At 33.9% G+C, this 144,179-nt stretch overlaps 3 protein-coding genes across 7 annotated transcripts; 1 reads left to right on the forward strand and 2 right to left on the reverse strand.

Annotated features, from left to right (window-relative positions):
* The first annotated feature begins 63,006 nt into the window (after nucleotides 1–63,006).
* On the forward strand, nucleotides 63,007–94,275 carry LOC104898949 (hypothetical protein). Of its 3 annotated transcripts, none has more exons than XM_019250830.3 (6): nucleotides 63,007–63,175; nucleotides 63,324–63,384; nucleotides 65,851–66,518; nucleotides 71,467–71,614; nucleotides 76,979–77,055; nucleotides 79,695–79,964. In XM_019250830.3, exons 1-5 carry the CDS (start codon nucleotides 63,170–63,172, stop codon nucleotides 77,017–77,019), a joined length of 924 nt encoding a protein of 307 aa, XP_019106375.1. In that variant the 5' UTR covers nucleotides 63,007–63,169; the 3' UTR covers nucleotides 77,020–77,055; nucleotides 79,695–79,964. The 3 variants fall into 3 exon arrangements, 2 of the variants coding, with proteins under 2 accessions (XP_019106375.1, XP_010684394.1); XR_008970227.1 differs by lacking the exon at nucleotides 76,979–77,055 and adding an exon at nucleotides 94,266–94,275 and having other exon boundaries at nucleotides 63,009–63,175; nucleotides 79,695–79,810; XM_010686092.4 differs by lacking the exon at nucleotides 76,979–77,055 and having other exon boundaries at nucleotides 63,009–63,175.
* On the reverse strand, nucleotides 93,767–103,355 carry LOC104898948 (beta-glucosidase 11). Of its 3 annotated transcripts, none has more exons than XM_019250829.2 (13): nucleotides 103,104–103,355; nucleotides 102,857–102,920; nucleotides 101,595–101,650; nucleotides 101,407–101,482; nucleotides 101,241–101,309; nucleotides 101,048–101,135; nucleotides 100,494–100,752; nucleotides 100,209–100,324; nucleotides 99,868–100,082; nucleotides 99,669–99,703; nucleotides 99,479–99,572; nucleotides 99,284–99,374; nucleotides 93,767–94,355 (listed from the first exon to the last, which is right to left on the reverse strand). In XM_019250829.2, exons 1-13 carry the CDS (start codon nucleotides 103,260–103,262, stop codon nucleotides 94,088–94,090), a joined length of 1,590 nt encoding a protein of 529 aa, XP_019106374.1. In that variant the 5' UTR covers nucleotides 103,263–103,355; the 3' UTR covers nucleotides 93,767–94,087. The 3 variants fall into 3 exon arrangements, with proteins under 3 accessions (XP_019106374.1, XP_048504472.1, XP_010684393.1); XM_048648515.2 differs by having other exon boundaries at nucleotides 93,767–94,352; nucleotides 101,241–101,312; XM_010686091.3 differs by having other exon boundaries at nucleotides 101,241–101,312; nucleotides 103,104–103,354.
* Nucleotides 103,356–110,187: 6,832 nt separating this feature from the next.
* On the reverse strand, nucleotides 110,188–111,369 carry LOC130589518 (uncharacterized). The gene has a single exon (XM_057390788.1). It carries the CDS (start codon nucleotides 111,367–111,369, stop codon nucleotides 110,188–110,190), a length of 1,182 nt encoding a protein of 393 aa, XP_057246771.1.
* Between the last annotated feature and the right edge of the window lie 32,810 nt (nucleotides 111,370–144,179).

Here is a 144,179-nt window from a genome sequence, read left to right on the forward strand (position 1 = left end):
GTTATTGCATTTTGTGTAGAGATGCAAATAGAAACATATCCTATTCTTTGATTTAATGTTGTTGTCGGTAGAACAAAAGGTAACATTTCCTCTTTCTTTTATTTCTTGGTGTTGGATGTAGAATGAAAGGAGAAGACGACTTTCTATTTTCTTTTTATTGCTAATCGTGAGTCACGTATGAGTGTTATGTGGGCTGTACTATCTTCTTCTTTTCTTTTTTAAGCTTATGTTTTGCTTATTTAGCGAGCTGAATACCTATCATAATATAAAAGGCTATTTAAGCTCAATAGGTGATAAAAATAATAGCTAAAAGGAGTATGTATGCAATAATAAAAGTCATACTAAAAACCTATACATAAATATAAAATATATACAAATAACTAAAATATAAGTGTAAAACTATGCAATAAAATGAGCTAATCAAACTCCTCCATACTTAGTCTTTGGTTGACCTCGAGTAAAATAACTTTATTAACCAGATGTAATACATAAAGCAAGACAATAGTTAACCACCCAACCTCAAATGAAACTAAACTAATAAGCATGATAATAGACTAACTAAAACATTTTTATTTGAGAAATTATAAGTTAGTCATGAAAACGATTTCGTTAAGTTAGCAAGATATGAACATAATAGAGCTATTACACTCAGGCAACCTTTTATAATTTGTTTAATCTCACATGTTATCTAGGTGTTCAAGTGCAAGTGTATTGACATTCGAATACGAGGTACTTTAGTCGGACTTGATTATTATTCCAGTTGATTCTCCCTTAATTAACTTCCTGTACATTAGCACTTAGTACCCGTACAAGGATCATTCTATTTCATAGTACATTACACTTGCCACTTATTGGTCTCAAAGGAGTACTCGATACTTTTCTTTTTGCTTTGCTTTTTAGGCTTTTTAATATGGTCTTCCATGTTCTTTTATTTCAAGAACTGATTAATATCACCCTGTTTTTACAATGATTTAACATCTCATCTTTAGGGATTACTAATCCAATTTTGATTTTTTTTCAGCACATTGTTCTCTCGTTTCTTTATCAAAGTCATGTAAGTCTCCGGTAACCAAGAACAGTGAAAAAGTCACCAAAGACAATAAGAGGTACTAGTTAAGTAGATTAAATTACAAAAGTCTTTCTTCCATACCTCGAATCTAAGCCAATAAAGATAATGTGTTAAATTACGTATAAGCATAACATTATGAAGTATATTTAGGAGTTGCTAGAGATAAAGTCTTGAGGTTCATAAATTCAAAAGATTTTTTCTGAAAACAAAGTTAGATTAGAGTCTATGGCATACTTTCTTATTAGTTAGTCTTTTAAAGAGGTGGAGAGGTGGTAACTATGTTTATCTTTGAAAACTGAAGTTTCTCCTGCACACAAGGTAATCTAAAACTGCAAGACAAGTAATAATCACAGCAGCCACCAATCATAAATGCAGGTTATAATATGCTTGAGCCAACTCAATGCATGACTATTTTGGAGAAATTTTGACATCATCTCCCGTAAAAGTGACTAATCCAAATTTCTTAAAAACCTGTAACTTATGTATATAATTTCCAACTAACGTATCCATTATAATCCAAGATAATCCCAGCTAATATTTGCCCAAACAGAGCAAAGATTTCTATCTTCCAGCATACCTAGTCATGAGAACCAAAAAAATTAGCAAGTGATAGCCACTCCCCCACACTTGGTTCTTACACCGGCCTCAATGTAAACCTTAATGTAGAGAGAAAAACAGAAAACAGAAACACAGAGAATAATCATAGACTTTATTCCTGATAATTCGATCTAAAATAAACTAAAGAAACATAAAACAAAGAACGAATTTACCCAGGGTGGATGATGTTATACATCCAAGCATCACATGTAGAACCAGTTATAGTATTCAGCTTCGTTGAGCAGCAAACACTCCACATTTTCAAAATTAGTATGATACAAACTTTAAATTGTGATCCTGTACATGTAACTGAATAATTATATCCTTGCTAGTTGATTGTGATCTCAGCTTCAAAGTAGTATGTCTAATCAGCTCGAAGAAGCTTATCAAAAGCATGTGCACAAGACTTAGAGAATTGGAGCGAAGCACATGAGAAAATATACTTTAAAGTAGCAATTAACGTTATGCACAACTTGTCAAAAGCTTTCGAATAATCATAATGGTGGCCATACAGATGTGTGCTCCTAATGATCATAAGCTAACCATACGGGTGAATAATGTTCTGGACAATAGGATGATAATTAAGCGTAGAACATATAAAGTCACTTAGAACACATATATAATCCTTCTTGTCATTATTCAGTCTTTGTCGTAATCTACTCTCAAGTTCTTGCTTTGAACTCAATTTATGTTGCAGGAGTTCAAGAACATCAAGTGTCACGATACAATACTTAAGGGGTTTAAGGGAACATTGAGAGTGTCTAAAATTAGATAGAGGAGTTATTACAGTCCAAGGAGCAGGAACTAACTCAGTATTCAGAGCTGAAATTAGGTTTATGTGCTCCAAATTACAGCCACTAGCCTCCAGGTTTGTCTTAAAAGTGAGAGGTTCATCAGGTTCACCCGAATCGCCATCATTCCTACCATTTAATGTAGGAACAAATACTGCTAACACATGAATAAAACTTATCTGATAACCGTGGCGTGAAGAAATCACTGTCCTAAAGTTGAATTTACCCCGCAACAACACACGGACTCATAGCAATCAACCTCCAGGGATACACGATTTCTGCGTTTCGAGTGTGAATGGAAAAACAGATTGAGAACGATCTTGAATATTGCCCATAATTTTAGAAGAGAAAGAAAGCAGAGAAGAGAATGAAAGTTTCTGATTTTTTCTGTGTCCTTAATCAAACAATAACCTCGGTATTTATAGAAGAATAAAAGCCAAAAGCCCAAAGCCCAAAGCCCAAAGCCCAAGGCCATGGCCCGGTCCAGGCGGGCGCGCGTGTGGTAACCACACATCACCACAAGCCCACTAAAATCCTCATTGCTACTCAACTCAAAGAGTAGTGGAAGTGGAAAGGTTATAAACCTGTCCTCTCTCTATTATATTTTCAATGTGGGACAAGGGACTTCAAGAGACTCACATTGACTCTTTACTTATTTTGAAGCAAAAACATTATAAACTCCAACAGTCCCCCACATGATTCAAAAGAAGAAAACAGGAAAAAAAACAGGGCTCAAAACAGATAATCTGGGCAATAGATAATGAGTTTTGAAGTATCAATGTCTTATGGACTTGAATTGACACTCAGTGCATACAAATATGTCTTGCTGTCGTAAGAGGTAAATTTCTCTTTGAACCTTTCACAAAGATAGCAAAGCATACTTGCGCACTCAACCTTTTTCAAATCAAGAAACGTTCTCGCAAATATAATATAGGTGCCCCACAATTTACCTGGATTCTCATGAATGCTTTAGAGAGCCTAAACCTTGGACTCTCATAGGGGATTGGGCGTAACCCCCACATTCACGTAGGTAAGTTCATCAAGTTTGTACTGTCACAAACCACCTCAAACAAGGCTATGAACTTATTAAGAGCTCTATGCTCAACCTTGCACATAGTACAGTAGATTGAAAACTAAATACTACATCACTTTTTTTAATAGGAATGGTAGTAGTACACAATAACTTGAGTTCTTTTGTGATTTCGTTTGACCCTTTGAACTTAGGAATTCCTAAGAAGGGTATCCATCACAATTCACTCCACAACAGGCTTTAAACCCATTCCTTGTGCTGACTCCAGCACCATTTTTCTACAAAGGCCTTTGGTGAGAGGATCAGCAATATTCCTCTCTGATTTTACATACTCGAGTGACAACAAAATTATTTCTAATTAGATTTCTAACTATGGCATGCCTTAAGCGAATATGCCTTCTATTTCCATTATAGGCTTGATTATTCGCTACCCCAATTGCTGCTTGCGAGTCACATCACATAGAAACTGATGGAGCTGGCTTCCCCCACAATGGAATATCAGCAAGCAAACTCCTTATCCATTCAACTTCTTGACTTGCCAATTCTAAAGCAATAAACTCAGATTCCATTGTAGATTTGGCAATACATGTTTGTTTTGATGATTTCCATGATATAGCTCCTCCAACAAGAGTGAAAACATAACCGCTAGTAGATTGAATCTCATCATTATCCGACACCCAATTAGCATAACAAAATCCTTCTAGAACACAAGGTGTCCTTTGATAATGTAGACCCCAATTGGTAGTGCCTTTTAGATACTTCAACAATCTAATCAAGGCAGCCTAGTGCTCCCGATTAGGATTGTGAGTATACCTGCTCAATCTACTAACAACATAAGCTACGTCAGGTCTAATATAATTCATCAAGAACATTACACTTCCAATTATTTTTGCATATTGTTCTTGTGATATACTATTACCTTTATTCTTTTTCAAATGAATACTAGAATCATATGGGGTTTTCACAGGAACACAATCATATTGATCTAACTTCTTTAATATTTTCTCAATATAATGAGATTGATTTGAAGATATACCATATGAAGTTCTAGTAATATTTATTCCAAGAATAACATCGGCCTCTCCTAAATCCTTCATCTCAAAGCAGAAATTTAGGAAACTCTTAGTTGCATTTACTACGTCTATATTGGTTCCAAAGATCAACATATCATCCACATATAGACATATGAAAACACAACCAAGTTCATCAAATTTGGAATAAACACAAGCATCAGAATCATTGACCAAAAAACCATTTGAAGTAATAGTTGGATGAAATTTATCATACCATTGTTTTGGTGCTTGTTTTAAACCATACAAAGATCTAATAAGTTTGCATACCTTGTCTTCTGGACCAGGAATCTCACATCCTTCAGGTTGCTTCATATAGATCTCCTCATTTAACTCACCATTCAAAAATGCTGTTTTCACATCCATTTGATGCACAATTAAATCTCTAATGGTGGCTACCATGGTCACAGGAGAATAAGTATCAAAGAAGTCTAACCCTTGTTTTTGGCGATGCCCACTAGTAGAAAAAGGACGATTTGCGTCCCCTCAATTGCGTCGCACAGAAACGGAAACGACGCACAGTTGGGATTTGCGTCGCATGTGGGGAGGACTGCGACGCACAACATGGGTACGTAAGCACCAGATATGTCCCATTTGCGTCGTGCATGCTTTACATGCGTTGCAAAAACCAAATGTGCGTCGGATGTCCTGACTCATGCGACGCAAATTGTCTCTACATTAAAAAAAAATTCAAACTATCTGCGTCACACGTCTTTTAGGTTCGTTGCAAAATACCCAATTTGCAACGCACCTATTCAATGTGCGACGCATATTAAGGCCACTCCCATTTTATTTCACGAGGCCCACTACTTCAGAAACCCTAGCCTCACACGCCTCTCCCTCCCTCTCAATTCTCAGCGCCTCTCTCTCTCTCTCTCTCTCTCTCTCTCTCTCTCTCTCTCTCTCTCTCTCTCTCTCTCTCTCTCTCTCTCTCTCTCTCTCTTCAAACACCAACTATGGCGTAGTAGCAGTAGCAGCTCAAGACCAACGTTTTTATTTATGCTATTCGTTGTTTTCTGAGGAATCTCAGTCGAACACCGCCGCTTCAAACACCAACAACGACATCACATTCGTTATTTTTTAAACTCTGCCGCTTCAATTACCAACAACGACATCACATTCGAAGTAAGCAACAATGAAAATTGAAAAAACACCAACCCTTTCTCAGATCTAACGTTCGAAGAAGAGCAGCGAATTTCGTTCGTTCCGTTTCGCGATTCTCAGGTATTTTTAGTTCAAATTTTATTCTGAATTTCTTTGTTTTGCCATATTTATGTTTATTTTTTAAATTTGAAGAACGAGATTTGAAGAACGAGATTTGATAAGAACGAGATTTCTTTCTGTTAGATCTGGTTTTTAGCGATTTGAAGAAAGAGATTTGAAGAAAGAGATTGAAGAACAAGATTTGAGAAGAACGAGATCTGGTTTTTGGCGAATTTGTTCGTTCCATTTCCCGATTTGTATTTTTTTTTAAAATATATTTAGTGAAATTTCTGTTTGTTAGATCTGGTTTATTTATGTTTAGTTTTTTAATTTCGTTTTTTGCTGTATGTTAGATCTGAATTTTTTATTTTTGATATTTGTTAGAATTTTTTTTTCGTTTCTTAATCAACGCAAGAAAATTTGTATGTTATCTCGTTTAATTTAGTTTCTGTTACATCTCATTTTTTGTTATTGCGTTTAATTTCTGATTTCGTTTCTATTGCGTTTTTTGTTCTAATTTCGTTTGATTTTTGTCTCGTATTTTTTCCTCAAATGCAGTACCAAAGCATTCATACTTTGGTACTGCGTTTTTTTTATTTTTTACATGAGGTCATTTGCGTCGCACATGGCACAAGGTGCGACGCAGATGACTGATTTGCGTCATACCCCTTGCTATGTGCGACGCAAATTTCACTTGTATCCCTTTATAACCCGCCTGTAGTTTGTATGGGCTGGAATGACCAATTTGCGTTGCATCGTACACAACGTGCGACGCAAATAGCTACTCAACTCAAAGAGTAGTGGAAGTGCAAAGGTTATAAACCTTTCCTCTCTCTATTATATTTCCAATGTGGGACAAGGGACTTCAAGAGACTCACATTAACTCTTTACTTCTTTTGAAGCCAAAATATTATAAACTCCAACACTTATAAACTCATGACCATAAAGGACATTCTGCTCAACATGAATCTCTTATAAAGTATCACTAATGTTACCCTCATTATCCTTAAGACTAATGTCTGAAGTATAGATGCCCTACATGAATCTCTTATAAAGTATCACTAATGTTACCCTCATTATCCTTAAGACTAATGTCTGAAGTATAGATGCCCTCAATATAGTTGTCATCAGTTTGTTTAATCATAATAGGAAAACTATTCTGAACATCAACACTAATATTTATCGTTAATGTTTCATTCACTATAGAATCCTCATCTATATATATATATATATATATATATATATATATATATATATATATATATTATATATATATATATATATATATATATATATATATATATATATATAAAACAAGGTTCATTCTTGCCACATGGCAGTTAATTAACCAATAAATTTTGCCACGTATCATGATTCTTGCTGCTATATGCCACGTGTCTTGCGATAAGGAGTGCAAGTGAGCATCATCCTTCTTTAATAATGTCAATTATTACAGGTTTCCATATACGATTAGTGTAACTGATTGACAATCATAATCAATCAATGCACCAATTGCCTGTTCTTTTATGGGAGGGTTTTTTTTATATGGAATTTATTATAAAGCCCTTCATTTAGCTCTATAAATATACATGAAATGATATTCAGTCTACAAAAATCAGTAAAGGAAAAAATAAAATTAAAGTCCCCAATTTTTCAACCATCCTGCTTTCACCATATCATTGCTTGATGCTTATACCTTTCTTTCTTAAATTATTTTGTATAGCAGTAATTATGTGATCATATATAAATGTTTACATATATTGCTTTCACCAATTCATTGCTTACATACACTTTTCTTCTATAAACGCAAATGGCTGAAAATGATTATGCACCTTTTTGTGTGGTTATATCCATATTGCCACAATTGGAAAGAAAGAGCTAGGTTATTGAGGTTATCTTATGAAACTTACATGGAATAATTCAATATGCAAAATAGTTGATTTTTAAATGAACTATACTAATTTAAGTTAAGTTGTACTTTTCTGTACAAATCTAAATATCATAAACTCATATTAGATATGAATTTATGTGCGAATTAAGATGTCATTGAGGTTACAATTCGTCAACATATAACTTAATATGTCATTGAGGTTATAATTAGTCGATAAATGTATTATGGGTTTCTTTTACCTGTGGAATTAGATATCAATTTGTTTTTTCTTTGCTTAACAAAATTGATATATATATATATATATATATATTAATAAGTTGTATTTTACCCAGACTTTTAACCTTATTTAATGATAGACAAACAAGGCTTTTACATAGAGTTTTATTCAGTGGGATGATGGAATACATTTAGCCTTGAGATAATTGTTTAATTTTCATCAAACTTTATACATAAGATTATATGTTTACCCTATCAATAATGTGATAGAAGTAATATTTTATATTATTTTAGTCATTTAAGTTGGGTGAATTTTTTAAGGCATAATATAATTAAATTTATTGTCTATTTTGATTATTGTCATGAGTGTAGTATAAAACTGAAGGATCATTACAAGTTCATTAAAGTTAATAAACATGAAAAGTTAAAACGTAACTGATGTTATCATAATCCATAATTAAATTTCAAACTAAAAGAAAAGGAGCTTATTAGATTAATGTTAATAGATTAAAAGGATTTTTACATTCCTTTAATTAAATGAACAAAAATTGATATTTCAACGTGGATAATGTAAAATTTTGATTTTGTGAAGTACTTTTAGTCGAACTTATAGATAGTTAACATTTTGGATTTATTTTTCTAAACTAATATGAATTTATTTATCAATTTTTAACTTCTAAATCATCACTTCTGATATGCAGAACCATGTGTGTGGTTTCTGACATTACTGGGACCGATCGTAATGCGTGGGTGCAACCATAAATATTCAATCAATTTTTCTCTAGGCTAATACACTTGCTAACGAGATAACATATATATATATACATGAGTTATATTATCACACCATACACATTTGGCATAATATCCATAGACTTTCCACATCGAGGTCCAATTTTAATTAATAGTTTAATACTAACTTAATAATCAAAATCGAACATAGGTATTACAACTTAGAAAATTCATGATAACAAGTTCATTGGAACATAATAATAAAAACCTATAACTTCTACTTTACTCATGTTGCTCTATTCATTTATTTAATATAAATTATAAAGTTTTTGTTTCTTTAAGCAAGCTACCTGTTTTATAATTATGAAATTCACTGAGTTGGTACTCGAAATCTTGATCTAAATTTTGTAAGGAGCAGTCGATGTGAGATATAAATAATGAAATATATTGTTTATACATGTGATAAGTCAAAGTTATTTTTTAAATAAATTGAATTGGAAAATGTCTTTATACTTTATTTTTTGTTAATTTATATTTAGTATATAGGATAAATTACAATGTCAAGACTTTTAAGTCATCAATATCTTACTAAATATTTAATTATTTACACAAGATTTTAAGGAACATATTTTAAAATATTTTAAAACTAAAATTTGAGGTGAAATATTAATCAACTTTTCGATCTGAGTGAACACAAGTAACAATCACAACATATACGTAAATGATATAGATAATATCGAATCTCAAATATCAAACAAACTAAAAATAGAATTGATAAAAATTAAGTATTTTTTTAGGTGCAAAAAATCGAAATATCATTTGTTATAAAATAGATCAATAAGTTTAAGGTTGTAATTTTTGGCAATTTCGGTATGATAAAAATTGAGTGTTGGCAATTTTGAAGGAAAAGATAGAGAATGAGGGAAGAGGAATGAGGAACGAGAGTGTATAACACAGTGGTGGATGATTAGAGTGTTAGGGTTAGTAGGTTTTATATTCAATTACTATTATGTGTACTGGGAGTACAATAAGTTTATGTCAGAGTATTTCACTTTGGGTCAAAACAAGTCACTTTCACGTCAAAATGGGTTACTGTATTTTTAATTCAGAATGGGTCACTTTTAGTGTTAAACAAGTTAGCTTTGTATAAGTAAATTGACGCATTTAGGGAATAAAGTTACCCATTTTTTTCAGCTGGGTTATGTATTCAACCACGGACAATTATATGTTACTATTTCAGTTCCAAGCAAAAAGGGTATGAAAATCTTAATATGTGATAAAGATTGTGGCAACTCATCTGTTTCAACCAATGTGGTTTATAAGGAAGTTTCTCAAAATGTTTAAATCGTGTATTGAGTTGTAATTGACCCAATTATATATATATCAATTTAGATAGTGAATTGTTTGTTTGTTTATCATAATGTGTTGTCAATTCAATTTGATTTCAATCAATCTCATTAAACAAAAATGTTGCTGACATTAATAACATTTGTCTTTTTGTCTAATAAATAATTTATAATATCTCATATAAATATGACCTCCCGTGTAGTTTTGCACGGGTTAAAAGCTAGTATATATAAAACTAGAAAAATCATCCTAGGTGTCATTGATCTAGCTAAAGTGCCACATGTCATTAGTTTGTTAGTTGTGCCACGTGTCAGATGCTAAGAACAATAAATGGAAGCATTGCTTTGTGAAAAATCTTGCCAAATTTGTGCTTCCTTTTTATTTATTTTTTGACGAGAAAATTTGTGTTTCCTTTGATTAATCAAACAGCGAAATTTTAGGGAATCATATCAATTCCATATAAAAATTCCTATAAGTAGAAGATTCTTCCCGTATATTTTGGCTATCAAATATTGCTTCATTAAGGAAATAGTAGGATTTTCATACCATTTGTTTCCTTTAAACTCTTCCCAATTCTACTACCACTACTACTCTCTAACATACGATTTTAGAGGAGCGAGAAGGGAACAAGGGTAGCCTATTAGTTTGAAATAATACGTGGCCCTCCATTTTTATTAGTTTAAAATGCCTTGAATTAACAAAGTAGCAAAATAGATTCTTCAAGTAAACTCCTTCCATTCGTATAACAACAAATTGCAAAGGAGAAGAAAATCATAAGTAGAAGATTCCACCTTTGGTGGTTTTCTCTGTTCGATATAATAGATGAAGAGAAGCGAAAGAACAGAACACCTCGACATGCACAATTTAAGCTTGGCGGAGTGCCTATTACATCAGAGAAACTCAGTTGCAGACATCAAAGAATTTTTTACTTTCTCTGTATGACTTAATATTATTTTGTTATGTAACTATACATCGACATATCAATTGACCCATTTGAAGTGTAATTCTTTGCTAATTTTTTTTTATTCTCATGGGCAAGGGATTAATCAGCTAATCCTTTAAGTCTACATGCTATATATATCATATATGGGGTTGAGAGAGACATCATCTCTCCAAAGTATGTATACACATATTTGCTATTTCCTACATAAACATCTTGAATTGCCTCACACAAAAACCATCCACAACTCAACATTTACAACCCAATTATTAATCTTCATCCAAAATCAGAAGAAACAACAAGAAGAACAATATCCAAAGAAGTAGAATAGGGGTGTATTACCCTTAGGAGGTAATACACCACTGCCGGCGACGGACAGGGGGCAGCTCCAGCGAGCAGAGGTGGCCAAGAAATTGGCAAGGTTTGAGGAATTTGTCTTCCATGGGTTAGCGTTAGCCTGCTGAAGGAGGGTTGTACAGAACCAGGAAAGAGAGGAATTCTATGGATGTTATCACATGTGACTGGTGAGGGAGGACAGAGAATGAAAATAGGGAGTTATGAATTAGTTTGATAATTTATTTCCAACAAAGTAAGTATGTTGTTCTTAATAATTATTTGCAACAAATAGCCAACTTTTGCATTATTTGCAAAAAATAGACAACTTTGCATTATTTGCAACAAATTGCCAACTTTGCATAGTTATTGAAATATTATCAATAATCTTATTTTATAATTTAGTATGTTGATTGTTGTACTATAAATATAAAATAATTTTTAATTTTCTTTTTTTCGATAGTGGGATTAATATATAAAGACTTTTTTTATATGTTTATATAAAGATTTATGAGAGATGTAAAAATACATCATATATATGTACAAATTGTTGTGCTAATCATGTTTTTTTTTGGTGTTTCACATGATTTTTTATTTTTTTTTGCTATTTGTCATAATGTACAAAAGTTAGAGGAGATGATCAATACAAAATGTTGTCAACAATGTCTTATAAGCTATTAGTCATACGATAAAATATTTATAAGAAAAAAAAATTTGGTGCACCTTTTTTTTAGAAAAACTTGAATTGTTTGACATTATATTCAACAATATTACCTCACCTATATACATATCTACGTTTATAATATTGAATCCTTATAATTGACAGCGGCTTTCCAAAATATATTTCTATATAATAATAATAATAAGCAGGATCTTATAGTTTTTTTGTGGTCGGTGTATATCATATATAGATAGATTATTTGATTATAAAATTCATCAGAATAGTTTTTTTAAAAAATTAATCCTGAATTTTAACGTTATAATGTTAGGTTTTGATGATTGCTATTCCTGGATCCACCACTGTTGGTAGGTGATTTAGGTAATTAATCTAAATATTAGACTTGCATTTCTAAAGTTTGTTTAGGAAATATGGAAGGGTCTAAGCTTAGCACTTTTGACAGCTCAAGACACGAATGAGAGTAAGAAAAAACAAATGGCCGAATCTGGTAAACGAAAACAGGGATTGGGTTTGGGCTTTAATGAAGTGATGCAGTTTAACAATATGTTCTTATTAAGCTCAAATACTTTAAAAGTGGATCATTAAAACCCAAAACAATTTTGAGCAAATTTAGAAAACTCATTTCATAGATAATTACGACTATGATTGCAAAACTAATATCTATATTTAACAGATAAAATCCGTATTTGTCATAATATTTGAAAAAGATATATATTATCACATTATTAAGCTAATAAATACAATTAGCCTAAGGGCCTGTTCTCTTCGGCATAAAACAGCTGAACTGAACTGAACTGAATTGAACTAAACTGAACTGAATTGAACTGAACTGAACTGATCTGAACTGAACTAATCTGAACTGAATTGAACTGAACTGAATTGAACTGAACTGAACTGAAATGAATAGTGATATGTGAGAGTAAAAGTATTGTCAAGAGCTGAACTGAACTGAACTGAACTGGTCTGAACTGAACTGAACTGATCTGAACTGAACTGAATTGAACTGAACTGAACTGAATTGAACTGAACTGAACTGAATTGAACTGAATTGAACTGAACTGAACTGAAAATAAGCTGGGGAGAACATGCCCTAAATCAACATTGCTTGAAATTCGGGATATCACATTATATGAGGCATTGATTCAGCTATTACAATTGTATAAATTTCCTTACTATTCGGTGAATTATTCATATTTTGTCGATTCATTATCTTCCTATTCCAGAAATTTATGTATCAGCATTTAATGTTTTGTTGCCTTTTCTCTTTACATCCTCATTAATTATTCCATAAATCAAGTATAAAATTGAAACAGATGAACAACAACCTTTAAAATCTATGGGCCTGTTCACCCTAGCTTATTTTCAGTTCAGTTCAGTTCAGTTCCGCTCAATTCAGTTCAGTTCAGCTCAGTTCAGTTCAGTTCAGCTCAATTCAGTTCAGTTCAGTTCAGCTCCATTCTTTTATAATCATTTTGTTAAATATTATTATTATGTTGGTCTAATTTATTTTACTAATTACTCTTATTATTATTATTATTTATTTTATATCATTATTATTAATTATTATTAACATTATTATTATTGTTATTATTATTTCTATATATTATTTTGTTTATTATAGTTTTATTCGTTATTATTACTATTATTATTAGAAGGAACATGGTTTAGGCCAAAAGCACAAATAAACCCACGTTTTTTAGCCCATAAACCAATCAAATCGCGTCAAAACGGTTTATGATGTAATTTTGCGCGATCCAACCGAATCATTAATTTTATTACTAAATATATTATTATATTATTAATCTAATTATTAAAATAGTAATATTAATTTACTTCTTATATATTATTGTTATTATATAATCATCATCAAGTATTAATATATTAATACAAATAATATAAAATAATAATTATTAATTATCATTAATTATTATTATTATTAATTTATGATTATTAATATTATTTATTCATAACTATCATTTAAAAATATCCAAAATACTATTAATATTCATTATATTACTTATCATTACAATTATTATTCACAAGAACACATGGGTCATGGGTCACAAGAACACAAGAAAAAGCAGTAGGCAGAGAAAATATTTAATCAACTTTTTCTTTTAAAAAAAAAATCATAAATCACATGATCCACTATGACATTAACTACGTCAACCATAGAACACATGGGTCATAAGGCAGTTTAAAAATATTTCCAATACACGGTTATAAAACTTTAAATCACAAACTAATATTCACAAGATAGTTTTAGGAAAAACATTCTAAAATCATAAATTTATAAAACAATTTTTTCTTGCAATTAGCACGGGTCTAAAATTTAAAATATTTATATATATTTTTTGTTTATCCTTACCATCCCATTTAAAGGATTTTAAATTTTGGCATATTAGTTATAATATAGTAGATGTCTTTGAATGATGAATAAAGAGAAGTTTGAAAGAACAAGGACAATACAAAAGGGAACAAATATAAATAATAAGATATCGTACAACTTATAGTTACTTTAACCTTTTGTTAGATGCTTGAGAAAAATCTGTGGCAAATTAAGAGTTACGTAGAAAAACTGTATATAATGTACGATTCTATGTCAATGTAAATTAGTGACCCTAATTTTAGTTAATTTATGTGCAACAAATATTACCAAACTTTTGTGATTAGCTCGATATATCCCTTATTCAAATTTCATAAGCAAAATTTGTCCATGACAACAACTATTTACTTATATAAATCGATCAAACTGAGAACTTGCCACATAAAACCTGTAATTTGTCGGATGCTGAAAGTTAATAATGGGACAAAGAAAACAAATGGAAAGGTATATTGTATACCGGGTCTAGATGCTACAGACCTACTTATAACTTGGTTATGAATAATAATCAACTACTTAATAAATAAAACAATTTTCGTACATTATGCACGGTCAAAATCATATTTACTATAAAACTTCCCGTGCATTTTTGCACGGGTAAAATACTAGTTAACAATTTAATAAACTTGGTCCACCTCAGTATTTTCTACAATTTGTTCCAATAACACAAGTCACGTCAAAATTAGTATACACTTGAAGTTTATTAATTTGTTTAGGTTATACTAATTCAACCAACAAATACGGTGCATGTGAAAAACTAGGCTCATTAGTCACATAATTTTGCTCAACTTCACTCAAGCCTTTCCCTTCATGTTTATAATTTACTCTTTATTACCTCAACCAACTTCTCTATGCCTTTAGTTATGCCATCCATCGTTTGAACAAGAGAATCAAACCTTTCATCCACATTGTTACTTGGAGAAAAATGTTACTCAACAGTGGGAATTGACTCTTCTTGACTGGCCTCATAGCCGAATATATAAGAGGTATTGAAAGGGTCAGCTACAACAGTACTAGTCAATGAGCTCAGACTACTAATTTAAAGGGCGAGAGTGACTGTATTCTCCTTGATTATATATTTATATGTCTAAGTATAATAATATCCTTATATGAATTGGCATAATAGTGAGGACAACTATTGATATTATGAGCAGATGCATGAGAAGATGAGCAAAAAGATAAGAAGTAGCCATAAACTCATTATTCAAAGCATTTTCCTTCTCATAAGTTTCGTGAGCTAATCATTCAAAGAATCCCCATCCTTCCTCTAAGGTTTTTGACAAAAAATTCCCTTCACACATTGATTCTACCGTGGCTCTAGTTTCACCATTTAGGCCCTCATAAATCAGTTCGCATATTTCCCATTTTTCTAATGTATGACCCCCTTGACCAATGAATTTTCTAAGTCTCTTAAAGTGTCTCCAAAACACTTCACCATCATATTGGGGAAAGGAATGTAATACCATTGTGAAGCCCCTTAAAATATATACATGAATATAGAAATAAAACTAGATAAAAATAAAACCCAATCTACTTAAATAAATTAGGATTTTTTAACAAGAATAATACAAACTTTTGACCATTCTCTCGTAGTAAGACAAACTTTTAATATTTTTTTTTAATAATACCAACTTTTGTTCAAAATTCCTCCAGTACGGCAATACCAATTATTAACTTGTTGTAGGAGGTAACAAGTTGATGTGCTTCAGGTGGGTGTGGGGTTTGGGGAGGAGGGAGAAAGAAGAAAGATCATTTTGTAATTTTTTTGGACTTGTTTTACAGGTTACAAGTCAACTTGACTTACTGGAGGAATTTTGATGTAAAGTTTGTATAGTTAAAAAAAATTAAAAATTTGTATTATTGCGAGAGAACGGACAAAAATTTGTATTATTGTAGTTAAAAAATCCAATAAATTACTAAAGAAGGTAAAAATGAAAATATAGTTAACAAACTACTAACGGCACTAACAACTAGACCACATCATGTAATCATTAAATCTAACACTACTGAAACATACTAGCTGCGACTACTACTAATAAAAGCATATTAATGAACATAGAACAATTGAACATGAAAATAAAAGAGCAAATAAAATCAAGTAGAGTAACAAAACTCAATATACAACATCCTCGATAACGGGCCCAAAAACTTGAACGAACAAAAACTAATACTGCAAATGCACGGTGTACGATATAGAACAACTAGCAAATATTGGTCGAACCCACAAAGATGTTGGTGATAAGTTGTATTTCCCGCTCAATTATAATAGCTTTAGATGAAAATGATTACTTGCAAATAAGAACTAACTGTAATAAAATTTCAAGAATCTAAAATATTGTATACTAATATTATAAAGCTACAACTAAGACCACGTAGCTAAGTGGTGAAATCTGAGGAATATTATGACGCAAATCACAGAACAATAACAACAACAGAACCAATAAACAAAGTCAACCTAAGATCAGTAGCAAATCATGAACCCATTAACTTAAACAATGAATTTGATTGGTATGATAAATCAATAAAGTTGGAATTGCATAACATTTATCCTCGCAAATTAGATCCTACACTGAGGTGTAGGATGAGCATCCTACACCTTGCCCACTTGGCTGGCTTTTGGCCAGTATTTTTGAATGTGGGCCAGCTCTTTCTCTCTCATCACTCACTCATTCACTCTCTTTCTCTCTCACTTATTTGCTGAAACAATTTTTTTAATGTACAAATGCATATGGTTTGGTGTACAATAGTAATGACCATCAGTGTACATTGTGAATTATTGAATTTCGGTATGGGACTGTAATTGTACATATTGAATTTCATTAGTAAACAAACATCAACACGCCAGTGTACAAAGATTGGAAATTACTCACTTGACATCAGCTTCAGGAATTGGGTTACTTTCAGCTGGGGGGCTGTCATTGTACATTTTGATTTTGTTAATGAACAACTACAAAGCCGATAATGTACAAGGAGGTTGAGTGTTGAAAAGAGAGAAGTGGTGAACAGTATATGGGGGGAAATGATGGCGGTTGACATCAAATCAGTTATTAAATGGTGAACAGTAACTATCAAATCAATTACGTTTTGAATTTTCGACCTGTACACTGGATGTAAGGGAAATGTACACTGGCTGTCAAATCAATTATTTTTTGCATGTTGAATGATGCGTTTCATTCTTCTTGCCTTGCATTTTGGAGCTGGTGTAGGATGCTCATCCTACACCTCTGTCCAACATCTACTAATTGTGTGTTTTCGGCCATATTTTCTTATTAAGCAAGCTGAATACCTGTTATAAGAAAAAAGACTAATTAAGTTCAATAGTGATAAAAATAATAGCTAAAAGAAATATGTACGCAATAATAAAAGTTATACTAAAAACCTATATATAAATATAAAATATATTCAAATAACTAAAACATAGGTGTACAAGTATGCAATAAAATGAGTTAATCACTATTTCCTACCAAACTAAAATAAAATATTAAAAAAACAACAACAATATAGAAAATAAGCATGATATTTCTCTCAAACTCTTTTCCTTTTCATGGTAGGTTCGTCAAGACCATTTCTTTGACCAATATTATGCAGGAGCCATTAAAGGTAATCATTATCAATTGTCACAAAGGGAGGTTCTCGTAGTGCTGATATAGTTCTAGTCCTTTGGCATATAGTAGGTATTCTCTAAATACAACTTATATCAACCTCATAAGTGGTAGATGTTGGAAGAGTGTGGAGGACAGGAATGTGTTGTTTCCTCCAACCAATTTAAATTAGACACCTCCATGAAAGTTAGAAAATGACTCGGCAAAGCCAGGCTAATTATACACCTCTGCGACCAGAATTGCAATATATAATTGCACCGAGGCCAAGGTGGCTTGCAACCCACTTTATGTCTTGCTGCAAGAAATAATCCACCCACTCACTATTTTTGCTAAGATGATAAAAGAAAGGATGAAAACCTCTTTCTCAGATTTGTTTAGTTTTGCAAGCAAGACTCCCTTGAGGTCTAATAAGAGAAATTTTTTCAAAAATCATAAGTGAAGGGCTAATGGACATGCCTTCATGAAGCTTTGAGGGCTTCTTTTGAGTTCGTCTAAGCCAAGGAAAATTTCTCCTAAAATAAGTGGTCCAAGACCACCCCCACTAACAATTTGAGGAATAAGTGAAATACACCGGATATGGCATGTGTTTTCATACCATTTAGTTAAGATACTTCCCCAAATCATAAGAATGCAAGCATTTCTCTAACAATCATATAGCTGGCGTTATTAGAGAATTGTCAAGTGCCAAATTGAAAGGTCAATAATAAGTTAAGAAGAAGTACCTCACCATACTATAGGTAGTTGCCATGAAGGTTTTCAGGAAGATATAAAATTGTTGATAAATCACCCGAGATTCTTGTAGGAGACCTAAGTGTAATAACTGAACCATTAGATGGTAAGCCTACCGATCCCTCGGCCTCTTCAACAAGAGGCACAATCTCTCAGTCTCCAAAGCGTAAGACATAACTAGTTTCACCCCAAAATTGGGAAGCATCATGAATCATTTCATAAGAGCCTTAGAAAAATTGGAAGAAAAAGAAGATTGTCTTGGTTGCTCCAAATATTTATGACCCTCGAGTGTTATTTTTTTTATTACCAATCCCCATTACATTAGTTTCTCCATAACTATGAGCCAATTTTTTTGTTAAAGAAGAAAAGCTAGAGAAGATGTTAGTGTAATACCCCCAAATTTCTCTCTTTTTGAAGAATATATTTTAATATAAAACACTTGAGAAACTTGAGAGTATTACCGCCACGTGATAACGTTAATGGCTAAAACTACTAACTACTAACTTAACAATGCAGCGGAATTAATAAAAAAAAATTCTCTTTATTGATAAATAAAAATTTATTGTTTCAACTATGACAAAGGGAAATATAAAACATAATGACTACTAAACTAAGCTAGGTAGTACTCCTCACTAGCTCCCCATATGTAATATGCATCAATCAACCTGAAAAATCTGCTCACCAAAAGGATCATCACAGGGACAAAGCCATAAAACAAACAAAACAAAAAGCGTGTCAGTAAAAATACTGAGTACATGTATAAGCGGAAATTTAAATACTTTGCTAAACATTCAAAATACTCATATAAACCTTCCTTGGATACTTTTTTTTTTTTTTATTCATATGAGCCACGAAGGCGGTACAAAGTACAAAGAAGGGGAGGGGGATTCGAACCTGTGACCTATCGTTCACAGCACCTCAATCTTAACCACTAGGCCAAGACATCCTTGGTTATTCCTTGGATACTTGAAATAACTTGTATAATATAAAGTATATAACTTTAATAAAACTCCTTTTCCTTGCCTAGGTACCTTTCCTAAAGTGTGCACACTCCCCAAGTTTAGTATTCCTTACTGAGTCTATTACGAGGGGAACTACCTTGTCCACATGACTTATACAAAAAGTACATGGGTAAATAATATAATAGCTACCGTTCTTGTTAGTAAATAACAAGCCGTGGCCTCTTTATAAATTGTGATCATAAAAGATCATATAACTAGAAAAAAATCTTTCGGAAATAATCCTCCTTTATAAGAATAGTAATTCTTTTATAAAACTTTAGCCATATAAAAGGCATAAAATTAATAACTTGTTCATGAGATAATCTTGAAAGATCTTATTGATCATACATGAAATAATAATTTTCATGATAATACTAATATGAATAGTAATAATAATTACGCTAATATAATTAGGTAGGCATATAACAAGATAGATACTTGAGCTTTGAAAAAACTAATGATACTAACATACTAATGTAAGCTAATACCCATGACAATATTGACAAACAAAATTCAGTAAGACTGCCGCACCAAGTATCTAACAACCATGTATACTGAACATTAGTGATCACCTACTATTAGGCTATTTCGTAATTCCGTTATTAGCGTCAGTAGAGGTGAATACCAAAACATAACTCATACAACAAGACTATCCTTTCCTAATTACTATAATCACATAACACACCTACTGCCTTCTTATCTTTTAGATTGATATAATACCAAAACATATTAGTGTAGATAAAACAACTCTTATTCTTAAACATTAACAACTTGCACGTATTATTCCAAAATTATATCATTCATAGTTAACTCAACTGAAACGTAAAACATGTATTTTAATCCAAATAACCAACTTAGAAACATGATACTACACATGCCAAATATATATTAAGAATCTACATATACACGCACCTTTAAAAAATAACTACTAGGGGAAAATAGAGAAGGTAGGCTAAGAGGGAGAGAGAGTTTAAACTTGAGAAAAGAGATTTATTCCTCAAATTTGGTGTGAAGAATATGGTGGGTGAGACCCCTATTTATACTAGTTGGGTAAATAGATAAGAATAGGAATAGGAACTAAAAGATAGATTTTTGAGAAAGATAATTAATTTTAGCTAGGATAAACTATCTTTTATGATAATATATCTAGAATAGAGGAATATTCCACAAGATAAATAGTCTAGATGCTAATTAACCAAAAGATAAAACAACCAAATAACCAAATTAACCAAAAATAAGCAACCAAACCAAGTTATCACAATACTCAGCTGTGCGTGGTTTGTGATAAGTATTTAAATTTTTTTTTTTTTTTCTTTTATAAACCTTTTGTAAATCTTTTTGAAATTTCTTTTTAAAATATCTTCTAACTACTTGGATTACAAGTTGTAAACTTAGGCCCAGTATATAATTTGGGCTAGAATTTATTTGAAAACCCCATAATTTAATACAAAGGCCTATTTAAAACCTTAATAATTAATAAAAGCCTTTTTAGTATATAAAACCTTTTAAAAAATTATAACTAATAAGTTACTAAAAATACGGAGTATTACAGACTACCCCCTTAAAAGAAGTTTCGTCCTCGAAACTTAAGCAAGCAATGCAAGAGACAAAGCAAGTAAGACACATATACCACCAACTTCCTATAAAAGTAAGTTGATTCACATAATAACTCATAAAATATGCAAACAATAGGTTCTAAGTCAAACGCGCGAAACTCTATCGTATTCTACCCCCTTAAAAGGAGTTACCCCCGTAACTCTACTACTAACCTTCTGCAAACAACTCTGGTATTTCTTTCGCATCTCAGCCTCTGCTTCCCATTTGCTTCTTCAACTTCTGATTAGACCAGAGCACCTTAACAATTTTAACATCTTTGTTCCGGGTACTTCTAACCTTACTGTCTAAAATCTTAATAGGCCTTTCTTCATAGGACAAGTTCTCATCAATTTGAACTGTTTCAGGTTGCAACACATGCGATTTATCTGGGATATACCGTCTCAACTGAGATATATGGAACACATTATGAACAGGCTTAATTCCGTGGGTAGGGCTAGTCTATAGGCCACTTTTCCAACTCTATCCAATATTTCATATGGGCCTATAAACTTAGGGCTGAGCTTCCCTTTCTTTCCAAACCTCATCACACCCTTCATTGGTGATACTTTCAAAAGCACTTTTTCGCCCACTTCATATTCTTCTTCCCTACGCTTCAGATCACGTAAGCTTTTCTGACGATCTTGGGCTGCCTTAATCTTTCCTTGGATCATCTTAACCTGTTGCACGGTCTCTTTGATCAATTCAGGCCCAAGTACAACTGTTTCACTTATATCGTTCCAACATAATGGGCTTTACATTTCCTACCATACAAAGCCTCGAATGGTGCCATGCCTATACTTGAATGATAATTGTTGTAGGAGAACTCTATCAAATCGAGATGATCTTCCCATGAACCCTGATATTCCATGACACAAGCTCTTAACATATCTTCTAAGGTTTGTATGGTCCTTTCAGTCTGACCATCGGTGGCTGGGTGAAAAGCAGTACTCATTAATAGCTTCGAACCAAAGGCTTGTTGTAGCTTCTGCCAGAAGTTAGACAAAAATCTAGAATCTCGATCAGACACAATATCTTTCGGTACTCCATGTATTCTCAATACATGCTTGATGTAGGCCTTAGCTAGTTGGTCCATCGACCATGTTGCCTTCATAGGTATGAACACTGCAGACTTGGTCAACCTATCGACAATTACCCATATCGTATCATTCCCAGATTTACCCTTAGGTAAAGCAACAACGAAATCCATCGAAATGGAATCCCACTTCCATCCTGGCACATCTAAAGGTTGGACTTTTCCTTGGGGTCTTTTATGTTCACTCTTCACCTTTTGACATGTTAAGCATTTGGAAACAAATTCCGCTATGTCCAACTTCATACGAGCCCACCAGAAATTCTTCTTTAAATCCTTATACAACTTATCACCCCCTGGGTGCATCGAATATGGAGAATTATGACCTTCTTCCATGATTTTCAATTTCAAATCTTCACAAGCTTTGGGTATACACCATCTTCCTTCCATTCTTAAACTTCCATCTTCATGAATTTCGAAGTCTCCAACATGACCCCCCTCACCTTTTCTTTTATCTTTTCCATCTTTTCATCTTTTAATTGAGCTTCCCTAATTTGATCAAACATCGAGGGTTGGATGGTCAATGCACTAAACATTTTCTCTACTTCTCCATATTGCATAACTTCAAGATTCATCTTCTGAAAGTCTAAACACAGTTGATCTGCACCACCATAGTGCTTAAGGTATGACTTGTCTTCCTACTCAAGGCATCTGCCACTACATTGGCTTTCCCTTCATGGTATTGGATATCCAAATCGTAGTCTTTTATGAATTCTAACCATCTCCTTTGCCTATATTCAAATCCTTTTGGGTGAAAATGTATTTCAAACTCTTGTGATCTGTGTATATCTTACATGTCACCCCATACAAATAATACGCCAAATCTTTAAAGCAAAGACTATTGCGGCTAACTCTAGTCATGAGTAGGGTAGTTGACTTCATATGGCTTCAGTTGCCTTGATGCATAAGCAATGACTCTTCTATTTTGCATTAAAACACACCCTAGACCATGTTTAGATGCATCACTATATACTTCATAAGTATCACTCCCATCAGGCAAGGATAACACAGGGGCTGTGGTTAGTCTTTCCTTTAGGATGGTGAAGGCTTTCTCACATTCTGGGCTCCAAATAAACTTGGACTCCTTCTTCATAAGGTTGGTCATTGGTCGGGCTATTTTTGAGAAATCCTTAACAAAACGTCTATAATAACCTGCCAGACCTAGAAAACTTCTTATATCAGTCACATTCTTTGGAGTAGGCCACTCACTAACGGCTTCAATCTTTGCTGGATAAACGGCAACACCCTCCTTAGATATGACGTGGCCAGAAATGCCACTTTTTCCAACCAAACTCACACTTCGAAAACTTGCATACAATTGCTTCTGTTGGAGGGTTGACAAAATTATTCGGAGTGTTTCTCATGCTCTTCTTTATTCTTAGAGTAAACCAATATATCATCTATAAATACTACCACAAATTGGTCTAAGATTGTTAAAAATTCTATGCATGAGATCCATAAATACTGCTGGGCGTTAGTCAATCCAAAAGGCATTACTGTAAACTCATAATGGCCATAACTTCCTAAAAGCGGTCTTAGCAATTCCTTATAGCAATTCTTAACTGATGATACCCTGACCTTAAGTCAATCTTAGAGAAAATTCCAGCTCCTTTCAGTTGGTCAAACAAATTATCGATCCTTGGGAGAGGATACTTATTCTTGATGGTCACTTGGTTCAACTCACGGTATCAATGCACAACCTTAGACTACCATCCTTCTTCTTTACAAACAAGACAGGCGCACCCCATGGGGATACACTAGGCCTTACGTAGCCCTTTCCTAATAACTCTTCTAATTGGGTTTTAAGCTCATTCATTTCAGCTGGAGCCATACGATATGGTGCTTTAGATATTGGGCCAGTTCCAGGCATTAGGTCTATGGTGAACTCCACCTCCCTTATTGGAGGCATCCCAGGGATTTCTTCTGGAAAGAAATCCATGAATTCATTAACTACAGGAATATTCTCCATCTTTTCTCCTTCTACTCCCAACTTTTGTATACTACACAAGTACAATGGATACCCCTTTCTTATACACTTCTTGAGTTGCATAGCAGAAATCATTTTGGACGGGCTTCTGACTGATTTTTCTATAGGTTACTTTGACTCCTTTTGGGCCTTTCAAGTCACTTTTGGGCCCTGCAGTCTATTTGGGCTTTGAATTTTCCCAACCAATCCATTCCCATAACAACATCTAGGTCATCTAATTCGAATTCAATTAAGTCTGAAGGAAATTCTACCCCTACAATAGTCACTAAAACATCTCTATATAGCTTAGAAACGTTAATGACATCACCAGAAGGTATGACTATATCCATGCTTATAAGTTCGGGCTTTCCCAACTTAAGTTTCTCCACTAAGATTTTGCAAATAAAAGAGTGAGAAGCTCCTGAATCAAATCAAATCTTTACTGGAATAGAAGAGATGAAGAAAGTACCAGTCACTACGCCTGCAGTCGTTTCAGCCTCACGATTGCTCATGACAAACACTCGACCTTGATTATTTGTCTTAGCCTGATTGTCTCCTCCGTTCCCATTCTTAGAGGAACACGATTATGGGTCACTATTGCTGTTGGATCCTTTGTTCCCATTACCTCCCTGATTCTGGGTCGGCTTAGGATTTGCTGATGTTGAGTCTTTCTGGAAGCACTCATATTCTCTATGGCCTAACTTGCTACAGATCCTACAAGTTACCAGATTTCCTTCACAGTCCCTTCCTGGGTGGTTTCTTGGGCATCTTTTGCAGTAGTAGACTCTCTTGGACTTTCCATTTTCAGATTGACTACGATTGTTGTTATTCCCATTACTTTTATCATCCTTTCCTTGCTTGAATCCCCCATTAGTCTTTTGACGCTTATCTCCACCTTGGAACCCATTACTAGACCCTTCCATTTATCTCCAGGGTTCACTTCCAACTCTCTTCCATTGATCCCGAATAGATGGGCAACTCTCCCATACACTTCCTCAAGGCTATTAAAGTTAGCCCCTCCCAATTTCCCTTGAATGGACAAGGTCAACCCTTGCTCAAATCTTTGAGCCTTCAAAACTTCAGTTGGAACCATTTCAGGTGCAAACCTCATTAACTCTATGAACTTAGAGTAGTGTTCATTGACAGTCATGGTCCCCATCCTCAGGTTGGTAAACTCTAGGCACTTCTTTTTCCTTAAGTGAGGTGGGTAAAACTTGGTTCTCAGGGCTTCCTTAAATTGCTCCCACCCAAAATCCTCTTGAGTCGCTAAAGACTCCTTCCTTTGGGACCACCATAAATCAGCTTCCTCTCTTAGGTAGTATGTAGCATTGTTGATTTTCAACTCATCATCACACCTAACAGCAGTAAACAGTTTATCAAACTCTCTAATCCAGTTCTCAAGACTGGTTGGGTCCTCTTTTACATCATAGACAGGTGGATTCCTAGAGGCTACTTTCTTAAACACCTCGCCAGCTAGGACAGGCTCTTGTTGACGGTTCAGTTGAGAAGTGTAACAGCCCGATTTCCCGAGCTGTTAGGTAAACACACTTAAGATTCACTAATCACAATCAATGCTTAATAAGCCTCGAATTAAACATTTACTCACAACGGAAACATAACCTAGAAAACGATCCTGGACTTGTGGGTTATTGGCCCACAAAACAAAATCCTTTATATAAGACTTCAATTACACCGATATCTCGACTAATATTCCCAAATATTGTATACAACGAAATATATCAGAAATATCTAAAATACAAACTCAATCCATAAGCTACGACGACATCTTTATCTTGCTTCACTTCAGAATCCTGAGCTCACAACACCAAACCTGCAACAATGTTTGACTCTGCCACCCACCAAGTGACAGGCCACAGAAATGACAACACTATCAGCAAAGCTGAGTACACACTGTGTAATAAAAAATACAAGTTTAGGTGTATTTTGAAAACTAACACATAGTTATAATAACAAATAATCACATTCGACTCAGTTATTATAGTTTCACAAAATCAAATCATTTGGCATGAACGCGAGTGGAGAGGGGTACCATGCAGCACCAGCTGTCTCCAAACTATTGAGGGTCGTCACCCAGCCTTTTATCGTTATGCTTGCAAGACTTACCCGGACATGTCCTATAACGCCAGGAGTTCGCCCTCCTGGAAGGCAACAGTTAGGGACTCTACCCGCCCTAACTCGGGGTGCCTATTCATGCCTCACTTTCATATTTATAAAATAAGATATTAATGATTCATACTTGAATCCTCAATACTCATAACATAACACCATATTCGACCTATCTGGTCTTAACTCATATTTGAATCATTTCCTCATTATCATACCAAATCATATTTTGAGAAATATAGTATTTTCGAACGATTTCGATAATTGAACAAATGATACTTTTATAACAATCCAATAGCAATTCATAACTAACTCATAGAGTTGTATTTATAATCATGGCCATTACCACAAACGATATATGATATCCAAAATTCAATATAACGCCCACGGGAGCATTTAAATATATTTTTCTGAACCAAAGGTTACCTCAACTCTATAACAATTATACGAAACCTCCAATCATCATAACTTGATTTCCCATATCATCTTAATTCTATTACGTCTACATAGCCATCTCCAACAACCACTCACGTAACATCAATAATCAATAACCAAACTTAAACTAATTCCCAATTCACAAATTATCAACCTTTAACATTCTAATTTCCTTAATCCTTAATTAATTTTATAACTTCGATGATATTAGCTACATCGACTTGCATCCCAATTCATAATCATAATTCCAAATTATATAACTAAACAAACTAAACATAACTCACAACTGTACCTAAATCAAGCACCTAATTGTGCTACCAACAATTATATTGAGAATATAAAGCTAATCGACTCGTAAATAAACCTCAATAAACTGATTTCTATTTGCACTCAAATCCTTAACCAATATATCAATTCCAACATTATAATCTCCTTCATAATTCCAATGATACTCCATTCCAAAATCATCCTCCAATAATCACCTCAAACAATAACAATAATCAACAACCAATCTTAACTATTCTAATTATCTTCTTCTAACGCAACCATTATGCTAATAAAACTAAATCCCGCAAATAGAAATTAATGAAGTCATTCCCATAACTCATAACTCGACTTCATACATATCAACTCCAACTACAATAATTATAACAGTTTCCCAATTCTAAGATTAGGACTTCCCTCGCATCATCAACAACGACTATCCAATAAGTACGATACAACAACAACAACAACAACAACAACAACAACAATAGGCAACAGCTTCACAGCAACTCCACCACAACCACAATGACAGAACAACAATAACCCAACAACACTACTACAACATATCAACAACAACAACAATAGCAACTCCACAACAACTTCACCACAACCACCACACACTCCACAACAACAATAACATAACAACTCCACCTTAATCATCATAATTACTCCACAAGTCCATGTGTCTAAACACATTCCATTAAGAATCATAATCGTAATGACTTAGTGTATAAGTGTTGTTTAGGTCAAATGAAACATCTCTAATGAACCTTAGCATGTTATACTCATGTAATATACTCAATATACACATAATAAAATAGACATCATAAGTAAATTCATTTCATAGACATGCTTTACACTAGAAAGAAACAATCACCTAACTATAGGTATGGAAATCTCTAGGGTAAAACCAAACTAAGTGTGTACCTTAACTAAGGATGCTTAAAGCCACGAAATTCCTTAATCCACTTGGTTAACTACTCCTACAGCTTCCCCTGAATGTATAAAATGCTAAAGATTAGTTTCAACAAGCTTATAGATATGAAAAACTAAGCTTAAATACAAGAGGTGTAAACTGTTGAACTTACAACAACTTATGTGATCTTTCAGCAAGGTTTTCTATATGAGTTTAAGGTCTAAAGATTGGAACCAAAGCTTGAACTACTTTGTATGGGTGCCTAGAAGAGTTATATGAAAGAAAAATGGGTGTCCAAGAGGAAGAAATAAGAGAAAAGAGACGAAAATCCAGAACAGGCTTTTATAGTCTGTTCTGGCGGTACCCCAGGGGAGGGAAACCTCTTCTGGGCAAGGTCGGTTTCTTGGAGTTTTTGGGTGATTCTTGCTTGAGGTGTTAGCCTAAGGTGTTGGCTTTCATGCATAAAAAGTTCTTTGAGAGATCGACACTTAAGTAGCTGCTAAGCAGCTTTCTTTGAGGATAGGTCTGAGCTGTAATTTCAGCTGGCCAGGTTTTACTATGTAAGCAATTTACCTTATTAAGCCACTAATTCTTGGGCATAAATGACCATTTTAACCTTAAGACATCCCAAAATGTCATATATCAAGTTTGGTTGGGTTCTGAGCTCGGATTCAATCCCAAATGCTCTTTAACTGGAAGTTCATCGCTACCCGATAAAACAATCTCCAAATGATTTTCATAATCTTAATGTTTAAGGCTCTCAAGGACTTTCTCACTTATCTATTGGTTTCCAAAGCCTTATTAGCCAATAAGAATGATGGTTCTTATCCTCTTTGACCTTTCTTAACCATTAAGAATGATATGCTTATCCACAAGCTTTTTAACCATTAAGAATGATGATGCTTATCCACAAGCTTTCTTAACCTTAAGAATGATGATGCTTATCCATAAGCTTTCTTAACCATTAAGAATGATGATGCTTATCCACAAGCTTTCTTAACCATTAAGAATGATGATGCTTATCCACAAGCTTTCTTAACCATTAAGAATGATGATGCTTATCCACAAGCTTTCTTAACCACTAAGAATGATGATGCTTATCCACAAGCTTTCTTAACCATTAAGAATGTTGATGCTTATCCACAAGCTTTCTTAACCACTAAGAATGATGATCTTATCCACTTTTAGCTTTTAAATAAAGGTTCTTAAAAACAGGGCTATTACAAGAAGTCATAGCCTTAGCCAAATTCTTGGTCAGAGAGGTCAACTCCTTAAGAGTTGCTCGAGTTTTGGATCTACTTACGGGTCTACTGGCCATTTCTTCTTGGGTAAGAAACAAACTACTTATTAAGTTATCCTACTAAATTTGTAATTCATACAACAATCATGATTCATAATATGATTGACAAATTGCACATAACCGAAAAAGAACAAACTAGAATTTTATTTATTAATCCTTGAAAAGGAATGCTAAAATTTATAAGGAGTAGTAGTCTAATTACAGAACTAGTAATTATTAAAGCTACTAAAAGAATCTCCATCCTTATGAAAATTAATAATATTTTCATACTTTGCTAGACATAATGTCATACAATTATTCATAAGAACAATAATCTGATTGTAAATAAGGAAACAAAGAAAAAAAATTCAAACTATTTGTATTTTCGAAAAAAATAAGTATATATATATATGTATAATAAGTTTTTATTTCGAATACTAGGTTTTTCGTGTATGGAAAAATTAATCGAGGGAGTTCCCAGGAAAGAGAGGTGCGACACAAGCGGCCAACTTAAGTACCAAGTCTTTCCTTAGCCAGAACTTTCCTTAGAAAAATAAAGCCACACACTTATTCCTTTCTTCAAAATAAATAAATTGGAAAATATTTATATTTGGAAATATAACTTTATTTATGCAAATAAAATGCATATAACTTTATTTATGCAAATAAAATGCAAATAATTTATGCACTAAAATGTGAAACTCTAACTTATATGCCCTTCCTAAATCTACCCAGACTCTCATTAATAAACCTAAAGGCTCTGATACCACTTTGTAACACCCCCAAATTTCTCTCTTTTTGAAGAATATATTTTAATATAAAACACTTGAGAAACTTGAGAGTATTACCACCACGTGATAACCTTAAAGGCTAAAACTACTAACTACTAACTTAACAATGCAACAGAATTAATAAAAAAAACTTCTCTTTATTGATAAATAAAAATTTATTGTTTCAACTATGACAAAGGGAAATATAAAACATATTGTCTACTAAACTAAGCTAGGTAGTACTCCTCACTAGCTCCCCATATGTAGTATGCATCAATCAACCTGAAAAATCTGCTCACCAAAAGGATCATCACAGGGATAAAGCCATAAAACAAACAAACAAAGCGTGTCAGTAAAAATACTGAGTACATGTATAAGCGGAAATTTAAATACTTTTCTAAACATTCAAAATACTCATATAAACCTTCCTTGGATACTTGAAATAACTTGTATAATATTAAGTATATAACTTTAATAGAACTCCTTTTCCTTGCCTAGGTACCTTTCCTAAAGTGTGCACACTCCCCAAGTTTAGTATTCCTTACTGAGTCTATACGAGGGGACCTACCTTGTCCACATGACTTATACAAAAAGTACATGGGTAAATAATATAATAGCTACCGTTCTTGTTAGTAAATAACAAGCCGTGGCCTCTTTATAAATTGTGATCATAAAAGATCATATAACTAAGAAAAAAATCTTTCGAAAATAATCCTCCTTTATAAGAATAGTAATTCTTTTATAAAACTTTAGCCATATAAAAGGCATAAAATTAATAACTTGTTCATGAGATAATCTTGAAAGATCTTATTGATCATACATGAAATAATAATTTTCATGATAATACTAATTGAATAGTAATAATAATTATGCTAATATAATTAGGTAGGCATATAACAAGATAGATACTTGAGCTTTGAAAAATAATGATACTAACATACTAATGTAAGCTAATACCCATGACAATATTGACAAACAAAATTCAGTAAGACTGCCGCACCAAGTATCTAACAACCATGTATACTGAACATTAGTGATCACTCTACTTAGGCTATTTCGTAATTCCGTTATTAGCGTCAGTAGAGGTGAATACCAAAACATAACTCATACAACAAGACTATCCTTTCCTAATTACTATAATCACATAGCACACCTACTGCCTTCTTATCTTTTAGATTGATATAATACCAAAACATATTAGTGTAGATAAAACAACTCTTATTCTTAAACATGAACAACTTGCACATATTATTCCAAAATTATATCATTCATAGTTAACTCAACTGAAACGTAAAACATGTATTTTAATCCAAATAACCAACTTAAAATCATGATACTACACATGCCAAATATATATTAAGAATCTACATATACACGCACCTTTAAAAATACTAACTACTAGGGAGGAAAATAGAGAAGGTAGGCTAAGAGGGAGAGAGAGTTTAAACTTGAGAAAAGAGATTTATTCCTCAAATTTGGTGTGAAGAATATGTTGGGTGGAGACCCCTATTTATACTAGTTGGGTAAATAAGATAAGAATAGGAATAGGAACTAAAAGATAGATTTTTGAGAAAGATAATTAATTTTAGCTAGGATAAACTATCTTTTATGGTAATATATCTAGAATAGAGGAATATTCCACAAGATAAATAGTCTAGATGCTAATTACCCAAAAGATAAAACAACCAAATAACCAAATTAACCAAAAAAAAAGCAACCAAACCAAGTTATCACAATACTCCACGTGCGTGGGTTTGTGATAAGGTGATTTAAAATTTATTTATTTTAATTTTTTTTTCTTTTATAAACCTTTTGTAAATCTTTTGAAATTTCTTTTGAAATATCTTTTAACTACTTGGATTATAAGTTGTAAACTTAGGCACGGTATATAATTTGGGCTAGAGTTTATTTGAAAACCCCATAATTTAATACAAAGGCCTATTTAAAACCTTAATAATTAATAAAAGCCTTTTTAGTATATAAAACCTTTTAAAAATTTATAACTAATAAGTTACTAAAAATACGGAATATTACAGTTAGAGTATTGAAGATGGTGCATTTGGAAATGAAGAACTAAGCCCTTTTATAGATGAAAAAATATTATCAGCCATGATTCTACCATGGATAATAAGTTTGAGTATTTTTCATAGGGTAATGAGGAGCATCCTTAACTATGGCTAATGACCAAGCATTTATGGTATGTCAATTTTTGTTGAAGTTGAACATCGATAAACAGTGTCAACGATGAATCAAGAACATTGATTCAATCCCATTTTCTAGTAATCATCCAAAATAATGACCTTGATCAATCTATTTTATATAGAAATCATCAATTTATGATAAAATCAAATAAGCACTATTCATGAAGAAATTCCTGATTAAAAAAAAAAAATAGTGACAATTGGTCCACCATAGTTTGTCTAGAGGGTAATAACCTTTGGTCAACCCTTTTAGGTGACATGACCTGACAATGCATCACTTTAAGGTAACATGACCTGATAATGCCCTTATTTAAGGTGACATGATAACACATGGATTCATAAAAAGTGAATGATGGTGATTTGATAACTCATTTGTCATCAATACAGTGAAAAATTGTGATAAAAACTGGAGTCAATCTGTTAATTGTCAAAGTCTCTCACGTTAACAAAAGACTAATTCATAAGACGACAATAAAATCACATTTCAAATCTTAGAAAACTAATTGGGATTTTCTAGTTAAGACGACGATAAAGTCGCATTTTTGAATTTTCGAAAATTAATTAGAATTTTCTATTTTAAGACGACAATAAAGTCGCATTTAGAAAATTAATTTGGATTGTCAATCTAAGCGGACGTCAACGTCGCATTTTCAAATTTTGGAAAATTAATTAGGATTTTCTATCTAAGACGACATCAAAGTCGCATTTTCGAATTTTAGATAATTAATTGGGATTTTCTATCTAAGACGACGTCAAAGTCGCATTTTCGAACTTTCGAAAATTAATTGGGATTTTTTTTATCTAAGACAACGTCAAAGTCGCATTTCAAATCATTGAAAGTTAATTAAAATTTTGCAAATCGTGTTTTCAAAACAACACTAGTGATAACTCTTTTCGACTTATAAATTTTCAGTAAAAATTATGTGTCTAACATAGGTCATTATTTCATCCAAAATTCAACCAATGTGGGGCATTCCGTACACACCAAAATTTGAACCCCTATTGTGTATAAAATTTCGTAATAATTTTTTTTGAAAAGAAAAAAAAATAATGTGAATTGTTGTAAATTGTGGAGCGCGCGTCTCGGCAAAGGCACGTTACGTCTCAAAGCGCGAGTTTCATTATGTCGTGTGGTTTTCCATTTTTACGTGTTCGTCACACAATTTCGATTTAGAAATATAATTTTTTTGAAAATCGTAGTTAATGACTACAATCACAAATTTTAATTAAATTGTTTAATTTGTTCAAGAATCATGCTCGTCTTTACTAATCTCAAGAATTTTCGTTAATTGTTTCAAGTTAGTTTTCGAAAAACTGAAAAAACGAGTCGCGATTGGGCAGCGAAATTTTAATCGTCCCTCAAAACTGGCAGGAATCAATTTTCTTGATGGTCAAGTCATTGTTCGTTGGATAAAGAATAATAATATATTCTTTACCTACTAATCACATCCTTTTATCCATTAGTTAAGGAATAAAAATCATGAAAATGAGTGCGAATAAAAATCAAATCCGAAGTGTAAGAGCCAAGAATTCAGATTTTTTTTCGCAAGATTCGAGTTGTGCGCCAAGCACATGATCATGTACCCAGCACACCATGGTTTCCTGTACCAGACGCAGGCCAGTGCAACTACCGCACGGTGGTGTGCTTAGTGCAGACTCCTGCATTTGCCGAAGTGCAACTCTTCTTTCATGTTTTTCGACGCATTTTTACGTTTAGGGATGTGCTGAAATTCGAATTTTGCCTCATGAGTGTAAAGATCAAAATCAAATCTAAAGAGAATAAGAATATTGACATTTCCCAAAAATTTGATGATGTAGGAAGATTTGAGGGGATATAATGATGTCATTAAGGTGATGTCATTAGTGTGATGTAATTATGATAATATGGGGTGTTAAAAATCAGATTTTTAAGTTAAAAATATGATCTCTACCTTCTTTAAACTTTAATTCATCACCCTTTTTCCCTCTAAATACCCTCCTTTTTTTTAATTTTTAAAAAACAATTAAACTTTACAACTTCAATACTGCTCTTTTCTTCTTTACTTCCTTCCTCTAAGAAAAATCTCATTCAAGAAAAAGTAAGTAAAATTTAGGAAAGAAATTAGTAAGAAAGAAGTTCATAAAAGAAAAACAACAAAAAGAGGTTTTAGTTAATAATTAAGTGCATTTGGAAACTCAGGTAGAAACTAAGAAAATCACAAAAAAAAGTAGAAAACTTTGCAGAGTAGTGCATCATTGAGTTAGCAAGGTAAAATTAAGTTCTTGTTATTCTTCTTAACGATTTTTTCACCAACAAATTTAAAAATTCATCATATACCCTCAATGTTTCAGATATTCACCATATATCCTTGAGTTTTCGAAAATATTCACCAGATGCCTTTTTCTAACTTCTGTTAACTCACCGTTAGCGTTATTTACCATTTTGCCTTTATCAACCCTAAATCCTAATTCTAATCTACACCCAACCCTAATCTAACTCTAACCTTAATTATAATCTAACCTTAATCCTAATCTAACCTTAATTTAACCCCTAAATCACTCTCCCCTCCACTCTACCCCACCCAGCCCCCAACCCCTCCCCTGCACCTCATGCATGCGCCCCACCCCTCCCACTCCCCTCCACCGCCGCAGCAGCCCACCCCCTCCCCTCCACTGTCGCAACACCCCTCCCCCTCCCCTCCGTCGCCCATCCACCTTGATTTTGCTGGAAAAATGCAGCCCAAAGAAACCCAAGGCCCCCATTTTCGCATCTCTCTCTCCTCTGTTTTTTCTCAAATCCCGACACAACCCCACCCCCACCCTCTTCCCCGCGATTTCCTCTGCCCGTCGATTCAGACTGAAGAAGATCGAACAACGAAGAAAAGAGGAGAGAGAAAAAGCGCAACCCTCCCCTTTGATTTTTCTCTCTCCTCTTTTTTTCACCGTTCGATCTTCTTCGTCAGTTCCAACCCTTCTTTCTCTATCTTCGCCAATTCCGTCGTCAGTTTTCCAAATTGTTGTCTTCGTCATTGAGAGCTGCGGGGGTTGAGGGAGACCAGAGGCTGCGGTGGAAGGGGAGAAGAGTGGGGGGTAGGGGAATTCGAAGGGGAGGGGGGGTGGTAGGGGAATTCGAAGGGGAGGGTGGGGGAGGGGTTGGCAGGCGAGGGGAGTTAGGTTAGGGTTGTGGCGGTGGAGTGGAGGGGAGGGAGAGGGGGTGGGTGGTGGGTTGGGGTGTAGGGGAGGGATGGGGGCTGGCAGGGGGTTAGGGTTAGGGGTGGGTTTAGGGTTAGGGTTAGGGTTTAGGATTAGGATTAGGATTAGGGTAAGGGTTCGAGTTTAGGTTTAGAATTAGGGTTAGAATTAGAGTTAGATTAGAATTGGAGTTTAGGGTTAATAATGGTAAATAAAGCTAACAGTGAGTTAACGCAAGTTATAAATTGGACATCTGGTGAAATTTTTGGAAACTCAATGGTATATGGTGAATATGTGAAACATTGAGGGTATATGGTGAATTTTTTAATTTGTCGGAGGTATTTGGTGAAAAAAACGTTTTCTTGATTATCTTCTTGATCAGATACTAACTTTCTTTTTCTTTTCTCTTATGATTTTTTAATCTTTGGAGTAATTTGGGTATGTGGAAGTACTAATAGGTTCCCAACCTTAAATCACTCCGCATAGAATAGTCAACTCTAGTAAGGAGACTCTTACAAAATATGTGTTTAGGTGATTTTTTTTTAATCAAGTTGTTATTCATCATCACCAAAAAAACATGTTTTCATTAAGAAAAATCAAGTAGAGTTGTGCATAAACATCTCCATAAAAAGAAAATATGATGTTGTAATTATGATCAGTTTCGATTTCGTACTTCATTTCATTTTTCATTTATATTATGTAAATATTTAATAGATGTAATATTTCCCTATGAACTTCAAGATGTTTCCTGCAACTGAGCTTTGCAATTTCTAAAAGACGAATTTTGTAGAGTTAATTAAAAATCGTACAAAATTGTTGTAAGAAACTAATTTTGTCATGTACCACATAAACTTATTCATTCAATAATCAAATTAAAACTAGACATCATTAGCTTTCCAAAAGCATAAAAATCATTTTCATATGAGTTTTATACAATTTTTTCTCATTTTCACAAAATTACTCATGAAAATCACTAAATTCTAGAAAATAAATAAAAAAAGATCTTTAAAATGTCAAAGTGTATGTTCGTATAATAATTCACTTCAAACTAAGTTCAATAAGTTGGAGTTCAAAGAACAAATTGGATAAAGATTCGGATTTGATTGGTTTTAGTATAAGATTCACCATATTTTGAGTTGTCACTAAAAGCTTGTGAAATTTAAACAGAACATAACACTAGCTGAAAAAAAAAAGCAAGGGTTGCGGTGAGCCCAAAAAACCCAACCCTTCGTATACGAAGGGCTACACTCAATGCAAAAATAGCAGCCCTTTTAGTGAGGGGTTGCGGTTAGCCGAAAACCACAGCTCTTTAAGTAATAAAGGGCTGCGATTTCTTGAAAACTGTCCCTTTGTATATACGAAGGGCTACGGTTTTCTTATAAACCAAAGCCATTTATGTTCCTTTTCTTTTAACATTTTGGGCGCGTAATACACAATGCTTCCCTCCCTCCCTCCCTCCCTCCCTCTAACTCGCACAATTCTCTTCTCTCTCTCAGTTAACGTTCGCCGGAGCTTCACATTTCGCCGCTGCTGCTGTCATTTCCTTTCTTGCAAGTCGGAAGAGAGTCGAAGGTGCTTTTGAGTTTTGACAATCAGACACCACAAACCTTCAACCTCAGCCGAACGAGGAAATTGAACCAATAATAATCTTTCTCTCTCCTCAGGGCTCGGGTTTAGGCTTACTCCTTTACACTTTGTTTAATTTGGTATTTTTTCAATAAAGGAAGGAAAAAGAAAGGAAGAGAAAGGAATAGAAAGGAAAAGAAGAGAAAAGAAGGTAGCCGTAATTTCTAATGTTTGGTATAAGTAGTGGATTTGAAAGGAATCACATGTTTGGTTGTCATTAGTAAAGGAAATGAAAGGAAGGAAATAAAGAAAACATAGGTAAAAGCTTCTTAGCTTTCTTTCCAATCAAATTCCTCTAATTTTGGAAGGAAAGGAAAGCAAGGATTTAAGAGTATTATTTTCCTTCCACTTCCTCTCCCTTCCAATCAAACCCCTCTTATTTTATTTTTACCAAACATGAGAAAGGTTTTTTTTACCTTTCCTTTCTTTTCCATCCAAATCCTTCCTACCAAACAAAGCCTTAAATTTTGCATCTTTTTTCATAAAATTATTCCGATCCTTGTTCATGTATCTATCTATTACTGGTAACTGGGTTTCAAAATATAAACCCTAAACCCATGTATTTTAATTCTTTCATTTTCCTTTTTCTCTAACCCCAATTCATCTCCTCTTCCACGGAGTTTCCTTGTCGCATTCACAGGTAAGCTTTGTCTTCCCTTTCTTTTTTTTTTATCTCTTTATTTATTGTTATTTGTTTAGATTAAGATTATCTATCTATCTTTGTTTGATTATGATTATGATTATGCTTATGGAATTGAAAAATTGAAGGGTTAGGTTCAGGGTTGGAGGATCATCGACAGTACTGGAAGCGCCTTCCGACAGGCAGCATCTAGTCCTTCCCTTCTAGGCTTCAATGGAGTTGTATGATGTAGAATATTATATGTAGAAGACTAAAGAACACGCAGGTATCAGGTGTCATCGGCGATGTTTTGGTAGCCATACCTTCGACGGGTTGTTATCGTTCAACTGAATTAATGAGCACTTTGCACCCTTTTTGAGATCCTAAGTATTCCTTTCTTCCTGCTTCTGCTAACTGTCACAAAGTAAGTTTCTTCCATTATTAAATCACTAAATCTACTGTTATCATATACCATTTTCTTTAACTCATTCTTCTTCTTTTCAATTTCAATGTTATTCTTGCTACTTTACTTATGTTTGGTTTCTCTTTATAAGGTCAATATGAGTTATATTAAACCCAGAGTAAGTTTAGATAAAATTCTGAAATTTTAATTATGTAAAAGAACTTGGGACCGAAGAAAAGCTAGATACCTTTAATGGGTTGTTTTGGATTTTTGTACCTTTTGTTTTTTGCTTTGGGTGAAATTCCACTAGTAGAATAAATGTTATTTGCTGCGGTAATATTGCTGCGGTTTTACCTATACGCAGCAATATAACACGCACAAAGAAAAGAAAAAATAGAAATTGACAATATTGCTGCGGTTCCCGCCCAAAACCGCAGCAATATTGTCTAACAGATATTTTCTAAAATAAAGTGGGGCCTTGAACAACAAATATTGATGCGATTTCCTAGTAGGACCGTAGCAATATATTAAAATAATTTAAAAAATTATTATTTTAATATATTGCTGCGGTTTCCAATGAAAACCGCAGTAATATTGTCATTAGGGTTCAATAAAACTAAGGCGTCGTTTCATTTCTCACCCTCTCCTTCTCCTCGGCCGTTTCATTTCTCACACTCTCCTTCCTCTCACTTCAGATCCCCTCTCACCTTCGTTCCACCTTCGTTCCACCAAAAATAAAAACATCAATTTACTTCCCCACTATTAAAAAATCCATGTGAACTCTCAGTCCACAACCACAAACCTCACCTTCACAAGTTTTAGTTTCCTCGTGCTCTGAAAATTTCCGGCGAGTTTTGTTTTTTCGAAGATCTGAAAATTTCAAACATACCGGCTTTGCTTTTTCGTTTCCTTGTGATCTTCATTTCCTCATAATCTTTTAATTTTTTCAAGTTTTAGTTTCGTGTGATTATGATTTCTTCGTTTGAATTTTTGCATGTGGAATGTGACGGCGGTGGCTGACGGCGGCAGCTGATGGCGGCGGCTGATGGCAGTGGCTAATGGCGGTGGTTAATGGCGTGGTTTATGACGATGGTTGAGAACGATGGTTGATGGTTGATGCCGGTGGTTTTTGGTGCACATCTCTCGCAGCCTGTCACTCTTCGCACGTTCACCGTCGTGGTCCCTCGTCTGTTTGGTCATCTGCTCCGGCGAGATTCATCTGCTCAGGCTGCTCAGCTTCAAATTTTCGTGGCTTGTTTGTTTTATCTCTTTATTTTGCACTGTTATGATTACTTAAATTTTGGAAATGAGCTGCCTACTCGATATTTGGTTTAGTCCATGAATATATATTTCTTGCGACTTGTGACCTCGTTTTTCAGTTGTTGATGAGCTATTGCTTAATGCATATGTGATACATACAGAATTGGGTTTGTGCACTTTCAGAAGGCTTATGTTACCCATGTAGCTTAATAGTGTTGCAAGTTTGGATGAATGAAGTTAGTTGTTTTTTTGTATACTTTTGATTTTTATACTATACCTTACCTATATTGTAATAATATATTTCAATTTGTATTGTTTATATTTTTGAATGTTATATAATAATTTTTTGTCATTAGTTTTAATCAGTAGTGTTCTCTTTCTTTTAGCCTTTTTGTCTTTCAAATTTGATGACAAAATAAAAAAAAAAAAAAAAAAAAAAAAAAAAAAAAAAATTTACCTGTACTACTACATATTGCTGCGGTTTTTCCAAGAAACCGCAGCAATATCCCTTATAAATCTGATTAAAAAAATAATATATTGCTGCGGTTTTACGGGTAAAACCGCAGCAATATGTTCAAATATTGTTGCGGTTTTAAACCGCAGCAATATAATTAATACCTATTGCTGCCCTCTTAATTGCTGCGCGCCCATAACCGCAGCAATAGGGCACTTTTTAACTGCAGCAAATGGCATTTATTCTACTAGTGTTCGTTGAATTTCTTTATTTCTGGTTGCAATTTTGTATTGGGTAAATGAGAGTTTCTCTTTATGGAACAAATTAATGCAATAAGAAGATTCAAATCCTTGATTGATTGGGGTTTTCGCCTTTTCTTATATGTATTGAGGTTTGGAGGTGGGGGGTGGGGAAGGGATGGCATACAAGATGCATTTGCAGCATTAGGCATTTAGGCTTTGTTTGTTGCTGGCTGTTTAGCAGTTAGATATTTGAGTTGAAAGTGTTGAAACAGTTTGGGAAAATTTGGCATGGCAGCTATTGGTACCATAGATGTAAATGATTTTGATAGCATATAAGATTTGAATAGGACAATAGGTGTGTGATTTATCTAACAATGAGAGAGATAAATCTTTGGAGCATTAAACTTTTCCTGTAAGCTTGATTGCGTTAGAGTATGTATTTCCATCCATCGGGGCATTGCCTTCTGTTTGTTTCTCTTCACTATTGTTTTCTTCTTTTTTTTCAAATATTGGTTCTATCATGTATCTACAAATGTTGCGCTACATTCATAGAAGCAAAGGTTATGCATTATGATTATGACACTGGTGAATTGTCTAATTTGCTAAACCCCTACGAACTGTGGTTTGAGGTGAATTGATACATGCTAGTGGTATACCTTTAGTAAATCTTGATAGTGAATCGTGTTTCTGTGTGCATTTTTGTACGGCGAATTAGGTAACTCTGGACCAATCTTATAGAAGTTAGATATCATTTTCGCAAATAAGAGTTTATTATTTAGGTGGACTTCATACTTTGGTATTTCAAGGTTAGTCGGTTCTTAATACCATTGTAAAGGAGATTGATTGAGAGAGAGTTTGAAAGACTTTGATGGTATGGCATCCTTTGAGTAGTTTTGAATTTTATTGGTGGTAATATTATAACTTTGTTGACCGAAGCATATTTCTGACATATAACATGTAATTTTGATGAGAGATGAGTGGAGGGGATTTTAAAATACACTAACATAAGATACCTAAGTACATATCTGAAGAATGTGTTAGTGATTGTTTGTTGTTGACTTGGTCTAACACAATCTAGCTATTTTTATTGGATTGTTTGTGTCGTATGCTGATCGTTAATCTGATATTTTGATTTATGTATCTTTGGAAGGACCCTACATATGAAGCGAAGATGAGAGAATCGTTAAATATTGAATTGTAATGTATGTATGAGAAAAGTTATGTCTTATTCTTACTCTTTTTTTGTTAACTTTTTTTCGAGTTATGCTTTAGAAATTAGAACCCTTTTTCCGAAATTGATTGTTGGAGGGTGAACCTTATTTATCCCCTTTTCCCCTTAGTTGAAGATGTTTGTTCGAGGAATTAGCATGGGCATTGTATCCCCCTTTGGGATCATGGTCCTGGTTTTGTTCAATTATTTTTTGCCGTTATTGCTTGTTTTATAGTAAAAGTTGGTGAATTTAGTTAGTTAATGATTTTTGACAATTTGACGTCGACACTTGAGATCCTTAAACTTTTAAGTTGTTGCATAGTACACTACCTCTTAAAGCAAATCTGGTATTGTTCTCTCTTACAGTGACTTTCGAAGACACTCTAACTTGTAATATTGTAGATGTTGGTAAGATTGGTAAGTCTCTGTCACACTCCATAGATAAGGTGTTTTTGATCGAGGGCTTAAAGTATAGTCTACTCAGCATTTCTCAGTTTTGTGTTAAAGGGAATATTGTGAAGTTTACTAATAAGTCATTTGTTGTTAGCAATAAGAGTACAGGAACCAAGATACTTGAAGGAACAAGGAAAGAAATTACCTACATGGTCGACCTCAACATTGTTCCTAAAAATAATCTCACATGTTTAAGCGTTATTGAAGAAGATCCCCTATTGTGGCACAAGCGTTGCGGTCATGCCAGTCTGTCCCTAATAACAAACTAAATGGGAAAGACTTAGTAGTTGGATTACCAACGATTAAGTTCACGAACCATGGTGTTTGTGATCCATGTGCAAAAGGAAAGCAAGTGAGATCTTCATTCAAAACAAAGAAAATGGTAAGCACACAAAGTCCATTGGAACTCATTCATATAGACTTATGTAGCCCTGTTCGCATTCAAAGGCGATCAGGTAAGAGATATGTATTGGTAATTGTAGATGATTACTCAAGATGAAGCCTTTGACATCATTCGTAGTGATTCACTGTTGAGTTCCCTGTTTTGAGTTTTGAGTGATGACAAACCACATTGAACTATTATATTGCATGCATGTTTCTATTTGCATGTGTAGGTACCAAAGTACAAGTTCAATGGATAGAAAGACGAAGCTTGTGAAGCCAAGTCTTGAAGAATTGCATGAAGACCAAGATCATGTTGTAGCACATTTAGGTCTTAGATGCAATGTAAGTGGTATAAAGGTGTTGATGCACTATAAAGGTTTGAAACTAGAGAGATGAGTTAGTTTTGGATACCAAGAAACCTCGGTTACTTGTCATACACAATTACAAGTAAACTTGGTTGATTGGAACAATCTGGGAATAGATCTGAACCAGTCCTCTAGGGTTTATTTCATGCATTCGTATTTTAGGAAAGTTTTCTTTCCGCGCAAAATTGATTTTCAAAATACACGGATGCATGGTTTGTGTGTGAGAAGATTTCTTAAGTATGGTAAGTGTGTATATGATATTATACTGATTTTATTTGATATCAAATAAAATCGGTGAGTATATTTTCCTTAGAATAATTTCCATACTTCTGAGGAAAATATACTCTCATAATATCATGTAACATTTACTTACCAAAGGCTTATTTAAGGAGTTTTGCTAGCACACAAACGGTAGGGCTTTTGCACGCATATTTTCATATACTCTAAGCAAAAACATTCTCTCTTCAAGCTCTCAAACCTAGCAAAACCCTAATACCACATAGATCTTAAACTACTCTCATTCTAAGCATGCAAGGCTGTTTGTTCTTGAGAGAAAACTTGTTGTAAGTGAGCAAATTGTGAGTTCAGTTTGCTGGGGAAGTTTATCGGGGAACAACTTCATTTGAACCATCATAGTTGGTGGTTGGGTCGAACTTCCATAGGTGGAAGTTGGGGAATCATCTTGTGCATAGGTGCATAAGTGATTGAGTGTAATTCTTTTGTTATTCTGAGTTGATTAATAAAAGAGTGAGTGAGTGGAGGACGTAGACTTATTAGAAGTCGAACCTCGTTAAATCCTTGTGTTGTTTATTCATTGCTTTTATTTCCGCTGCTAGAGAACTGTTCTTTTACTGTTCTTACTATAATCGAAAAATTTACAACATTCGGACAAACACTCAATTCACCCCCCTCTTGAGTGTCACTTGCACTTACAATTGGTATCAGAGCAAAACTTCTTGAAAGGGTAACACCTAGAGAAGGAAGACATAATGAATGCTCAAGAAATGACCAGTGGATCCGGAGGATCAAGGTTGCCAAAATTCAATGGAACCAACTATCCTTGGTGGAAAAATTGCATGAGAAATCTGATCATTGGCACGGACTATGAGTGTTGGATGATCATCAAGAATGGACCAAGGAAGGTGGCTAACAATTCAGATGGAACAGAGAAGAAGGAGATGAGTACATACTACAGATCTGAAGACTCTCGAGAAGAATGCAAAGGCCATGTCACTACTTCAACAAGGTATTGCTGATAATGAGGTAAGCCGTATTTAGCATGCTCTACTGCTAAGGAAATATGGGAAACCTAGAATTAGCCTATGAAGGCACTAGTGAAGTCAGAGATCTAAAGTTGATATGCTATGTCTAAATATGAAACTTTTGATATGAACCGAGATGAAAATATAAGAGATATGTTTACTCGTTTCATACAATTATCAATGAACTTAAATCTCTTGGAAAGAACTTTACTAATGAAGATTTGGTGAGAAAGATCTTGAGAAGTTTGACAGGTAAATGGCTGCCCAAGGTGACTGCTATTAGGAGGCTAAGGATCTAACGACCTTGTCCATAGAACAACTTATTGGGTCATTAATGACTCATGAGATGTTGGTGGATTCAAAGGAGGAAAGCACAACCAAAAGTCGTGGGTTAGCTTTGAAGGGTGAGGAAATGATGAAGATCTCGATGAGATTGGACTCATGGCTAAGAGGTTTGAGAGGAGTCTCAGAACGCAGTTCAAGGGGAAGTCTTGGAAGAACAAGGGCAACTGAAGAAGACCAGTTCCAGCACTGGTTGCTTCAAATGTGGAGAAACTGGACACATGATCAAGGATTGTCCAGCATGGAAGAATGATAAAGGAGGACAGAGAGGAAGAAAATGACTAAGAGGGCTATGCTAGCCGCCTGGGGTGATTCTGATTCAGGTGGTGAAAGCGAGGAAGATGAAGCCCTAATGTGTGTGACTGCACTGATTGGAGACATAGACCAGAAGCAGACCAGTTTAGGAAAGAAAGGTCACATGTGTCCATGGCAGGAAGCAGCTCTTCCGACGAAGAACAGGTAACTATTTCTAATATGCAAGAACAAATGAGATATTGTGATAGAGATGAGTTACTAGGTTTTATTGATTCTGCTATTGAACAAAATGTTAAAGGTAATGCTGCTTATAAAGCTAACAAAAAGAAGTTGAGAGAAGGTAACTCGAAACTTAGACCTAAGTGAAAGCCGTTCTGCTGAACTTGAACTTATTTGTACAGAACTGAAAGAAAAAATTTCAGAGCTTGAAATAAGTTTGGATCAGAAGAATATTGAGCTTGAGATGCTAAGACCTCAATCAGATTTTTCAAAAACTGATTTTTATCAAAATAATGATAGAGGATTTAGTAAACTCAAGGAGGCTGAAGTTGAAGGTATAAATTTCGAGTTACTCAAACAGAAAAGCTTTACTTTAGAACATTCTGATTTAATTTTGGCTCATAATTATCTGATTGATGATGTGGAAGAATTGTTCAATGAGTATGTGGATTTGAAAGCTTCTTTTGCTAGCACAAGTGGTCCTAGTGTTAATGTTGAAGACTTATGTTTGGAATATGAGGGTAAGATCTGTGATCTTCAATCCGAAATATACGAACTAAGAAAAGGCAAGAACATTGCGACCACTTCTGAACCAGATCCAGAACTGGTTTCAAAACTTAAGGATGAGCTTCATAAGGCAAAGTTGGATCTTGCCATTGCTGCAGAATTTAATGAAGCTCAACTTAAACCAAGGAACAGGATCTAAGTTACTGCTTGAGACAGATGAACAGGTTGCTCGATGCTCAGAGTACTTTAAACATTCTGACCTCACAACCTGGTAATCCTCAGAGGTTTGGATTAGGGTATTCTGGAACCAGTTCCCAACAGCCACCAAAGTTGGGAAGAGATGAGACTTGGATTTCTGAATTCAAGAGAGGTAAGTACGTGTTTGCAAAGGACATGCACGTATGTACCTACTGTGGTAAGAATGGTCATGTTATTAATACTTGTTGGACTAAGCAAAAACATGATAAAGAAATCAGTCTCATGTTCACAATGCCATTATCAGAAGGGTCACACACACAATTGGTCTAACAATGGAAAACATGATAAAACAAAGAAGACCAATGTAAAACAAATCTGGGTTAGAAAGGACAGAGTCAAACCAGTTTCCAAGGACAAGGAACCCAAGAAAATCTGGGTTCCTAAAACTAAACCTTGATTTGTTGTGCAGGTTAGAGTGAGAGCAAAACCATACTGGTATTTGGACAGTGGTTGCTCAAGACACATGTCAGGAGATAAAAGTCAATTTCTCTCACTCGTAGCCTATGAAGGAGGAAGTGTCACCTTTGGAGACAATAGCAAAGGTTTGATTAAAGGTATAGGTAAAGTTGGTAAGACACTTTCTCAAGCTATTAATGATGTTTACTTTGTAGAAGGTTTGAAACATAACCTCTTGAGCATTTCTCAACTATGTGACAAAGGAAACCATGTTGAATTTGAAACCAATCTTTGTCATATAGTCAACACTGAAACAAGGGAACTGGTCTGCAAGGGATTTCGACATAACAATGTTTACATAACATTTTTAAGTCAGATTCCAAAGACCAGTGCCACTTGTCTTAGTGTTATAAAGGATGATCATTGGCTGTGGCATAAGAGACTTGGACATGTAAGTTTTTCTTTGCTAATAAACTGAGATCTCAAGACTTGGTGACAGGTTTACCTAACATCAAGTTTGCTGCAGATCATATTTGTCATGAATGTGCTAAATGTAAACATGTCAAGTCCTCTTTTCAGCCAAAGAAGTTTGTAAGCACAACTAGACCTTTCGAACTTGTACACATGGACTTGTGTGGGCCCATGCGTTGCAAAGTCGAAATGGTTATAGTTATGTGTTTGTGTTAGTTGATGATTATTCTCGTTTCACTTGGACAATCTTTTTAAGTTTAAAAATGAAACTTTTGAAGAATTTGAAATTCTGGTAAAACAAGTCCAAAACAAGATTAGTCATCAACTGGTCTCTATCCGGTCTGATCATGGTTCTGAATTTGACAATGTCAGCTTCAACCTACTGTAATGATCATGGTGTATCTCACAATTTTTCAGCTCCTAGAACTCCACAACAAAATGGAGTGGTTGAAAGGAAAAATCGCACTCTAGAAGAAATGGCAAGAACAATGCTTCTAGAGAGTGGTCTTCCTCGAAACTTCTGGGCTGAGGCTGTGAGTACTGCGTGTTATATTTTGAATAGGGTAATGTTGAGACCTTTACTGAAGAAAACACCTTATGAGCTCCTTAGGGAAGAAAACCAAACATTGACATTTACGTTTTTTGGGTGCAAATGTTTTGTACACAACAATGGTAAATCAAGTTTGGACAAGTTTGATCCAGGAGTGATGAGGCTGTTTTCGTTGGATACTCTTCACACAGCAAGGCATACAAAGTTTTCAATAAAAGAACCTTGTGTGTTGAAGAAAGTATCCATGTCTTGTTTGATGAGACTAACATGTTCAGCAAGCATGTGCAGGTTGAAGATGCTGATGAGTTCGAAATTGGTATGCTGAACTTTACAGGAGCTAAGGATGAAGAAGGTGCTGAACCAGGCTCACCACACAACTCTCATAGAGAGGAAGAGTCTGGTCCAGCACAGAATCAGGTAGCTCAAGAGGTAAGGGAAGGAGATAGTGACTCAGATGCTCATCCACATGAAGATGATGCAAATGAGACCACTATGGAAACTGGTTCACCTGCTCAAAACAACAATGAGACAGGGGGAACCAGTACAGGAACAGGTTCAACATTAAGGACACAAATGAAAACTTTGATATGAACAAATCTTTTAAGTACAAGTCCTCTCACCCCACTGATCTAATCATTAGTGACATTAACAAGGGGGTGCAGACAAGGAACTCTACTTTGCAAAACTTTTGTGCATTCTATTCCTTCTTATCAAATGTTGAACCTACTGACTATAAGGTTGCTTTAACGGATCCAGATTGGGTTCTAGCCATGCAAGATGAACTCAATCAGTTTGAGAGAAATCAAGTATGGCATCTTGAACCCAGGACGGAGAACATGTTTGTTATTGGAACTAAATGGGTGTTCAGGAACAAATTGGACGATTCAGGAATTATAGTCAGAAACAAAGCTAGGCTAGTGGTTCAAGGGTTTAATCAACAAGAAGGAATTGATTATGATGAAACCTTTGCTCCAGTAGCCAGGCTTGAAGCTATCAGGATATTAATTGCATTTGCTGCTCAATGAACTTTAAACTCTTTCAAATGGACGTTAAGACACCTTTCTTAATGGTTATTTGAAAGAAGATGTTTATGTAAAGCAACCCCTGGTTTTGAGGATAGTGACTTGCCAAATCATGTTTTTAAACTCGACAAAGCTCTTTATGGTCTCAAACAAGCTCCTAGAGCATGGTATGAGAGACTTTCCAGTTTTCTTTTAGAAAATGGTATAAGAGAGGATCGTTGACAAGACACTATTCTTGAAAGAAAGGGGAACTGATCTGTTAGTGGTCCAAATATATGTTGATGATATTTTGTTGGAGCTACTAACCCTGATTTGTGTAATGAGTTTGCAGATTTGATGAAGAGCGAATTTGAGATGAGTATGATGGGAGAACTTGGATTCTTCCTTGGCTTCAAATCAAGCAAACCAAAGATGGAATCATGATCCATCAACAGAAATACCTCAAGGAGCTGCTGAAGAGGTATGGTCTGCAAGATAGCAAGTCCTATGAAACACCTATTCCAACTTCTACAAAATTGAGCCTTGATGAGAAGGGAAAGGATGTTGAGGGCAAGCTATACAGAGGTATGATTGGCTCATTGCTTTACTTAACAGCCAGTAGGCCAGATATAGTGTTTTCAGTAGGGTTGTGTGCGAGATTTCAAAGCAACCCTAAAGAATCTCACCTAAAGGCTGTTAAAAGGATTCTTAGATATCTCAATGGTACTGATGATATGTGTTTGTGGTATCCAAAGGGAGCAGCATGAGCCTCATTGGATACACAGATGCTGACTTTGCTGGTTTTATTGTGGACAGGAAGAGTACTTCTGGAATGGCCCACTTCTTAGGTTCTTGTCTCATTTCATGGGGATCTAAGAAACAAAATTCTGTAGCCTTATCCACAGCTGAGTCTGAGTACATTGCTTGCTGCTTTGTGCTGTGCTCAACTCTTGTGGATAAAGTCACAACTAAAGGATTTTGGGGTCGTTTCGGAAGTGTTCCTATTTTATGTGATAACACAAGTGCAATCAATATTTCGAAAAATCCTGTCCAGCATTCTAAAACCAAGCATATTGAGATTAGGCATCATTTTAAGGGACAAGTTGAAAAAGGTAATGTTGAGTTGGAGTTTTGCAGGTCAGAAGATCAACTAGCTGACATATTTACAAAACCTTTGAGCAGAGAAGTGTTCATCAAGCTTCGTACCTTGTTGGGTATGATTAAGATTAGACAATGAGCTCTTAGGTCTTGACTTGTCCCTTTGGCTAGTCAAATGATGTCAATTTGTGTATATATTTCTTTCTTCTGTACATTTTTTTCTTTTGCTTTTTAGGGCTCACAAAGTTCTTATGCGATGCTGAACTGATCATCTTAGTACTTGGGTACTTAAGCATAAGTCTTAAAAAGGTAAGTTGGCACAGACCAGTTGCAGACCACTTGGGAACCAGATTCTTGAGGCGGTTATTCTCTGAAATATTTTTCAAATTTCAAATAGGAAAATAAATGAAGTGACGGTTGTAATTAAGGCAACTGCAGTTTGCGAAGAACGGATATATCCGTTGTTATTTTCTTGCCATCTTATTTATATTCTTGCATGTGATCATACTTTCCTTATTTCCTTCTTATTATCTTTGATCACATATTTTCCTGATATTCTTTCTCTTTCTCTGCTTATATTCTCTCGATCCAACCCTAATTCCTTTTTCTACTTCTTTCTTTCTCGAATTCTTGAAACACAAATTGTTCAAGTTTTCTTTTCTTGTTCTTAAGTGCTCAAAACAGAGTGAATTCAGTCTCATCATGTCAAAAAGAAGGAGCACTAGGTTGGTAGAAAAGGAGGTTGAAGAATCTCCCGAAATTGAAACTAAGAAAACAAAGGAAGTGGCTAAACCAGTGGAGAAATTAAAGAAGAAGGAAGGTGCTGATGTTGAGGGGGAAGGTACAAAGAAATAGAGTGTTAAGGTTGTTGCTAGCAAGGGCACAAGGGTAAAGACGGTTGCTATGAAGGGTGCTGAAACTTCCAAAGGCAAGGGGATTGAGCAGGAACCAGAACCAAACCAGTTTCCAGCTGACAAAAAGAAGAAGCTGCCTGCTATTGTTGTTGCAGAGGGTTCTAAACCCAAGAAAAGTAAGTCTATCACTCCAGAGCCTTTGTATGATTTGAGGGATAGGTCTATTCTGGTTGGTTTTCTGTTGCAAGAGTTGGGTTGATCAAAAAGTCTTGCATGAGGTTAAGGAAGCTTTAGCATTTCAGAAATGGTATGTTTTGTTTGCAAAAGAACTTGATGTGTTTATGCCTTTGGTTGAGGAATTTTATGAACAACTGCATACTAAGGACGATGGGTCTTACTTTGCTTTTATTAAGGGCACTCCCATTAATTTAACTGAGATGATTTTGGCTGAAATTCTCAAAGTCCCAAACAAGGGACTTGATGTGTACTCTAGGGAGAATTGACCCACAGTTTCTAGGTCAGAAGGGCATGACATATGCAGGTGGTGTTCTGAAAATGAAGAATGAAGGAAAGGGTGATGCAGCTGGTGCAGGGACCAGTACGGAATCAGTTCAGGCCACTCATGCTTTGGTAAAGCAGTTGAGCGAGCAGAATCAGATGATGCAGAACATGATGACCACTGTTACTGAGTTGTGTTCTGCACTTCAGGAATCCTACAAGAGGGTTGAGGTTCGCCTTGATAGAGCTGGTATTCAGTCAAGAAAGGATTCTGAAGAAACGGAAGAGTCATCCTATGCTGCTGGTGATAAAGATGATGATGAATTGGTTTCCGAGGAAGAGAAAGAAGAAGACGAGGAAGAAGAGAAAGAAGAAGAGGAGGAGGAAGAAAATGAAGAAGATGTTTCAGAGAATCTTGAGGAGGAAGAAGATGATGGGACTGAAAACGACTCTGGAGCTGATTGATTTCTTCTCTTTTCTTCTTATTCTATTTTACTCCTAACACCTCTCTTTTCTTGAACTTTCTATCTGGTTACCCCCCTTCCCAAATTACAAAAACATTTGATCTTATGTAATTTGGTCTACTACTGGTCTGTAATAACTCTTATTTAGGACTCGTAGCTTTTGGTGCTTTGCAGGAACAATGATAGCATCAGCATCGCTAGAATGCTGTTTGAGCTGCCTATTTAGCATGAACTTCATATAATTGGTAGTTTAACTACTGGTTGTGTGTTGTTATTTGTTAATTTGTTTGTTTTCTTGATCTATTTTGATGATGCCAAAAGGGGAAAGCAGGTGTGAAGTTATGTGATCTTTTCCACCTAATCTTATGGGGCAAGCAGGTCTGGTGTTGTTCCAGCAACTAGAGCAAGGCTGAGTGCCCTGTTAGAGGTGATAGACCAGAAGTGGTCTGGAAGTGAGTGTATTCAAAGCACTTTACTTTATTTCACCCTAATGGCTTAGAAATAAGTCTGAACAACTACTGATGTTCTTCTTGCGAATGCATGTTTAAGTCTAAGAGCTATGAGTCTAATTAGTATTTGCCTATGGTACTTAGAAACTCTTTCTTAAACTACTTCAGTTAGTTGTGAACTGGTGTACTTGTAAATGATGCTTAATCTGCAGGAACAGTTAGAGACCAGTGCCTTGAGTTCTCAACTTAAGAATTCAAATTGTTTGAAAAAAGTTTTCAAAACTAATGATATTATTTGCAGGGGGAACTTCAGGGTTTGTCATCATCAAAAAGGGGGAATTTGTTGAGTTCCCTGTTTTGAGTTTTGAGTGATGACAAACCACATTGAACTATTATATTGCATGCATGTTTCTGTTTGCATGTGTAGGTACCAAAGTACAAGTTCAATGGATAGAAAGACGAAGCTTGTGAAGCAAAGTCTTGAAGAATTGCATGAAGACCAAGATCATGTTGTAGCACATTTAGGTCTTAGATGCAATGTAAGTGGTATAAAGGTGTTGATGCACTGTAAAGGTTTGAAACTAGAGAGATGAGTTAGTTGTGGATGACAAAAAACCACGATACTTGTCATACACAACTACAAGTAAACTTGGTTGATTGGAACAGTCTGGGAACAGATCTGAACCAGTCCTCTAGGGTTCATTTCATGCATTCGTATTTTAGGAAAGTTCTCTTTCCGCGCAAAATTGATTTTCAAAATACGCGGATGCATGGTTTGTTGTGCGAGCAAGATTTCTTAAGTATGGTAAGTGTGTTATATGATATTATACTGATTTTATTTGATATCAAATAAAATCAGTGAGTATATTTTCCTTAGAATAATTTCCATACTTTCGAGGAATATATACTCTCATAATATCATGTAACATTTACTTACCAAAGGCTTATTTAAGGAGTTCTGCTAGCACACAAACGGTAGGGCTTTTGCACGCATATTTTCATATACTCTAAGCAAAAGCATTCTCTCTCTCAAGCTCTCAAACCTAGCACAAACCCTAATACCACATAGATCTTAAACTACTCTCATTCTAAGCGTGTAAGGTTGTTTGTTCTTGAGAGAAAACTTGTTGTAAGTGAGCAAATTGTGAGTTCAGTTTGCTGGGGAAGTTGATCGGGGATCAACTTCATTTGAACCATCATAGTTGGTGGTTGGGTCGAACTTCCATAGGTGGAAGTTGGGGAATCATCTTGTGCATAGGTGCATAAGTGATTGAGTGTAATTCTTTTGTTATTCTGAGTTGATTAATAAAAGAGTGAGTGAGTGGAGGACATAGACTTATTAGAAGTCGAACCTCGTTAAATCCTTGTGTTGTTTATTCATCCTTTTATTTCCGCTGCTAGAGAACTGTTCTTTTACTGTTCTTACTATAATCGAAAAATTTACAACATTCGGACAAACACTCAATTCACCCCCCTCTTGAGTGTCACTTGCACTTACATTCCTCGCATTGCTTCAGCTTCAATCCACTTAGTGAAGTAGTCCACAGCTACAATCATGAACTTTTTCTGACCGGTCGCTATGGGAAACGATCCCGGAATGTCCATGCCCCATTTGGCAAAAGGAAGCGGGAATAAGATTGGAGTCAGATAGTTGGACGACTGCTGGTGTAAGTTACCATGCTTCTAACAGCTATCACATTTTTCGGCATAGACAAGGGCGTCCTCCTTTAAGGTGGGCCAGCAATACCCAATCCTCAAAGCTTTTTCCCCCAATGCTCTTCCCCCTATGTGAGAATCACAAGCTCCCTCATGAAGCTCCTTTAACACCTCTAATCCATCTTCTCTAGTAATGCACTTGAGAAGAGGACGGTTGACTGCCTTCTTGTATAGGGTCTCATCCCATAGCTCAAACCACTTATATATGGCCTTAACATACTTAGCCTCTAAGGGACGAAGGGTAGACAACCTGTCTTCTTGAACTATATAATAGGTTCCATCCAGACTTGTTCTTGGCTGAGGAACATGACCTGCTCTTGATCAATGCTTTTCTTTGATTTTACTTCCCAAAATACTGTTCTTGGAGCATCTCCCTCGGCCGAGCTAGCTAACTTTGAGAGCGCATCAGTCTGGTGATTTTCTGATCTCGGCACTTGGTCGAGAACAAATCGTTTCAAGGGTTCGACCTCTTCTTTGATCAAGCGCATATGTTTTCTCATAGATGCCTCTTTACATTCAAAATCCCCATTAACCTAGCTGACGACTAGTAGAGAATCTGACTTAGCCTCAATCTCTGATGCCCCAACCGCCTTGCACATTTTTATGCTAGCTAAAAGTGCTTTATACTCTACTTCATTATTGGATGCTTGAAATTCAAATCTAAGTGCATATTCAAACTTAACTCCTTCTAAACCTGCCCCACATCCATTGACGGTAGAAGAGCCATCTACCATAAGCGTCCAGTGCTTCTTTCCTTCAGCTGGATCTTTAACAGGTTCTATAGCTGGCCGGGGTAAGCTCCATTATGAAATCGGCCAAAGCTTGCCCGTTGATCGCCTTTCTGGGTTCAAAAACGTCAGGTCAAACATGTTCAATTCTACTTCCCATTTGAGCATTCGTCCTGAGGCATCCATCTTTTGCAAAACTTGTTTTAGAGGTTGGTCAGTATAGACTAGTATATTGTGGGCCAAAAAGTACGGCCTCAACTTTATGCTGGCCATAAGGAGTGCCACGCCGAACTTCTCCACCAACAAATATCGGCATTCTACATCCTTGAGCACATGACCCACAAAATAGACGGGAACTTGCACTGATTCTCTTTCGACCAACAGAACAACAGCCACAGCTTGAGGCGAGACGACCAAGTATACAAATATCTTTTTCCCCTCAGCTGGACTGACTAACCGATCTAGTTGACGGAGGTGCTCTTTTACTTGCTGGAGCACTTACTCAGCTTCGTCTGTCCATTCGAACTTTACTTTTTTTTTTCTTATGGTCGAAAATAAATGATGTCATTTATCCCCTTACTTAGGCAAGAATCGTCCTAGGGCTGCTAAGCACCCTGTTAGAAGCTGAACTTCCTTGATCTTGGACGGGAATGTCATGTTTAGAATTGCCTGAATTTTCTCAGGATTGGCCTCTATCCCTCTTTGGTCGACCAAAAACCCCAAGAATTTTCTAGCTACCACTCCGAAGACGCATTCCTGAGGATTCAGCTTCAATTTATATTTTCGAAGAGTCTCAAAAGTCTCTCGGAGGACGGAGATTGCCAATGTGACCTTGTTCTTCCCGACTTTAACAATCATATCATCAATGTAGGCCTCCATATTACGCCCCAGGTGTGGCTGAAAAACAGTGATGATAGCCGTTGGAAGGTAGCTGGTGCATTTTGAAGGCCAAATGACATTCTTAGCTAACCATAAAGCCCTTTTCTGTGACGAATGATGTTTTGTATTGGTCTTCTGGCCACATGGGAAATTGATGGAACCCCGAGTAAGCATCCACAAAAGTCAGCAAGGTGTGGTCGGCCGTGGAATCTACTAACCGATCTATTTTCGGTAAAGGGAAGCTATCCTAAGGACATGCTTTGTTAAGATCGATGTAGTCCACACACATCCTCCATGTGCCATTAGGCTTAGGTACCATGACAACATTTACTATCCAGCTTGGGTAATAAGTCTCTCAAATGAACTTGGACTTCAATAATTTCTTAACTTCTTGGTCGACGGCCTTAATCCTGGCCGGGCGAAGGTGCCTTTTCTTCTGATGAACCGGTTTTTGACTTGGATCTATATTCAGTTTATGAACAGCCACTTCAGGATCAATTCCCGACATTTCTTCAACATTGTATGCAAAAACATCTTCGAATTCCTTCAACAGTCTAACTACCTCGTCCTTTAATCTTAGATCTAGGACAGACACAACCTTGAGCATGCTTTCTAGACGTTTATCATCCAAACAAATTTCCACAGGCACTTCTACAGGCTTTGGACGTTCAAGTACAACGCCTATAATAGCCATCACTTCTTTTAGCAAAGGTGCTTCTTCTTTTTTAGTCATGTATTTCCTTTTCTTACTCGGCAAGAGGCTGAACGGTTTGCTTGCTGGAGAAACCTGCGTCTGAGGTCTTTCAACCACCGACCTCGAAGCGTCCACTTGGCCATTTACAAACTCGGTCACCTTGCCTTCAGCAGTTATCGTTGACTGTTCTGACTTTTCTCCTTTCCATGATGAGGGTCTCAGAGTGGTGAGATAACATTCTCTAGTCGCTTGTTGATCTCCATATAGAGATCCAATTTTCCCCCCATCAAAGTCAAACTTCATCAGCATGAGATGGGTAACAATTACAACTTTGATATGGTTCAATGTTGGTCGTCCTAGAATGACATTGTAGGCAGTCAAGTCTCTGACGACCAAGAATTTAACAAACAATGTTTTAGATGCTTCCTTTTCTCCAACCCAGACTGGCAAGGTCATTGTTCCCACTGGGTGGATGATTCCTCTCTCAAACCCGATTATGGGATAATGAACTGGGACTAATTTGCCTTCATCCAATTTTTAACCTTGACAAACAATTAGCGCTTATGATGTCTGTTGAACTTCTAGTGTCGATCATAATCCTTCTTACTCTCAAATTTGCTATCTTCATCGCTACAACCAAGGAATCATCGTGAGGAGTTCTCAATTTTCCCCGATCCAATTCACTAACGACTACCTTAGGGAATGGATCAGTCTCTGCCTGATTGGTGAGCAGAACATGGTCGAGTTCCTTATGATAGTTTTTTTGTCCCCTATTGGTCGGTCCTCCAACAGCAAATCCTTTTGATATAACACGAACCACATCCTCATCGGTACTTTCACTTTCTTTCTTCCTACTTTGGCGATCATCTTTCCTCTGGAATTTTCTCCCCCCTTGGGGCAAGTGCGAAGTCATCTTTCCTTTTCGAGCTAAATCCTCCAAAGCTCTCTCAATATGTTAACATTCATTCGTTTCATGGCCACAATCCTTGTGAATGTGACAATACTTGCTCTTATACCTATTCCTATAGGGAGTCTTCATCTTGGCCGAAGCCTTCAGTTTATGCTAATCTTTAATCTCCATCATAATGGAGTATTGATCTTTGCTAAACGTTATGGGCTCTATCGAAGTTTCAGACTCTCTTCTTTTTCTTCGTCGAGACGAAGTGGTCGTAGAAGTCATAGCCCAAGTTTTCGCCTTCTTAGGATTGTTTTTCTTCAGCTGAATTCTTTCCTCAACTTTTTTCCTTCTGTTTGTTTTGCTTCCGCACATATGATAAGTGCGTTTCTAACGCACTTTATGACCTATTTTTGGTTTATTTTGGTCCTCCTTATTCTTTTTTCTCCCCTCTTTTCTGCTCATTTTCCTTTCTACTTCCTCACTTGATCATTGATTGATCATAGTGACGTTTTGCTAGATTTTCAATCTATTTTGATCGCATTTCTAGTACATATGCTTTCACCAGGTTTTCTTGTATTTTTATTGCAGGTATGACCCTTCACGGGGTCGAGTATTGCGAGATACGACTTAAGGGGAAGAGCGAGAGACATCGAGGGAGCTTAAGGTGCCCTTGGAGGCCCCCGCACACAATGGTGCGCCCGTACCTTCAGCGGTTTTAGACGCAAATCACAGAACACATCGGTGCGCCCGCATTTGTGTGTGGTTCCCCCGCACCATCTGATGAAACATTCCAGTTTGAGGCAGACGAGTTAGGTGCGCCCGCACCTCTACTTGGTGCACCCGCACCTCTACTTGGTGCGCCCGCACCTCTACTTGGTGCGCCGGCACCCGTCGTTTCCGGAAAAAGAAGCTCGTGGCTTCATTAAACAAAGTTTTTGGTTTTAGGAAAAACTTATGCATTATTCTAGTTTTTAGAGAGTATTATTTTAGGGTTCATACTAGGGAGATAAACACTTGAGTTTAATTGAGATTTGAGATTATTAATCATAGTTGGTGATTATGATAACATTCAAGGTATTTTTCATTCAATTTAATTTGAAGTTTCAATTTTTATTTCATTCTTCTTGTGTTTGGTCTTGTTCTTAGTTATTCTTAGATCTTTATTCTCATAGTCTCATAATTGTGATTTTTATTAGTTTAATTATCTCTTAATTATGTTTAGCCTTAGATTAGTCATAGATTTTATGTTTAATTGCTTAGAATCCATGATTAGTGAGTAGTTTCGTATCTAGGGTTAGCGTGAAAGTGTGAATTAGGGTTTTAAATGTTTTATTGATGTGATTGTGATGTTTTAAAAAAGTTTATGCATTGATCTTGGTGTTTTGAGACCTTATCACATTTATGCTTTGGTATTTTGAATTAAAATGTTGTTAAATCGAATTTTGAACTCTTTTATCATCCCCAAGAATCAACTTAATTTCTAGGCCAAGATATTGGGTAGAAATTAAGGGGATCCTTTATTAGGAGTTTTCCGAATTTATCGAATCTCTTAATCAATTAACTAAAGACCATTCGATAGAGGATTTAGTTGATTGATTAAGTTATTATACATGAGGACCATTCGAGAGAGGACTCGAGTATTTTAGAGAAAGCTAAACCTTACATAATCGTCTCAGTTACTTCAAAATCGCATTAACATTCATTGTCGAATCTTATTCATACTAGTAACCTTAACTCTAGTGTCTTCCTATTTGATATTCAAACTCGTGTTATTTGCTAGTTCTTGTTATTAGCTAGTCATAGTGGTTGCCAAATATTTTCAAACCCCAAATACCCTTCAATTATGTAGTCTAGACCTGATAGACTTTAATTAGTCCATTTTTCCCTGTGGATCGACCCTTGACTTGCTTTTGCTACGTTTTAGTAATTGCTTGTTAGGATTTATAAATATTGTTTGGAAAGTGATTTTTGGTGGCTTAACGACACACTAAAAACCCCTTATCAACATACTTCAGTTGCATGAATGAATGCTTCAGCCTCCCTAAGGGCTCAGCTAGAGCGGTGATCTTCTTCTTTACCAGATCAAACTTAAAACTTCCTGGCCTGAAGCCTCTGATGAAGGCGTCAAAGGCCACCCCAACATTAAGATCTTGAATCTGCAATGCCTCTAAATTGAATCTTTTAACAAAACTTCTGAAAGCTTCCTTTGGACCTTGGATGATCTTACCCAAGTGCATGCTTGTTTTCTGTTCTTGCTGATTTGCTACAAAATGACTAGTGAAAAGATAAATAAGCTCCGTGGAACCGTTCATTGAGTTAGGGGAAGATTGTTGAACCATTTTTGAGCCACACCTTTTGGAGTGGCTAAGAAATTCTTACACCATGTGGCATCATCTACCGCCTGAACATACATTGGATGCTTGTATGCGGACAAGTGATCGTTCGGATCGGTGGTCCCATCAAAGGGTTCTATCGTAGGCCGCTTAACCTTTGGGAAAGGGGGTGCTTCCATAATTCTGGCCGAGAATGGAGTCGGCCAGTTAATCTTGAGAGCCCCCGACAGTCCCTCAATGGGTATGTGCTCCCTGCGATATTCCCTCAGTACTAGGCTAGAGGAGGTGTTTGCGAGGCCTGGTCGCCTATACATCATAGGTTGCTATACAGTCTTCTCCCGTCTTAGCTGAACAGCAAAGGGTCCCAGACTCCTTCCCTCGTCTTGGACAATAGCCTCAACGGAGGATCCCTTAGATAGGGGGTGTATTTGGAGGCTGAACACTGCAATGCTGCAGCCTTCTTTGCTTTCAGATACTCTCGAGCATCTGTTTCTATCCTATGACCACTTTGGATGTTGAATGTTGTCTTGAGTTCGGACCACTAGCTTCTAGTCCATCTTCCTTCGCTGCTCACTAACTTCCGGATACTTTCCTTTGGTGAGCCTCTTAGATAATTCCTGACGAGGAGGCCTACATGATCCTGGACGACCCTCGTGAGAATGTCCCTTTAGAGGATTGACAGCAGGTGGATTCGAATTTACTTGAAATAACAGCATATTACTCTTGATCTGCTCGTGAACAAAAGCAACCATCTTAGTCTGAAAATCATTCAATACGTTTTCCAGATGGACAGATGTCACCGGACGCTCAAGATTCTCCTGAATAACAAGCTCTCGCATTCGTCCAGGAAGATTGACAACAGCCGGAGGCCTATCCCTTCCTCGCGGTGGCCTTTCGTCATCCACCGTATCCTCTACTCGAAGTTCAAAGCTTCTGTTTCTAGCTACATTAGATGAGTGACAATCAGTCATTGCTGCGTCTCCACACAAACGACGCCAAATGTTATGAGTGCTAAAGTTGTAAATATACTGCTATTCCACAACAGGTTCTTCAACTGGAGACTTGTGCAACAATGTCTTGATCAAAAGATCACGAACCTAAGCTCCGTTCCCGAACCTGCAAAAAAGGGACCCACCCTAGAGGTTTGGGTGGTATTTTCCCCTCCGAAGCTTAAGTCATGTATCAGGATTAGTAAGGGAAACTTTAGAGAGAGAGAATGTAGAGAGAGAGAAAGAATTATGATAGAGTAACAGTACAATGCTTTAAAAAACGTATATTTCTCTTGATTTAAAGGACTATTGTTGTACCTTGAGGTACCCTAATTTAAAGGCACCTGATAGGCTAAGCAATGAAAACATGACACGTGGCAGGCAATGATTGGAGGGTATACATCATCCAATCTTATGCAGGTGTCGTTTGGGGCTCTGGGCCTAAGTACAAGCTAGGCCAGAAAGGTGGGATGGTACTTCTCCAAATTGGAATTTGTACTTTAGTAGTCTCCTTTTGGCCTTGTACTTTCAACAGCAAGTACGAGACACGTGGTCGATCCAGATGAATCTACGTGTTCCACTAAGAGCCATTGATCTTTAGGCTACAACACGTATAAATTCAAATGTTCAATTATAAACTCAAATGTTAGATAAAATTGAATGACGAACCAAGGAAGTAAAAATCTAGGCCCTAAGGTCTAAACATGATATCATCATGAGGCTTCCCAACAAATTGCTAAAAAGGTCTTCTAAACTTCTCGAAAATGGGTTCAAATATTTAATTTTTTTACTGACCCTAGAAGTTATTATAAAAATGATCGTTAAGAAAATAAACTGGATATTTAAAAAAGTTGGTTTAACAAGCATCTTCATCATTTCATTCTCATCTTAGAAAAACTCAAAAAAGATGGATTTTGAAGCCTATGAAAATCTAGTAGGTGAATTTGATGATGATTGCTTCAATCATCGTCAGGCCCTTAATAATATAAACGAAGACAAGGAAGCCTTCATATAGACCAAAACAGCACAATGGGAAGGAAGATGGCAAGGATTTTTGGCGCTAAGCCCATAGTGGAGCCAGAAGATTTGGTGCTGGCAAAATCAAGCACCACCAAGGTTGGTGCCAGCATGGATTTACCAACCACCTACATATGGCCAAAATTGGCAGAGAGATCACAAGATCAACTGCTAACGATCTGCAAGAAATGGGGAAAAGAGGTAGCAAATACCTTTAGTTTTCGAAGGCCACGGACTTTGAATTGGGCATACGCAAAATGCCTAATTCTTAATTGTACCCAAACTTCTGTCAAAGTGGTGAGGGTAGAAGAAAGTCAAGACGAAACTGAGGGAATACCGGTACATTTCAAATGTGTATGTCGACTTTGGGAGCCATGGGCCCCAGAGTATTTATTCCCATGGATGTATTTGGCCCTAATCAACTGGGGATATGCATGGGACCACAATTATCATAGGATGATCTTCAAGGTCGGGTTCAATTACTCTCTTGAAGATTGTCACTATTTTGCGGTCATAAGATATGTGGCAGGAGAGAAATAGAAGATGAAGACTATCACGCTATGGTAGGACTTGTATGTAGAGAGCATCTTGAGATGCTATCTATCAATGCATTTAATTAAAAATGTAATTTGTCTACAAATAGATGAATTTTAATTTTAATGTTTATGAAATTGCTTCTAAAAGTAATTTTCTTGAATGTGTTGTTAATTTTTTTATTATTCTTAAATAATTAAATTTTATTTCATCAAAATGAAATAAATTAATACGCGTCTATCAATGCTTATTTTTCTCTATAAATTGTCCCCATAAATAAGCAGTTAAGAAAGTGAGTGGATGGAAAAAACTCAGATCCTAATATATATATATATATATATATATATATATATATAATATATATATTATATATTATATATATAATATATATATATATATATATATTCAATCTCCAAAAGATTTAAGGTTTAATAATGGATTACACTCGCTTATCCATGTTTCGTCAATCTGCTCCAGAATATGCACCATATCCATTAAAGTGCCAAATCATCATAAGGAATTGGATATCATATATGGGAATAAGGATGGATTTATGAAGGAAGAATCCATTAAATGGAATTTTTCTATTAATAAATATTTTGGCAACAATCCTATTACACAACAGAATCCTAAACATATAGAGGAATCTAAAGTCTTCCAAATAGGGTCAAATTTAGATTTAGTGGAAGAGTATATTTCAAAATTTTGACAAAAATGATCAAGTCACTTCCTTATTGGTATGCTGATCATGGGGTAAGACCATAATGGAAGAAATTTGGAAACCTGATATGATTTGCAGATATTTAAAAAGGTTTTTTGTCAAAGGAAATACAAAAAACATAAAAGTATTTAGAATGGTGGATGGATCATCTTTAAGAGATTTGGTACAATACACATGTGTGTGTCAAATATGACATAATGTCGTGACTCATGATGTGGATCCTTATTGGATATTACAAAACTATCCTATAGGATTTCGTCCTAAGAGAACCTTCTTGATGGATTTCACAATGGCTAGAAGAGAAGGTGAAGTAATACAGGAAAGACTGTTCTTCTCAACTAAATTTAGCCATCCTAGAGAAAGATATGTTGACCACCTTAGAACAATGGAAGAAGCCATATTCAGAATATTATTAAATGATATTGGCTATAATCATTAAGCTTTTTGCTAATAATTTGTTGATTTTGAGCACATCTCCTCACAAATCAGGGGGACAATTTGTTACTACCATTTTCAGATGATGGCTAAGCATTTATTATGGTACATTGTATTCCCCAAAGGTTTTCATATTTATGTTAATGTGGAATTCCAATCATATTAGGAGACTCATGAGAGAAAGTCAAAAACCAAAAGCTCATAAAAAAAGTCAACAGAAGTCAAGAACCAAGTGGAATGTTTAGGAGATGGAGGTCAAACAACTACGAAGACAAGGGTAATCAATAATCTGATCATGGGGCAAGCTACGTGGGTATTGAGACGTGGTCATTCCAGTGCCATAAAAGGCAGTTATGATTTGACTCATAGATAATTCAAATCATTTCCTTCCAAAGATGCATGGGAGTTACGCATAATGTTGGAATATAAATACAAGTGAAAGTATCAAGGAAAAGACAACTAACACAACACACAACAACGTGCAATTTACTTCCTTTCTAGTGTAGCCTTAGCCTAGCCTAGCCAACCCCCTTCTGGGGTTATAGTTTAGATCTAGAGCATGTACTAAGTGACAAGTTTGTTCATCTCCATTTTAGCCCGAAATCATGAAGGTAATCATCTTTTTGTTTTCCCTTTAATTGTCCAGCCTGGATTATCCTCATGTGTGTTATTAAAAGCTTTTCTGGAAGTTTGTGATTTCAATGGGAATGTTCAGCTCTAATTTATAGATTAATTATTGCGTCTTTTGTTCTATTAAATATTTCTCGCCTGAATTTATTAGGTGTTGTACTTTAATTAATTAATTAGATTACAACAAAGTATGTTAGCAAGGTCTTATCTAACCCCTAGGGACTAAGACTCCCATGGTGCTCGATATCTAATTATTGGGTGTACATTAACTTGGTTGCAAAGTCAACCAATTGATTTTACACCAACGGCATAAATCATCTAGACATGATTGATTCCATCAAATATCCAACAACACAACCAATTCTTATCCCGCCAAACATACCATGCGCAAATAGGCCCACTTTTCTTTGCCATTGCTTTCTTTTATCTCCTCTCACTTCAAAATACTTTATAGCTCAATTAGTTATTCTTGACTCACTATTTTAGGCAGTCTGCTACGCCTAACTCTGCAACCAACCAAACCGAAAGTAAAAATGAAGGTTAGTTTACTACTCTTTTTTCAATTCTCCATGCAAGTTTCATGAACCAATTTATAAAATTATTCAGTATACTACTACCAATATATGGTTCAGGCATGTTTGCACAACTTTTAGCTTATAAAGGGATTCCTGCTTTTTTTTTTTTTAGGTTTTTAATTGGGTGCATCAACGATTTCTTAATGCTCATTCGTGCACCGGTTTCCTCCAAGGTGATCTACTTTATCTTCTTTCTTTTTCTTCGTTACTATTTTAATACTTGTACATTTGTTGTTAGAATGGGAACTTTGTACACGGAAAGGACCGGAACAAAGTGTATAATACCTCGATTTATTGGTTGCGACATATACTTTTTAAGGGTCAAACTTTATACTTAGTATTTCTTTTATTAATATGATAAAAAGAATAAAATTCTATGAAATCTTACTAAATTATTTGTTGTAGCATATTAACTTGTGTTGCTAAATAAGTGTAACAGTTTAACTTTTACACTTGGCAACATACAACTTTAACCATTAATACTTCTAATAATTTATTTGTAAATATTATAATAAACTGCTATTATGAAAATATTCATTGAAACAAATCTAGCAACATTTTAAATGGTCATTTCTGCTTTTATATATTATTAAGAAAATAAGGTTAAAGTGAAATATGTGAATAGTGCAAAAGTCAAAATGTTGTACTTAAAAAGAAATAAAAAAAGTGTATATCAAGCTTTTATTATGTTTATTACTATATATTTAAAATACTAACACTTAAAACTGAGAATTAGACACCGACACACCGCGAATAAACTAATCTAGCAGCTACTAATTATAAAAACAAGAGGAGGTACTGTGCTGGATATTTTTCACTCAGAAGTTGCAATTATTGCATGGATCATAGAATTTTGATGTAGAATTTAGAATTGTTTTTACTATTGCTGTACGTTTTGAAAGATAATAATGGTTTGCCTTTTTAGGGTGCTTAGCATATATATATAGGTTCTAATGAGAATCCTTTTATGGTGAGAATCGTGAGAACCACTTAAGATGAGCAAAAACTTCCTAAAATGAGCATAAATATAAAATGAGTAGAAAACATTAAGGGGGTGTTTGGTTGGAGGGTTTCCAGAAAGGAAAAGGGAATTGAGTTCCTTGTTTCCTTTTGTGAGTGTTTGGTGAGTGTGTTTTTTCAAACCCTTTACCCCTTTTTCCTATTACGATTACCCTCTTTTCCCTAAGATTGATTCCCCACCACCCCCAAGGTTTGGGATTACCCCATATCCCTCTACCATATTATTATTATTATTATTATATTATTATTATTATTATTATTATTATTATTATTATTATTATTATTATTATTATTATTATTATATTATTATATTATTATATTATTATTATTATTATTATTATTATATTATATTATTATTATTATTATATATTATTATTATTATTATTATTATTATTATTATTATTATTATTATTATTATTATTATTATTATTATTATTATTATTATTATTATTATTATTATTCATTATTATTATTTTTTATTATTATTATCATTACTTAATAATTATTATTATTTATTATTATTATATATTATTATTATTATTATTTATTTTTATTATTATTATTATTTAATAATAATAGTAAGAATAATAACAATTATTATCATTATTATTATTTAATATTATTAATATTACTATGTATTATTTATTATTATTTATTATTATTTATTGTTACTTATTATTATTGTTTATTTTTATTTATTATTATTATTTATTATGTTAATTATTATTATTATTATTATTTTATTATTTTATTTATATATATTTTTATTATTTATTTTTATTTATATTTTTATTATTTATTATTATTATTATTTGTTATTATTATTATTATTAAATAATAATAATAATTTTCTATTTTCTTTGATGTTCCTAACTAAACAACATTTTTAATCAAAGGGAAACCCCTTCCATTCCTCTTGTAACCCTTTCTCATACCCTTTCCCTTTCCTCTCAACGAACCAAACTCCCCCTAAGTTATCAAAAACGTAAAATGAACAAAAATGTAAAAGAAGAAAAACGTAAAATAAGCATAAAAAAGTTCAATGAGAAAAGAAAGTAAAATGAGCAAAAGGTGAAATGAGCATAAAATTGTTAAATGAGCAAATAAACCATAAAATAAGTGCAACAAAAAATGAGCGAAAATATTATGAAATGATCAAAATCTTCGTAAAATGAGGAAAAATGAGTGGTTCTCACCATAAAGGTGGTTCTCATATGAACTTAAACATATATATATATATATTATATATAATATTATATATATATATAATATATATAATATAATATATAATATATATATATATATATATATTTATTATATATATATATAAATTACAGTTACACCTAATATTACATAATACCTTAGTATTCTATTATATTTCCAATTTTTTCTATTTTAATCTGGATGAAGTTCAATTTTTTTTAGGTGAATAAAGTTCTAATTTGTCATGCCATGATGTAAATTGCTTTTCTAATAAAAAAATATATAAAAAGTCTTTTTTTACAGTGAGAAAATTTACATTACCTACAAAAGTTATACTTCACAATGTTGTGTCCTTCCTTAAAAAGGCCATTATTAATTAGCACAAGTGCATGAATGTGTAATTGTGTATGCCACAGAAAACGCAGCCGACAAAAATGGAAGCTTAAAAATAGAAAATGAGAAGCATCTTTTGCTTGAGCACAATGCTCATATGGTAGTGGAAATGCAAATGCTTGACCATTGGAAAGATGGGATCCTCTCCATTGGCACTCTTGCTATTGGTCCTTTAGAAGATAGTACATTTGGTAGCATCGAGGAAGTTGGTGATGGTCATCATCATGACCATGAAATCACTGATGTCCATAATCATGATGTTAATGATGATGATGATCATGAGGGTGATGATGATGATAATGATCATGAAGCAAGTCCTTTGATGGATGTGGAATTTTTTAGCCATGAATTGGAGAAAGTTATTGGTGCCAACCATGAGATCGTAGAAGAAGTTGTTGCTGATAATGTTGTTCACTTGAGAGACAATAATTTTGACGAAGGACAAACTAAGAGGAGAGTGACTCTTGCTGAACTTTTCTTGGAGGAGTATTCTGATTACCACCCTGTGAAAACGCAAAAAGAGTTAGAAGATGGTGATGATGATGATGATGATATCAGGGGTGATTACTACATAATGAAAGAAAAAGGCTTGGAGATGAGCACGAAGCCAACTTTTCTTGCTAAGAATGGCCTTTCTAAGGCCAAAAAGCTTCTTAAAGAGGATTTGCATCCAGTCAAGAAGTTTAACCAGGTAAATGATATTACAGAAATATCCTTGAATTTAGAATCTGAATATGTTAACTTTTTAATGATTCCATATTTTCAATTTAAATACTAATAAAACACTATTATTTGCACTTCAAATCAATATTATGTAGAGTTTGTCTTATAAGATCAGACCGCCTACTTTTAAATTAAAATTAGGCAACGGAAAAACCAATATTAAAAAGTGAATTAGCCCAATAATGACTAAGTTAATTTCTTTCGGTGACTAGTTTAATTCGTTTAGTGACTAGGTCTACTTTTATTTTAAAATTAGACAGTTTTTTTTTAATTTGTGTATTATGTATAATTTTAATAATTCAAATTATTAGTTAATACTTAGCACCAAAATAAAGTTGTTTGTTAATAGTTTTTTTTCAACCTCAATGAAATAGTTAGATGAAAATAATGAAATGGGTTGTTGAAATGGATAGGTTAAGTAAAAGTTAGTTGTCGCGGGCTTCTTCAAGTGTATCAAATTGGTTCATCATCATTTCTTTGTTTTTAAAAGGTTTTAGGTTGGCTTTAACCTAAAATATATGATTGAAGGTTTTTGTTTAGTAGTTGTCCCGTAAAATTCGAATCCGATTTTTCTTGATAATGGAAGATGGCTAATTTGTTCAAATTACTCTGTTACAACTACTATAGCTATCACAAAATGTTATGTTTCATGATTATTTTATAATGGTATAAAATTTAATCTCACATATTAGTAATTAAATAAGATGATTTAAGCCTACGGGACATTGTACAGGTCAACTACTAGTTTTATATATAAAAATCATGTAGAATTTCTCTTATTATATATTTAGGAGGTGATTAAAGTATAAAATCTAATTTAAATCCCAATGTTATAATCATTGGCTTACCCGTTGGAGTTAGCAAAAGTTGATAAATTAGCTCAAATTGAGAATTTTAAAATAGGAAAAAGTTCAAAAGTTATCTAAAATGCCATTTGTTTATTTTTATTTTTTATTTTTTTTGAGGGGAGTTTTACTTACTACTATGGTGATTCCTAACTTAAAATCTAAACTAAAATGGTTTGATTATAAATAAAAGAACGGTAAAGAGTTAACTTTTATCAACAAAAGTCTATTTACTTTTGGTTTGCTAAAGTTTAGGAAAGCACATCAGAAAAAGAACTATATAGACAAGGAGTTTTGGATGCAATGCTGGTACTAGTATTCATAAAAAAACTAAAATAGAAAAATCATATCAAAATATCGAAAAATCGATCTAAATGAGTGGTTATTGTACCGACAAAAAAAGTTTTAACGGTACAGTTACCGAACCAATAAAATTAACGGTTAAATGGTTCAGTTACGGTTATGATTTTTGAGTAAACGGTTAACCGAAATACCGGAATTTCTTTTTTCTCTATCTAATTGTTGTGAAAAATTTTCAAACAATTACATGAATTCAAATATTTGTTGTTAAGTTACAACAATTAGAGGAAGTATGTAATTATTTGGAAACTCTAGTACTAATATAAACACTATAATTGGGAAATGGAGTGAATTCTTAGTATTAGTTATGTTTTACAATGGATTTATTATCCACTTTATAATACATTTTATATTATAGTATATATAATATTAAAATAAATGCATAAAAATTGAAAATATATATGTACATTAAGTAAAACATAATAGCATAATTTAATAACGGTTAGTGATTAACCGAAAAAACGGTTAACTGCTTAGGCGGTGACTGATCTAAACAGTAACGGTTATGGTTCACAAAAAGAGCAAACTGAAACTTCCGGTTACCGAACCAAAATGTTATTTCGGGACGGTTAACCACCTATGAACACCCCTAGTTAGTACCACCCTTAGAGATACAGTTTAAATATAAAGGCATAGATAGGCGACTTTGCGTAATTCCAATTAGGGTGGAAAAAAAACTTAATTCAATCATTTAAAGACATACACAACAACCAACATTTAACTTGTTATGCAATATTTGTAAGTTTTTATATTTTCATTTTTAACAACATTGGTACATTTATACAGCATTTTTCTTTTTTCATACATCATTATTATTTCATTAAGCTATATCATTTTTTTCTCTTATCTTTTTTCATAAAAAACAAACCATATATCTTTTATTTACAGCAACTCCATGGGTTGGACGAAATTTGTTCCAACCAAATTGAAATTAGGAATTTCTCTAAACAAAAGTTGTAACGTGATCTTGGATATAAAAAAAAATCTTATGGTGTTATGGTAGTAAAATTGTAACACCCGATCCATACGTAGTCAAGTCTATTATATTACCAATGCGCATCTAGGGCCAACAATTGTTCTTAATAACCATCGCAAGTTTTTATATTTTCATTTTAACAACATTGGTAAATTCTTATATAACATTTGTCATTATCATACATCATTATTATTCATTAAATCATCATATGTTTTTTTCTCTATACTTTACTCTTAAAAAATAAACCATACATCTTTTATTTACAACAACTACATGGGCTGAACGAAATTTGTTCCAACAAAATTGAAATTAGGAATGTCTCCAAGCAAGGATTTGGATGGAAAAGAAAGGAAAGGAAAGGTAAAAACAAACTTTCTCATGTTTGGTAAAAGAAAATAAGAGGGGTTTGATTGGAAAGGAGAGAAAGTGGAAGGAAAATAATACTCTTCAATCCTTGCTTTCTTTTCCTCCCAAATTCGGAGGAATTTGACTGGAAAGAAAGCTAAGAAGCTTTTACCTATGTTTTTTTATTTCCTTCCTTTCATTTCCTTTACTAATTACAACCAAACATGTGAATTTCTCTCAAATCCACTAATTATACCAAACATTAGAAACTACAACTACCTTTTTTTCTCTTCTTTTCCCTTTCTATTCCTTTCTCTTCCTTTCGTTTTCCTTCCTTTATTAAAAAAATCACCAAACAAAGTGTAAATGAAAGTTGTAATGTATTCTTGGGCAAAAAAAATTCTTATGGTGTTATGGTAGTACAACTGTAACACCCGATCCATACGGAGTTGAGTCTATCATCAGCACGCATCTAGGGCTAACAACTATCCTTAATAATCAACACAATTTCTTCCAGCGCATTTTGACCTCACTCATGCGCACCCCAAGAAAGTTCTGATGAGGTCACCCATCCTTGGACTATTCCCTGCCAAACACGCTTAACAATGGGTAACTAAGGAAATTAGCTCCCTAAAAGAAAGATGCATGTTGTTGGAATGAGTAGCTTGCTAAATTCCTCTAAAGCAATCATAAGAGGTATTACATGCACTCCTACTTGAGGATAGCAACGCCCCCATTGCGCTTGATGATTCTACATATTCGGCCACAACCACCAGTGGGTTGCCTAGCCTGAAAACTAATCACATATTCGACCACAGCCGGTGATATAACCCCAAAATCCTCCCCTATTAGGATGCTAATCTTGGGTTAATTATTCACACGATCAGGACGCAGTTGCAGGATTGCTCTGATACCATTTGTAACACTCGACACATACAGAGTCGTGTCTATTGTCACCAATGTGCATTTAGGGCCCACAACTGTCCTTAATAAACAACACAAGTTATTCCGGCGCATCTTGTCCTTGCTTACATACACCCTGAGAAACTTCCCAAGAGTTCACCCATCCTTGGACTACTCCCATCCAAGCAGGCTTAACTGTGCAGTAACTAAAGAAATGAACTCCTTAAAATAAAGATGTATCTTGTTGGGATGAGTAGCCTGTTGAATACCTTTAAACCAATCATAAGGGGTATTACAATAACACTCCATAACCATTTCTCGCTACATGACTTCTCCATTGGACATCTAGAGCATTTGTATGATTTGACACATGTTATATTTGTCTAACTCACTTGGTTAAGGTGTCTTGACTTATATATCGCAGGATATATGGCTTTTAATGTGGAGTGTTCGCACAAATTTGGTACGAAACAAGTAAATAACGAAAAGGCATGACAACACTCATGTAGCGTTTGCTCCATGAAGAAGCATCCTGCTAAGCATGCACTCCAAAGGGGAGTGTAAGCTCTAGTTTTCAGTTTTGTTTTCTCGCGAAGCATTGTTTCATGCTTTGAGCGGTCTTGCGTTATTTCTTTTAACCGCTAATTCCAGAGTACACTTTAGACACTCTATATATATGAAACTCCTCTCATAACACATTTGTTTTTAATTGACATTGTTGTTTGTGAACAACAACTTTAATGTCATTCTTCTTTGTATCTCGAGAGAGGATTCCATGCAATCGCGCTCAAGTCTAGGATCGGAATACTTCGTGTGGGAGAGTGACTACATGCCTAGAAGATTCACCAACTGTCATATTGATCTTTGTGATCTTTGTTCTCGTGTCTTCCTCTAACATTCTCAACGACTTTTCATGCGTGCAGACTCACCAAAATATTAACTCTAGTTTTTTACTTTATTTGTTCTTATTTTGTAGATTTAGATAGATTAGATAACATGTATTAGTATAAAGGGAAAACTCATGCAAAATGTGTGATTTATTAAACTACTACCAAACATTTGCGTTGAATAAGAAGAAAACTAGTATTTGGGATCAGGCGTTGGCATGAGTGTCATTTATTTTCGAACTTGATATGCATTTTTTCTTATTCGTAATATAATAAAGAAAACTCAATATTTAAAAGGTACAATTATAATAATATAGACATTTAAAGCGTGATTAAAAGTTGGTTGAGATGGTAATTTATACTATGTATAATTACATGATGTTACGGGTTCAATTATTATTGCAAGCTAAGGGATTGAGATCAAATCACTGATAAATGTGCTTTGAGGGATAATTGGGTTATTTTAGACGCACACTTTTTGAAAGACACTTACCAAAAACAGAAATATAAATGAAAACGTCTTTGGATGCCTCCATTCAAGTCATCTATTTGAAGGAATATAAAAATTAATTAAATTGTTACCGCTGTAAATTTATTTAGCTTATGAAAAGGATGATGAAGAAGAAGATTCATCCGGACCTCGAAGGCAAGAAGGACATGCAAATGCATCCAAACTACGGTCGCAGCAGCCCTACCAATGACCAAGATCCTTCTAATAACGAGTTAGCTTCTTTACTTCTCATTCAAGGTATCTTTTTATCACTCATAATTATGTTAGTGATTTTGTCACTCATATATCTCATTTCATAGTCATTTATGTTCTGTTTGGATACTTTACATACTTAGAATATTTTATTGCTAAAAGACACGGGAAATTCCTAAGATTATCATTGTTTTGTTATTTAAAAATGAACTTTATAATAATCCCGCCAGCCAATGTCCCACATCATTATATGTCCTGCATATAGTGAGTGGTGATCAATTATCCAGATGAATTATTATGTATCGTAATTTTATGTGATAAGAAAGAAATTCGTTTGTGTCCCACGATACCAACATGAATTTGAAATTTTCAAAAATGGAAACAATATCTTGTTTTTAAAAGATTTTTTCTCTCACAAAAATCAACATGAATATTGTAGTGTAATTGGTTAGTGCATTACTATATCAAATGAGAAGTCATGAGTTCCAGTCTTGAAATAAATATTTTTATTGTTTAATGTCTTATTTGATTGTGTGGGAGGAGAGTACATGTGGCAGCATTGCATTTGTTTTTCTTGAGTTTTAGATATATATATAAATAAGTTATATTAACCGTATAGTGTATATCATAACTATTATTAATTAAAGACTTATTATTACATCAAAAACAAATATAATCACTTTTGTATTTTGGAAGAGAAGCAATAGGAATGTAGTTTATTATCCATGCTCTTGAGAATACAGATTAGCACTAATGACCCAAGTAGAAAAATCCAGCCACATCGGTATGTATTGGCGTCATTTTTGTTTCCTTTAATTATAGTTGATATCTTCATAAGAAATAACACTTTTGGGTATTAAAGAGATAAGTATTTCCGATGTAAAATATATAAATAAATGATTATCATAATCACATTGCTGGAATTATTTCTAAATACGAAGAAATCTTATGTGCCACCCTTGCGCAAGACCCTTATCCAGAGGCTTATTACAAGCCAAACTTAAGATGACGCTATAATTTTGTATTTAAGTAAACAAACAAAGAAACTTAAGATGAAGTATTTGCCAATCACTTGGCTAAAATGTCCCCTAATCACTTTCTAGTAATTGTCTACATATGTCGAGGCAATATTATCAAGTCTTTTGACTAATTTATTGGATCCCAATAACATAGAAGTTGGATATTGCACAATATATAGCTAAGACGATTATTGTGAAATGTGATCCACACACATGTATATCGCATGGATAAATAGTATGAACTAAGAAGCTGGGTCGATGAAGCTTTACTGTTGTCCTCTACCCTTTGGAAGTATTCAGATTTTGAAAAAGAAAAGGTTGTGGGAGCCGGGAGGCTGGGAGCTCATCTGTTTTATTTTTGCATATTACAAGAGTATTCATTTGCTTGGACCTTATAATGATATGCATTGGAATGTCATGGATTTTTCATAGCCAAAAGAACAACAAAAAAATCAATTGCCCTAGATTTTTGCAGTAGGTCAATCACAACTTAGCAAGAAAATTGTAAAAAGGCTTGCCAATTGTTACTTGTAGTCTTTTCCTACCTCAATACTACCTCCGTTTTTACAAATTGTTATACTTAGTTTTCTGTATATGACATCTTGGACCATAAATTCTTATTATCATAGTAGATGTCAAAAGTATATATTGTGGGTTTTGGTTACTCATTTTTTTGGGTAATTTTAAAATAGCAACGTTTTATTATTATTGCTAGAGATATTAATTGTTAGAAAAAAAATTGTTTTAAATAAGTCAACCTTTGCGCGGTCTTTCCAGTTTAAGTCTACCTTTTAATTATCCCTGATTGAGTTAGGCTTGTATGTCTACTTTTTTCTAGTTAGTTTTAACCTGTTTGTAACTTGTTTAGTAGGTTACTTACGATACATGATACAATGTCCTTTCTTTTAAAACAGGCCAGGGTAAGGGTGGGACATTGTAACACGTATCATAAGTAACCTACTAAACAAGTCACAAATAAGTTAAAATTTAATAGAAGAAAACAAACATACAAGCTTAACTCAATCAGGGATAATCAAAAGGCAGACTTAAAATTGGAAGACTGCGCAAAGGTTGACTTATTTAAAACAATTGTTCCTAATTGTTAAAGATATGTCTCTTCGAGACAAATCTATACAAATATAGTAAAAGTCGTGCCTAAGAAAGTCTATGTGGCACTCTCCTCCAACTTCTAATGCAGATGCTTTATGTCTATGTTTACCCCTTAACTAAAAAAAAAGTGTGTAATTGTAAGGTCTCGAACATGTGATCTTTTATACGGAAAGAGTTGAACCAATACACTATGATTTTATTGTTTAATGTTTGAAATGAAATATGATAAAGTCTTATAATAACTATATTTGACTAAAACGACTTAAACAAGAATATACATCTCTAACATTCTTACTACGTAACTAACAAGAGACTATATTCTCTTACCACAATTCCTTTTAAGCTATGGTTTTCAAAGTTAAAACTTTCAGGTTTTTTTACTTATCGCGTCATGACGTAAACTTTAAAATTTATTAGTGGACAAAAAATACAAAATTAAAAGTGGCAAAATAAGTTATAAAATTTAAGAATAATAACATATTTGTTTATTGTAACTAATATGAGGCATTGCTTGAGCCAAAACACCAGTGATAATTATAAGAGATGTGAACTGAAGACTTTGGGAAAATAAGTTAACCATTAAAAATAAATAGGGAAATCACTATTTCATGTTACTTTGGTATATTTTATCACTTTATTCCTTTTGGCCAAACCTAACCGGGCCTAATCATGACTTAGCCCATTACCTGGCATTGTTCTCGTTCATTATCTCTATTATATAAGCTAAGGGGAGGTGTGGTGTCCTCTTTTGAAGTGACTAAAATACCCTCTAATAATTTAAAATAATATTTTTCTTTTTATAAAAAATTGAAAAATGAGAATCAATGGAAACTTGCCATATGAGTAGGTCAAAAATGGAATATGCAATACCATTAATAACTTGAAAAACTAGATTGACACAATCAATTCATGAAATCAATTAGAATCTTCAACCAAAAAAAGTTTAGCAATATATCGTGATAACATAATATTTCATATTTAAAAAGTTCAAACAATGCAATATGGTTTATTAACATTTATAATTGTTAAAAAACTATACTAAAGTCTCTAAAAAGAAAATTATTAAATCATCGACCAAATTTTACAGTGACGGTATTGAACAGTTAAAAATCATTCACCTTTAATTTAAAAAGATAATAACATCTACAAAAGAACCTTAATAATTTACATCACTATCAAAATAATTTTAGATTAAAAAAAACATGTCCATTTGTATATAACTACATAAAATTGTCGACGCACCAAAATTCAAAGTGAACTGAAACTCTACCAAAAAAAAAATTACTTAAAGAGTTCGTGATCGTCACTAAAGGTAATAAAAAAAAACTCTATCTAATGATCCACTACAGAAGATCGTCCCTCAATAAATTTACTTAATTGCCCCTTAGTAAATCAACTACTCTACCAAAAAAAAGATGAAAGAAAATCAAACTCAAATATAGCATAAAAAAATTAACAAAGAAAATTAACAATTTAAGCATTTGTGCAGATTAACAATTTAAGCATTAACAACTAACAATTTATAGCATAAAAAAATTAACAAAAAAACATATACATTTATAGCAATCAAATATTTGATCAAACAACACACAATCAAGTAGTAAATCAAATAGGAAGATATAATCAATTAACAAAGTGAAATGATTTGATTTAAACAAAATACTTTGTTGATAAAAATATAAGAAATCCTTAATAAATCTGCGTAACATTCTTTTATCGCTCATCAATTTTAATTTTAAAAATCTTAAAGAAAGTATAAATAAAATAAATAATAAAAGACGAGTTTGGTTAAGTGATATAGGTTTATTCAACAAAATTAGGTAGTTAAAAAAACATGTCTAATATTCAAATTTTACCTTTAATTATGCCCAAAAAAAAGTTATAAATTAGCAACATAAACTTAGGCAAGGAACATTATAAATGCAAGTCCTTTCTATTTTAATTGAGTGAGATCAACAAGTGGGAAAATATAGGATAGTATAGCAAAAAGTATATACTCCCTTTATCATTTTTTCTTTACACCGTACCCATTTAATTTAATTTTTGAAATATTTCCAAAAGATTGCCACATATTACAAAAGATAATATGGATGACCGCCGCCTACTCCTACATTTTATTTAGTCTTTCATTAACTGTTCAACTCCACCCATAAACAATTGAAAGTTCAATCATCTCCATGAAACAAACAAATAGAGGAAGAGGGAATACTAAATTAAGGGGGGAGTAGGGTTGATTAACAGTTTAGGCTAGGTTGTGTTCGAGTTCGGATTAATAATAAACAGTTTAACACGTCTTAATTCAAACTTAACCCATTTATTAAACGGATTGAAAAACTCAACCTTGACCTGACATGTTTATTAAACGGGTAATCCATATAACATGTTTAACCTATTTATATGTTTATTACTATTAAATTTTTATTAGAACTTATTCGTTTTCAACAATAAATTCACATAAAGTACGCATGATTAGATTTTCTTTTCCGTATTTGTATTCTACAATTAGTAGTTTTAAAATTTTCACCAACTTTAACACAACTTTTTAGGAAATTTATATTTTAATTAGTCCAACAGGTCAAAGCAGGTTAATTTCGGGTTGAAAATGTCAATATTAACCTAATTCATTTAATTAAATGGGTAAGTTATGTCAACCCATTTATATAAATGGGTCAAAAATCTCAACATAAACCCGCTTATTTCAGGTTGGATTCGAATTCAGTAAACGAATTGGGTTAGTTTTTCACAGTCCTAAAACAATAACAAGAACTTCTTAAGACAGATGAAAACATGAAGTATTAATAATTTAAAGGAAGGGAGATTATTAGTATCAAGTAGGGGTGTAAGCGGACTATGAAAAGTCCAGAGTCCAATCCAGTCCAGTCCAAACTTATTGGACTAGACTGGACTGAAAAATTTTCGGACTGGACTCGGACTCAAATTTTCGAGTCCAAATATTTTTGGACTGGATTTGGACTCATCCTTTTGGAGTCCAATAAGTCTAGTCCAGTCCAAAAATATTTTTAATATAATGTGTATATTAAAAAAAATTGATACTATTTTTAAAATTTTGGAGTTTTCAACCTTCCCTCTCTAAATATTTCAACTGGTGCCAGATAATTTTACTTGGCACCAGACTATTGCACTAAGCTCCATTTGTTAAATAAGTAAATTATACTAGCAGTACTGCAGTAGTAGGCTAGTAGCCGACTAATTCTATCTCACTTCACTCCTCAGTCCTTACTACTCACTTTCTCTTACTCTTAATTTTCTTTCTACCTAGCTGTCTCGACTCTCGCATTCTCTATTTCTCCCTCAGATTAATTCTCAGTCTCTCTGCTTCTCTCAACTTGGATCAAGGTAAGCATCTAATTCAACTTTTTATGCATAGTATTTTACTTTAATTTAAGCTTTCAATCTAATTTGTGGATATTGATAATTGAATCAAACGTCAAGTGCTCAAGCATCTGAAAAACGTTGTGAATCATTGAATCTAAATCGGGAAAAAAAATATAATAATCGGACTGGACTGGACTGGATTCGGACTCAAGAAAAAATTATCGGACCGGATTGGACTGGACTCAAAAAATATTTGGATCGGACTTGGACTCAATTTCTCGAGTCCGAAAAACTTTGGACTGGATTTGGATTTGGCAAAGTCCAATCCAGTCCAATCCACTTACACCCCTAGTATCAAGTTATCTTCAATTCAATTCCTTCTCGTGTTAACATGAATTTAGGAGTTTATCCTACATCAGGGTATAATTTCACACCCTGTCATCGGTCATTCTATCCTTTATATAACGTGTTGAAAACATATACATTTCCTCCGTTCTATTTTAAGGAAATTGTTTGCTTTCCTACACAATCCAAGATGCTTCTTTTTATTAATATTTTTAGTTGTACACACGTAAAAAATTTATAATTTGATAGTATGCATCGAGACAAATCTAAAAAGACCTCACTTGATTATGTTTTTCTTTATATAATGACGATAAAATGGAGTCCAAATTGATCAATGAATAATGTCATTTCGCCTAATATTTTATTTAAAACAGAACAAAGGCAGTATTACTTTTATCATACACCATGATTTATGATAACTATGGTACATCTATGACTATATTCTTGTTTCTTGGGGAACTTCAAATGAGCAAATACCAAAACGAAAGCTTTATTGTAGCATAACTTACTTTTATGCTTTTACCACTATATATTTATATAATAGAAATTACTGAATAATAATCAACATTTTAGGTTCTTGGAAAAACTTCAAGCCTAATTTTATTTATTTATATATATATTATATATATTATTATATATATATATTATATATATATATATATATATATATATATATATATATAAAGCATGCTATACGTGCGTGTCAAATTAAACATTTTTCTGAATTAGTTATTCATCCGAGTTACAAAAAATTTGATTCGAACAAACATTTATAATTATTTTTAATTTTTAATATGTTTTTCTGAAATCAATGTTTCGTTGGTTTTTTTAGTTATTTGTTCATCATTAGTCAAATATAATATTGAAAGCAGAAGAAGGCTTGTGCTAAAATAATTTGAAATAATTTGTTTATCAGGTTCAATTCAATGGTTGAATATTAATAAAGTGGAAGAGTTTGATTTATGTAATAGAGACTACTGAATAATCATCAATATTTTAGGTTTTAGAATATTAGTAGTATAATTATTACTTTGAAATTCAAGTTTTTATCTTTTCTTCTGATATTGTCAATCAAGTTATATTGTCATTTTAATTTTTTTTATTAGAGTTCTACGCACATGGAGTATATAAGAAGAGGAAATCATTCTCCTTAATTTAATATTGGATTTAAATTTCAAATTAAATTCCATTTTGACTTGTTCGATATATATGACAAGTAGCTAGGAAGAAGAAATTATCTAATGTATATGGCAATTTAAATTTATTAAGGATATATCAGACTTTTTGTAAGTGAGACACCATCTTCCTTCCTCTTTCTTCATTTTTTAATAAATGACATAGAGAGAAAGTGGAGGAGTACCAATGAGCCTAGAGAAAGAAAGTTAGAACCACTTGTTTAACAAATCAAATTTGATTGTTGGATAAAGTAAGTAGATGAAACAATTAAATGATGGCAAAGATGTAACAAATGAGAAGTATTTTTTTTACTATTTGAGCTATGTGTCACTTATTATGACATTTTCCTAAAAGAAAAATGTGTCACTTATTAAAAAACAGAGAAAGTATATATAATTTGCTTTTTAATTTTATATAATATTGATCACTAATTTAATTTGCTTTGCTTTTTAAATTTTTATATTATTGATCACTAATTTTAGTGTTCAAGGTATTTTGCCACATTTTCTTTTGTGTTTCTGTACACCTTTTTTTTTTCTTATCAGCATTTGGGTGTTTTTTGTGTCAATTATGTGTATGTGCATTTATTTTTAGTGTTTGTGGGGTGATATGAACATAGGCTTATCTAACAAGGATGGTTACAATAATTTAGTACATCACATTATTTTTTTCTCATTGTACAATTTTTATTTTTTCCTTATACTATTGATCTTGTATGAGTTTTACTTGATTTTATTTAATTAGTACAAATAATTGTTTGGTCACTTTCATTAACAAGATATGTTCCTATAAGTTTTTGATTAAGATAATTGATTGGTATTAAAAAGTAAATACTTGAAACTGTAATTGTAATTTCATGTGAAATTTATGTGTGGAGTGTTTTTTTTTTCTTCATCTTCTGTCCATTTCCTGTTATATTCATGTGAAATTTATGTGTGGATTGTATGACTTCGGTATTTTCGTATATTAAAATTTTAGTTGCTTCATATTACATACATTATGTGTTGAAGTAAATTATTTTAATTTGTTCCCCACATTGAAAATCTTGGCTTCCAAGTCCCAACTATATATATATTGCATTAATCAAGTTACATATGATGAATATCGATATGCCTCAAAATGTCTTTATATTTCTCCAGATGCTATGGTTTGAACTTTGAACAGCGGAAAGATCATGTGATACAGCAAGGATTTTAGTATTGCGATACGGTTGCATGTCAATCACGTCATGTAAAATATGCAATGTATTTAAATAGGCCATTTTTAATCAAATTGTAAGGTTTTGGATGTTATTTGCTTTTTATGGATGCTTTTAGAGATTTCGCATGTGAGCTAAAATTTGTTTATGGTCAAAGTATGAATTTGTGTTTGATATTTGTTGCAATAGGATGACTCATGTGTTATCAACACCTAACAATCTTCTGTCCATTTCCTGCTATATCCATACACATATCATAATTAAATAACATATATCTAGAATACTATTGCTTATACATAACATGTTAAAGTCGTCATTTTGGGAAAGTTAGGTTATTGGAGCATCACATAATAATATCTTGCTCTACATTATGCACCATAGTAATTAGTATTACATATAGAGGTGTCAATTCACTTTAACAGTTCAGTTATGGTTATATCCAAACAGTTCATAAGTTCATATCAGTTCAGTTTACGACAGTTAAAATTATTAACAATTCGGTTTAGTTCAGTTAACAAACTTTTCAGTTTAGTTTAATTCAGTTATTTTTGTTTTCAGTTTCAGTTCAGTTCAGTTACAGTTTAACCAATTTTATCTGAACCGTTAAACCAACTAACGGTTGAATCCATAGTAGTTAAAACTCGTTGCAATAATTTTCAGTTTTGTTTCGATTTATTTCAGTTGTTCACGAAATTCACATAAGTTCGACAACAATCGCATCGGTTTGGGTAGAAGTTAGTCACATTCTTGTATTTGTTCGATAAAAATGGAACTTCATGTCGGGTTTTGGCCAAATGTTTTTTCGGGTTCGGTTAAAATTAACGTAGCAAATAAGTGTAGTCTGACACTTGCCTCGAAAAAAACCGATTGTATTGTACTTCAAAAAAATTGTATAAAACTGACATCAATATATGTGTACAAGACTGATATATGTGACAATTTGGAATAAGACAATTTTATATAAGTCGGTATTCAAACTCTTAGTTGTATGCAAATTATATCATATTTGGTTAAGAATGAAGTCTCATATCAGTATACATTCTTATAAACTTACTCGAAAAACGAGTTAGACATTTTTTAAAAGGCCGATTAGATCAATGTCTTACTCTTACTATATTAATCAATGGATTAATATAGCTATACTAGCCATTAAGCTCTATGCATTTGAAAACTGAAAACGTATAATCGACGTAAAATAAGTTAATAGTGAATTAGTTCAAGGTATCTATGTGAATCGATAAATTAAATCAAGATAGCAATACGTACTCCTTTTAAGTTAATCGTTAACAAGTTATATTTAATTTGAAACTCATGTATCTTAGCTAAACTGAAAGAAATTGATGTTACATTAGATTAATGTATCAACATAAGTCGGTAAAGTAATTGAAACACAAAACATTTACTTAAATGAAAAGATGTTGTTATTGGAATGGGTGTATCAATGTAAGTCGATAAACTAATTCAAGATAATAACAATATTCTACTTAAGTTAATCATCTTTAAGTTGAATTCATTTCGGAACTGAAAGCATCTATTTCACTTGCAACAAATGCAGAACAATGTAACTCAGTAGATTGGTTAAATATAACAATGATTCATTTAAGTTAATCGTCTCTAAGTTAAATTCATATTGAAACTCAAAACAACTATTTTAAATTGAAACAAGTTGATAGTAAGCTAATTAGATCGATGTATCAATAATGTAAGTTGATTAGCTAATTCAAGATTGTGTAAGTTCGTTTAAGATAATCGTCATCACGTTGTATTCATTTCGAAGCTCAACATTCAATTGAATTAAAATGAGTTGTTATTGGATAAGATCAACAAATGTATCAATGTAAGTTAATTAATTAACTTACTAGAAGATAACAATATTCTATCTAAGGTAATGGTCTTTAAGTTAAATTCGTTTTGAAACCCAAATCATCTAATTGAATTGAAACAAGTAGTTAATTATTGTTACCATGTTGTAGTAAACCTATTGCTTATTAGTAAGATACTGATATGAAGAGAAAATTTGTGTATGCATGGGTGCCTGGCAAACTATTCGAGCTCGGCTCGGTCAAAGTTCGGCTCGAGTTCGGGATCGGCTCGAGACCTTAACGAGCCGAGCCTGAGCCTCCTTAAGTTCGACTCGAAAGCTCGTAAACAAGCTCAAAAAGATTTTAGATAGTTATATGTAAAATAGCTATGTCCCACATCGATAGAGAAAGTAAACACCGATATATTCCTTACATAATCTTATTATCCTTTGTCTACACTTCTTATTTAATTTGTCTTATTTTATAATGGTGGACTATTTATGAAATCCTCCATTTGTATTTTTAAAATTAATTGTTCTACTAACTAATTCAATCACTTATGTATTGTGTATATATACACATTTTGGAAAGTTGAGCAACACATGACAACAAGGCCAACAACATAATATTTGCAAATATAAGTATATAGTACTCCCTCCGTCCCAAAATATAGTTCTCGTTTCATTTTGCACAGTCTTCAAGACGTACCTTTGACGTAGACGATATCTTCTTTTTCTTATTCGTAAAAAATATAAAAAGTTGATATTACGAATTTACACATTGAGACGAATCTAACAAAACCCTTCATGAATATGTTTTTTTTTATACATTAGTAAGAATACTTAGTCAAAGTTTTTAAAATTTGACTCCCAAAATGAAAATGAGAACTATATTTTAGAACGGAGAGAGTAAAATAGAACATGCACCCAATCCACCCCTATCTTGCACATAAAATTCTTTTTTTGGAATTTTGTAAGTCCTACTTCCTACAGGTTGGAAAAGTAAAACATTATATTTGCAAATCTATACAAATATATTAAAAGGCGTGCATAAACAAGAAATTGTGCCACGTGGCACTCACCCTAGGGAGTTTTAGTTCATGTAATCCATGTACAATAAAAAAATTTAGAAATTGCATAGTGTAGGGTTTGATCCCGAGACCTCAAGTACATATACTAAAGTCTTAACCACTAGGCTAAGTTGTATTTAGTGTTATTATTATAAAGTATTATATTAATAATAAAAAAATTTCTTACCCGGGGCATAGCCCGGACCTAATAACTAGTCATCTATATATATATATAAACTTGAAAAAATTTGTCTACGTGTCATGTCCACATCTCTTCCATCCACATGTAAAGTGCAAATGAATTTTATGCCACGTCAGCACAGCGTATTTCTTGGACAAGTGGCAACATGGTTGCTATGGGCATTGAACTTACCATATAATTGTCGTTCAAATCTAACCAAATCATGCCTAATTAGTTCCATGATCATTGCCAAGTTTGGTAAATTTTTAATGCTATTTTTAATTGCCGCTTTGATCTAGATATTTTTAAATGTTTTTTTTAATGCATCAATTAAAATTCCCTAAATTCGGTAAATTTATAATTTAATCTACCCATTAAAATTACTTGATCTACGCATATATAATCACCACTACATAGTCCATATCTATCACCTTATTTTTTAAGGAGAGTGTCAAACATAAAATTCTAATTATTTTATAGTTCAAAAATGAAAGCAAACAATCAAAGACCCCCTACATCCAAAAGAGTCATTAGCCTTTGTAAAATTAACAACCTTACAGATGTTGAAGACATGCTTATAAGTAAGTAACTATTACAATATCAGTGCTATCATTATTCTACTTTAAATGCATTAATATAATTACTTAGCCTATCTAATTATTATTAATGTTAGGTATAATTGGTATCATTGTATATACGAGTTCTATCACCTTGGCCAAAGATGGAGTGACATACCTACAAAATATTGTACTAATTGATAGAAGGTAACATTTTTTTTTACTTATCACAATATGTTTATTGGATCTATTCTTTTTTTTAATGTAAAATAATGTTTTTCATGTACTATAAATTAATTGCATGGCAGTTATGTTGACTATCTCAAGCCATTTTAGATTTGGTCCCAATGCATTGGACAACCTTAAAGATTCAATCAGTTGCCTTATTTGTGGATTAGTTGTCACAAGGAATTATGGTAATTGTATATCACTATTAATATTCATTGTAAATTTTTTTGTCAATTGGTTGAAAATAATAATTTTTAAAGATCCCATTATTTTATATGTCCCTATATTTTTATAACATTAGGTATATCTTCATTACATTGTGGAAGTGCTACAACTATAACAAGCAATCCAAGGTGAAAAAAAAACAACGAGAATGATGTGTTGGTAAGGAACTTACAATATGTATCTAAGTTTTTTTAAATGTTTACATTTACTTATCTTTTAAATTAAGTTTAACATGTTTCTTATTGACCGTTTTGTCCGACACAAAGTCAAAAGAAGCACCTTCCCATTAAGTATGACACTGAAGATATCTAATGCAACGAGAACAAGAATTAATAAATTTATTAACACAAACCATGTATGTCAAGTTTAATTTACAACAATTCCAATATAATATCTTTTTTTATTTTGATTATGTTTATGATATTTTAATATGTATAGCAATATTTTATACTATTACACGAAATATGTTGTCGAGTCGTTGGCCGATTAGTCCATGTAAACATCGATAGTATCAAATGGATTGATTCATTTTTTTTTGTAATACATTATTAAATTACGTGGGGCCACATAATATTTGCTACATGTGCCACAATAAGAATTTGCCACCAAAGAAATGGTAAACATACCTATATTACAAGTTAATGTACGTTTATTATAACTTACTAATATGTGCACTAACGTATTTTTGTATCTAAATTTTCTACAACATGTCATTGAAGGTTACAATTAAGGACAAGAGTGGATTCATAACTGTCACTCTATGGGACAAGCAAATTGGCTTTCTATTAAATAAAAATGTTGATGTACTCGATTATTTAGAGATCCATGATTTATTTGTTTAATGTTTTCGTAATACTTTTAACTGTTTTTTTTTTAAATAAACATGGAGTTAGGACAAAAGAAATTTCTAAAATACTTGAAGCACATGTAGGATATGCTTATAACCTATGTTGATTGGGATGAAGAATGTGCTTATCATGTTTTTTTGGAGTTTCTCATGATTTTATATTTTTGGTTGATTAATGTCAAATTTTTGGTTGCTTATCATTCGTGGCGTTATTTTATATTGTTATGTTATTATATTTATGTATGTTTTCAATAACATACAAAATAAACATATATATGTATGTTCTAAATAATTAAAGTACAAAATAATGTTGAATACATTATTATTTGCTTGATTTTAATTTGGTTATTTGACAAGAATTATTAAACCACATATTTCTATAGTGTACATCCAGTAGGCCCAAATATCTAATTATTAAATTGTTGAAAATATATGAGATCATGTTTGGGCAATTAATTAGGTTCAAATAAATTTACTAAAGGATAAATGAACATGTAGATTCACACGTTTTTTATCAAAAAAAAGTGAGGGTCAAAATTGAACTCTTACATTTAGCGCTATTTTAAAATAATTATAGTTATTCCTTGACCCTAATATATATTTAGGTACATAGTGGATGAATCTTCTTTTTGTTATAAAATAATTATATTTATCTCTGATCACTAACCTATATTTAGGTACAAAGTGGATGAATCTTCTTTGTGATCTATACTATTATCTAAAGTAAAATCCTAAATCCTACGTGGCAAACTCATGTTCACCGAATAATTCTAGAGTTTCACAAATACATCGATATATGTACAAATCGTTGTGCTAATCATGTTTTTTTGGTGTTTCTCATGATTTTTTTTTGCTATTGGTCATAATGTACAAAAGTTAGAGGGAATAATCAATACAAAAGGTTGTCAATAATGTCGTATAAGGTATTGGTCATATCATAAAATATTTATAACAAAAAGATTTTGGTGCACCTTTTTTTAGAAAAACTTGAACTGTTTGGCATTATATTCAACAATATTACCTCACCTATATGCACATCTACGTCTATAATATTGAATCCTTATATTTGATAGTGGCTTTCCAAAATATATTTCTATATAATAATAATCAGGATCATATAGGTTTTTTTGTAGTCGTGTATATCATATATAGATAGATTAAATTGATTAAAAATTTCATCACAACAATTTCTTTTTTTTTAATTAATCCTGAATTTTAATGTTGTAATGTTAGGTTTTGATCATTGCTAATCTTGGATCCACCACTTTTGGTAGGTGATTTAGGTAATTAATCTAAATGTTAGACTTGCATTTCTAACTTTTGTTTAGGAAATATGAAGGGTTTAAGTTATGCACTTTTGACAGCTCAAGACACGAATGGAGTAAGAAAGAACAAATGGCCAATTCGGTAAACGAAAACAGGATTGGTTTGGGCTTTAATGAAGTGATGTAGTTTAATAATATGGTCTTATTAAGCTCAAATACTTAAAAAGTGGATCATTAAAACCCAAAACAATTTTAAGCAAATTTAGAAAACTCATTTCATAGATAATTACGACTATGATTGCAAAACTAATATCTATATTTAAGAGATAAATTCGTATTTCTCATAATATTTCAAAAAAAAAATATTATCACATTATTAAGCTCATAAAATGCAATTAGCCTAAATAAAAATTGCTTGAAATTCGGGCTATCATATTATATGGGGCATTGATTCAACTATTACAATTGTATAAATCTCCGCACTATTCGGTGAATTATTCATATTTTTTGATTATTCTTATCTTCCCATTCAGAAAATGTATGTATCAACATTTCATGTTTTGTTGCTTTTTTCTCTTTACATTTCATTCCATAAAGTAAGTATAAAATTGAAGGGGATGAAAAACAACCTTGAGAATCTATGTTATCTTTTTTTCTACAAGAATGATAAATAACAAAAATCTTCAAACTATAAAAAAGAAATTTGTTAACTTAGGCAAATAGAAATGATGATATAGTGGCCTGAGGCGGTGAAAAGTGATGCTGCATGAGGGAAGAGAGAAGAGAGAGAGAGAGAAGAGAGAGAGAGAGAGAGAGAGAGTGGGGGGGGGGGGAAGTAGGACTGCCGGAAGCGAGTGTATGGTTGAGTGCCGATGGTGGTTTGAATTATGATTTTATCTAGGCCTTTAAGAAAAAGCAGTAGGCGGAGCAAAGATTTAATTAACTTTTTCTTTTAAAAATAAAATCGTAAATCACATGATCCACCAAAACATTAACTACACAACCATAGAACACATGGGTCATAAGCCAGTTTAAAAATATTTCTAATACACGATTATAAAACTTTAAATCACAAGCTAATATTCACAAGATAGTTTTAGGAAAAATATTCTAAAATCTTAAATATATAAAAATAATTTTTTTTTTTTCAATTAGCACGGGTCTAAAATCTAAAATATTTTTTTTAATCCTTACCATCCCATTTAAAGGATTTTAAATTTTAGCATATTAGTTATAATATAGTAGATATCTTGAATTATGAATCAAGAGACGTTTGAAAGAACAGGGACAATACAAAAGGAAAAAATCTAAATAATATGATATCGTACAACTTATAGTTATTTTAACCTTTTTTTATATGCGTGAGAAAAATGTGTGGCAAATTAAGAGTTACGTAGAAAAACTGAATATAATGTACGGTCCCATGTCAATGTAAATTTGTGACCCTAATTTTAATTAACTTATGTGCAACAAATATTACCAAGCTTTTGTCATTAGCTCGATATCCCTTATTCAAATTTCATAAGTAAAATTTATCCACAACAACAACTATCTACTTATATAAATCGATCAAACTGGGAACATGCCACATGAAGCCTGTAATTTGTCGGGAGCTGAAAGTTAATAACGGGACAAAGAAAACAAATGGAAAGGTAGATTGTATACTGTGTACGTATATTATTTTTTGAGAAGTTATAGTATTTCATTCACTTTTACAAATTTCTATAACATAATTTAAGGAGAAATATCATTAAATATATGATTCAATATCTTATAGTTTATCAACTTTTGACGCAATTATTGAATATATGCAATATATTTAGTTTTGTTGGAATATTTTAGGTCTAAAAGTTAGAGATGAAGTAGCATACAATATATATTTTTACACGGGTCTAAACGCTAGAGACCTACTTATAACTTGGTTATGAATAATAATCAACTATTTAATAAACAAAACAGTTCCTGTACATTATGCACGGTCAAAATCATATTAACTATAAAACTTTCCGTGCATTTTTGCACTGGTAAAAAACTAGTATATAATATTAAGGCAAGAAAAATTCAGTCTACGTGCCCATAGAAATTCTGCTCTCACAATGCACGCCAATTTCATTGAGCAACGAAATCAAAGCCACGTGTTAATCCTACTAAAATGATTTTGTTTGATTATGATATTATTAATTTCCAAAAAATTAAAATCGGTCATTGAATGCCTTAGAAAACCTCCAATTCCCTTAAGTTGAAGATATATCCGTAATTTTGGGCTGTAAAAGAAAGATTCCTCACTGGAAGGAAATCTCCACTTAAGCAAATCTTCCAAGGTTTTTCCTTTCCTGTCAAATATTCCATTCAGCTACTCTTTTTGAAGTTAAAAAAATAAATTTGCAGGATGGTTTTAGATTTGATACGGAAATTGTTTAAGGAAATTTAGTTACACATAATTGAATGACTGTATTATAAATCCGTGCAAAAATATACACACAATTCAAAGCCACGAGTCAATCCTCATAAAATGATTTTATTGATTTTTTATAAAATTCTTTAAGGAAATTTAGTTACACACAATTGAATGATTGTATTAAACATTCGTGCAAGAATATACACATGCATGCAAAGATGTTCTACTCTTTTTATCTTTTTTTTTCTTTGAGATACATGTCTGTGCTGAAAGATATTCAGTGGTTTTTCTAGATCATTATTTTATGAAAAAAAATTTATACAATAGTTACCAGTTTTATATCCACTAATCAGGAAATTGATTGTTTTATAATTGCTATAATTTAGGCAAAGAAAGGACTAATAATACCAACTCTATAACTATAAGTATTCACAAAAAGTATGTTAAATGCATTAAATATTACATACCCATAATTTCAAAACATCTCACCAAATTGAGAATCCTCAAACAGAGAAAATTATGATAAAAAAAGGTGAATAATTAAAGGTCAGAGAAAAATTGAACCAAAAGCAAAATAAATGAGTCGGCCATGGACATGAGCATTCAGTGAGTTGAGAGCGAGTGAGTCAGCTCATTTTTGTTGTAATTCATCCAAAAATGAGTATCAATTGGAGTAAGAAAAAAAAAGTAAGAGAAAAACTCCTACAAAATAACAATTCGTACAACCTGCACAACAAAACGACAGGGGGTTTGAGTTTGAGTGTGGTATTTTCTTTTTCTTTCTTCATTCCTTCCTGTGTTTACTCTTTTACCTTTTTCGCAGTGTTCATATATGACATAATCATCCTATTATATATCATACTTTATGAAAGAAGTATAAAACAACTCATGGGTGATGGGTTGAATGAAAAAATTGCAAATGTGAAGTAGCATATGATATCCTGATAATATGTTAGCCAGCTGCCAGCTAATTAATTTTCTTTTTTTTTAATTCACTTTTGGTAACGAATACAATGAGATGCTAGCCCGTTCAGGAGGAAATGCAAATGCAATAATAATAGTCATGCAAATTTATATTATTACCAAATAAGAAATGAGAAGATGTTTTTTATTCAAAAAAAAAATGTCACACCATGACTATAACCAGAGGTTACATATAACAAAAACAATAAAAATAATAACAACTCAATCTTTAGTCCCAAAGTGGTCTAAGGTGGGCTAATATGAATCATCATAACAAATCATATCCACGACCAATACATACTAATTTTTTTTAAAAAAAAAACAGAGTTACGGCATGTTCTCTTTAGCATAAACAACTGAACTGAATTGAACTGAAGTGAACTGAGTTAAATTATAACTAATAGTAATGATAATAATTTAGGAATTGAACTGAACTGAAAATAAGCTGGGGAGAACAGTCCCTTAAAGTGAGAGAAGTAAGACAAGAGCAATATATGAAACAAGAAATTAAATTAGGTAAAAAAAAGTGAAAACCAACATATAAGGGTCGGTTCACTTCAACTTATTTTGACAAAACTATGACGATATAAGTTCGAAAAAATTTAGATGATTAGGTGATCCAATGGGTTGCCAACCCTTAATTATTGAAATTTCCTTGGCCAAGAGTACATTCAGACATTAATTTTATGATTGTTCTCTCTCCAATTTATTGTATATATATTTATATTATTTTTATTGTGTCTAAGAGGGTTAACCTTAGGATCACTCAAAATTTTTCCCGCTCTTACATTCAAATGAAACAAAAAATATAAATTCATCCACTTATGAGCTTACGCTTGATATTAATATCATTTTTAAAGAAAATGTACACTTTGAATTTGGCCCATTCTATATAAAAAATTCTAAAATAAAGGATTAGCAGAGAGAGTGCAACATGGCCCATGTGCTTAAATTATAAAATATAGCTTTCTTTAATGAGCTTCAGACACTAATTGAGAAGGTGAATCAACAAAATGAGTTAATTAATATCAAGCTTATATATCAAAAGAGGGATTTATAAGTATGCAATTTTAGTTGGTCTATAAGAGAGTAAAATTGTTGTTGAAAGATCAGAAATTATCGAATTAGAAAAGTTGTTAATTTGCCTATGCACTTTGTTTTGACAGCTTCTTTTTTCTTTGATGTAAAAGATAATATTGAAATGTAAATATATGGAGAACTTATAAAACACACATACATTATACAAGTATGTGTATTTATATTTGTTTACTATACAAAATTATCATTTTCTAAATTATTCTTAATATTAAAATTGTGGTGGCTTAATATATTCTAAAATTGTTTTTAGGAAGAAACTAATGAGTAAGGATTATTTCAAGTAGCAACGGGGAATAAGGTATTTAGGCAAAAAAGTAAAGTGGAAACCCGTATGATACTCATTACGTCAGATGGAACGGGGAATAAGGTATGATACAATATATCATCGAAATTGTGGTAATTTCAGGTAGCAACGGGAATAAGGTATTTATACCCCATATGGTACTTATTCCGTCAGTTGGAACAAAATTTCTTATGATGTTTCAAAAAATACACACAATTCGGAATAAGGTATGATACAATATATCATCGAAATTATGGTATTTAGTAGCAAGGAGAATAAGGATTTATACCCATATGGTACTTATTCGTCAGTTGGAACAAAATTTCTTATGATGTTTCAAAAAAGACAGTTTTTTCGGCCATGTGTTAAAAGTCAAGGACAATCCCATCACATGGTAGTTTGTATCTCCCGAGACAGTTCTTAGTCATGGCTAATTTTATGTAGCCATTTCTCAATCAAGAGTAAAAATTGCCTAATAGTACTAATTTATGAGAAATAACATGGGAAGTTTAACACTTTAAGGCCATTTCGAGTAAAATATGAAGACTGTAATGTGGAGAGGGTTTCTAAGCAATTGACCCCTAAGTGGTCACTAGGATAAGACCAAGTTCGTGCAAATTTTCTCCCTTTTTGAAGCAGTTGAAATCATTAATTTACCTTTGTCATCTCAACCCTTAGATGATGGCTTTGTAGGGCTACACCAAAATTGGTATATTATATTAAATCATGTCATCACTTTAATAATTTTTCAAAGAATTCCCATACATAAGTTATTAGCGGTTCAATTGTATTGAAAGTGTAGAGAAAATATGGAATTCCAAAGTTCCTCTTAATGTGTTGTTGGCTTTTCTTATGACTATGTTATACAACCTCCGTTCTTTTTCTACTGCAACAATTGAGTTTTCACGTTTGCCAATGCACTATTTTAACTATTAAAATCTTTGATTACTTTTTAGTAAAATTATACAAAATTGATATTCTGAAAGTATATATCGAGACGAATCTAACAAGACCCCACATGACAATATTTTTTCCTTACATAAAAATCATAACATATAGTGAAAGGTTATGATGGTGAATGGATAGTGTAAAAATCTCATTTTGCAATATTATAGAAATAGAACGGAGGAAGTAACTTCTTAATAAATTTCGTTTTGCACTAAAAAGAAGTCTTTCAAAACATATGAGTGTCATGTATATGTTAAACAACTTTATAATTAATATAAAGGTGTATATCTCTTAAACACAAATTTTTTCATCAAGTTAACGTAAGAATCATTTACACGTTTTCATTGTAGCTGATATATAAACATTGTTATTATACTAAATAGTTCCGTGCATTATGCACGGGCCTAGAACCTAGTTTAATAGTAAAACAGAACACATAGCAATGCACCTCTTCTTTGCTGTAGTGGAATCTTTTGTTGGGATTCATAATATCCTACATGGGAGACGAAGCAAGAGTAACAAGCAACTGTTATATTTAAAAGGTTTGTATAGAGACGGGAATAAAGTATGGATGTTGGGCCTTTCGACCTTGCATATATAGTGAAGATAAGGCTGTCATCCATATTTATCAACAGTTTAACAAAATTTTATTAGGTTATAAATATATCAAAGCCCGGGGAATGTATACATGTTAAGCTGAACTTCTTTTTGTATATTTAAAATTCTAAGTTTCGAGCCGAGCTTCTTGGCTTAGATCTTTTCGAGCTCGAGCTCGAGCCGAAATTTCTTGGCTCGATGAGCTTTGAGCTCGAGCCGAGCTCAACCTCAACCATTCTCAAGCTGAGCCGAGCCGAGCTCAACCTTAACCATTCTCGAGCCGAGCCGACCTCAACCTCAACCATTTTCAAGCCGAGCCGAGCTGAGCTTGTACATGTTCGGTCTCGATTTGGCTCGTTAACACCCCTGAGAACCCCTAAGGAGAGAGTATATCATAAAGTTGAGTAAAATTTAAATTGAGTTTGGAGTATAAAAGCTATGAACTTGACATACTCCCTCCGTCCCATAATACTCTTTACACTTTTATTTTGGGATATGACCCATTATTATTTTAATCATTCTACCTTTTGACTATTGACCCATACTCTCTTTCCTCCAAATAAAATAATTCTACTCTTATTACCTACCAACTCTAATCAAGCCCCACATTCTCTCTTCTAAAAATAAAATAATACTACTTTTACGAACTACTAACTACTTACTCATATCATATCTACTTTTCAATAAAATAATAATTGATAACCAAACAACAACTTATCATTTAAAACTACGTGCTTTGATAAGTGTCAAAAGTATTATGGGATGGAGGGAGTAGTTGAAAATTATCAAGAAATTAAGTTATATTTCCTCTGTTTCATAATAGTTGCACCGTGTGCTTTTTCACGTTTGCCAAGACGCTTTTTTGAACGTTAATATCTCTAATTGCGTATAAGTAAAATTAAAAAAAATTGATATTTAAAATCCTCGTATTGAGATTAATTTAACAAGATCCCACTTGACTATGTTTTTTCTTATATAATGGCGAGGGAAGGCTTGTCAAAGTTGGTTCATGAATGGTGATCAAATGCCAAAGGGTGCAGCTATTTTGAAACAGAGTAAGTATGTCATAAATTCAAGAATATCATGATAAAATTTGTATGTGAATTAGAGTACTATCATGGATTTGGGTAATATGTGAATTCGGTTCGAATAGAATTAAATAATTTAAAACAGTTTCAGTTTAAATTAGTTTGAGTTCAGGTTCAGTTTCAGTTTGAATCAAATCAATTAATTCAGTTACATATTTAGTTCAATTCAGTTCATTTGATCGATCAACTTTTTAGTTTTTCACAATTATTTCAGTTACAATTTATTTCAATTCAGTTGGAGTTCAGTTTTGGCTTTTCATTTTTAGTTTATTTCAGTTTAGTTCATCAATTTTCAATTGATTTTAGTTACAATTGCTCCCAGTTCTATTTAATTTAGTTCGAATTTCAGTTGTTTCAATTCAACGAGCAGTTCATTGATCAAACTAACAGCTCTAATTACATAGGAGTACTTCACTTTTGTCTTATTGCTAAGTCGCATGTAAATATGTAATTGAACGGTGTGGTTGCATGGACAGTATCATATTTCTTCTTTTAGCAAGAAAGGGAAGAGATTTATTACAATAGCATAGCCTTTACATTACACCAAGGAGTGAACCACCGCCATTGCATCAAGTGAACGACCCCAATAAAAGAGGAAGGAAGGTAGAGAGTTTCGAATTCAGAACAAACGAAAGCAAACACAGGTTGTAAGTAGAAAATCTGCTATCGAACTGCGGAGTAAATCCATCTCAATGTCAATCTTCCAACATCATCATACCATAAGATTATCCGTACTTTCCTTAGCCTACTGGTCCATTATGGATGTCATCTTTGCTAAAGACACCTCAACTAAAAACCGGATTATCCGTATCCACCGTATTTGCAAGAATGGAAGTCATATTTTTAGGTAATTGGTTTTCTTCATCATCTATGGTAACGTTTTTACCTTTGAGAAATCCGGAGTACCATTTCTGAGACAGCTTAGCATATCTTGTCCGATTTGGATCATTGAAATCAACAAAGTATAGGCCGAAGCTGTATTCATAACCAAATAATACCTCGAATAGATCCACAAATGACCAAACAAAGTACCCTTTGGTATTTGATCCACTTCTGCAAACAATTTGACGGAAGAAAAAGATATTAGTTTTTCAACGGATTTATAAATATCCTTAAATAACAATTGTTTCTGTCTAGAAAACAATAAAAAAGTTTAGCTCTAATATTTTAGGCTCAAATCTCAGATAGGCAGGTTGGTAATAAATTGGTGTACATGTGCTACTAGAGGTGGGCTCGGGCTGTGCCGGGACGGCCCACGTGCCAAGCTCGCGTGCCTCGTGCCACAACGTGCCGTGCCAAAACGGGCCAAGAAATGCTCGTCTCGTGTCGGGCTCGTGCCAAGTTGTAAAATCTAAGTCCCATGCACGACCCAGCCCACGTGCCGTGCCGTGCCATCGTGCCTTATACAAATTTTAAATATTATGAAATTTTAACCAATATAAGCGTGCCAACTTGTGGGTCGGCCCATCGTGCTCGTGTCGGGTTCATGCCAAACTTTTAGAATGTTGTTCATACATGGCCCACGGCCCACCACTCGTGCCGGCGTGCCGTGCCGTGCCGTGCTCATAGCGGGCTCGTGTTGGGCTGGGCTCAAATCGGGCCGTGCCGATTTGGCCCTCGTGCCGGCCCGGCCCATGCCCAGCTCTATGTGCTACTCATCAGCACGTCACTAAGGTTTGCTAACAACCTATGTACGTAGCGCAAAAATGGTTAGGATTCCCCAAAGTAAGAAACAACAAAGAGTTTTTTTCCAAAAACAACCTTATAAAAGTGTCATTTTGTGAGAAACAATCTTATAATTTTTTTTTGTTAAAAAAACCTTTAAATGTGATTTTCTTGTCAGATCAAACCCTTCAACCATTTTTCGGCATTGACTTGATTTTTCCAGCAAAGACTTTTCTTTTACCCTCTTTCTTCTCTTTTTCCCTCCAATTTCTTTCTCCCAACCCCACCCCAACCTCCAGCCTCACCCCCATTCTCCATCCTCTATCCTCACCCTGTCGCCTTCTCCTTCGCATAAGAAGCCGCCACATCGGCATTGGCCGGAAGCCTAAGGCAGAGCCCCCAATTTCAAACCTAAACAGACCATTCTCTCTCTCCTCTCTTTCAAATGCCATCCCCCATTTGAATCTCCTATGAACTTGCCATTTCATCTCTTTTCTCTCATCTCACCATGGTTGCACAAAAAGTCCAGCTTGTTGCCATTAACTTGCCATTAACCAGTAAAAAACCATGGCCCACCAATGTTGTTAACCTAAGAACCCCCCTAAGCTTGTTGCCATTAACAGTAAGAATGGAGACAAAAAACAGAGGCGACAAATTTGAGAGAGAGAGAAAGAGGATGAGCAGTAGTGGCGTGTTCAGTGGCCGTGTTCAGTGACAGCGTTCAACGGGGGTAGAGGAGAAAGAGAAGGATAAGGAGAGAGAGAGAGATGTTGCATGAGAAAATGAGGGGTCAGGGCAGGAAGTGAAAGAGAGGAGAGAGAATGGATTGAAATAAGAAATTAGAGGGAAAAAGAGAGGGAAGGGGATAAGACCAAAGTCTTGGCCTGAAAATCAAATATTTGCCGGAAAAATCAAGTCAATGTCGGAAAATGATCGAGGGATCTATCTGACAAGAAAATCGTATTTAGAAGTTGTTTGTCACAAAAAAAAATTTATAAGGTTTTTTCTCACAAAATAACACTTTTAAAATGTTGATTCTAACAAAAATCTCAAGAATAAATAATGAGAAATCGGAAAACTTGAGGTGCCAATCATTTTTGGGCTTTATTGGTATAGGGGTTTACTAAACATTTTCTCTATTTTTATATGTGTTTTTTAAAACTTTTTTTTACCACAAAAATATAAATATTTTAAAAAAAATCTGCAACTGAACCCATTTTTTGGATAGATCATCGTAGACCGGACAAGTTTCTTCGGTTCTACCATGGAGGAACCGTAATTTTTTTGGGTTATACTATGGTGGAACCGCAAACACTCTTCGGTACCTGCTACAATTTTAAAAAACTTTAAAGCAGAGGAAGAAGGGAGAAAAAGGAAGAAGAAGGAGTGGGGGGTTGCGCGGGATAGCGGGGCTGTCGGAGAAGTGGGGACGGAGGGGAGGGGGTGCTGAGTCCTAGTCTGCCCGTTGGGGGGGGGGCAAGGGGCTTGTGGTTGGGAGGATGGACAGCAGCGGAGGCAGAGACGAAGGGATAGTGGAGGAGGGCAGGGGAAAAGGGAGGAGGTGGGGTGGGGGATACGCTAGAAATTATATTATGCTCCTAGGAGCACAGCGCACACCATGCACCCAGTAAATTTGTTCCATTTCTGATGAGTAAATTTTCTATTTCAACTAATGTTCATTTTAAGCATATTTTTCAGCAAAAAATATGTTCAATTTTCCGTAAAATTGTTCTATTTTCAACAAGCAAATGTTATATTTCAACAAATGTTCGTTTTAAGCTTATTTTTCAGCAGAAAATTATGTTCTATATTTCGTGAATCTATTTTATTTCGATAAACAAATGTTCCATTTTTTTAAAAAAAATATTCTTTTAAAATTTATTTTCCACCAAAAAATATTTTCTATTTTCCCTAAAAATGTGTTCTATATTTAATAAGCATATGTTCTATTAAATTAATTGAATTCTAGCAATGTTCCACTTAAACAATAAAATGTTCATTTTTGTATTTGGATTCTGGTAATGTTCCACTTCAACAGTAAAATGTTCTTTTCCGTAAATGAATTCTTGTAATGTTGTGTTTCAACAATAAAATGTTCGTTTTCGTAAGTGAATTTCGTAATGTTCCACTTCAACAGTAAAATGTTAATTTTCGTATTCGTAGATGTTCTATTTTGTATTGTGGGAGCATAGTTCTCATTGTACTCTCGAAAATACAATGCATACATTAGGGTATTGTAGGGGGCTGGGTGGGGGGATTGTTGTGGGTGTGGGATGGGGTGAAGGTGGGAGTGGGGGTGCAGACTGTAGGTGTAATAGTCTGTATTTTTGGTAAGTTAATGTTTATATTTTTAGAAATTTTATGGTTATTAAAAAGACTTGTTATTTACTAAAAAGGTTTGTTTATTTACTAAAAAGGCTTGTTATTTACTAAAGAGGTTTTTAAATAGGTTACTATAAAAGATTTTGAGTATTGAGAAATATATTGTAGCCCAAAGATATGTTGGGCCCAAGTTTACTAGTTTTAAAATCCAAGTACTTTGTAACAAAATTTAAAAATGTTTTAGAGAAATCTAAAAAGGTTTAGAAAAGAAAAGAAGAAAAAAAAGATTTAAAGAAATTTCAAAAAAAAAAAGATTTATAAAAAGAAAAAAAATACGTATTTTGAATTGAAATACATGTTTTTATGAGTTTTATATGAACTGCATCTGTTTTATATGAACATGTTTGAATGTTTACAAATTTATTTAGAAATTTTGAATTATGTCTTTCTTTAATATATTTATAAAGTTTGATATTTGAATTTATATTCAAATATTTTAGAAGGAGTTTGATCTTTTGATTCATGTTTAAATATTTAAAAAGGAGTGTTTTTGAATTATTATTATTTTTCAAAAGTTACCTCTTAAGCAAGTTATTTTATTTATGTCTTTATATGGCTAAATTTATAAGTAGTACTAGTATTTTCAAAGGAGGATTATTTCAGAAGGTTTTTTATTAAATATATGATCTTTTATGATCGCAATTATAAAGAGGCAACGACTTATTATTTAATAGCAAGAACGGTAGCCATTATATTTATTTACCCATGTACTTTTTGTATAAGTCATGTGGACAAGGTAGTAACCCCTGTAATAGACTCAGTAAGGAATACTAAACTTGGGGGGGTGCACACTTTAGGAAAGGTACCTAGGCAAGGAAAAAGATTTTTATCAAAGTTATATATTTTATATTATATAAGTATTATCAAGTATCCATAAAGGTTTTTCGAAATTAAATATTTCAATGTTTAATTAAATAAAGTGTTTAATATTCCGCATATACATGTACTCAGTATTTTTACTAACACGCTTTTATTTGTTTTGTTTTATGGCTTTGTCTTGTGATGACCCTATTTTGGCGAGCAGAATTTACAAACTTATATGATGCATACTTCATATGAGGGAGCTAGTGAGGAATCATAATTAGTCAATGAGTTGTTATTTTATTTTCTTTATTTTCATTGTTATATAGTTGTACAAAAGTATATATTAATAAAGAGAAGTTATTTAAGTTATTTCCGCTGCATTAGTTTAAGTTCAGTTAGTAGTTAGTATTAAAGCATTTAACGTTATCACGTGGCGGTAATACTCTCAAGTTTCTCAAGTGTTTTACATCAAAATAAGTTTTCCTAAAGAGAGAATTTGGGGTTTACAATAGGGTAGGTAGGCTGGCGGGCTGGTTAGTGTGGTAGTGGTGGTTATGGAGGAAGAAGAAGTAGGAGAGGGGTAAAAAAGAAAAAAAATCATATAAATACGGGCTATATACGGTAATACGGGTGACAAACAACATGGCACTTACGACCCGTTTGGTAGTTGGTTATAAATGGTGGTAATGAGAATGAATTTGTGTGTAAATTTGTGAAAAATATTATTGTCCATTCCCATGGAAATGCTAATTTATCCTAAAGTGTCCGCTTTCCTTCTTGAATTTTCATTCCCATTCAATACCATCTTGTAGGTGGTAATGAGTGGTAATGAAAATTGCTTCCCCTTAGAAACAAAAACACAAGTTTAAGGATGAGATTGCTTACCCATGGAGATTGTAAGGGTGATTTCCTAATAAAATTACACACTTAAAATTCATTCCCATTACCGCAATTTATTAACGACTACCAAACGGGCCGTAAGGTATAGGAACGACACGATTTTCAAAAACAAAAATAGCGAAACCTCATATCCCTGATGTTTCCATGGCGCATCGGTAAAAACTGTTAGCTTGTACGGATCTCCCAACACATAAAAAAAACAACAACTTGTGATAAGGAAAGCATTTTACCGCACAGCATCAAGCACAGCTCCAAGATGAGCTTTTAAATACTCTACTCTTGATGGGTCATGCAATGCTGCATGATACTCTGTCATCTGACCTGCAAGAAAATTGATGGCAAATACGATTAATGATAAGATTAATTAATAATTAGTTTGTCTGAAAGTCTTTATTTTGAGCGCAAAAGATAGGAAGAGAATGCACCATTTTCATATACATAAATAGGAGGATTGTTGTAGATATTCTTGAAATTCTCCAAAAATTCTTGCAGACTCCATGGTATAAGAGGAAATGTACTCTGCACATAAAAAAAAAATAGAAAATGTAAGATTAAACAAGTATTTGAAGCCAACACCTCCATTGACAACTGGGTAAAAGCCGTATAATCTCTCACCACTTCAACTGGTGAAGCGCTACTATAATTATAATCTGCACAGAATTGAAATAATATCAACCTTGTGCATTTGATCCCAAAATGGAATAAACATTTTGCACCATATTAATCTAGCAATTTTCTTAGTATCCTATTCTGCTAGATCGATATAACAACTAACAAGTGATCAAGAGAGATTCATTGGTCTTATATGACATACAAACCCATTTCGTTGCCATGTCAGCTAAGTAATCTCTTGGCTCGGGCGTAAGGTCTGTGTGTGTGATCAACATGGCAGTATAGTAATTCACTCCAATAAAATCAAATGATCCTTTCACCAAATCTGATTCCATTTTGGTGAAAGTAGGAATCCGGGAGCCAGCATTAGTCTTCATTATCTTTGGATAATCTCCAGACACCAACGGATGCATGAACCTGGTGGCGGATTGAAGAAACAGAACGTAGCATCAGCCATGAGGTGAGTCTTAAACTCGATGTAAGAGAGTAAATACTAAATAGTAACTCGCTGTTGGGATTAGATCGGTATAGTATGGAAATTACCAGCCAATAAAAAAAACATGTGCTCTCTGTGCTGCAATTACATCTTCTGGCTTATTTGTTGAAGGAACAAAATCATAGGCATAGATACTAAATCCTATTGATCCATGTTGCTTGGCCTGCATGCATGCATACACTTTTAAGAACAATGTAATTGTTCGAAGTTCATAGTATCCAACAACCGCAAGATATGAGCCTAAATTTAATGAGATGCGCAGCTCAATGGATAAGCACTTCATGATTACTTTTTTAAGCAATATAAATGACACATGTTTTTTTACACCATACCTCATACTTCTTCTTGTAGAGTGTAGCAGCAGATGCATGTGCTAGTAAAATATTATGAGCAACAAGATATGGCTCTGTTGTTGAGTTTCCTTTAGCGCAATGAAGAACTCCGAAAGGGGAAGAACATCTACTTGGGGGTGAACCCCCTGAATCATAACCTCCTAAGACAAATACATTGGCTTCATTGATAGTGGTCCAATGTCGAACTCTATCACCAAATTCTCTGAAGCAAACGTCAGCATATCCAGTGAAATCATCTCTGCATCAAAGTAGCTATATCAGAGATTTAACTCAATTTTGCTTTCTAAAACAATAGTCTGGATCTCGGATAACCTGCATCGGCCACATCGACAAATGATATCAGAGTAGAAGATGGGCAATTGATTGAATGGCCTAAGTTATCAATTGCCAATTTTTTATTCTGATATCATATGGAATACCCCATAGTTGGAATATGTATGAGAACCAACTGTAGTTGGGATAATACCTATAATGTTTTTCCTGTAATTAGAAAGTACACAATTGATAACTTAGGCAATCAGGGAATTGCATACATAATACTTTTATTGACAAAACCTCCGTATTCATCCTCGAGCACCTGTGGTGTATCTAAGTGCATTAATGTAGCATGTGGTTGGATCCCTGCAGAGCGAAATCAAAAGCATCATTTCAAACAATGATTATGTCATGTCATTTATGTTAGAGAGATAGAATTTCTATTATTGCTAGACACGGATGAGATTTTACCATGATTGACGAGTTCGTTGATGAGGTTGTTGTAATATTCAACACCTTTTGGGTTAACACGTCCTCTACCTTCTGAAGGAAGATTAGCAAGCTCAAATTCCTAGTTTGCTCTTTAATTAATTCATCATTTTGATTTAACAACATTCACAACAATATATGGTTTTACCAGGTATCAGTCTTGACCATGAGATTGAGAAACGATAGGCATCTAACCCTGTTTCTGCCATGAGTTCAACATCTTTCTGAATAGACGATATCAGTTTGTCAGTCATAGATATGATACTCGAATTCAGTGTGACATTAATCTCATAAAATACATATTGGTGGAAGATAAGCGGACACGATCTTGGTCACCTTGTATTTGTGATACTGATCAGATGCTACATCTCCGTCGCCCTGCACATATTTTCCTGCAATTTTTTCTTTGTACTTAAATCATAAAGATTTTGGATTAAGAATTAAGAAACATAAGTTGAGTTTATGTTTGAAGAATCAAAGGCTTCAAGTTTATTTAAGTTACTAAAATGAGTTCCAAGTTCGATATAAGTTCCAAGCATCTTGTTATGATTTGGAAAAGCAAGTGGTTCAAGTATTTAGTGGCTAGAATAAGGTCCACCACATGTACTCCTCCGAATCAAATGACACAAATTAAACAATAATAATAAGGAAAAATGGATAAGAAGACCCCAAATTTTGAAACGTTCGCTTTTAATACCCCAACTATGGGTTATTATTGTATAATCCCAACTATTAGAGACGTCCTTCACAAATGCACCCAGATAACTTGTAACCTGTCAGCAAAGTAATTTTTTTTATTTTTTATTTCTCGTATTTTTATTTTCAAATACTTCCTCCCCTCACACACCACCATTCAGCCACCCTCTCCCCTTCCTCTTCCTCCCCCATTCCCGCAACCCTTCCTCGCCATGAAATTAATTAGAGCTTCTCCTAAATAATCAGTAAGATTTGAAATATAATCGAAATATTTTGTGTAGTTTAGGAAAAAATTATCAATATTTTGGGAATTCTCGAAAAATTATCAATATTAGGATATTTGACTTTTCCCATAAAAACTAAGTATTTTAGCCAGGTGATGTCCCAAATCATTTATAATTATCAAATATATTATTATTCATATATTTCAATATTGATTTTATCAGTTTTTTGCAATTTTCAGTTTAGTACGAAATTAAAAAATTGGCGTTATGATAAATAATTTTTTAACAAAAATTTATAAGTAATTGGAGATAAAAATAACAATTTAAATGGAATTGGGGTAAAAAAATATTATTACCTTAACATAAGTGTTAGAGATTAAAAAAAAAAAAAAGCTTATTTATATTTTTTTTATAGTTACACATAATTATAAGACTTTAATGTTTTAGTTGAAGACATTAAACATTGATATAGTCTGTATATTAGTGGTTAAAATCTATCAGTTCATTTTAAAGATCAAAGGTTCAATTCTTAGTAGCAATAGTATTCTAGTAGTTTCACGACTAATTCAATTAATAAATGATGATAGCTTTGCAATGAACATGTTAGGTTTAGGTTGAAATTTGTGTTTGATCATGTAAGTTTCAGCATGTTTGTCCAACAAATTAAAAAAAGATTACCAGAATGAGCAAAAGTGTCAAAGATGCTAGCTTTCCTTCCATCCACGAATGCTGCTCCCTCCACCTTCATACATTCATTATTCAAATTTATGAACGAAAAATGCATGAAATTATTCGCATCACCTGCCTAAGTTTCATCTCTAAGCTCTAAAAAGTCAATAAACTTTAAAATTGGCAAAAAAAAAAAGCCTTTAAAAATAATTGAAAATGGAAAAGGTTGAAAAAAAATAGAGTGAGAAGAAAAAACCTGATAAGAAGAGGTGCCGGAACCAAAAATAAAATCAGGTGGGAATTCATAGCGGTTATAGTTATACACTTTGGCGCCAACATCAACTAATTGTTCGGCCAAAATTAACAAGGTAAAGTAGAGAGGAAGATTAGAGAAAGTGAAGCTTGGCTTGTGCATTTTCTCTTCAGAAATATTCACCTAGTAGCCTCCGCTTTCTCTCCCTCGTTTGTGACAATAAAATGCAACATTTTTTGAACACTTGAAATTGGTTTTTTTTTGTTTTGGGTGAAAACTTTGAATTGGTTGTACTTGTGGGCCCTGTTGCTGCACCTTTCATCTGTAGATGTGTAAAACTAGTGATCGCCACTGGTGCGGGCTGGGCGGGCCGGACCGTGGACCGTAGTGGGCTGGGCTGAGATTTCACGGCCCAGGACCGGACCATGAAATTCATGGGTTGGGTGGGCTGGTCCGCGGGCTGAAAAATCTTGGCCCACACCGGTTTGTTACCGGTTTTCACGGTTCGGAAAGCGGTTCGTGGGTCTAGTGGGCTGGACCGGGATGGTGGGCCGGCATGAGATTTTTTTTTTCAAAATTATTTAATCATTGAAATTATTCATTATTGTTATATGAAATCTTTAAAATGAATAAAAATATATACAATTATTAGAATTAATGAATAATTTCATTATTTTAAAATTTGATGAATTATAATATATGCAATTTGATTAAAATATATACAATTTGATTAAAATATACATAATTTGGTTCAATAATAACTTGGATTGGGCTGGTCCGGTTCATGGGTTGGGTTGGACCGGTTTCGTGATCCGGGCTGGGCGGTTTTAGTAGCGGGCATTAGTGAGTTGGGCTCCAGAAATCTGGCCCACGGCCCACCCACCAATTTCACGGTTCAAGCTGGGCTGGACCGGACTTTTTGCAAGCCCGACCCACACGGCCCACGAGGTGGGCTGGGTTGGATGGGCTGGATTGGCTCGCACTGTTGGCCATCTCTATGTAAAACTGGGTCATTCTGTGGAATCTGCACAATTGTGAGCTACACAATTGTGTTAGTGGATCCCTCACTCCTTTTTCTTTTTTAATTAGGAAAGATAATTGATCCGAGTACGAACTCTTGTTAGACTACTAGCCTGCAGGGTACACCAACTTAGAGACTGTGTACAAGACTAAACAACCTAGAATTAAATGTCCAACATATTATTAGGATGAAGATTCGAAGCCTGCGCAATGTCCTGGAATTTTACGTGGTACTCCAATGAGCTACCACCTCTCCTTCGGACCCCTCACCCCTCTTCTTTTGCCTTTTCTTTTATTGTCAAAACCAATTTATTTTCATTTTGTTTATTTACCAAAATTTCTGTAAATAATTTATGAAAATCCAAAAAATAATTAAAAAAAAGAAAAATATTTGGAATTCTTTTTGGAGAAAATGATTCTAATAATCCAACCTTTGGACCGTTTGCTCAAAATAATCCCACCTTTTGTTTATTTTTTAGGAAAAAATTATTTTTAATAAGTTAACCTTTGCGCGTTCTTCTTAAAATAAGTCAACCTTTCGATTAACTATGAATAAGTTAACTTTGTCTCTACTTTTGCTATAAATGAGTTAAATCGCATTTTCATCCTATCAAATTGTGACATGTATCATAACTTAACTTCATTAACTCATTTATAGTTGAAGTAGATACAAAATTTACTTATTATAAGATAATCTAAAGATTGACTTATTTTGAAAAGATTAACTAAAGGTGAACTTATTAAAAATAATTTTTCCTATTTTTTAATAAACCAACCTTTTAACCTGATCTGCTCATTTTAATCCTTGAGACTAGTTACCTACTAACACTAGTAGAGAAAGGTCGATTTGCGTGGGACCTAGGACCCCTATTTGCTTTGGACATAGGTCCGACGGCACAGGTCTCGGCGCAAATGACCAATAAGTGATCTGCGTCGTATTACGAAACGACGCAGATCTTTTAACCATTTGCGTCGCACATATATAGCATACGGTGCGACGCAAATGACCATAGAGAGCTTATTGCGTCGCATAGTACACAAGGTGCGAAGCAAATCCCAAGTACCAACAAGGAAAGGAATCCAACCATGCCACAACACACCATGCCAACCATCAGTATTCATCTGCGTCGCACACAACACAACATGCGACGTAGATGAATTATAAGCTTTTATATTTTGAATTTTTTTCAGCTCTATATTTTTGTTGTTTTTTTTCATATACTAAACGAAAATTAATAATGTAAAGATTAATAATGTAAAGAATTAGTAGGCAATGTGAAAAGGTAGTATGTGAAGAGACGTATTTTATATTAATAATGTCTAATATGTATTACAAAATTTAGAACGAGAGACAAAAATATGTAAACTAGATTTACAAATTACATTGCGAATGTAAAAAAAATGTAAAACTAAAATGAAAATAATAGAGGACGAAATTGAGCAGCCAACGACGAAGTCGCTGACATATTCCGACGAAGAAGACTTCGAGAAGAACCAAACACAGGTCTGCAAATAAAAATAAGAATTTCAGAGAATTAAAAAGAAAATCCTAGACTAGGATAAATGCCAAAAAAAGTAAATAAAAAAACAGATATAAAAAGTAAAAAAATAGAAGACCATAATTTTCAGATGCATAAACCGAATCTAGAACGTTTTTACATAAAATTAGATCTAAAAAATTAAAAACAAAATAAACTACAATAAACGCCAAAAATAAAATAGAAAATTAGATCAAAAAAATGAAAAAACGAAATTGTAGATTTGAAAAGAGAAAATTGTAGACTACGAAATTATAAAATCAGATTGAAATATTGAAAAAAAAAACTGAACCTGTCAAAGTGAGAGAGAAAGAGTTTTTGAGGAGAGAGAAAGAGTTTCATCCATAACGGTGGAATATACGAGACGAAGTCGTCGGAGAAAGATTGTTCATTCTTATCAAACTCGTTGTTCGCGATTGTACTCGTTGTTTGCCGGCGAAAGAGCGTTGCATAATACACGATTCGCTGTTCAGAGTGGGAGAAGGATAGGGTTTGAGGGTGAGATAGAGAGGGTTTGAGGGTGAGAGAAAGAGAGACACGAGAGGGTTTAAGGGTGAGAGAGAGGGGGTTTGAGGGTGATAAAGAGAGACACGAGAATAATTAAAAAGGCGTTAGGGTTAAAAAAAAGTGGGCTGGGCTTTTGGGCTGATCTGCGTCGGATGGGCCAAGGGGTCCGATGCAAATTAGACTTTTGCAACGCACATTAGTAAAGTGCGACGCAGATAGGGCTTCAAATTTTGTCACCTAGATGCAACGATGTGCGCCGGATGAGCCTCAGTGTCCGACGCACACGAGCTATATGCGTCACACATCTATAGGGTACGACGCATATAGCTTGTCTCTGGTGCTTATGCAAGGATGTTATGCGTCGCACTCTTCATAGCATGCGACACAAATTATGTTTTTGCGTCGTTTTGCCTTTGATGAGATGCAAATCATGTTTTTGCGTCGTTTTGCCTTTGATGCGATGCAAATTATGTTTTTGCGTCGTTTTGCCTTTCATGCGACGCAAGTGGAGCGACGCAAATCGTCCTTTTTCTACTAATGTAAAATGGTAAAATTATTTTTTTTATTGTTCTTTTTTCTTCTCTAGTCTATCTTTCTTTGTTTCCCCCTTTCTACCCTGCCTAACTAGTGCAAGAATGTGCCATGTCGCTAAGAGCACGATTCAAACTATGACAAGCACAAGGCATATATAATGCTCTTGGGTTTATTTCAAGTAAATGTTTTTGTGCACCTTAGTGCTTCCCTTTCATATTTGAACCATTATTATAACCTTGACTCCTTATATTATCAACATTAAGATCAAGAGACTTTAAAACATTTGTATATCATTTACCTCTAAAAATCCTCTAAAAAGTACTCCTCAATTTTTATCTTTTTTGCTGTCATATTCACACATCATATTAGCAAAGTCATTTGTTCTTGATGAGCAATATCCGGAGTACAATCAAGAATTATGGAAAAATATTTTGCCTCTTTGATAGTCTTGATTATAGAACTCTTCACACTATTGGCTAAAAGGAAGATCAATTCATTTTGAATTTTATGCCCAAGATAATGATAATGAATTTCACGATTTTGAATCCGGCTAATATGATCTTGCATTATCACATCAAATTCCGCAATCATTTCAATCAATCCTAAGAAATTACCAGTACTATCTAGATATAATTTTCATTGGATCATCTAAAGGCCAAATTATGAGTAGCAAGACATTTAACGGCCAAAAATATTCTAAGTAAAACTTGCCTCCATCGATCTTTCTCTTTCATAATCGCTTCTTGCAAGTTTTTATCAATTGTTTCATTCTTATCTAGCCTTACTGTCATTTCATTCCAAGTAAACATATTATTCATATGCTCGGTACTATTTTCATGTTGTTTGAGTCTCTCACTAATACGCTTCCAATCACATAAACCCTCATTTGCTAACAAACTTTTGTTAGTAATAGACTTGAACAACTTGCAACAAAAGCAAAATACTTTGTCAACATGTTTAGAATAAACCAACCATTTTCTTTCACTAATCTCACCATTGTTCAACTTTCTAGAAAATTAAGCATATGAAAAATGCCTATTATTATCATCAAGAGGAAAGTCAAGATTTAATTCTCTTATAGGCCCCTCTTCAACTATAATGAAATGCCTCTTGTTTTATTATCAATGTTATTCCAATTCCTAGGATCATAAATATCATCATAAGGAATTTCTTTTTTTTTTTGGTAAAATGTAAGTATATATTACCAAATCATGTAAACTTCACCTTTACAAGCAAAACAAAACCAGCCAAAGTCTCACCCTATCAAAAAACAACCTCCTAACTACATCTAATTACAAGCTCATTTATCCAATTTCTATCCTCTATATTCCAATGAATATCAACACTACTTTTAATTCTGCTACAAATATCTCTTTGAATGTGTTCCACCACACATCTGGGATGCTGCACTGCTGCATTCCACAATGTATGATTCCTACTCTTCCAGATGTGATAGACAAGAGCAGTAAGCACAACATAGCTTACTTTTTGCAGTTTCTTCCTTCGAAAAATTCTCCCCCATTTCTTCCATGTGGTGAACATGTTTTCATAGCCAGCAAGTTTAATGTTCATCCACCTCAGAATCTGATCACAGATTGTAGCACTATATGAGCATCTGAAGAAAATATGCAAACAAGAATCTTCACCAACATCACAAAAGAGACAAGCTTTGTCTGTACACACTCCTGCTTTGAATAACCTCTCCTTTGTCTTCAATCTCTCCAACATTGCCAGCCATGCTATGAAGGAATGTTTAGGAATGTTCAAACTATTCCACACCCAATAGTGCCAAGGTACCCTAAGTTGCTGTCCCTGGAGCCAATCATATCCAGCCTTAATGGTGTACCTTTTGTCCCCATTTTGCCATCTATTTCCAGTATAAGCATTTCTGAACTTGTTCTTCACTCTACAAATAGCCTTCCAGCCCCAACTAGCACTAGCAGGTGGTTCATATGCCCACCAATCCATCTCTCTCAAGTAAACACTATGAATCCATTTTATCCAAAGAGAATCCTCTTTGTTTGCAACCTGCCAAACATACTTTCCCAGAGCAGCAGTGTTCCATCTATAACAGTCCTTAATGCCCAAACCACCATTCTTCTTGGGTTTACAAACCCATTCCCAAGCTACAGGAGGCACTTTCAGTAGATTAACCCTCCCTTCCCAGAGGAAAGCTCTACATATTTGCACAATTCTGTTCAGGACACCTTTAGGCAGTAAAAAAATTTGTGCCCAGTAGATATGTAAGCTTAACAATACAGAATTCACCAAAGTGACTCTTGCAGCATAAGAGAGATGTCTAGAGGACCAGCACATTATCTGCTTCAAAATTTTATCTACAAGAGTATCACAATCAGCCTTCTTCAACTTCTTGGATGTGATTGGGACTCCTAAATAACGAAAAGGAAACTCTCCTTTGTTATAGCCAGAGACCCTGAGGATGGTATCTTGTACATTTTCTTTCACATTGCCAAAATATATGGCTGATTTGGCAGGACTAGCTTCCAAACCTGATGTAGCTGTGAATGCCTTAAGAGTTCTCACTATCAAAGCAATTGAGTGAGGATCACCCTTACAGAACATCATCAAATCATCAGCAAAAATGATATGAGTGAGCTTTAGTCTATCACATCTATAATGATATTTGAATTCTGCTCTCTTACTCATCTTCTTCATTAGTCTAGTGAGATACTCCATAGCTAATACAAAAATCAAAGGGGATATGGGATCCCCCTGTCTGATTCCCCTCTTCCCATTAAAGAAGCCATAGACACTACCATTGATGCTCAGTGAATATGTTGTAGTAGTAATACATTACATAACCCAATCTACAAACTTCTTTGGGAATTTTAAACCACACAGCAACTCTTCAATAAAACTCCAGCTAAGAGAATCATAAGCTTTTCTTAAATCTACTTTAATAGTGCATCTGGCAGGGAGCTCCTTTCTTTTATACATACTCAGTAGGTCTTGACATATTAATATGTTGTGCATAATACTTCTATCCTCCACAAAGGCACTTTGAACTGGATCAACTAATTGACCAAGTACTTGTTTTAATCTCTCACACAGCATCTTAGAGATTATTTTGTAAATTACATTGCAACAGGCAATGGGCCTAAACTGAGTTACATCTGATGGTTGATCAATTTTAGGAATCAAACATAAAATTGTTGCATTTATCTGTTTAAGTATCTTACCAGTCTGAAAAAAGTTCAGAATGGCTGCACTGATTTCAGTCCCAATATGACTCCAGGCTTTCTTGAAAAAGTGACTTGTGTACCCATCTGGACCAGGCGCTTTATTATCTTCAATGGCAAACAAAGCTCTTTTAACATCCTCCTCTGTAAAGTCTTCACAAATCATCCTCTGTTGTTCACTAGTTAAGACATACCCCTCCTGTATAACTGATTTGCTGACAGGCATACTAGTAGGTTGTATAATACCCCAGACCAGTATAAAATTCCAGAAAAGCCCTTTCAATATCTTCATTTCTCCTGCCAACTTCCTGCCAAGTTCTTGATTCTACTAACTTTATTCTGAATCCTTCTCTGCTTCAAACAAGAATGAAAATATGCAGTGTTTGAATCCCCATTTTTAACCCACTGTTGCTTCACTTTCTGCTGCAAGAAGCTTAATCTAGCCTTGTTGAGGGCAAGATACTCATCTTTAGCTTCACCCTCTATTCTGTGAAGCTGAGCATTCCTTGGATCCTGATGAATTTGTTGCTGAATCCCAATAAGCTTCTTATAGGCTTCATCTGCAGCATTTTCCACATCTGCAAATCTCTCCTTGTTAAGCTCTTTAAGACCCCTCTTCAGCCCTTTTAACTTCTTAACAACTATGAACATAGGAGTCCCTTGAATTCTCTCCTCCCACCCTGCTTGAACTCTCTCCATAAAGGAAGTAGCTTCAGTCCACATGTTAAAAAACCTAAAAGGCTTAGGTTTATTTATTACTCTCTTGTCTAATTTGATCAAACATGGGCAATGATCTGAAATATTTTCAGGCAAGAACAATGTTTCAGCATTTGGATATTGCTCCATCCATTTCTCATTCACAACAACTCGATCTATTCGAGAGAACACTCGATCACATCCCTCCTGTTTATTAGACCAAGTAAAGAAAGGCCCAACATTTACTTGTTCTTGTAATTCACAGTTTCTCAGACACTGTCTGAACTCCATAACTTCATCTAAAGTGACAGGCGACCCTATTCTTTCATTGAGATGCAGCACATTGTTAAAGTCACCCCCTACCAACCAAGCACCAGTGACACCCTTACTAATTCTCTGCAAATCCAACCATAACAACAACCTTTCTTGTGCATCATTCATCCCATACACCATTGTAACCCAACATTTCATCCCAGTAGCCAATACTTCCACACTACAATGAATAACTTGCTCAGTACATTCAACTACATTAACTGCAAATTTACTAGGCAACCATATCACCCAAATCCTTCCACCAGGATGAGAGTTATAGTTAGTGACAACTGACCACTTGCTACCAAATCTACCAAACACCTTAGGAAAATTGTGCCTTCTAACCCTAGTTTCAAGAAGTCCACATAGTCCAACCCCATGATGTTCAAGAAACCATCTAACATCAGGATATTTTTGTGGACTATTGAGGCCCCTTGTATTCCAGAACCCTATATTATCCATGTGGAAGAAGAGCACCCCCTACTCCCTCTGTTGTACCCCTAGGCTCCCTCACGGCCCCTCCTACTGGTTCACCAGTACTTACATCCATCTGTTTCATCACATCTATTATTATCATAAGGAATTTCTTGTTCTTCATCAATACCATTATTAGTAGGAATTGGTTGTTCTTCATGTTCGAACTTTAATTTTTCGAACTCGGATCTGGTATTTATAGAGGAACTGGTTCCTTCAGGAACAAATAGTTTCAATTCAGCCATCTCCATATTCAAGAAATAATTTTCATTTTTAGCATTTTCAAAAGCTTCTCGAATACGTCGGTTTTCATCAAAAACTTCAAAGAATCTTTCTTCAATATTTGCATTTACTGTTTTAAACCAATTTGAATGTCCTTTGGTGACTTCTAAGGCCTTTTCAAGATTTTCTTCTCTAACGCAAATAGCCTTGTAGCCATTCAAAGTTTTCAAAAGAAGTTTTATTAATTGATTCTTTGAAAGTTCATTTAACTCTTCTTCAATAACATTAATGCGTACCTTATTGATTGGCAAGTCTTCTTCATCGTCTGTCTTTGCCATGAGACACAAATGAGATGTTTCCTCTTCAGATTGTTCTTGCTCCTCGTCTGTATCGGATTCTCCCCAGGCACCAACCATGGCCCTTCTCATATCAACTTTTGAGAAAGGTTTTTGTTGTTCCTTTCCTTTCTCCTTGTATTTTCCTTTACCCTTGTCATTTTCCCAAAGAGGACATTCCTTTATGAAGTGGTCAGGACTTCCATATTTATGACAACTAAGCTTCCCTGGCTTTTCAAGTTTTTTCCTTTGTAATTCTTGTTGAAGAATTTCTTGAATCTTTTCACGATCAATGCTGCCTCTTCATCATCAGTTTCTGAATCCTCTTGTTCATCAGACTTGAGAGCCAAAGCTTTAGGTCTACTAGAGTCAACTTTATGAGTTCCTAGATGTATTTCATGAGTCAACAAGGAACCGGAGAGTTACTCGATATTGAATATGGTGAAATCTTTAGTTTCAAGCAAAGCAGTGACCTTTGCCATCCATTTGTCATCCTGAGATAGACTTCGTAGTACTTTTCGTACTTGTTCCTCTGGAGTGATGACCTTCCCTAGGGATTCAAGCTCATTTATTATGTTGGAGAACCTTGTGAGCATTTCTTGGACAGACTCCTTAGGCTTCATTTGAAATAGCTCATATTTGTGCATGAGCATATCGATTTTTGATCTCTTGACTTCGTTTGTTCCTTCGTGAGTAACTTAAAGAAGTTCCTACATTTGGTTGGCCGATTTGCATCTCATGATTCGATTGTGTTCATGGAGACCAAGGCCACAGTGGAGAATCTTTTTGGCCAAGTTGTTCATCTCCATCTTATCGAAGTCATCTTTGTCATATTTGGAGAGAGGTTTGGGGATGCCTTCACCTTTTTCATTTTTCTCTGTGACTTCGAAGTCACCAATCTTTATCACTCTCAAAACTTGATAATTTTCAGCTTTAATGAAAATTTCCATACGATTTTTCCAGTATGGATAATACTTGCCATTAAACATAGGTGGACGCTGAGTTGAGTAACCTTCTTCCAATCTTTCTCCCGATGTGGTCGTCATTTCCAGGAACTAGCTCCTCAGTGTTAACTGATTTTGGAGGAACCAGGCTCTGATACCAATTGTTAATCGAGTACAAACACTTAAGCAACTACAAGAGGGGGGAGGGAGTAAATTGTAGATGGAGAGATTTTCTAACTTTTTGCGGAAATAAAAGAATATTTATCTCAGAAAGAGATAAATGCATAAACTAGAAAGAAATAAGAACACGGGAATTTTTACAAGGAAAACTTCCTAGGCCCAATAGGAAGAAAAACCTTGACCACAAGGGATTTTGACTCAATTCTCTTTAATACACTTTAGGCCAAAAGACTCTCTTTTGTACAACCTAAACTCGGACCTACTCTGTTCCTCTAGGAAATGGTTCCCTGTCAACTTGTTCCCCCTTAACAATTGACTTTCTCTCTTGACTTTACTCGAAGTCTTTTCTCTTTCTCTCTTTTCTTCTCTTTCTCTTTTTCTCTCGAAATGATTACATATTTTGATTCACTCAACCCAATCTCTAATACATTGAGTAATAATGAAAGAAGAGTAAAACCGAATATACTTTCACAAAAATATTACACTTAAAATTCTGAAAGCATAATCTCTAAGATTGTTACACAAAACTATTTGTAGAAGATAATCTTTCCCATGATCTTCTCCACGATCATAGTGGAGCTAAATTTCAGCCTCTCGTCTTCCACGTTCTAGTCGTTTCAAAAATCCGTTGGAAGTTATGCGGTTGATTTCCGATACTTCAGCCATTTTCACACGCTCCGCCATTATCCCACGCCTCATTAGTAGGTGGGTTGTTGTGGTTCCTAAAATCTAGGAACTACTTCAACTCTCCTCTTTAGGCGCTGTTAGTTGGTGCCTTTGAAGGCTACTTATCACGTAACAGTTTAAATAGCTGCGCACAAACTAACTTTCAAGTGTATTATGGAATCACTTAATTTCACAATATAGACATCCATAATATAAACTATTTGTAGCAAACACAAATAAAGTTAATAACTTAATTTTTGATTAACCTCCTAATCAATTCTCCATAAGTTATTAAACATAATATTTGTGATATATAAAAGATAATAAACTAAAGAGAAAATAACAAATCTAGATTATAAAATAAATAAAAGAAAAACGAACAAATCTAATAACACGAAATTAATCTAATAACATACGAAAACTAAATTAACCAAAGTTAATTATTTGTCATCATCAAAATAGTGAAACAACATAGTTGATCTTTGACTTCGATTAGCCAAAGTTCTCAATATCCAGTGTTCATTCGACCATCTTTGTTGATTCTTCATCAACGTGTTAGACTTCATCATTCAATCACATTAAAGATTGAATCTTTATTGAAAAAACATAAAAGTAATCATTAAATTCATCCAAGATTATTTAAGAAAAGCTAAACTACAACCCTAAGATCCTATAATTGTGATTTCTTGCATCAAGAAACACATTATTGTATTTTCACTTTATTCTATGGAAAATGACCTGACAAACGCCCAAACAGGCGAAATCCGCCCCAGACAACAGAAGCGAGTCGATATATATTTTCTCCGTTTTGAAAATAGTTGCACCATTTGGTGTTTAGTCACTATTCATTGACCAATTTTGACAAGTTTCTTCTCAAGATTATATAAGAAAAATATAGTAAAGTGGAATATTATTAAATTCGTCTCAATACGAGGATTTCGAATATCAACATTAAATTTTTTTACTTATACACAATTAGAGATATTAACATTTAAAAAAACATCTCAGCATTGCATCTATCTTCCAATCTCTTGGTGAATTTTTTTATTATAAATATTATAATATTTGTGTTGTTAATCTTATTTTTACTAAATAGAACTTATATATACTAATAAGAACAAATTTTGTATATTCAACTTATTTAACTTAGTTTATTTCCAATAAGTTTTGATAAGTTTGAATATGTTAAGGTTAGTTCCAATAAGTTCTAATGATATTGCATTCTCTTGACCTATCTTGTGAACTTATTTGTACTTAATTTATCTCATCTAAAATGAACTTATTGAAACATATTAAAACTTATTGAAGTTCATTTTATAAGATGACAAAGCTTATCTTCTGCAAAAAAAAAAAAAAAAAAAAAAAAATCACCTCTGTTATTATCTAAGTTTAGGTATATATAAGGATTATATATGCTCGTGTACTTATTTGAGGCAAACATTTTAGCTCATTTTCAAGATTTCTATATTGTGGAGTTGTTGTGACCTTTCTTAGTCATGATTTCAGTTATATAATGCTCCCCTTTATTGGCTTTTCCACAGCAATGCCCAAAATATAGTTAATAATTTACCTTGACCCCATTACAACCCTCAAAGTCCTCTTGATCTTTGTTTGTTATATGATTGAATAGAAAACGAGTCAAAGGGTCAAAGTTGAAGAACATTTGCTTTATCTAAGTCGACTTGATTTAGATTAAGTGTCATTTATTTTCCCTTAAACACATGAGATATTTGAGTGCACATGACTATAATGTGGTATGTTAGGTTTGGTTAAACCCAGCTTGGGGGAGATGGGTTGTGGTATAATAGGAGAGTCGATTGCGATAAATAATATGTTATGTGGCTTTGTTTGATATTGTTTTGATGCTTTTTTTGTGTATTGATTATATCTCTCGTGGTTTCAGTTGAGTGTTTGGCCCTATTGTAGTCTCATATTGTAGGTGTCTTTCTTCTTCAGTGTATATGTCTTATTGCTTGATGACAAGCAATGATTTAGCTTGAGAGAGTTTGATTTGTCATATTTATACATAGATTGTAGAAGCATTTATGTTGCATTTAAGTTCATATTAGAGCATTTAGTGCATATTTGCATGATCTATTTAAGCTCTACTACTCTCCGTTTGCTTCTTTTGATGAATTTCATGTGATAATAATGCAAATAGACTATATAGTTGGCTAACCTTGAGTTAAGCAAAGATGAATAAAGGAGGTAGATTGCATGAGGATCACAAAGCATCTCTCTGGGACGAATTTCGACTAGAATGAAGTAAAAAATTATTAGAAGAAGCGCCAAAAAGGACTCTTATTATCCAATCTTTTACTCATAGCTTTTAATGAACAAATGATAAATGAGTCATTCAATTAAGTTAGAAAGTAGACTTGGAGAGCTTTCCAACGACTGGTTACACACACAATTTTGATGAGATAAGAAAGTTATGACGTTTCAAAGATGGGCTTTTTTTTGTTGCCACTAGTAAAATAAATGCTTATTGCGACAGTCATTAAGTGGCCTATTGCGATAGTTTTGGCCGCTCAACAATTAAGGGCGCAATAATAGGTAATTACCTACTGCTGCGATAATTTTCCTAGCCAAAATCGCAACAATATGTATTTTTTTAATAGAAAAATTCACAAGAGAGAGCTCAACTATTACCCATTTTCTTTTATATATCCCAATTATGGATTATTCCTTACAGGTCCCAAGTTTACTATCTTGTGATTTTCATAGGTCATGAGTTACTTATAACCGATTTAGAAAGTAAGATTTTTAAATGTTTACCATCTTCGAACACTTTTAGCAAGTGACAAAGACCTATAAAATGGGACCGACATTTAAAAATCTTACCCTTTAAACCGTTTATAAGTAATTCATGAATTATAAAATCACAATATGGTAAACTTGGGACATGTAGGGAATAATCCATAGTTGCTACCTATAAAAAAAATGCCCCTCTTGTGAATTTCTCCTTTTTAATATTAAAAAAGTGCACCTATTGGCGGCGGTTCGCAACAATAGGTGCATTTTTTCAAAAATAAATAAATTTTGAAATTAAAATCTTCAATGTTAAAAATACTTAAAGTGCAATAAAAACTAAAGGTAACTAAAACACCAGATTTTTGTAAAACCAGATCAGATCAACCAGCGAAAATACTACTTAGAGAAATCATTTACCCTGCATAACAGCATAAGCATAACCTACCTTTACATAATTCTGCGTCTCAACAAAAATCGAATCCGAATCAAGGTCATTCAAGGAATGCATACCAAAAAGATGTATTTGAACAACAAAAACATTCAGATTCATAAAATATCAACCAGGGACAATCCTAAACATCAGATCTAAATCAAAAAAAATGAAGAAAATAAAAAATACAGAATTTATTGTCAGATCTAAATAAAAAATTAAAATAAAAAATTACAGACTCTCGTGAATACGTCCGGTGATGAGGTCAAGCGAAGAAAGGTCGTCTTCATCTTCGTCCGGTGACGGTTAGAATGACGATGGAGTTATCATCTTCGTCCGATGATGGTTAAAGCGACGAAGAAAGGCCGATGAACAACGAGAAGGAAACTCGTCGGAGGCGGCGAATTCGTTGTTTGGGAGGAAGGATACGAGGTGGTGGTGGTGAGAACGAAAGAGTTGATAGATCGAAGGATGAGAGGGTTAAAGGATGAGAGGCGTGAGACTGAAAGAGGAGAGAGGATGAGATAAAGTTTGAAAAAGGAGAGACTAGAGAGGCGTGAGGACGATGAGTGCTAAATACCCTAATGGGCCGTTTATGAATGAGGCGTGAGATGAGTGCTAAAAATCCTAACTTATAATGAATTCGTAAGGGATATTGTTGTGGTTCCTTAAAGAAAATGCAGAAATAGATTAAAATGTTATTAAAGAAATAATATTTAATTTATTGTTGCGGTTTTGGCTGGAAACCGCAGCAATAAAGCTGGTCAAACAGTCAACAAAATTTGAATTTTTTTCCTGTTGAGATATATTGCTGCAGTTTTGGGTGAAAACCGCAACAATAAGTGTATTTTCTATTTTACCTTTTCTTTTGACGTGGTTTATTGTTGCGCATGGGTAAAATCGCGGTAATTCCAACGCAGCAATAAGCAATTATTCTACTAGTGTGCGGTCTCGGCTAGGCGGGATCGTGCCCAGCCGGGCGTACGGCTGATTCACTTAATTTTACGGAAAATGACATGACAAACACCCGACCAGGCGGAATCTGCCTGGTAACCTGGGCGATTTGATCTTTATGCGGTTTAGTGCGCAGGTTGCATAGTTTGCGGTCTTAATATAAATAGTTCTCCTTTTTTATGGTAATTCAAAATTCCTATTGAATATAAAAAAGAAAAGGACAAGATAAATCCTAGCTACTAAGGATCGATCCCAATCAAAGAGAAGTCTCCCCACATTCTAGGAAGGAATTTGGAGACAGCACTGACAAGGACAAGACGTTGCCACCGCCTCATAATAGGCTAAGAGCTGGTAGAGGCGAATAATAGCAACCCGGGTGAAAGAAAGTTGGGGGCTGTTGTGCGGCTACTAGAGAGTTGGCACTGACGGCGGTTCGTGATGGCTCTCGGTAGCGGCAGGGCGATAGGAAGGAGGACAGGTAGGGCGGCAGCTTGCGGGAGAGGAGAGAGGGTGGGTCGAGAGTGTTTGCAAGGGAGGAGAAAGAATAAAGCGAGAGAGTAAACATAGGGGAGAAGAGCAGCAAGGGAGTGGAAGAGAGTGGCACGGCTGGTCGGCAGCACTGGTGGTTCTCGCCGGTGGTGGTCGAAGGGTGGAGGCAGCAATGGTTATGGGTGACCGAAAGAAATAGAGGAAAATTTTGGTTGCTAACTCATCTCAATTGTTATGAATTTTCTAAATTTGTTTGTTGTTTTGGGATGCAAAAAATCTACTCAATCTTCCCTCTATATAGAGGGATGGCTATCTCAGAGGATAATTTTTAGAATTAAAAATTCTCCAAACTATTTGTAACACCAAAGATTTTCGCTCATAACTTATTCGAGTTATTTTCCCTTAATTATTATTTTCCCATTAAAATTTAGAATATTTTACTTCTTCAAAATATTATATCTTACATTATTTATTTTTAACATTTATGAAATTTATTTGATTATAAATTATATATTTATAGTATATAAATTGCGCGTTTGAGCTGATATTTTTATCTTATCGTTCTAGCGCTTGGACCGTTGTAACGATTTTTAATTCGTGGAACTAAAACCCCTTCCAATGTTGTCCCAAAAATAGATTTTTTGAAGTATGGGAGGCGACTTTTGAGCACCTTATAACTCCCATTGTAACCTCTTTGTAATCCCCACCTTAATGCTATTCAACTTCCATCTTTTTAGCTATTGTAACCCCCCCCCCCCCTTTACACTATTTTTTAATCTTCTCTTAATGTTGTTTTACGGACAGCCAGAGTCAGACCATAATCCCCATTTGTCGTTTCTATTAGACAATTTGAAGAGAGAAAGAGAGGCAAAGTTTTTCCTGCCACACCTTCACGAAAATAACTTTCACCAGAGATCTAACCGTTAGATCATTCTCAAATTTGGACAGCACGTTAAGGACATTCGGGCCTTCACTTTGACCGGAGAGATCATCCGAGCTTTTGATTGTCAGGAATTTGTGTCGAAACATAACATGTAATGGAAATTTACAATGTTCAAGAAGAAGAATGTAAGCAATTGGAGGTCTTCAAAGGTAACTAATGGTGATCCTAGATGGATTAGTATTGGTATAAGAATTATATTAGATTGTGGGCTAAATTATGATAGGACTTTAGTGTAGGAACTTTTCATGTTTGTATGTTCATTGTATCGCACTACTACAAACAAGCCTAAAGAGACCCCCTAAAATCTCATTTAGAGACCACATGAGAAGTGGTCTTCAGCTCATAGGTCTCTCAGGATATATAACCACTTATTGCGGGTGGTTTCTTAATTTGATAGAAGAGACCACTTCCTTTAAATAAGTGGTTATTTATGAATTTAAATATGAAAAAAGAAGAAGGATAAGGCATCACATTTTACAGATATGTGGTTTTTTCTATCTTACAAAGAAATCATTTTTAATATGTAGGTGGTCTTTATAATCATTCCTTAAAACACCACCTGAAAGGAAAAGGTGATCCCTTTAACTCTTTTTTTTTATTTTAAAAAAAGAAAATATTTCAATATTATTATACGCTTCTCCAATTCGTTTCACCTGCTCCATGCGTTTCTTTCATAATCTACAAGTAATTTATATATATATAGAACATCTAGGCATTTGTATTGAGATAATTCAGATGACTTTAAAATTGGAATACGTTTTGATTCATTCAACATCATTCACTATAAAATCACATGCATATCAACATAATGTTAGAAGATTCCAAAAATTCAACTAAGTTATAAACGACAAATAATAGAGCACCTAGGCATGTTTCTTCCAATTCATGTGCACAAAAATAGAAGCACCTCCCTAATCCCGCTCAAAAAGAAAATACACACTTCCTAATTAAAATGGTCATTATCTTCCGATTCTTCTTCATCCACTTGTTTATATCCATCCACATATTTGATTATTTGATCCATAAGTCTCTGAGCTCATCAAGCTTATTTTGAGAAAATTCAGTTGGAACTCCCCCAAAGTACTGCAAAGTATAAAACATTAAAAAGATAAACATACAAGCTGCAAAATATGCTACAACAAAACAACTAAAATTATCTACCCATCTAGGTCTGTTTCCATTTCTTCTCATATGTACAACTTATATATTCTTTACTTTAGTTAAGGAGAATACACAATAACGAACACTCGCCTTTAGTCCTCGGCATACATTCCTTAGTCCCTACTCATAATTCCAGTTTCCAACCCGAAACACCATAAATTTACAAATCTCTATTATATAAGCCAAGGGAGGAGGTGTGGTGTCCTCTTTTGAAGTGACTAAAATACCCTTAATGATTTAATTAATGGAATGAAAAAAATTACAAAAGCAAATCATTTAAAAATTCTCATTCCAGCTTGCCATTTAAAACGAGTTTAAAATGGTATATGCATCAAATACTTCAACCAAAAATTAAATGGACAAAATATTTATACCTTATAAAAAAAGATGGCATACATAATGTGCACATGAAAAGTCTGAACATTCACTACCTTTGATACTCTTTAATTCAGTTAAACCAACTCATTATTTTTGTTCTTTCTGTTCAATATTCATTCACAAAAAATTAATGTTAACAATCACTCACAACCTTTTTATTTTTTTACATTAGCGAATTAATATATCTAAATTCATCTAACTGTTGAATTTTTCACATTTAAGTTTAATCATAAATAAAGTACGAATGGATATCTAATAGAATAACAAATTTTAAAATTAACGCACGCATCGCGTGCATATGAAGGCTAGTACATCAATAAATGAAGGAATGAAGATTTCTTTTTCGAGTTGATCAAACAAACAACTGTCTTCTAAAATTCAGTGTTCTTAAGAATGATACCTTACCAGGAATTGCTTGTCGCCTTTTCTCTACAGTCTCGAGCATATATCGACACATATAATATCCACAGTCATGAGATTCTTGGTGTTGACGAGGACACTTGTTCATAGATATAATGACACAATTAGTCATATATATATGACTTAATGAGCTTCAATATGATGCATCATACTAATATAAAAAAAAAGAATGACATAGTATACCTCGAGTTTTTTCCACTTGATTGTCGGATTCTTTTTTATTTTCTTGATGTCCATTCGAAATATATGGCTAAATCTTATGATTCCGCTAACAAAAATGACAAGGAATAGTTAGGTAGGTACTTTTATATAGTGATTCAAATATATGTAAATCATTTTGGGTACGTTACTACATACTCATTGATGGTCCTTTGAGCAAATTCACGAATATCATTTTCTATTCCAGCGGGATCAAGCCAAAATACCACTCCATTCCACGGACTGATGACTGCTAGCATCCAATGTCGATAGTACATACCACAATTTTGGTAAAAGTATAGCCACTTAATATATTTATCAAATATAGTTGCATAGCCTAGTAACTTTATACTTACTTGTCATGATAAGGTGCAAAGAATAGTTTATTAACATTTTCCCCTTCGTTTTGGCCAACAATACGAGCTACATAGTCGGTGCGCTCTTCTTCACTTATTCGTGTCAAAGGAGATAAATAATTTGGATCACAAAATCCATACATCCCAGATACACTATCTTATTGACATTTTTCGCTCGAGTATCTTGCCCATTAATTTGCAAATATATTTTAAATACTATATTGTAATAATATTTGGAAAGAAAAAGTAAGAACACAACTTTACTTACTTCATGAAAATTGATAAGTGAGTCACTCTGATCGCTCTTTGGAAGCACCAATCAAGTATGTCTTCATAATCAATGATAGTTGTCTGCTCATGATTGTACACGGTTATTGGTATTGTAATAGAGATGCTATCACCACTTGATTTCATTTTCATGGCTTGATTCTTGAACTTTCGTAAATAACTAGTTGTCAACTTGGCAAGATCCTTATTAGTGATCATGTAGTTTCAAGTGTTTGATGCTTGTGATGATGGCATTTGCGGGGATGGAATGGCATATGATTGTGTCGCTTGTTTATCGGCCTTAATAATAAATAAGAGAAGATCTTGTCAAAGTTATAAATAAGGGTGCATGGAATTTAAACTTAGAAGGTAGCAGCCTACATACTGAACTCATGTGGAGTGGACCTCCACCAATAATATGAAATTTTCTGCCGATGGGACACTAGCTAAAAGAGCAACATAAGTATGCTGAATAACAATATTATGATTAAACTAGAAATCACAAAGACAAAGGAACCTTATGGCAAAATGAACCTTCTGTTGTATCTCACTCAGTTGGCACTCAAGAGACACTCAAGACACATTCTCCTATTAAGACTGATTTTTTGATCTGATTTATAGTAAACAGGTTGGCACTAAGTTGCAAATCAGTTGCTGTAAGATAGGGTCACAATCTTTTGGCTCAGAACCAGCAACTTGTTGATATATTATGTTCTCAAAGCACTTAGAGTAAAGCAACAAGATTACAACTTTTAATTATAGAAAAAAAAATTCATGCTTACTTATAAAGTATTGAGTGATATCTTGGGGTAATACAATCAGAATGCTTGAAAGAATATTATCAAGGAGTATCCTCATGCCTTTCAATTATTGATGCATACCCACATGCCTTTCAGCCTCTCTCTCACTCTCTTCCCCCCAACCCCACACACACAATCATCAGATACACCCTTATAAAACTATATTCGCAAACCTAAACAATTTAAGTTACATATTTCTGATGTATGCATGTAGAATCTAAGCTTCAAAATACACCAAATTACCAAGACTTTTTTCTCCTTTGAGACAGCATTATAAACACATCAAATTGCTTACGCCTTTGTGAAGCACCAACTGGTGAACACTCCCTCATCATATCCATTACACGATTAATTCTTCGCTACAATCTCACCGACAAGGAAGATCAAGCAATTTGAACTATAAGATTTTTACCATCTCCTGCCTTTCTTTTTTTTCAAACAAATGAAAATAACTTTTCTTCCATATTTAACTTGAATAACCCTTGCAGCAAAAGAATGAAAATAAAAAGAAAAGAGAAATGTAAGGCCAAAGGTACATGACTAAGTACATGATTTTACAGCATCCATCATCACACCTGCAAGAAGTGTTTGGATTTGCTGATTCAGGCAACAGCTCACTACCGCCCCTGCAACTAGCTTCAACTGTAGTAGCGTGCCTCTGCAGTTGAAAGCAGGGAAGTCTTGCATACTATCTTGAACAAGAAGAGTTCTAATTGGACCACAACCACAAACACGTATTTTTATAAGTAACCAACAACTAGTACGGTAGTACCTTAGATCATCATTAGCGCTTGGAGGTTGTTAACGGATCAGTCCTCTGCATGTTAATAGTACATGGAAGTGTCGAGGGTCTAACTCAGTAGCATAAACGTCATGATGTTTGTTAGAACAAGATGGTAGGCCATCAAATATATCCTAATCTAACTGCAAAAGTGTTGCATAGTTCACTATTGGCAGGATAAAGAATGGAAGTGCTTCAATCACTCATTAATAAACTACTTAAAGTGTAGATTTTTTATTTGCATTAACAATGAAGCATCACAAGATAGTCCAAGTACTCATTGATATACACTGAGAAACCATCTAGAGCTCTGATTATCCACACTTTAGGAATTTAGAACTTGAAAGTATTTTATAATTAGAAACTAATATATTTAATATTTACCATCTAATCTTAAGTTTATAACTTGTTATATTCTCAACTTCTTGTCACCAAATGGACATATCATGGCTAGTAAAGGGTCATCAAATATTATATCTGATTTTACAGAAGCAAGCACATGATCGTCCCTCTTGTTGCTGGGCATCTACTCTTAAGTTTCCTTGTCGCCATGTTATCTTATTTTCTGGGACATAATCAATTGTACAGAAAAGAAGAATGCTGGACATAATCACACCAATTGCCATGTTATATAGTCTTCATGACACTTTTCATCCAATGACTAGTGTGAGCACAAGACTTATTCTTGCTCCGTTTATACTTTATACTACTGCCCTAAATAAAGAAGGAATATCTAATCAGTTGCAGTACATTTATTTCATTTAGACTCTATTCACTCCATCTTACAAAAACTTTCTTGGGAGAAAGAGTTTCAGACTTCAAATTAGTTTAGTGAAGTTTGCATAAGTTTAAATCAGTTCCAGGTTGGTTTATACAAGTTTGATACAAGTTCTGATGATGAAGTGAACACACACTCACTAGCACCGACTACCCTATTATTTTTCTAAGCTCATAAACTTGTATGTGTGGTAATTGCTAACTTCCCTTTAGCCTTCATAAGATGGATTAGCTTATTGGGGTTGAGGGGTAAAAAGAAATATGGGATTATACACACATCCTTGTTACAAAAAGCTACCCAAAATTACATAATTAAGTGAAAAGTTCAAAATAAGTTGTTAATCTAGTCAGGAAATTAATAGAAATTAAGAATCAAAGGAGGTTTAAATGATAGTTGCACGTTCTTTACAAATGTTCTATATTCATAACTATTATACTAAAATCATCTAGAAACATCACACAAATAAAACCAAAAGTTGAGAAATTTCAGTAAGTTATGCGTTTTAAGATTCTTGAATTATGACTTTATATTTAGAGAAATGGGTCGCCATTAAAAAATTAGGGTATCATTGACAGACAATTATTACTGAGAGAGATAGAAGGGAAAAAAGAAAACAAAAAAAAAACAGTAATAGAATCTTGTTTATCTATTTGTTTGGGATCTTATTTACTTGTGTCCTCGGAAAAATCAAGCGAACTGGCCACAGAACAAAACTATGCTTAGCCTAACAAACGTAAGTGAATTAATCCGTAGGACATGGCAAAGGTGCAGACGCCACTAAATCTTGAAGAACCTTAACTCGACGAAGATCATTTGTCAAACGAACATTATGTACGCGTATAACTTCTGATGGATCTGTTTGCCACAATTTGGATTTCTTTGTTTATTTCAATTGCCAAAGCGCATTCACTCCAAGCCTAATGAAATACTTGCGGAGTGTCACGAGTGGAACTTATAATATCAGCATAAAAAATCAAAATAAAGAAACAAGGAATGCATCTAGTACCTTGGGGAAAATATAATTGTTAACGTTAGGCTCATGGCCTTTCTGAGGCACAATATCACAATTTTTCTTGGGCTGTTGATCATAGTGTGTAATACCCTAAGTTTTACTTTTAATTAATTAATAACTAATCTTTATGATTAAACTAATTGTGAACTAATTTTAGTAAATAAAAATTTCTAAGTTAATTTCTAAGATATGTTGTTTAATAATTTTAGGATAACAAAGTTCATAAATTAAAATTCTAAGTCCTAGCATAAATCTTGTAAATAATGTAAGACTTAAGGTTAGCAAAATTCTGATGGACCCAATGCCCAATGCCCAAACCTTTTGAAGCCCAAACAAAACAAAAAGGCCTAACACAATTCTTCTCCAAAAATCAGAAAATTAGAACACAAATGAAAAGAAAAGCAATAACTCCATCTTCTTCCTCCTCCATACGTGGAAGGACAAGAATGGAGATTTCTTAACAAAGTCAAAAACTATCTCAGTAAATTTAATTGAGTTTTCACCCTCTCAACACCACCTTAATCCACTGGTTTTCTCAAAACCCTGAATTTAGCCACTTGTTTTCTTGAATGGTTTTGGTAATTTAAAATTCTGAAATTCATCTACTGAGATGGAAGTTTCTCTATAAATAGGGAGGAATGGTTGAGTTTTACAATCACAAAATTAACAACAATAATTCAGAAGTTTACATCCACTAAAAGAATTTGAAACAAAAGTTTTCAAATCTTTCAACTTCTCTGTTTTCCTTCTTTAGTTTCGGCCACCACAAAAACCACCATAGCCACCATCTCTTTTATCTTCTAACTGTCGTCAAGAAGTCAGGACCTCCGCCCAGTGGCAGCGGCACCACCACCCCCAGGCCGTACCTCTTCCTCGTCGTTCTCTGCACGACCATTCTCTCTCCTCTTTCGCGAACCGCACAGCACCATCACACATCACTCGCCTCTCTGCCGCCCACCCGCCGACCTTTCCTTCGCCGCAGAGCGCCGTCGCCCAGCCGCGCCACCAGCACCCACCTTCTCCCTCCCTACTCGCATTCCCCTCGAACCCCTGTACGCCTATCTTTCTCTCTCCTCTGCGCGACATCACGGTACCATCACCCAGCATCACTCGCCTTTCTGCTGGCCGCCCTTCTGTCGCCTTTCGCCGCCTCGGAATGCTGCCCATTCGCCGGACCTCCGGCCGCGACGCCAAGCCCCTCGTTTCTCCCTGCGTGTGTGTGTGTTCTTTTATAGGTGAGTTTCTTGTTTTACATTCCCTTAAATATTGACTAGAGTTTCTGTTTTTACATTTCCTTTAAATGTTGACTAGAGATTCTTGTTTTACATTTTTGTAAATGTTGACTTTGTCAAGATGAAGGAGATCCCACTTACTAAATGGTGCTAAGTAATTCATGCTCATCACTAGTTAAGTAAGTCACTTAATATGTTATAGTTTAATCACCTAAGTTTAGTAAATTATTAGTCTATACTAATTAAAATATAGATGGCCAAGCCTTTAATTATCTAAATTATAACATGTTTTAACATATACCCTTTGAATTAGTCTAAAAGTTATAATATAATTACTTGTAATTTTAATCAGTATCTCACTTATAGGAGTGCAATTATAAGCTTATAATATGACTAAAATATGGATATATAATACTTTTAATTTGATATCTAAGTAATATCTATCGATTATCATGAGATAAGTATAAAGGTTGTGGATAAACTATTATAACTTCAACATATTACGTAATCGTTAAATAAGTTAGACTTCATAACTTATATAAACAATAGTATAAACTAAAAATCATACTTAAAGAGCACTTATATTAATGTTTCTATTAATTTCTAACTTATAAAAATACTCGTTTTGAAACTTAAAAGAACTCGTTCCTCGGAGCTCAGTAAGGACGATATCAAGGACATAAGAAGAGGATTATTGTTATTATTCTGCAATCAAGGTAACAACTACTGCTGGTACCCGCAATTCCTTTGAAATGCGTTTTTTATAATATGCTACTGAGATGATGATTTATGAACACGTGTATTTTTGAGTTGCGGGAATATTATTACATGTTTTGATTACGTATCCTGAGATTTATATGATTGAAAGATACTGAGTTACAGAAGCATACTGATCACTGAAATGATCTTGTTTATGAAATATTAATGGAAGTTACTGAGTTTCTAGAATACACTGATCACTGTTAAAATAAAAGAAACGTAACATGATAAAGAAAAGTGAAAGAACTGGTTGGTTGTACCTACTGACTGACTGAAGGTCGTGCACGTACCGTACTGCTTACTGGGGCACTGGCCCGATACTGTTTACTGGGGCACTGGCCCACTACTGTTTACTGGTGTAGGGCAATGCCAGGGGCCAAGGCCCTTGCACAGTGGTGCATACACATAATGGGAGACGTCCCAGCACTGACTGATGTACATCAACCAGAGTAAAAACTGATGAAATGGAATCATGGACTATTAAAGTGAAGTGAATGAATAATGTTTTCGCAAATGTTTGAATTATTCTTCCTCCCTGTTTGCAAATAAAATGAGTTGAAATGAGTTTACGTTGCTGGGTAGTTTGTTGCTGAGCCTCGGCTCATAACGTTTTGCTTTTATGTTTTAGGTATGGTCAGACAGTTGAAAGATCGTTGGTAAAACGGATTTTGCTAATGAGTGTTAAAGAATCTAGTATGGCACTAATAATAAGGGTTCGTAAGCTCAAGCTAGAAGCACTACAAGAGAGAGAGTTCAGGATGGATCTCGTGTATCAATGCTGTTGTCTGTATTTTATATCTCATGGGCTAGGAAGATTATATTATTATTATAGCTAATATTGGTGAGTTTTAAGAATTATAGTCTCTAAGACTATTTAAGCTAATTATTATATTACTGGGCCCATAACCCACAGGTTTAATTTTCTAGTTTACGCTACCAATTATAAGTATATGTGTTTAAATGAGGTTATTAATGTGCGGGGCGTTACAGAATGGTATCAGAGCTGAAACCCGGCCGGAAGTGCGTAGCATCGCCCGGGTATGAACACTTTTGGGGAATTAGACGCTGAGAAAATTGAGGTGTGATAGATGACTATTTGGGTTACTTGAGTTTAAAATTAGAAGTATGACCTTTTGAGGAAATATTTGGAGATTGAAACGAGCTTAATTTTTGGGTTGATAGTCTAAGATATGAAACATTGAATGGAGATTATAAGGTCCTTTCATGGATACGAATTATGTGCAAAATTAGATGCTAAGTGGTTCATTAATAACTATTTGGGCATTAGGGACTTATAAATTATGAATAATATTTTGAGGCATGAGTGACTATATTTTGGGATCAAGTTAAGGAATATTTGGAGATTTTATGGTGGATAGGATTATATTACTTTGGATATTAAGAATCGGATGAAGGATTATTCTAGGGCTAATGTTATGGCGTATTATTGACATTAATTCTTGGAGTAATACTATACGATAATTTAGATTGAACTTCTTTTTATGTATACAATGATTTTGGGATTCGAAAAATTTAGAGGAAATTATGATTTCTACTTGAGAAGTTAGGAAATAATCAACATGACTTGAGATTTGAGCTTTAAAAAGGCAAAGTACGTCATTTTATGATGCAAACTTATATTCGATGTTATAGATTGAAGAACGAAATTATGACTATGAAAGGAGCATTAACTCAAGAGGTTAGATTAAAGTGTTATTTCGAAGGAATAGAAATGTGGTACTTGAAAATGTGACTACATGGGTACAATTGGGGAGTAAGCATTTAGAAACCATGAGAAAAAGTAATTCAGAAAAGTAAGTGCTTGAAACCTTAAATATTTTACTAAGACATGGATTTTTTGTGTTTTAAAGTTCTATTTCGTGACAATGTTGATGTGATTATTGAGATAATGTAATGGATATATAAAAGAAAATGTTGTGATGAACAAAACCATTTGGGATTGGTAGAGTATTAGGTAATTAGGAACTTGAACGCTTGATAATTAAGGACTTGGTTAGAAATATGTTACATTGTGGAAAAATAAGTGATTGACTTTGGGGTTATGATGATAATATTAGCTGATATTAGGGACATGCAAGTAAGAAATGGAAATTTGGAAGTATTAGTGAATAATTGGCTAGATGATATTGTTTTATAGAGTCATAGGCAATGTTTGATATTTGATAATTCCCACAAACTTAAGGCTAATGGTATTATCCCTACAGTAATCTTAGAAGTGACTTTATTATACGGAGGTTTTCGAAATAATTTTGGGGATTTATAACTTTAGAAATAAAATGGTTTAAGATTTTTCTTTGAGCTAGGGATTAGAAGATAAATGCAGATTACCTCTGCAAATAAAGTTTGAGTTCAAATTTTGGATTACATTATGATGTTGGATGGATTATTGTTAGGCATTTAGATTAGAACTAACTATGTTTCAAATTGATGGGTTAAGCATGAAAGTCGTACTTTAAGGATAAGTATGGTATAAGGATTTTTACTTGAAGAAGTTATAAACAAGCATTATTGGGATAAACCTATTTTGAGGATATCAGACAAGATGTTAGTGTTTGAATAGTAGATCATCAATCATGATGTTACAAATTACCTCATTATGGTTATTGAGATAATCTTGGAATGTGTGATAGAAAGTGCTTAAATTACCATGATAAGAAAGTAAGTACAAAATGTCAATGACAAGTGGGTTTGTGATTACGTAATTAGATTATTGCACAATTAAGAATAAGATACTAGATAAAGAAGTGATTCAGGAATACATTATGATGGCATCAATTTGAGGAAGCAACTCAATGGAGAATATATAGGAAATCGAGATTGAGAGGTTTTGAGTGAGATTATTATTGAAGGGACAAGGATAAATTTTTAACTAATGTATTATGAAATGATGTATATACACACGGAACGGTTAGGATTGTATGAGAGAAAAGAAAACAAGCTAATAAAGGAAAATTGAGTTAAAGTTTTGGATAAGAGAGTAGAAAGAAAAAAGTATAAGAATAGTTTGTTATGTGCTGCATGGTGATGAAGTATGAAATGGTGTATTGTAAGACATGATGGTGGATATTATTAATTTGGATTATGTGCCTGATGAGGTCTAGAGACTCAATCAAGGAAAAAAAAAAATAATAATTATACCATGGTGAAAAAGATGATACAAAATTTAATCTCCTCCTTATATGGTGTATGAACTCACTCCATATTTAATCGAAATCTTTGGGATATAGAGGTCAAAGGGAAGTATAGCTAAGTTATTTGTAGAGGGCAATTTCTTTGGCAGCTTCATCATAAGAACTTCCTAAAACAGAACTTGTGAAAGAGAGTATATGTTAGTGGATGAATTTAAGCAACCGAAATATCTTTGGAAATAGTATATCTTAGAATAAGTATGGCGACTTGAGTGGACAAAGCTGTATATTATTTAATGATGTGTGCACATTAGAAAATGGTACAAGATGAGTAAAACAAGTACCCTATTTGGAGGAGGATTTTTTTTGAAGATTGTAGGTGTGTTAAGAAAGGATATACGCAATGAACGTTGAGCTCATTAAATACCAGTGACCGAGCGAAGGAGAAGAAATTATAACTAATGATAAGTTAAGTTAATAAATGGAAATTTAATTGGTGGACCCTTGTATGATACTAGAGGTTATGCAAATAAAGTTTTGGGAATTCAATGTGCATTGTGACATTATTTGGGGTTATGTAGTTATTGAGATGTGGAGTCTTCATTGACGAAGAAGTTAATAATAACATAGTGGAAAAGTTGGTACAAGAACTTAAGCTTTATCTTATATGATGCATCATTGATAGATGTTTTGTAATACGATGGTCAGAAGGAAGTTTTACCATATAATTTGTGGGAAACGGTCTATTAATCAGCTCATCAATAGTAAGGTGTTCCTTAATAGCCAAATAAAATGAAACTTATGAGTAAGAGATCTGTCAATGTTGATAGTTGACTTTTCATACGCAAATAGTTGGAAGAATAACATAAGTCGTATGTATTACAAAAGGCATGATGATTTGGTTTAAGTTCGTAATGCTTACCATGGGTTCTATAATCTCGTGTGCAAACCTGAAAATGATATGAACTGAGTGGATTGAGTTTCGCAAAAGTTCCTGTTATATGAGATATTTTTTTTGGTAATACCAGCGTATCAACATGTGTATTGTTAATTAGCCTCAAGATGAAAGTTAAAGGTATGTTGTGATGTTATTAGCATAACCTATGATAGTATGAATGAATTAGCATTACGGATTGACTTAGACAAGGCCATAATGTATTTCATGTGTCTATGTTGCAAAAATAAGTCCTAGATGCGAGCCATATAATCAGACATGAACCTTTGCAACTATGAAACGACTTGACCTATGAGGAGAAACCAATTGAAATACTTGATCGTAAGGAAAAACAACTGAGAAGTAGGGTGATCCAAATGGTGAAAGTTCTATAGGCTAACCACTTGACCTCTGAGGCTATGTGGGAAATAGAGGAACAAATGAGAACGAAATACCCCACCTTTTCTCTTAGGGTGATATGATCTTTTTGTAATGAATGCTCTAATTGAGAGTTATATGATACTGCATGATCTGAATGTTTATTTGATGAAACAATTTATGACATTGCTTGTTACGCATATATATATGGAATGAATTTTTATATGAATGTTTATTATCAATGATTTAGGTTCTAACTGAGCTCCAGTTTCGAGGACGAAACTTTTTCTAAGAGGGGAAGGATGTAATACCCTAAGTTTTACTTTTAATTAATTAATAACTAATCTTAATGATTAAACTAATTGTGAACTAATTTTAGTAAATAAAAATTTCTAAGTTAATTTCTAAAATATGTTGTTTAATAATTTTAGGATAACAAAGTTCATAAATTAAAATTCTAAGTCCTAGCATAAATCTTGTAAATAATGTAAGACTTAAGGTTAGCAAAATTCTGATGGACCCAATGCCTAATGCCCAAACCTTTGAAGCCCAAACAAAACAAAAAGGCCTAACACTATTCTTCTCCAAAAATCAGAAAATTAGAACACAAATGAAAAGAAAAGCAATAACTCCATCTTCTTCCTCCTCCATACGTGGAAGGACAAGAATGGAGATTTCTTAACAAAGTCAAAAACTATCTCAGTAAATTTAATTGAGTTTTCACCCTCTCAACCACCCCTAATCCACTGGTTTTCTCAAAATCCCTGAATTTAGCCACTTGTTTTCTTGAATGGTTTTGGTAATTTAAAATTCTGAAATTCATCTACTGAGATGGAAGTTTCTATAAATAGGGAGGAATGGTTGAGTTTTACAATCACAAAATTAACAACAATAATTCAGAAGTTTACATCCACTAAAAGAATTTGAAACAAAAGTTTTCAAATCTTTCAACTTCTCTGTTTTCCTTCTTTAGTTTCGGCCACCACAAAAACCACCATAGCCACCATCTCTTTTATCTTCTAACTGTCGTCAAGAAGTCAGGACCTCCGCCCAGTGGCAGCGGCACCACCACCCCCAGGCCGTACCTCTTCCTCGTCGTTCTCTGCACGACCATTCTCTCTCCTCTTTCGCGAACCGCACAGCACCATCACACATCACTCGCCTCTCTGCCGCCCACCCGCCGACCTTTCCTTCGCCGCAGAGCGCCGTCGCCCAGCCGCGCCACCAGCACCCACCTTCTCCCTCCCTACTCGCATTCCCCTCGAACCCCTGTACGCCTATCTTTCTCTCTCCTCTGCGCGACATCACGGTACCATCACCCAGCATCACTCGCCTTTCTGCTGGCCGCCCTTCTGTCGCCTTTCGCCGCCTCGGAATGCTGCCCATTCGCCGGACCTCCGGCCGCGACGCCAAGCCCCTCGTTTCTCCCTGCGTGTGTGTGTGTTCTTTTTTAGGTGAGTTTCTTGTTTTACATTCCCTTAAATATTGACTAGAGTTTCTGTTTTTACATTTCCTTTAAATGTTGACTAGAGATTCTTGTTTTACATTTTTGTAAATGTTGACTTTGTCAAGATGAAGGAGATCCCACTTACTAAATGGTGCTAAGTAATTCATGCTCATCACTAGTTAAGTAAGTCACTTAATATGTTATAGTAGAATCACCTAAGTTTAGTAAATTATTAGTCTATACTAATTAAAATTTAGATGGCCAAGCCTTTAATTATCTAAATTATAACATGTTTTAACATATACCCTTTGAATTAGTCTAAAAGTTATAATTAATTACTTGTAATTTTAATAAGTATCTCACTTATAGGAGTGCAATTATAAGCTTATAATATGACTAAAATATGGATATATAATACTTTTAATTTGATATCTAAGTAATATCTATCGATTATCATGAGATAAGTATAAAGGTTGTGGATAAACTATTATAACTTCAACATATTACGTAATCGTTAAATAAGTTAGACTTCATAACTTATATAAACAATAGTATAAACTAAAAATCATACTTAAAGAGCACTTATATTAATGTTTCTATTAATTTCTAACTTATAAAATACTCGTTTTGAAACTTAAAAAGAACTCGTTCCTCGGAGCTCAGTAAGGACGATATCAAGGACATAAGAAGAGGATTATTGTTATTTATTCTGCAATCAAAGGACAACTACTGCTGGTACCCGCAATTCCTTTGAAATGCGTTTTTTATAATATGCTACTGAGATGATGATTTATGAACACGTGTATTTTTGAGTTGCGGGAATATTATTACATGTTTTGATTACGTATCCTGAGATTTATATGATTGAAAGATACTGAGTTACAGAAGCATACTGATCACTGAAATGATCTTGTTTTATGAAATATTAATGGAAGTTACTGAGTTTCTAGAATACACTGATCACTGTTAAAATAAAAGAAACGTAACATGATAAAGAAAAGTGAAAGAACTGGTTGGTTGTACCTACTGACTGACTGAAGGTCGTGCACGTACCGTACTGCTTACTGGGGCACTGGCCCGATACTGTTTACTGGGGCACTGGCCCACTACTATTTACTGGTGTAGGGCAATGCCCGGGGCCAAGGCCCTTGCACAGTGGTGCATACACATACTGGGAGACGTCCCAGCACTGACTGATGTACATCAACCAGAGTAAAAACTGATGAAATGGAATCATGGACTATTAAAGTGAAGTGAATGAATAATGTTTTCGCAAATGTTTGAATTATTCTTCCTCCCTGTTTGCAAATAAAATGAGTTGAAATGAGTTTACGTTGCTGGGGTAGTTTGTTGCTGAGCCTCGGCTCATAACGTTTTGCTTTTATGTTTTAGGTATGGTCAGACAGTTGAAAGATCGTTGGTAAAACGGATTTTGCTAATGAGTGTTAAAGAATCTAGTATGGCACTAATAGTAAGGTTCGTAAGCTCAAGCTAGAAGACTACAAGAGAGAGAGTTCAGGATGGATCTCGTGTATCAATGCTGTTGTCTGTATTTTATATCTCAGGGCTAGGAAGATTATATTATTATTATAGCTAATATTGGTGATTTTAAGAATTATAGTCTCTAAGACTATTTAAGCTAATTATTATATTACTGGGCCCATAACCCACAGGTTTAATTTTCTAGTTTACGCTACCAATTATAAGTATATGTGTTTAAATGAGGTTATTAATGTGCGGGGCGTTACAGAATGGTATCAGAGCTGAAACCCGGCCGGAAGTGCGTAGCATCGCCCGGGTATGAACACTTTTGGGGAATTAGACGCTGAGAAAATTGAGGTGTGATAGATGACTATTTGGGTTACTTGAGTTTAAAATTAGAAGTATGACCTTTTGAGGAAATATTTGGAGATTGAAACGAGCTTAATTTTTGGGTTGATAGTCTAAGATATGAAACATTGAATGGAGATTATAAGGTCCTTTCATGGATACGAATTATGTGCAAAATTAGATGCTAAGTGGTTATTAATAACTATTTGGGCATTAGGGACTTATAAATTATGAATAATATTTTGAGGCATGAGTGACTATATTTTGGGATCAAGTTAAGGAATATTTGGAGATTTTATGGTGGATAGGATTATATTACTTTGGGATGATATATTAAGAATCGGATGAAGGATTATTCTAGGGCTAACGTTATGGCGTATTATTGACATTAATTCTTGGAGTAATACTATACGATAATTTAGATTGAACTTCTTTTTATGTATACAATGATTTTGGGATTCGAAAAATTTAGAGGAAATTATGATTTCTACTTGAGAAGTTAGGAAATAATCAACATGACTTGAGATTTGAGCTTTAAAAAGGCAAAGTACGTCATTTTATGATGCAAACTTATATTCGATGTTATAGATTGAAGAACGAAATTATGACTATGAAAGGAGCATTAACTCAAGAGGTTAGATTAAAGTGTTATTTCGAAGGAATAGAAATGTGGTACTTGAAAATGTGACTACATGGGTACAATTGGGGAGTAAGCATTTAGAAACCATGAGAAAAAGTAATTCAGAAAAGTAAGTGCTTGAAACCTTAAATATTTTACTAAGACATGGATTTTTTGTGTTTTAAAGTTCTATTTCGTGACAATGTTGATGTGATTATTGAGATAATGTAATGGATATATAAAAGAAAATGTTGTGATGAACAAAACCATTTGGGATTGGTAGAGTATTAGGTAATTAGGAACTTGAACGCTTGATAATTAAGGACTTGGTTAGAAATATGTTACATTGTGGAAAAATAAGTGATTGACTTTGGGGTTATGATGATAATATTAGCTGATATTAGGGACATGCAAGTAAGAAATGGAAATTTGGAAGTATTAGTGAATAATTGGCTAGATGATATTGTTTTATAGAGTCATAGGCAATGTTTGATATTTGATAATTCCCACAAACTTAAGGCTAATGGTATTATCCCTATAGTAATCTTAGAAGTGACTTTATTATACGGAGGTTTTCGAAATAATTTTGGGGATTTATAACTTTAGAAATAAAATGGTTTAAGATTTTTCTTTGAGCTAGGGATTAGAAGATAAATGCAGATTACCTCTGCAAATAAAGTTTGAGTTCAAATTTTGGATTACATTATGATGTTGGATGGATTATTGTTAGGCATTTAGATTAGAACTAACTATGTTTCAAATTGATGGGTTAAGCATGAAAGTCGTACTTTAAGGATAAGTAGGTATAAGGATGTTTTACTTGAAGAAGTTATAAACAAGCATTATTGGGATAAACCTATTTTGAGGATATCAGACAAGATATTAGTGTTTGAATAGTAGATCATCAATCATGATGTTACAAATTACCTCATTATGGTTATTGAGATAATCTTGGAATGTGTGATAGAAAGTGCTTAAATTACCATGATAAGAAAGTAAGTACAAAATGTCAATGACAAGTGGGTTTGTGATTACGTAATTAGATTATTGCACAATTAAGAATAAGATACTAGATAAAGAAGTGATTCAGGAATACATTATGATGGCATCAATTTGAGGAAGCAACTCAATGGAGAATATATAGGAAATCGAGATTGAGAGGTTTTGAGTGAGATTATTATTGAAGGGACAAGGATAAATTTTTAACTAATGTATTATGAAATGATGTATATACACACGGAACGGTTAGGATTGGTGATTGATGAGAGAAAAAGAAAACAAGCTAATAAAGGAAAAATTTGAGTTAAAGTTTCTGTTCGATTGGTGATGAAGTATGAAATGGTGTATTGTAAAGACATGATGGTGGATATTATTAATTTGGATTATGTGCCTGATGAGGTCTAGAGACTCAATCAAGGAAAAAAAAAAAATAATAATTATACCATGGTGAAAAAGATGATACAAAATTTAATCTCCTCCTTATATGGTGTATGAACTCACTCCATATTTAATCGAAATCTTTGGGATATAGAGGTCAAAGGGAAGTATAGCTAAGTTATTTGTAGAGGGCAATTTCTTTGGCAGCTTCATCATAAGAACTTCCTAAAACAGAACTTGTGAAAGAGAGTATATGTCAGTGGATGAATTTAAGCAACCGAAATATCTTTGGAAATAGTATATCTTAGAATAAGTATGGCGACTTGAGTGGACAAAGCTGTCATATTATTTAATGATGTGTGCACATTAGAAAATGGTACAAGATGAGTAAAACAAGTACCCTATTTGGAGGAGGATTTTTTTTGAAGATTGTAGGTGTGTTAAGAAAGGATATACGCAATGAACGTTGAGCTCATTAAATACAGTGACCGAGCGAAGGAGAAGAAATTATAACTAATGATAAGTTAAGTTAATAAATGGAAATTTAATTGGTGGACCCTTGTATGATACTAGAGGTTATGCAAATAAAGTTTTGGGAATTCAATGTGCATTGTGACATTATTTTGGGGTTATGTAGTTATTGAGATGTGGAGTCTTCATTGACGAAGAAGTTAATAATAACATAGTGGAAAAGTTGGTACAAGAACTTAAGCTTTATCTTATATGATGCATCATTGATAGATGTTTTGTAATACGATGGTCAGAAGGAAGTTTTACCATATAATTTGTGGGAAACGGTCTATTAATCAGCTCATCAATAGTAAGGTGTTCCTTAATAGCCAAATAAAATGAAACTTATGAGTAAGAGATCTGTCAATGTTGATAGTTGACTTTTCATACGCGAAATAGTTGGAAGAATAACATAAGTCGTATGTATTACAAAAGGCATGATGATTTGGTTTAAGTTCGTAATGCTTACCATGGGGTTCTATAATCTCGTGTGCAAACCTGAAAATGATATGAACTGAGTGGATTGAGTTTCGCAAAAGTTCCTGTTATATGAGATATTTTTTTTGGTAATACCAGCGTATCAACATGTGTATTGTTAATTAGCCTCAAGATGAAAGTTAAAGGTATGTTGTGATGTTATTAGCATAACCTATGATAGTATGAATGAATTAGCATTACGGATTGACTTAGACAAGGCCATAATGTATTTCATGTGTCTATGTTGCAAAAATAAGTCCTAGATGCGAGCCATATAATCAGACATGAACCTTTGCAACTATGAAACGACTTGACCTATGAGAGAGAAACCAATTGAAATACTTGATCGTAAGGAAAAACAACTGAGAAGTAGGGTGATCCAAATGGTGAAAGTTCTATAGGCTAACCACTTGACCTCTGAGGCTATGTGGGAAATAGAGGAACAAATGAGAACGAAATACCCCCACCTTTTCTCTTAGGGTGATATGATCTTTTTGTAATGAATGCTCTAATTGAGAGTTATATGATACTGCATGATCTGAATGTTTATTTGATGAAACAATTTATGACATTGCTTGTTACGCATATATGATATGGAATGAATTTTTATATGAATGTTTATTATCAATGATTTAGGTTCTAACTGAGCTCCAGTTTCGAGGACGAAACTTTTTCTAAGAGGGGAAGGATGTAATACCCTAAGTTTTACTTTTAATTAATTAATAACTAATCTTAATGATTAAACTAATTGTGAACTAATTTTAGTAAATAAAAATTTCTAAGTTAATTTCTAAAATATGTTGTTTAATAATTTTAGGATAACAAAGTTCATAAATTAAAATTCTAAGTCCTAGCATAAATCTTGTAAATAATGTAAGACTTAAGGTTAGCAAAATTCTGATGGACCCAATGCCTAATGCCCAAACCTTTTGAAGCCCAAACAAAACAAAAAGGCCTAACACTATTCTTCTCCAAAAATCAGAAAATTAGAACACAAATGAAAAGAAAAGCAATAACTCCATCTTCTTCCTCCTCCATACGTGGAAGGACAAGAATGGAGATTTCTTAACAAAGTCAAAAACTATCTCAGTAAATTTAATTGAGTTTTCACCCTCTCAACCACCCTAATCCACTGGTTTTCTCAAAATCCCTGAATTTAGCCACTTGTTTTCTTGAATGGTTTTGGTAATTTAAAATTCTGAAATTCATCTACTGAGATGGAAGTTTCTATAAATAGGGAGGAATGGTTGAGTTTTACAATCACAAAATTAACAACAATAATTCAGAAGTTTACATCCACTAAAAGAATTTGAAACAAAAGTTTTCAAATCTTTCAACTTCTCTGTTTTCCTTCTTTAGTTTCGGCCACCACAAAAACCACCATAGCCACCATCTCTTTTATCTTCTAACTGTCGTCAAGAAGTCAGGACCTCCGCCCAGTGGCAGCGGCACCACCACCCCCAGGCCGTACCTCTTCCTCGTCGTTCTCTGCACGACCATTCTCTCTCTTCTTTCGCGAACCGCACAGCACCATCACACATCACTCGCCTCTCTGCCGCCACACCGCCGACCTTTCCTTCGCCGCAGAGCGCCGTCGCCCAGCCGCGCCACCAGCACCCACCTTCTCCCCTCCCTATCGCATTCCCCTCGAACCCCTTACGCCTATCTTTCTCTTCCTCGCGACATCACGGTCCATCACCCAGCATCACTCGCCTTTTGTGCGTCCTTCTGTGTTTTCGGCGCCTGAATGTGCCCAATTCGCCGGACCTCCGGCCGCGACGCAAGCCCCTCGTTTTTGCGTGTGTGTGTGTTTTTTTTTGGTGAGTTTCTTGTTTTACTTCCCTTAAATTTGACTAGAGTTTCTGTTTTTACATTTCCTTTAAATTGATAGAGATTCTTGTTTTACATTTTTGTAAATGTTGACTTTGTCAAGATGAAGGAGATCCCATTATAAATGGTGCTAAGTAATTCATGCTCATCACTAGTTAAGTAAGTCACTTAATATGTTATAGTGAATCACCTAAGTTTAGTAAATTATTAGTCTATACTAATTAAAATTTAGATGGCCAAGCCTTAATTATTAAATTATAACATGTTTTAACATATACCCTTTAATTAGTCTAAAAGTTTAATATAATACTTGTAATTTTAATAAGTATCTCACTTATAGGAGTGCAATTATAAGCTTATAATATGACTAAAATATGGATATATATATTTAATTTGATATCTAAGTAATATCATCGATTATATCATGAGATAAGTATAAAGGTTGTGGATAAACTATTTAACTTCAACATATTACGTAATCGTTAAATAAGTTAGACTTCATAACTTATATAAACAATAGTATAAACTAAAAATCATACTTAAAGAGCACTTATATTAATGTTCTATTAATTTCTAACTTATAAAAATACTCGTTTTGAAATTAAAAGAACTCGTTCCTCGGAGCTCAGTAAGGACGATGGACAAAGAAGAGGATTATTGTTATTATTCTGCAATCAAGGTAAAAGCGTACCCGCGCTTCTCGCTTTTTAATGCGTTTTTATAATATGCTACTGAGATGATGATTTATGAACACGTTATTTTTGAGTTGCGGGAATATTATTACATGTTTTGATTACGTATCCTGAGATTTATATGATTGAAAGATACTGAGTTACAGAAGCATACTGATCTAAATGAAATGATCTTGTTTATGAAATATTAATGGAAGTTACTGAGTTTTAGAATACATGATCACTGTTAAAATAAAAAGAAACGTAACATGATAAAGAAAAGTGAAAAGAACTGGTTGGTTGTACCTACTGACTGACTGAAGGTCGTGCACGTACCGTACTGCTTACTGGGGCACTGGCCCGATACTGTTTACTGGGGCACTGGCCCACTATTTACTGGTGTAGGGCAAGCCGGGCCAAGGCCCTTGCACAGTGGTGCATACACATACTGGGAGACGTCCCAGCACTGATGATGTACATCAACCAGAGTAAAAACTGATGAAATGGAATCATGGACTATTAAAGTGAAGTGAATGAATAATGTTTTCGCAAATGTTTGAATTATTCTTCCTCCCTGTTTGCAAATAAAATGAGTTGAAATGAGTTTACGTTGCTGGGGTAGTTTGTTGCTGAGCTCTTCATACGTTTTGCTTTTATGTTTATAGGTATGGTCAGACAGTTGAAGATGTTGGTAAAACGGATTTTGCTAATAGTGTTAAAGAATCTAGTATGGCACTAATAATAAGGGTTCGTAAGCTCAAGCTAGAAGCACTACAAGAGAGAGAGTTCAGGATGGATCTCGTGTATCAATGCTGTTGTCTGTATTTATATCTCACGGGCAGGAAGATTATATTATTATTATAGCTAATATTGGTGAGTTTTAAGAATTATAGTCTCTAAGACTATTTAAGCTAATTATTATATTACTGGGCCCATAACCCACAGGTTTAATTTTCTAGTTTACGCTACCAATTATAAGTATATGTGTTTAAATGAGGTTATTAATGTGCGGGGCGTTACAGAATGGTATCAGAGCTGAAACCCGGCCGGAAGTGTGTAGCATCGCCCGGGTATGAACACTTTTGGGGAATTAGACGCTGAGAAAATTGAGGTGTGATAGATGACTATTTGGGTTACTTGAGTTTAAAATTAGAAGTATGACCTTTTGAGGAATATTTGGAGATTGAAACGAGCTTAATTTTTGGGTTGATAGTCTAAGATAATGAATGAATGGAGAATTATAAGGTCCTTTCATGGATACGAATTATGTGCAAAATTAGATGCTAAGTGGTTCATATAATAACTATTTGGGCATATAGGGACTTATAAATTATGAATAATATTTTGAGGCATGAGTGACTATATTTTGGGATCAAGTTAAGGAATATTTGGAGATTTTATGGTGGATAGGATTATATTACTTTGGATATTAAGAATCGGATGAAGGATTATTCTAGGGCTAATGTTATGCGCGTATTATTGACATTAATTCTTGGAGTAATACTATACGATAATTTAGATTGAATTTTTTATGTATACAATGATTTTGGGATTCGAAAAATTTAGAGGAAATTATGATTTCTACTTGAGAAGTTAGGAAATAATCAACATGACTTGAGATTTGAGCTTTAAAAAGGCAAAGTACGTCATTTTATGATGCAAACTTATATTCGATGTTATAGTTGATGAAGAACGAAATTATGACTATGAAAGGAGCATTAACTCAAGAGGTTAGATTAAAGTGTTATTTCGAAGGAATAGAAATGTGGTACTTGAAAATGTGACTACATGGGTACAATTGGGGAGTAAGCATTTAGAAACCATGAGAAAAAGTAATTCAGAAAAGTAAGTGCTTGAAACCTTAAATATTTTACTAAGACATGGATTTTTTGTGTTTTAAAGTTCTATTTCGTGACAATGTTGATGTGATTATTGAGATAATGTAATGGATATATAAAAGAAAATGTTGTGATGAACAAAACCTTTGGGATTGGTAGAGTATTAGGTAATTAGGAACTTGAACGCTTGATAATTAAGGACTTGGTTAGAAATATGTTACATTGTGGAAAAATAAGTGATTGACTTTGGGGTTATGATGATAATATTAGCTGATATTAGGGACATGCAAGTAAGAAATGGAAATTTGGAAGTATTAGTGAATAATTGGCTAGATGATATTGTTTTATAGAGTCATAGGCAATGTTTATATTTGATAATTCCCACAAACTTAAGGCTAATGGTATTATCCCTACAGTAATCTTAGAATGACTTTATTATACGGAGGTTTTCGAAATAATTTTGGGGATTTATAACTTTAGAAATAAAATGGTTTAAGATTTTTCTTTGAGCTAGGGATTAGAAGATAAATGCAGATTACCTCTGCAAATAAAGTTTGAGTTCAAATTTTGGATTACATTATGATGTTGGATGGATTATTGTTAGGCATTTAGATTAGAACTAACTATGTTTCAAATTGATGGGTTAAGCATGAAAGTCGTACTTTAAGGATAAGTATGGTATAAGGATGTTTTACTTGAAGAAGTTATAAACAAGCATTATTGGGATAAACCTATTTTGAGGATATCAGACAAGATGTTAGTGTTTGAATAGTAGATCATCAATCATGATGTTACAAATTACCTCATTATGGTTATTGAGATAATCTTGGAATGTGTGATAGAAAGTGCTTAAATTACCATGATAAGAAAGTAAGTACAAAATGTCAATGACAAGTGGGTTTGTGATTACGTAATTAGATTATTGCACAATTAAGAATAAGATACTAGATAAAGAAGTGATTCAGGAATACATTATGATGGCATCAATTTGAGGAAGCAACTCAATGGAGAATATATAGGAAATCGAGATTGAGAGGTTTTGAGTGAGATTATTATTGAAGGGACAAGGATAAATTTTGACTAATGTGTTATGAAATGATGTATATCACACGGAACGGTTAGGATTGGTGATTGAGAGAAAAAGAAAACAAGCTAATAAAGGAAAAATTTGAGTTAAAGTTTCTGTTCGATTGGTGATGAAGTATGAAATGGTGTATTGTAAAGACATGATGGTGGATATTATTAATTTGGATTATGTGCCTGATGAGGTCTAGAGACTCAATCAAGGAAAAAAAAAAATAATAATTATACCATGGTGAAAAAGATGATACAAAATTTAATCTCCTCCTTATTGGTGTATGAACTCACTCCATATTTAATCGAAATCTTTGGGATATAGAGGTCAAAGGGAAGTATAGCTAAGTTATTTGTAGAGGGCAATTTCTTTGGCAGCTTCATCATAAGAACTTCCTAAAACAGAACTTGTGAAAGAGAGTATATGTCAGTGGATGAATTTAAGCAACCGAAATATCTTTGGAAATAGTATATCTTAGAATAAGTATGGCGACTTGAGTGGACAAAGCTGTCATATTATTTAATGATGTGTGCACATTAGAAAATGGTACAAGATGAGTAAAACAAGTACCCTATTTGGAGGAGGATTTTTTTTGAAGATTGTA

This window comes from Beta vulgaris, chromosome 7 (genome assembly GCF_026745355.1).
Source record: "Beta vulgaris subsp. vulgaris cultivar EL10 chromosome 7, EL10.2, whole genome shotgun sequence".
NCBI classification, from domain to species: domain Eukaryota; kingdom Viridiplantae; phylum Streptophyta; class Magnoliopsida; order Caryophyllales; family Amaranthaceae; genus Beta; species Beta vulgaris.

Bases quoted from the DNA above. Each gene is read 5' to 3' on its own strand.
- LOC104898949 (XM_019250830.3), top strand. The intron at 63,385-65,850 runs GTGATCTACTTT...TGTATGCCACAG, and splicing joins GTGCACCGGTTTCCTCCAAG to AAAACGCAGCCGACAAAAAT. The intron at 66,519-71,466 runs GTAAATGATATT...AAATTTATTTAG, and splicing joins CAGTCAAGAAGTTTAACCAG to CTTATGAAAAGGATGATGAA.
- LOC104898948 (XM_010686091.3), bottom strand. From the start codon at position 103,262: ATGCACAAGCCAAGCTTCACTTTCTCTAATCTTCCTCTCTACTTTACC. The intron at 100,325-100,493 runs GTATGGTGTAAA...GCATGCATGCAG, and splicing joins TCTACAAGAAGAAGTATGAG to GCCAAGCAACATGGATCAAT. The intron at 99,375-99,478 runs GTGCATTCTCTT...ATTTTCTTGCAG, and splicing joins TATTTATGTATATGAAAATG to GTCAGATGACAGAGTATCAT.
- LOC130589518 (XM_057390788.1), bottom strand. From the start codon at position 111,369: ATGGATAATATAGGGTTCTGGAATACAAGGGGCCTCAATAGTCCACAA.